Source organism: Sus scrofa, chromosome 2 (assembly GCF_000003025.6).
Source record: "Sus scrofa isolate TJ Tabasco breed Duroc chromosome 2, Sscrofa11.1, whole genome shotgun sequence".
NCBI lineage: Eukaryota > Metazoa > Chordata > Mammalia > Artiodactyla > Suidae > Sus > Sus scrofa.
The window spans coordinates 71,433,366-71,569,954 of record NC_010444.4 but is presented as its reverse complement, the minus strand read 5'-3'; the positions used below and the strand labels follow the sequence as shown (position 1 = coordinate 71,569,954).

Sequence of the window (136,589 nt, the reverse complement as noted above, 5' to 3'; positions counted from 1 at the left end):
ATGTGTGTGTGTATGTGTGTGTGTATAGTCACATTTTCTTTATTCATTCACCCATCAAGGAACACTTAGGTTGTTTCCATATCTTTGCTATTGGGAATAATGCTGCTATGAAATAGAACAAATATCTCTTCAGAATAAAGATTTCATTTTTTTCCCACTGTATATCCAGAGTGGGGTTGCTGGACCATGTGATAGTTCTTTTTTTTTTTTTTCTTTCCTTTTTTTAGGGCTGCACGTGTGGCATATGGACGTTCCCAGGCTAGGGTTCAAATTGGAGCTGCAGCTGCAGGCCTTCACCAAAGCCACGGCAATGCCGGGTCCTTAACCTGTTGAATGAGGCTAGGGATTGAACCTGCATCCTCATGGATACTAGTCAGGTTCATAACCCCCTGAGCCACAGTGAGAACTCTGAGATAGATCTATTTTTAATTACTTGTGAAATCTTCATACTGTTTTCAATAGTGGCTACACTGACTTACATTCCCACCAACAGTGCACAAGAGTTCCCTTTTCTCCATATCCTATGATAGAAATAGTTCCATCATTTTTAAAATTTTTTTCTTGTTTTAGGGCTGCATCTGCAGCATATTAAAGTTCCCAGGCTAGAGGTTGAATCAGGAGCTATGGCTGCCAGCCTACACCACAGCCACAGCAACATGGGATCAGAGCCATGTCTTCAAAGTACACCACAGTTCATGGCAACACCAGATTCTTAACCCACTGAGTGAGGCCAGGGATCAAACCCACGTCATGGATACTAGTCAGGTTTGTTACCACTGATCCACAACAGGAACTCCAGAAATATTTTTTAATGATTTGTGATGGTGGTTGCACAACTCTGGGACTGTGCTAAAACCCAGTGAGTTGTACATTTTCAGTAGGTGAATTGTGTGGTTTGTGATTAGATCCATAGACAGGGCAAGAGACCTTTGGTAGGTGAGAACTTGGTGATTAAAAATTGGGATCTTGGAGTTCCCATCGTGGCTCAGTAGTTAAGGAATCCGACTAGGAACCATGAGGTTATGGGCCTCGCTCAGTGGGTTAAGGATCCAGCGTTGCTGTGGCTGTGGTGTAGGCCAACGGCTACAGCTCCAATTAGACCCCTAGCTTGGGAACCTCTATATGCCACAGGTGTGGCCCTAGAAAAGACCAAAAATAAAATAAAATAAAATAAAAATGGGGATCTGGACTTTTCTTTTAGTGGGGGAAACTACCCCTTGCCAGCTAGGTGACTCAGATTTCTCACCTGTGTCTGTTACAAAATTTTAGTCTGACTCAAGCTGTTGCTTTGTGATTTAAGTAAAATGGAACAGAGCTCCTTACAGGAAGATTCAAATACAGGCATATGTGCATACACACACACACACACACACACACCCTAAATCACTTTATTTCACACACACACCCCCCCCCCCACACCCACACACACACCCTTCCTAAATCACTTTATTTCTCTGCCACCAGGGGGCGATCCTGCTGTGATGTTTGGGTATGTGGTCCCAGGACTGGCCTTTGCAGAGGTGGTTCCTCTCCTGGCCATGGGTGGAGCTCTAAGCTAACTCCTTGCTTTATTTTTTATTAATTTATTTTTTGTCCTTTAGGGTAAACAGCATTTATTGGGGAGGGGCGCTTTTTCTCATTAAAAAATGATCACCAGTGTGCTTAGAATAAGTTCTTCAAAACAGATAACACATTCAAATAAAGGTAATATGTGTTCATTTGCTATATGCTCATTAGAACATTTGGAAAGCATGTAAGGACTTCCCTGGTGGCACAGTGGCTTAAAGATCTAGTGTTGTCACTGCTGTGTCACAGGTTTGATCCCTGGCCTGGGAATTTCCACAAGCCATGGGTACAGTAAAAAAAATAAATACATAAATAATTTTTTGGAGTTCCCATCATGGCTCAGCAGAAATGAATCTGACTGGTATCCATGAGGACGCAGGTTCAATCCCTGACCTTACCCAGTTGGTTAAGGATCTGGTATTGCCATGAGCTGTGGTATATAGTGGTATATAGGTCACAGATGTGGTTTGGATCCAGCGTTGCTATGGCTGTGGTGTAGGCCAGTGGCTACAGCTCCAATTTGACCCCTAGCCACAGGTGCAGCTCAAAAAAAGAGAAAAAGAAAAATTATTTATTTATTTATTTTGCTTTTTAGGGTCAAACCTGTGACATATGGAGGTTCCCAGGCTAGGAATTGAATTGCAGTACAGCTGAGGCCTACATTACAGCCTCAGCAACGCCTGATCCGAGCTGCATCTGAGAACTACACCGCAGTTTTGGGTAACTCAGGATTCTTAACCCACTGAGCGAGGCCAGGGATCGAATCCACATCTTCATAGATACTATGTTGTGTCCTTAACCCTCTGAGCCACAACAGGAACTCCTCTACTTTCAATTTAAATGTCCTGGTTTTGCATTTATTGAAACTAGAAGCCATGAAAGAGGACAGGACAGATTTGATGACATGGAAACACACTGAACAAAGACAAAAGACCAACAAAGCAGCAGCCTGGAAGGAAATATTTGTAACATAATAATAGGCAAAAGGGACAATCATTGCTAACCGTTTATGGAATGCTTACTGCATACTGGGTACTGTTCTAGGTACTTTATAGACACAGTTATTTAATCCTCAGTCCTATGAGATGGATACTATTATTATCTCTTTTTTTTTTTTGATTGTCTTACTTTAGTTATTTTTTTGGCTTTTTTTTTTCTTTTTAGGGCAGCACCTTCGGTATATGGAAGTTCTCAGGCTAAGGATTGAATTGGAGCTATGGCTGCTGGCCTAAGGCATAGCCACAGCTACCCCAGATCTGAGCCATGTCTGTAACCTACACTGTAGCTCAGGAAAATGCCAGATTATTTAACCCACTGAGCAAGGCCAGGGATTGGACCAGCATCCTCATGGATGCTAGTTGGGTTTGTTTCCACTGAATCAGGACGGGAACTCTTATTATCTCTATTCTACAGATAAGAAATGGAGACACAGAAAGGTTAAGTGATTTGCTCAAGGTCACACAGCCAATAAACGGCAATTAGGAGTATTGACTCGCAACTTGGCCCTGCAAGTCAATACTCCTAATCCCTAGGTCATCATGCCTCTTTAATTAATTAATTAATTAATTTACTTATTATTTTTTTGGTTGCACCCACTCCATGTGGAAGTTCCTACCACAGCAGTGACAACATCAAAATCCTTAACCACTAGGCCACCACAGAACTCCGATTATGCCTCTTTATATAAACTAGGTTGACATCTGGACTGTGTAAGCAGGCCAGAAATGCAAAAAGCCCCCCCCCACCAAAAACAACCCCCACCAAACAATGACAGCAACATGCTCAATCTCAGTAGTGATCAGATTTTTAGTCATCCTTTAATTTGGGAAACTTTAAAACTATTGCAAGCCTCAAGTCTTAAGGAGAATTGGATGAATAATCAGCACGGCCATGCTTTTGGGCAGGGGGAGTGTACATTATTGAAACTTTTTTAGAAACAAATTTGGGGTGGAACAAAATATTACAATCCCCTTGGACCTGGGTACTCTAGAACCAACAGTTGATCCCATGAAAAGACTTGCCAGAAGATGTGTGTTCATCGAAGCCTCACTTGCAGTGATGCCATGGCTCGTAAAAGTGAAACATGGAAAATAGTCTGGATGACGGACAATAGGGGCATAGTTAGAGAAATTAGGGCACGGCAGACTGTGGGAACGAACGCAGCATAGCCATTAAAAAGAATGAGACAGACCTATATTTACTGGCATGGAAAAATCCCTCGCTATGTTGCTCCATGGGGAAAAAAAAAAAAGCCATGCAACATACAGTCTGATTGCTTTTATATTAAGGAACAGAAATGATACAAGTATGTACACGTATGCACAGTCATAAGACACCCTGGGAGTTTGTTTCTAACAGGTGACGTGATTCCTTTTTAGGAAGAAGTGGCAGGGTGACAGTTAAAAGGGGAACCTTTGCATTTTCACTTTTTGTATTGTTGGACACTGGCGATGAGACCATACTATTTCATTAATTTTTACAGCCCCCAGAAAATAATTTGTAAAATAGTCCTCTGAAACCTGACTCCTCCCCCTCTCCCCTACCAACAGGCTGCATAATCACTAAATCAGTTCTCCCCTGCTGGGCATTTAGGTTGGTTCTAACTTTTCACTGTTATAAATGAAATTGGGATGAATGTCTTTGTATGTTCAGCTTTCCTTTCCTCGTGATGATTTATTTATGCTGCTCCCAATTCATCAGTGAAGAAATCAATAGACGAGCACCTATTTATTGGTTCTCTGCTTATGTTCTTAGGGGGAAAATATCCCAGATGTGGAAATACTGAATTGAAAATAAGTGGTTTTGGAGTCCCTTGGTGGCTCAGCAGGTTAAGGATCCTGAGTTGTCACTGCTGTGGCATGGGTTCAATCCCTGAGGTCGTGGCCAAAAAAACATCGTTTTGTTAAAGTTATTCTTTTTTTTTTTTTTTTTTTTTTTTTTTTTTTTTTTTTGCTTTTTAGGGCTGCACTAGTGGCATATGGAGGTTCCCAGGCTAGGGTGTGAATCCGAGCTGCAGCTGCCAGCCACAGCCACAGCCACAGCAACGCGGAATCCGAGCCGATTCTGCAACCTACACCACAGCTCACGGCAACGCCAGATCCTTAACGCATGAGCAAGGCCAGGGATTGAACCCGTATCCTCATGGATCCTAGCCAGGTTTGTTAACTGCTGAACCATGAAGGGAACTCCCTGTTGAAGTTCTTGATGCATTTTGCCTAGTTTCCCTGGAAAAAGTGGTCCTCATATAGCAGTGAACGCAAAGTCTCACTCTGTGGAACCCTTGAAGACATCAAACAGGATCACAATTTGAAAATACCTACTGAGCAAATTGAAAACAGATTAGCTTGCATCCATGTAGTGATATTCCATGCCAGGTACTATTTTAACCATTCACACTGACTTTTTGATTTATTAAAATCTGACTTTGCTCTTTTTTTTTTTTTTTTTTTTTTTTGTCTTTTTAGGGCTGCAGCGGTGGCATGTGGAGGTTCCCAGGTTAGAGGTCGAATTGGAGCTGTAGCTGCTTGCCTACATCACAGCCACAGCAATGCCAGATCCCCAACCCACTGATCGAGGCCCAGGATCGAACCTGTGTCCTCATGAATACTAGTCAGATTCGTTTCCACTGAGCCACAGCGGAACATCTGGATTTTTCAATGTTGAAGCTCTAGGCAGAATGGCTTAAGGCTCTGCATTCATGCCCTTCTCTACCATCAACATAATATTAATTCTTACTTCAAAGGGCCAGTTAGTACCTATTTTCAGGTTTACAGGCCACACAGTTTGTGTCTTGACTACTCTACTCTGCCACTGTAACTCAAAAGCAATCAGACAAGATGTCAACTTGTCATGACATGGTCATGGCTCTGTTACAATAGAACTTATTTGTGAACACATGAAATTTGAACTTCCTATAATTTTCAGGTATTGTTAAATATTCTTCTTTTGATTTTTTGTGGTCATGTCCATGGCATGTGGAAGTTCCCAGGCCAGGGATCAAGCCTGCACCATAGAAGCCTCCTGAGCCACTGCCATGGTAACGTGGGATCCTTAACCAGCTAGGCCACCAGGGAACTCTGTGATTTTTTTTTTTTTTTTGGTCTTTTTGCCATTTCTTGGGCCACTCCCACAGCATATGGAGGTTCCCAGGCTAGGGGTCGAATCGGAGCTGTAGCCACCGGCCTACGCCAGAGCCACAGCAACACAGGATCCGAGCCGCGTCTGCGACGTACACCACAGCTCACGGCAACTCCGGATCCTTAACCCACTGAGCAAGGGCAGGGATCGAACCCACAACCTCATGGTTCCTAGTCGGATTCGTTAACCACTGCGCCAGACGGAAACTCCGGGAACTCTGTAATTTTTGTAAAAATCATTTTAAAATGTCAAAATCATTCTTAGCTCGCAGGCCATACAAACACAGGCAGTACTCCAGTTTTTGTGAGCCGTACTTTGCCCACACCCATCTTAGATGTTCACATAAATCAAAGCTATTAACCCATTGTAATTAATGTTGCACATATTTTTGTTTGTTTGTTTGTTTTTGTTTTTCTCTTCTTAGGGCTGTGCCTGCAGCTTAGGGAAGTTCCCAGGCTAGGGGTCGAATTGGAGCTGCAGCTGCCGCCTACACCACAGCTCACGACAACACCAGATCCTGAACCCACTTAGTGAGGCTGGGATTGAACCCACGTCCTCTGGATACTAGTCAGGTTTGTTACCCTGAGCCACAACTAGGATTCCATTGTAGCAAATATTTTATACCAACTTATTTTATGGCTTCACTTTTTTTTACTCATAATTCTTTTATTGATCTGGACTTTATTTTGTTACATGATGTATGGTAGTGTTTGAACTACATTTTTTCCCAAATGGTAAACCAGGTGACCAAGCTACATTTATCTAATATTCTATTCTTTTCCCACTAACTGGAATGCCATCTTTATTACGATTATTATTGAATATTATTAAAATATATTATGCTACCTTTTGTAGATGAGAGAGATATATAGATAGATGAAAACTAGAGTTTTTCTTTTCTGTTAATTCTTATAATAGGACCACACTATTTACAGTATTGTCATTTTTATGGTAGGTTTCATTCTTCTTTTCCAAAATTTTACTGTGACAAGCTTGCTTATTTATTTATTTATTATTTTTGAAGGGCCACACTCGAGGCATGTGAAAGTTCCCAGGCTACAGGTCAAATCAGAGCTGCAGCTGCTGGCCCACTCCACAGCCACAGCAAAGCCAGATCCGAGCCTCGTCTGTGACCTATACTGCAGCTTTTGGCAATGCTGAATACTTAACCCATTGAGTGAGGCCAGGGACTGAACCCAGTCCCTCATGGATACTAGTAGGGTTCTTAACTCCTGAGCCACATTGGTAACTCCGTGTAGCTAGTTCCTGCTGAACCAGCATTTTGCTTTCCTGAGATAAACTGTACTTGATCACGATACTTTTTCTTCTTAATATATTGCTGGACTCTACTTGCTAATTTTTTTTCTCGAACTGGCATCCTTATGGATACTAGTTGGGATCATTATCACTGAGCCAGGACCAGAACTCCCGCTAATATTTTGTTAAGGATTTTTTGTGTCCATATTCATGAAAGATATTGGTCTGCGTTTTTTCTCCCTATAATATCCCTATCTGAGTATGGTATCAGGATAATGGTACCCTCATAGAGTGAATTGGGAAGCAGGCTCTTCTGTTTTCTGGAAGAGCTTGTGTGGAATTGATACTATTAATTTCTTTCATATTTGTAGATTTCACCAGTGAAGCCACTTGGGCATGAAGTTTTCTTTCTGGGAAGGTTTAATCACAGATTCTTGGAGTTCCCATCATGGCTCAGTGGCTAATGAATCCGACTAGGAACCACAAGGTTGCAGGTTCGATCCCTGGTCTTGCTCAGTGGGTTAAGGATCCAGTGTTGCCGTGAGCTGTGGTGTAGGTTGCAGATGAAGCTCAGATCCACGTTGCTGTGGCTCTGGCGTAGGTTGGCAGCTACAGCTCAGATTCAACCCCTAGCCTGGGAACCTCCACATGCCACAGGAGCAGCTCTAGAAAAGGCAAAAAGACAAAAAAAAAAACAAAAACAAAAACAAAAACAAAACCCAAAACCCAAAACAAATTATTTTCTTCTTCTTCTTTTTTTTCTTTGTTGTTGTTGGCTACATCTGTGGCATTTGGAAATTCTCTGGGCCTGGGATCAAACCTGAGCCACAGCAGTGGTGACTCAAGCCACTGCAATGACAATTCCAGAATGCCGGATCTCTTGCGCCACAAGAGAACACCCACAAATTCTACTTTTAGTAGTACAGGACTATCTGGGTTACCTATTTCTTCTTAAGTAAGCTTTGGTAGGATTGCATTTCAAGGGATTTGTCTATGCCATGTAAATTGTCAAACTTGTCACCATAAATCTGTCGTAAAATTCCCTCATTAGCCTTTTGATATCTGAAGGGCCTATAGAGATACCCCCTCTTTTCTGCTAGGGCGTAAGTGCCTTACAAGCCTCCGTTTCTGTGACATTTGCTATTGTCTCATTGGCCAAAACAAGTCACAGGGCTGAACTGTTACTTCAACAGTCTGCCACCCGGCCCCACTTTGTGGTAAGTTTCTGCCTCTGAAGAGCAGATTTATTCGTATTACTTGCTTAGTGATTTCATGTAACCAGTTTTATTTATAGATGCACAACAAGAGTACCGACCATACATCAAGACTGCTTGTTAAATGGTCTGTCTGTCTGCACTTCATCCTACATCTAATCCTCCCAGAGCACTCCATGCAGCTGGAATGAACTCATTGTGTCTTCAGCTGTTCAATGTCTCTGTTCCCACCAGAACATAAGCTCCACAAAGGCAGAGACTGTCTCTGTCTTAGTCCAGGTCAAATCCTCAACTTCTAGTGCCTAGTAGAGGCTCAGTTAATTAGTGTATTCTCAATGAAAGTCTACAATGCTGCAAGTTAATTGCACCTTGACAATTAACTTCATGTCTAGGATACATCATTTAATAGGGAAATTGAGAAATGAGGCAAGGGGGCAAACAGTTTCCACGAACATGAATTAAGTACCTACTATATGCATGATTCTGGTAAAGGAAGAACTCAGTGGCCAGCAGAACTAGAAGGGGCCACTTCCCTCAGAAGTGATCTCCCTGTTCATGGAAAGAATCAAGGATAGGCTGGTCAAGAGAAGACAGAGATGCTGCAGAGGGGGGTTGTTTGAGCTCTGGGTGTAGATTTGGACTAACTGATGTTTACAGTTCCCTTCATCCCTAATATGCCTTTTTTCAGTTTTTAATTTTTTTTTTTTGGCTTTTTGCCTTTTCTTGGGCCGCTCCCTCGGCATATGGAGATTCCCAGGCTAGGGGTCGAATCAGAGCCGTAGCCACCAGCCTATGCCAGAGCCACAGCAACGCGGGATCCAAGCTTCGTCTGCAACCTACACCACAGCTCATGCAATACCAGATCCTTAACCCACTGAGCAAGGGCAGGGATCGAACCCACAACCTCATGGTTCCTAGTTGGATTCATTAACCACTGAGCCACGATGGGAACTTCCAGTTTTTAATATTCTAGTTTTATTGAGATATAATTGGCATAAGTGTAAGGTATATAGCATAATGATTTGGCTTACCTACAACACGAAATGATTATCACAGTGAACATCATATCATAGTGAACATCCATCATCTCATATTGAAACCAAAAGAATTTCTTTGGCTACGCCCATGGCATGTGGAAGCTCCCAGGCCAAGGATCAAACCCTCACTCACCACAGCAGTGGCAACACAGGGGAACTCCATTATATTGATACAAAATCAAGAAAATAGGAATTTCCCATCATGGCTCAGCAGTAACAAACCTGACTAGGATCCATGAAGATGCAGGTTCGATCCCTGGCCCTGCTCAGTGGGTTAAGGATCTGGTGTTGCCATGAGCTGTGGTGTAGGTCACAGATGCGGCTTGGGTCTGGCATTGTTGTAGCTGTGGTGTCGGCTGACCCCTAGCCTGGGAACTTCCATATGCCATGGTTGTGGTCCTAAAAAGACAAACATACATATGTACGTACGTACATTAAAATTAATTGATTAACTGGAGTTCCTGTCATGGCTCAGTGGTTAGCGAATCCGACTAGGAACCATGAGGCTGCGGGTTCGGTCCCTGGCCTTGCTCAGTGGGTTAACGATCCGGCGTTGCCGTGAGCTGTGGCGTAGGTTGCAGACGTGGCTCGGATCCCGCGTTGCTGTGGCTCTGGCGTAGGCCGGTGGCTACAGCTCCGATTCGACCCCTAGCCTGGGAACCTCCATATGCCACAGCAGCAGCCCAAGAAATAGCAAAAAAAAAAGACCAAAAAAAAATTAATTGATTAACAAAATTAAAGAGGAAAAAATTTGTTCCCTTGTGATGAGAACTCTTAGGATTTAACTCTCTTAACTTTCACAGATAACACACAGCAGGTAATTTGTCATGTTGAGCATCCCTAGTACTTATGTATCTTATAAATGGAAGAGTGTACCTCTTTTTGTCTCTAATAGTCTACAATTCCACTGCAGAGATTCAGTTTGGGGGAATGATAGGAAGTGGAAAAGGACTAGAGAGGGAGGATGCCAGGAGGAGGAAGGACAGAATTGTAGGGGGAAGGGCTTTGAAGGGGGCAGAAGAAAGGCATGGATGGTGGATGCAGACAGGTTTCAGAGGGTAAATTGCAGGTGAAGTTTCCACCCACTCTCAACTCTGTTCTTAGTTTGTGTCTCTCTCTGTGCCTCCCCGCACACTTACTCCTGAGGCTGCTTTTCCCAAGGTCACCTTTGAACTCTGTGTCCTTATTATTATTATTATTATTGGCCTTGCCTGCAGCATATGGAAGCTCCTGGGCCAGGGATCAAGCCTGCACCATGGCAGCAACTGGTGCCACAGCAGCAACAACACCAGGTCCTTACCCCACTGAGCCACCAGGGAACTCCTGTCTTTGTATCTACTGTGACTGCCCCCTTTCCCCACAGACCCTCAGGCCAGCCCTGACATGGGACTCCTTTTCACCTTCCAGAAGCCCTCTCCAGCTCTGTCCTCAGTCTGTGTCTTATATTCCTCAGAGCCTCAATTTCTCTGACTCCCGCCCAGGCATCCCTAGCCCTGACCATGACTCTTGAGGGGTTCCCACCCCTGGAGTCTTAGCAGATGGGGCCATCACAGGGTCCTTGAGTTTGTGCAAGATTTGCTTTTTCCAATGTGTCCCTTACCTGTGCCCTCAGGGTTGGAAAAGGTGGGTGGGCACAGGAATGAGCTTAGAGCTTGTTAAAGAATCTTCACTTGTGTTGAATCCCCCACCCATTTCTGAAAGAGCAGCTAGGGTCCCCTTCCTCCACCATCTTTCCCCTACAGTCGCCTGAGACTTTGGTTTTGTTCGTTTGTTTGTTTGTTTTGCCTTTTTGCTTTTTAGGGCCCCTTCTGCAGGGGTTCTGCAGGGGTTCCCAGGCCAGGGGTTCGAATGGGAGCTGTGGCCAACGGTCTATGCCACAGCAATGCCAGATCCGAGCCTTGTCTTCGACCTACACCACAGCTCACGGTAACACTGGGTCCTTAACCCACTGCGCAAGGTCAGGAATTGAATCTGCATCCTCATATATACTAGTTGGGTTCATTACTGCTAAGCCACAGTGGGAACTCCGAGAACCTTGTATTTCTAACCTGAGAAGTTACCGCCTCACTTCTGTCTGCCCACAGACCTCCTCCTACCAGAGGGTGGGCAGGAGAAAGGAATGACGTGAACAGAAAATTTCTTCCCATCAAGGACACGCAGAGGACAGAAGTCACACTGAAGATGATCTCTTTCCCTTGACCTACATCAAGTATGAGTAAGTGTGTGAGTGGGTGTGATTGTGGGAGGGTGTGTGTGAGGGTGGGCACGCACAGATACTTGTGTTCATGAATGTGATCATGTGTGTATGTTGGGGTATATTTTAAAAGGTCCAAGCATGTATTTATGGTATTTATTTAGTATTTATGGTATTTATTTAGTATTTACTTGTATATCCCATGGTATGTGTTTATCATCGTCTGATGTTTAGAGCAGTTTTAGGTTCACAGCAAAGACGGGCAGGAAAGGAGTTCCCTGGTTGACTAGTAGTTAGAGATCCAGCATTGTCACTGCTGTGCGTGGGTTCGATCCCTGGCCCAGGAACTTCCACACGCCACAGAGCACGACCGAAAAAGAAAAAAAAAAGTTGAGCAGAAAATAGAGTCCCCTCTGTCCCCACACATGCATAGCCTCCCTGACCATCAGTGTCACCTACCAGATGGTACATTTGTTACAGTTGATGAAACTACATGACACGTCATTATCACCCAGACTCCATAGCTGACATGAGGGTTCACTCTTGGGGTTGTGCATTCTGTAGGTTTGGACAAATGTAGAATCACATGGATCTACCATTATAGTATCATAGAGAGTATTTTCTTTCTTTCTTTCTTTTTAAAATTTATTTTAGGGCCGTACCTGCAGCACATGGAAGCCAGAGTATTTATTTACTTGTTTGTTTGTTTGTTTGTTAGGGCCGCACCTGTGACATACAGAAGTTCCCAGGCGAGGGATGGAATTGGAGCTGCAGCTGCCAGCCTATGCCACAGCCACAACAATGCCAGATCTGAGCCACGTCATTGACCTACACCGTAGCTTGTGGCAACACCAGATCTTAACCCATTGAGCAGGGCCAGGGATCTAACCTGCATCCTCATGGGTACTAGGTGGGTTCGTTCCCGCTGAGCCACGGTGGGAACTCCAAGCGTATCTTCACTGCCCTAAACATCCTCCGTGCTCTCCCTATTCATCTGTCCTTCCTGGATAATCCCTGGCAACCACTGCTCCTCTTCCTGTCTCTGTAGTTTTGCCTTTTCCAGAATATCCTAAAGTTGGAATCATCTGCATCCTTTTCAGATTGGCTTGTTTACTTAGTAATGTGCATCTTAAAGAGTTCGTCCATCAGAGTTCTCACTGGGTTAAGAATCCCACTGTAGGAATTCCCGTTGTGACTCAGCAGGTTAAAAACCCAACATGGGGGGGGGAGTGGGAGGCACTGGGAATTTGGGGTTAATAGATGCAAACCATTGCCTTTGGAAAGGAAGCAATGGGATCTGCTGTATAGCACTGGGAAATATGTCTGGTCACTTGTGATGGAGCATGATAATGTGAGAAAAAAGAATGTATACATGTATGTGTGACCGGGTCACTTTGCTGTACCGTAGAAAACTGACAGAACACTGTAAACCAGCTATAATAGAAAAAATAGGAGTTCCCGTCGTGGCGCAGTGGTTAACGAATCCGACTAGGAACCATGAGGTTGCGGGTTCGGTCCCTGCCCTTGCTCAGTGGGTTAACGATCCAGCATTGCCGTGAGCTGTGGTGTAGGTTGCAGACGCGGCTCGGATCCCGCGTTGCTGTGGCTCTGGCGTAGCCCGGTGGCTACAGCTCCGATTCAACCCCTGGCCTGGGAACCTCCATATGCCGCTGGTGCGGCCCAAGAAATAGCAACAACAACAACAACAAAAAGACAAAAGACAAAAGACAAAAAAAAAAAAAAAAGACACACACAAAAAAAGATAAAAATTGTTATTAAAAGCAAACAGGAGTTCCCATTGTGGCTCAGTGGTTAACGAATCCTACTAGGAACCATGAGGTTGCGGGGTTCGATCCCTGGCCTCACTCAGTGAGTTAAGGATCTGGCATTTCCGTGAGCTGTGGTGTAGGTCGCAGACATGGCTCGGATCTGGCGTTGCTGTGGCTCAGGTGTAGGCTGGCAGCTACAGCTCTGATTAGACCCCTAGCCTGGGAACCTCCATACACTGAGGGTGCAGCCTTAGAAAAGACAAAAAACAAAAACAAACAAAAAAGAACCCAACATGGTGTCCATGAGGGTGTGGGTTCAATCCCTGGCCTTGCTCATTGGGTTAAAGGATCCAGTGTAGGTCACAGATGTGGCTCGAATCCCATCTTGCTGTGGCTGTGGTGTAGGCTGGCAGCTGCAGCTCCAATTTGACCCCTAGCCTGGGAGCTTCCATATGCCGCAGGTGCAGCCATAAAAAGAGAGGAAAAGAAAGAAAGAAGGACAATATATAAAAGTATTATTTAAAAAAAAAAAAAAAGAAAGGAAGGAAGAAGAAGAAGGATCCCTCTGCAACAACTCAGATCACTGCAGAAGTGTGGGTTTGATACTTGGCCCAGAGCAGTGGGTTAAAGGATCCAGCATGGCTGACCCAGCAGCTGTGGCTTGAATTCCCTTGTGTTTTTGTGGAGGAAGGAAAGAGGCCAAATTGCCTCTTTGAGACTATTGTACATTTGTGAAAGCGCACAGGGTGTCACCCATCATGATATGTTAAAGATTACGAACTTCTGCCCTCCTTTGAGGCCCTGTGGGACCTGAAACTCAACCTGTCCAAGATGAAACTTGTCACTGTCCCCTCCCTCACCCAGCCTGGCCCCTCATCTCCTGTCCCCATCTCAGCACAGGACTCTACCCATTGCGAAAGGGAGAGAATTGAGCATCTTCCAAAACTCCTCCCTTCCTCCTGGCCTCCTACCCCCATCAGTCAGCACGTCCCATCAGTTCCCTCTCTCTCTCTCTCTCTCTCTCTCTCTCTCTCTCTCTCTCTCTCTTTTTTAAAAAATCTTTTCTAGGGCTGCAACCGTGGCATATGGAGGTTCCCGGGCTAGGGGGTCTAAGTGGAGCTGTAGCCATCGGCCTACACCATAGTCATAGCAACTTAGGATCTGAGCCGCGTCTGCAAGCTACCCCACAGCTCAAGGCAATACCGGATCCTTAACCCACTGAGCAAGGCCAGGGATCGAACCCACAACCTCATGGTTCCTAGTCAGATTTGTTAACCACTGAGCCATGACGGGAACTCCATCTCTTAAACATGTTCTGAATCCTTGCTTTCTCTCTAGTCCCAAAGCCACGCCCTAAGACTGGCCTCCTAAGCAAAGCTTCCATGGTCCCCCTGTCCCCGATAGGTTTGGTTTGGGGATCCCAAGCCCTTTAAGGCAGCCGTGAGGTTCAAAAACATGCCTAGGTCTTTCTGGACTAAGTTTCTAGATTTGACCTCGTGACCTGCATGCATGCATGGCTTTCAATGGGAGAGTGATTGGTGCAGCCTGCTGGGGACATTTGGCAATGTCTGGAGACATTTTTGGTTGTCACAATTGGAGGGGTGGCTGCTCTTGGCATCTAGTGGATAAAGGTCAGGGATGTTGGTAAATATCCTGCAAGGCCCAGGACAGCTCCCCACAACAAAGAATGATCTGTCCCCAAAAGTCAGTAGAGTAGGAGGTGGGAAAACACTGTTTGTTTTTTTAATGGGGGGGGCATCTTTTTAGAGTCGCACTTGTGGCTTATGGAGGTTCCCAGGCTAGGGGTTGAATCTGAGCTATAGCTGCTGGCCTACACCACAGCCACAGCAACACCAGATCCAAGCCGCATCTTTGACCAACACCACAGCTCGTGGCAATGCCGGATCCTTAACTCACTGAGTGAGGCCAGGGATTGAAGCTGCATCCTCATGGATACTAGTTGGGTCCTTAACCCACTGACCACAGTGGGAACACCCTAATTTATTTTTTTAAATTGAAGTATAGTTGATTTACAGTGTTGTAGAACAAATTTAAATATGTTGAAAAATGGAACAAAGAGTACAATGTCCATTACTCCCCTCCCCCCACCAACACACACACACACACACACACACACACACACACACACACACACTACTGTTTCTCCTATTAGTAACATTTTACATTAGTCTGGGACTCCTGAACCAATATTGATACATTATTATTAACTAAAGTTCATGCTTTATTCATATTTCTCCAGTTTTCCCCCCATGTCCTTTTTCTGGTCCAGGATCCTATATGACATTTAGTTGTCTTATCTCCTTAGGTTTCTCTTGGCTGGGACAATTTCCTTTTTTTTTTTTTTATTGTTATTTACCTAATACAATTTTTTTTTCTACTGCACAGCATGGTGACCCAGTTACACATACATGTATACATTCTTTTTTCTCCCATTATCATGCTCCATCATAAGTGACTAGACATAGTTCCCCGTGCTACACAGCAGGATCCCATTGCTTATCCGTTCCAAAGGCAATAGTTTGCATCTATTAACCCCAAGCTCCTCATCTGTCCCACTCCCTCCCTCTCCCCCTTGGCAACCACAAGTCTGTTCTCCAAGTCCATGATTTTCTTTTCTGTGGAAAGGTTACTTTGTGCCGTATATTAGATTCCAGCTATAAGTGATATCCTGTGATATTTGTCTTTCTCTTTCTGACTTACTTCACTCAGGATGAGAGTCTCTAGTTCCCTACATGTTGCTGCAAAGGCTGGGACGATTTCTTGAGCTTCCTTGGTCTTTGATGACCTTAACAGCTTTGAGGATTATGGTCACGTGTGTAGGAGGATGCCTCTCTTGGAATTTTTCACCTCGTTCCCTCCTGGTTAGATGAGGGTTATGGGTTTGGGGAGAGAACGATCACAGAGGTAAAGTGCTGTTTTCATCTCATCATCTCGAGAGTCCACATTATCAAGCGAATTATGACTGTTAGTGTTGACCTTGGTCACCGCCCCACGTGACAGAGTGTGTTTGTCAGGTTTCTCCACTGAAAAGTTACTCTTTTTTTCCCCCTCTCTTTACACACTGTTCCTTTTGAAACAAAGTCACCGTGTGCAGTTCCAGCTGTCCCTTGGGGTGGAGCACCTGCATAAATTATCTGGACTCCTTCCCTACCTGTCCTTCATTTGTTAATGTATTCGATCATTTCTTTGTGCAAACACATAGATATTTATTTTATTCTTGGGGTTATAATCCTACAGTGTAATTTTTTTTGGGGGGGAGGCCTCACCCCTGGCATGGGAAGTTCCCTGGCTAGGGATTAAACCTGAGCCACAGCTATAAACAGAGCCACTGCAGTGAGAACACCGGATCCTTAACCCACTGAGCAACCAGGGAACTCCCCCAATACTTTATTAATTGTGTTGCTCAAATTGCTCCTGCTTTGGCCATCAGGAACACTTTCAGTTGGCTTCTGCAAGCCCAGGACCTACCCCCATAGTTGTTAGTTGTTCCTGGCTTTCTGGCACAAACCTTGTCTTTTTTTTTTTTTTTTTTTGTCTTTTCTAGGGCCTTACCCATGGCTTATGGAGGTTCCCAGGCCAGGGGTCTAATCGGAACTGTAGCTGCCAGCCAACACCACAGCCACAGCAACGAAGGTTCTGAGCTGCGTCTGCAACCTACACCACAGCTCATGGCAATGCTGGATCCTTAACCACTGAGAGAGGCTATGGATCAAACCCACAACCTGATGGTTCCTAGTCGGATTCGTTAACCACTGAGCCATGACGGGAACTCCTTTTTTTCTTTTATTATTATTATTTTTGTATTACTCAATGAATTTTATTACATTTATAGTTGTACAACGATCATCACAACCAAATTTTATAGAATTTCCATCCCAAACCCTCAGTGCCTCCCCCCACCCCCCATGTCTTTTTCTATTTCATTTTCCCAGCCATTCTTTTTTATTGCATTTTATGGCTGAGGAGGGGAAAACTGGTCTGTGCTGGAGGGAATTTGAGAAACACTCCAAGACCTTCCAGCATCTTCCTCTCTCTGCCTCACTTACACCCCAGCTAGTGACCAGGGCCGAGCACCAAGGGTGGACCTACCCCAGGGCCTTTGCTCTGGCACCTCTCTCTGCCTGGAATTTCTTCCTCCAACTGTTGTGTTTCATTGTTCCTGTCTCTGCCCCATCTCCCCTTCCTCGAAGAAACCTCCCTGTGCCCAGCGAGCCGCCCTCACTCTGGCTATCACTAGCATACTCTCTTTTATGCCAGTCCCAAGATTTTTTGGGGTTTTTTTAACTTTTAAAATTATAGTTGAGGAGCTCCCGTCGTGGCGCAGTGGTTAACGAATCTGACTAGGAACCATGAGGTTGCGGGTTTGGTCCCTTCCCTTGCTCAGTGGGTTGAAGATCCGGCGTTGCCGTGAGCTGTGGTGTAGGTTGCAGACGCGGCTCAGATCCCGCGTTGCTGTGGCTCTGGCATAGGCCGGTGGCTACAGCTCCGATTCGACCCCTAGCCTGGGAACCTCCATATGCTGTGGGAGCGGCCCAAAGAAAAGGCGAAAAGACAAAAAAAAAAAAAAAAAAAAAAAATTATAGTTGATTTCAGCCTGTGAGAAGAAGTGGAGAAGATCAGTCAACATGCCTTCTGCTTGGGTTCTATGAACTTGGCAGACACACAGGATGTCCTCTCTGGTGTCGGACAGATCTTAGGGACTTCGTATCTTTCCTGCATTAACACATTGGAGCAGCTATCAATTTCTGAGGGGGGAGAACCGCCTAGAAATGTAGGGACCCTTAAATATCAATTAGGTGGTCTTCACTTCTTTACTTGGTTGTAGCAAAAGGATTCTAATAAAATAATTAAAAGTAAAATCATAGTTGATTTACAATGTTCTGTCAATTTCGGCTATACAGCAAATTGACCCAGTTATACACACACACACATATATATATATACATTCTTTTTCTCACATTATCCTACATCATGCTCCATCACAAGTGACTAAATATAGTTCCTGTGCTGTATAGCAGAATCTCATTGCTCCTCCATTCCAAATAGTTTGCATCTACTAACCCCAAACTCCCAGTCTATCCCCCTCCCTCCCCCTCCCCCTCGGCAACCACAAGTCTCTTCTCCATGTCTGTGAGTCTGTTTCTTTTCTATAGATAGGTTCATTTGTGCCATATATTAGATTCCAGATATAAGTGATATCATATGGTACTTGTCTTTTTCTGACTTATTTCCCTTAGCATAAGTCTCTAGTTCCATCCATGTTGCTGCAAATGTCCCAAGGTTTTGTCCCTCGCTGAATTGACGCTTTGATGTATTTGCAGATTGCCTCTCAATGCAATGTAATGAGAATAGGGATAGTCCTTGACAGGCACCATATTGCTTCCCTCCCCCCCCCCTTTTTTTTCTTTTTAGGGCCTTAGGTGCAGCCCATGGAAGTTCCCAGGCTAGGGGTCGAATGGGAACTGCAGCTGCTGGCCACAGCCACAGCCACAGCCACAGTGACTCAGGATCCAAGCCACATTGGTGACCTACACCACAGCTCATGGCAGTGCCAGATCCTTAACCCACTGAACGGGGCCAGGGATGGAACCCACATTCTCATGGATACTAGTCAGGTTTGAGCCACAAAACAGGAACTCCTTGCTTTGGTTTTTTAAAACGTTATTTTGAAATAGTTTAGAAATATCTCTCTGAGGTCCCTGGGACTCTGATAATAGTTTCTCTCTGGCCACCATCGGATACTGTGGGGTGTGAGGAGGACAAAAACAGTGGCTGTACCTGGATCCCATCACTGCAGCTTGCTCTGGGCTGGAGGTACAGAGAGGGGAACCCAACTGTCCTCCTCTCTCTGAGATCATCACTCAACCCCATCTGAAGCTCATAGATATATAGAGAAGGTAGTGCAGCCTCAGGATGGAAGGGCAGCAGAGTGGTTCAGTGGATGGACCCTGGATTCAGGTGACCTGGGCTCAAAGCCTCCTTCCATTCTTGCTCTGTGACTACAAGGCTCTCAGCCTCAGATTTCCTGTCTATAAAATGTGTATAGGGGTTCCCACTGTGGCTCAGTGGGTTAAGAACCCAACACAGTGTCTTGTGGATGCAGGTTGATCCCTAGCCTTGTTCAACGGGTTAAGGATCTGGCATTGCCGTGAGCTGTGGTATAGGTCACAGATGCAACTTGCATCCTGTGTTGCTGTGGCTGTGGCATAGGTCCGCAGCTACAACTCCGATTCAACCCCTAGCCTGGGAACTTCCATGTGCCGCCTGGTGCAGACTTTAAAAAGACAAAGAAGTGGGGGCGGGGGTGGCGTATAATATTCTTGGTGCTAGGGTTGTTGTGAGGATTAAATGAGATTGTGCTGGGCATATAATACTCTCAAAAATTGTCACTTGTTAATATGATCTCTGAAATGCACACACATGCAGAATTTTATAGATGACCTTTTGGGGGTTCACAGAGCACCTCCTCTCAAACTTAATCCCTGAACCCTTGACCTATAAAGCCTCTAAGTCATCTCCACCCCCAGCTTAATAACCAGGGCCGGTCTAATGAGTTAAGAGGCCTGAGAATGAGGCCCCAGGTGAGCGGAGGGGGTGGGAGACAAAGAGGCGGGCAGAAGGGCAGGAGGGGGAAGTGGGGACAGGGCCACCCCAAGCACACAGGGGAGCCAGTGTGTCTGTGGCTGCCTAGGCCCCAGGAACAGGCCCCCGGGGGCAGGTGGGACCTCGATTCCAGCAGGCGTGGGTGGGGCGGTCCAGCCCAGCCAGGCATTCCAGTCCGCCCGGTGTGGGGGCTGGGCTCCCGGAGGCCCCTGGCTCTTGCTCTAACACAGCCGGAAGCCCCCATCTCAGGACAGCTGAGGGCCTGCGGGGCGCCCCCAAGGCGGGAAACCTTTGCCCTGCACGGTTACCTTACGTCCACAGGGAATATGCCAACAAGCGGCAGGCGCTGCCTTCATCCCTGTTTGTCCTTGGGGTCCACAGAGGTCAGGAGAACCCTCCCAGGAAAAGCAAACACACGGGTGCGCCAGCAGGACAAGCCACACTTCCAGGAGGGGCAGGGCACCAAGGCACGCCCCCCCGGCCCCCGCCCCGCCAGGTCGCCTCCCAGGTCCCCAAATGGATGCCGCAGGATGGGGAAAACGGAAACTCGGGCCGGGGCGGGGGCAGAAAGGACTTGTCTGGGTCTTTCAGGGGGACTGGGACCCGGGCTGAGGCACGTGCACCACACACATCCCCACGTGCGCTCAGACACATCCACACTGGCCCCTTTGTGCGTGCGTGCGCCCACACCCACTCCTGCACGGGCACATCCAGACAGGAGGGCCCACGCCCCAGCTCCCCTCCCTCTGGCAACCCACCCCCTGCCCTGCACACCACCTGGACCATGAGACCCACACCTCAAACACGCAGTGTATGTTAAGGGAGGATGGCGAATGTCTACAAAGGACACAGTCTTGGGACCACCATGGGGGGTGGGGGTGGGCTCAGGAATCTGACTTGCTAGTGCTTTGTCATCTCATAATTTTATATAGTCAAGAGAACACTGTTCTCTGTGTGTGTGTAGATTGAAATCCCCTTTGCAGTTATAAATGCAAACTTACCTATGTTCCCTTACATGGAATTCACCCACCTGGTCTCACATACATATGACACACAAGTGCATCTAGATGCACACAGATACTAACCCTTCCACACCCACAAGCCATTCAAAACACAACCACTTACACAGACACATCCACATACATACTACAGCTGGATGTTCACAACCAGGCATCTACAAGTGCACTTACACATAAAGAGATACTCTCGGGTACTCAGTTTACATTCAGAAACCACATACACACATTCACACTTGTGCATCTTATCACACTCATGCTCACATACAGATCCATGCAAATATCCACAAATCCACACCAGCTTCACACACAAATACCTTCAATACACTCAGCGATACATGTCAACACTCACATAAACAGATAACATACAAACCCAAACACACACAGACACCTATTGTACACATGAAACCACACTCAGATACACACGTCTAGACATATGGGCCTATGAAGACCTAACACTCACAAGCACAAACATTTGTATTTCCCAGATTCACATAAAGAGGCACACAGCAGAGGTCTTGATGGAAAACCCCCATGGAACACTCAAGTGAATATTAAACAAATATCCACAAATAGGGGCTCAGACATCTACAAATATACCCAGTGACAGCTACACAATTGCATCACATACACAAATACCTGGGTTCACACACACCCAAATATATTCACACACAAACACCCCTTTACACCAACATATATAATCAGGCTCATACCACACTAACAGATTTACTCTCACAAATGTGCAGTTTCTAGAGAAATATGCACACTTGCCCACTCAAATGCATCCAGAAATGGACATTCTTACACAATTGTCCTCATTTCCATGGTTTGCACACCCCATCACCTGGGCTCACATCATGAACCCAAATGCAGTCACCCACAAATACACTCAAAATGCACACATATGCACAAAACACATTATGCAGTTGCTCCCCATGTACACACACTCATGTGCACACAACTACACTCATATCTCATAGACAAATGCCCATGGACACAAACACATCATCTCCACCTACACACAACTAGAACCCTGCTCCCAACAAATTCTGTTGATACCACAAATGCACACACATTTACAAAATATCCAGTAACAGCCATTCACATGCTCTGGCACGAACACACACACTCAGTTTTTTTCACATACTCCGTAGACATTAATCAGGCTGACACAAAACACAAGCACATTTAGATGCACACAAATAATGCACTGACAAAACACAGACACGCACACACACACCACTCATATGTTCTCAGCACATAATACAGGTCCTTGCACACACAACACGCATGAAAAACAAGGACACATGCAGACCTCCTCAAATATACTGGTTCACCACCCAAACACGACCAGATTCACACCCACTGATACGAATACGGACACACATTCTTGCACCTTCACAAGACAATGAGAAACAGGTGCACCCATGCATAGGCTGCCTCCAGGCCAGGAATGACAAGTTCACACTCACGTCTAAGGAAATACACTTGGGCAGGCACACACACCCGCAAACAGAGGATCGCTCATCCTCCCCAGTGAGCGCGCACACACAGTGCGCGCCGCGCACACACACTCCTCTGCAGCCTCCCCCGCCACCACCGCAGTCTGGGCCCGCCCCACCCTGCGGCGAGGGGCTGGTCGAGGCGAGGGGACAGGGTCCCGGGCCAGGGCCGGGGGCGGGGCGCACCTGGGCTCCGCCCCGGGGCGGGGCCGACGCAGCGTCGTGAGCGCGAGCGGCCGCACCTGGCTCGGCTGCGGCCCCGGCGGCAGCTGTGGTGGTGGCGGCGGCGGCGGCGGGCCCGGCCCCGGTGCGAGCGCGGCGCAGCCCAGTCCAAGCGAGCGCGGAACCGGCGCCCGCAGCCCCGACGCCGCCATGGTGGAGGCGGCGCCCCCCGGGCCCGGGCCGCTGCGGAGGACCTTCCTGGTGCCCGAGATCAAGTCGCTGGACCAGTACGATTTCTCGCGGGCCAAGGCGGCGGCCAGCCTGGCGTGGGTGCTGCGGGCCGCGTTCGGGGGCGCAGGTACCCGGCCGGGGGAGGGGGGACGGCAGGTGCGGGGGGCGGGGCGCCGCGCCGGAGAGGCCGGGGCCGTGGGAACAATAGCGCCGGCTGCCGGGGGTCTCGGGCCCGGGCCCCTCTGCGCCGGGCCTCTGGGCTTCCTGCTCCGCCGGGGCCATGGACTTTGCCCGCCCGGCTGCGGGAGCAGGGTGGGGGTGGGGCCGGCGGCCCAGCTCCTCGCCGGGACCCGGGCGTCCTGACCCCCAGGTGAGCTGGGCAGGGGGCTGCAGGCCGAGTGGTGTCTCCCGGCGCGGGCCTGGCTTGGCACGCCCTTCCCCCCTTTACACACTCACATCACGCGCCCGCGAGGACCCCCGCCCCCGTCCGGCCCGGACACACACCCGGAGTCGGCCCTGGCTGCGCTGCGGGCGGCTAGGAGAGCCCCGGGAACCCCCTCTTTCGCCTCCCTGTTCCCGGTCGGCGGCTGGCAACTGTGACTTATTGCCCCATTTTGCCTAAGAGGCGGGCGAGCCCAGCAGATGCGAAATGGCTAATCCAGGATCGCCGCGGGTGGGGGCCCAGGTGTAGGGCCTTCTCCCACTTCCTCCCCCAGGCCCACATGTGTGAAGAACTCCAGCCGCCCCACGGCGGCGGGATGCGGGTGGGTCCCTAGGATTTGAGGCCCTGGGCAGGCTCAGTCATGGCCCCGTGCCAGTGCTGGGCAACCAGGGCCTGGCCCTGGGGAAGATGAGTTAATTAAGGTCTGGGCCTTCTGGGGGGACGCCCTGCCTCCCACTGGTCCTGCCCACTGGTCTTGGCACCAGCTGGGCACAGCCCATCCCCCCTTCAGTGGCCTTCCCAGATCAACCTGTTCTGGGTGTGGGTCTTGGTGACAGGTGTCCGTCTCCTGGTTCTGCCCAAGCCTGTCCTTTTCTCCCAGTGTCTTTCCCTGCATCCTCCCACGCAGGGCCCACCTACCCCCCAAGAATCTGCTTGAGGAAGAGGGGGGCGGGCGGGGAGACACCCAGATCTACCTTAGCCCCTCATGTCCCACATTATGAGGCCACTAAGAACTCAACTTTGGGAATCAGAGTTGGATCTGAGTCCTATGTTCCACTAGAATATGGATGAACTATCCCACTTCTCTAAGTGTACCCTTTACTCCTGTTAAAGACGGCATTCATTGGTGGCAGTTCCCTGGTGATCTAGAGGTTAGGATTGGGCTCTTTCACTGCTGTGACCGGGGTTCAAAACCTGGTCTGGGAATTGAGATCCCATATCAAGCCACTGCACATCAAAGCCAAAAAAAAAAAGAGCATTCATTCACTTATTTATCCATTTCACAAATGTCTGTGGGGCACCCGCCAAGTGCCAGGGTGGTGCTGGGGTGATTGGGGTCCCAGTATCTTCCTCACAAGGTTTCTCACTGTAGAATTCTTGGCACTGTGTCTGGCACACAGTATGTGTTCAGTGGATATCACTTTTGCTGCCACTGTGACCGGTGGTATTTTTATTAATATTATTATTTGGAGTTCCCATCATGGCACAGTGATTAACGAATCCGACTAGGAACCATGAGGTTGCAGGTTCGATCCCTTGCCTTGCTCAGTGGGTTAAGGATCCGGTGTTGCCGTGAGCTGTGGTGTAGGTTGCAGAATCAGCTCAGATCCCGTGTTGCTGTGGCTTTGGCGTAGGTCGGCGGCTACAGCTCCTATTAGACCCCTAGCTTGGGAACCTCCATATGCTGCGGGAGCGCCCTAGAAAAAGGCAAAAAAAAAAAAAAAATTATTCATCATCTGGCCAGAGGACAGAACAGAAATTCCATTTTGCAGAAAGAAAAGTCAGGTCTCTGGGGAGATGCCCTGACTCACCCAGTTCTATTCTCACTGACCCAGCTCCCTATGTTGTGTGACATCCTCCCTGAGGGGCAAATTCAATCTCCACCCCCCCTCCACCTACCCACCTTCTCCAAACAGGGACTGGAAGAGCTGGGACACCAGGCTCTGAGAGGGAAGTGGGGGGCTCAGTTCTGCTTGATTCGCAAACTCTGGGACTCTTTACTGATGCCTCTTGGGTGCCAGGCCAGTGCTGGGCCCTGGAAAGAGACAACTGAGATGGACTCCGGAGAGAGGGGGATGGGACTTGAAACCAGATCACTGCTGCTCAGAGTGATAAAGTCTGTGATGGAGAGGCGTGCAGTGGGCCAGGGGAGGAAATCCCTGAAGTCTTCTAGGGAGGGGAGGAGATGGGAAAGCTCCTAAGAGAAGGGAGCATTTGAACCTTGCAGGGTGTGTAGGAGTTTGCCAGAGGGAGGACACCCCGTGTGCAGAGGCCTGGGTTATGGATCAACAGGGAATTCTACAAGAAAAGTGTGCAGGTCCCGATGGTGGCCGGGGAGGAGGCTGGTAAGATTTGAGGAGGGTCTCTCAGGCCTTGGGTGGGGATCTGAGGGCCCCGGGAGCCAGGGAAGGTGTCTGGGGACTGAGATATTCAGTCGCCCAGGGGGAATAGCGGCTGGGGGAAGGGATAGTTCTGGTGGCCCAGGGGCACAAGTGTGAGGAGGCTGGGCAGGAATGCAGGCGACTGGGCTCTGCTCCTCTGCTCCAGCAGAGCTCTAGCTTAGAGATAAGATTAGGAAGGATGCCATCTTGATACAAGTTGGGGAAACGACCAGATGTCGTCCCTCTGGCCTCCAGAACCCTCTGTGTGATGCATAGGAAACTAGGGTCCCATTGGCTCTGCCCTTGACTAGCTGTGTGATGTAGTCATCTTAGCTCTCTGGGCCTTGATTTTGCCATCTGTACAATGGATAAGAATAAATCTCAGGAGTTCCCGTCGTGGCTCAGTGGTTAACAAATCTGACTAGGAACCATGAGGTTGCAGGTTCAATCCCTGGCCTTGCTCAGTGGGTTAAAGGATCCAGCGTTGCCGTGAGCTGTGGTGTAGGTCGCAGATGCAGATGCAGCTTGGATGTGGCGTTGCTGTGGCTCTGGCGTAGGGCGGCAGCTGTAGCTCCGATTCAACCCCTAGCCTGGGGATCTCCATATGCTGCGGGTGTGGCCCTAAAAAGCAAAAAAAAAAAAAAAAATGATACTAAAAGAAGATTTGGTACACAACAAAGAATGTGAAATATTTCATTAGATATTTAATGATGACATGTTGGAATGATAATACTTTGGATGTTTATTGGGTTAAATGTATTTCTAAAGTAATGTCACTTGTTGCTACTTTAACGTGGCTTCTAGAAAATTTTAAACTACCTTTGTGGCTCGCATTATATTTCTGTCCAACACTGCTGCTCTACTGTAACTGCTCGATAAACATTTTATAGTATAGAGTAGTGGGTATCAACCAAGGACGTGTTTGTCGCTTAGGGGACATTTGGTAGTGTCTTGATACATTTTTGGTTGTGGCTACTTGAGAGGAGGAAGCTCCTGGCATCTAGTGAGGACAGACCAAGGATTCTGTTAAACATCTTACAGGAGTTCCCATCGTGGCGCAGTGGTTAACGAATCCGACTAGGAACCATGAGGTTGCGGGTTCGGTCTCTGCCCTTGCTCGGTGGGTCATGGTTCTTGCATTGCCGTGAGCTGTGGTGTAGGTCGCAGACGCGGCTCAGATCCTGCGTTGCTGTGGCTCTGGCGAAGGCTGGCAGCTACAGCTCCGTTTCGACCCTTAGCCCGGGAACCTCCATATGCCGCAGGAGCAGCCCAAGAAATGGCAAAAAGACAAAAAAAAAAAAAAAAAAGTCTTACAGCGCACAAGACAGCACTCCCCACACACCCGATTCCCTACACCCCCAGTTCCACTGAACACAAAATTATCCAGCCCCATATGCCAAGTGTGCCAGGGTGGAGACACACTGGTACAAAGCAGATACCTGGTAAACATTGGCTATCTGTAGCTCTAGCTCAAGTTGTCATCTTCAAGGCCCTGACAAGTCCTGCAGGAAAGAAACTTGTTTCATTTTGCTGAGGCTGGAGAGAGGAGGAGGGTCTGGGTCCAGGGAATGCAAGGAGTTCAAACCAAATGACTCATTGGATTTTGGAGCCAGAGAGAGGGAGGGATGGTGATCTCTCACTGAGATGGACACAGAGAGCAGGAGCAGGTTTGGTGTAAGATGCTGAGGTTTATGGGCAAGCCTGGGCTGCAGCAGGTGGCAGAGCTCAGAGGGCCATAGGAGCCATCCTAGTGTGAGGTGGGTGTGGGGGTGGGGAGGCAGGTCCATAAAGGCAGCTGGAGACACAGCTGCCTGGAGCCCAGCATCGGGTGGGGGGAGCTAGCATGGTTTGAGTGGTGGGAGAGGGAGAAAAAAACTGATGCTGGGAGATGCCAGTGGGGAGGAAGGCTTCAGGAAGAAGGAGGTGCTCGGCAGAGAGCCCAGGAGAGATAGTGGGCATTGGAAGGCCACTGCTGGCCTTGGGGAGGCCGGGAGCAAGGAGGGCAGGGGCAGATCTGGGAGGTTGGGGTGGGGGTATGGTGGCAGGAAAGGGAACCAGGAGGACTCTTCTTTTTTTAATTAATATTATTTTTTTTAACCTCTTCTTTTTTAAAATTTTATTGATGTATAGTTAATTTACAGTGTTGTGTTAGTTTCAAATGCATGTAGCAAATTGATTCAATTTTATATGTATTCTTTCATATATATATTTATATGTATTCTTTTTTCAGATTCTTTCCCTTATACGTTATTACAAGATATAGAGTTTACTGGCCGGTGCTATGCAATAGGTCCTTGTTGATTACCTATTTTATTTTATATATAGTGGCGTCTATGTGTTAATCTCAAACCTCCTAATTTATCCGCCCCTCCCCCACCCCCTTCGGTGACGGGAAGTTTGTCTTCTATGTCTGTGGGTCTATTTCTGTTTTGTTAATAAGTTCATTTGTATCATCTTTTTAGATTCCACATAGAAGTGATGTCATAGGATATTTGTCTTTCTCTGTCTGACTGATTTCACTTAATACAATCATCTCCAGGTCTGGAGAGCTCTTTCTTTCCAGGAGCTGAGCTGAGAGGGGCAGAGAGAGACAGCCCAGCTTGGCTCAGGGGTTGGTGTTACGTAGGAAGGTCAAACGTGACTTTCTCCGGGTTGGGGGAAGAGTGGGGGTGGGGAGGGCTGGAGGCAAGGATACCTGGGTCCCGGTAGGTGAGGGCAGGGGCCTCTGGGGAACATTGCTGTGAAGGCTGGCACCTGGGGAAAGCCTGGAACGTCACGTTCAAATGTTTGTAAGCAGTAGAATCCTGCCTCCACCCCATTCTTTCAAACACACACCGAACCCCAGTATACAAAGCAGCAGCTCTAATCGGGATAAGAGTTGGGGTCCCCCGGAAGACCCATGAGAAAGGACCCTCCCATACTGGCCTGGGTCACCTCCTCTACCTCCTAGATCTTCCTGGCGACTCCTTTTGATCTTTCTCCTCTCCACCCTTGGGTCCTCCTTGCTTGGGCCTCTGCCACCTCCATATGGGGTTTCCTCAAGCCTCTTCCTTCCCAGCTCCTTTCTTTAAGGGTTTTTGTGTTTGCCTCTGAGCCCCAGCCCTTCCTGTACCCCCATCTCAGCCACCACTCTCTTTCCCCCATCTCCCCCCTCATTCCCCATGGGGCCGTGGGTGCCTCTCCCCCCACTTCAGTCACCAAGTTCGGGCCACTCACCAGCCGCAAATCAAAGTGTCTGCACCTTGTCCCCCCTTCCCATTCCATGCCCTGCCTGCCAGCTCGCGAACCGCAGCTCATCCCACCCCAGCCTCCATCAGCTCTGAGAGGGTGTAGGGTCTAAGGACTGGGTTTGCCTCCCACTTTGAAGAGCTGTGTGGCCTTCTTGAGGTTTCCTCATCTGTAAAGCCAAGTGACCACTCGTGTCTCGGCTGCTTCTTCCTAGGGCTGCTGTAAGGCAAAGGGAGTCCACTGGGATGGGGTGGAGCACCCAGGGAGCAGGATTAAGTGATATCAGTTAAGTAATGACGTTACTGCTGTAGTCCTTAGGTGAGGGCGAGAGGGGCGTGTCTACAAGACCCCGCCCATCTGGCTTCCGGGCCACCTCCCCTCCACGTCGGAGAGCCCGCCATCTCCCGGAGGCACTGTGCTCTCTCCCACCTCCCTGCCTTTGTATGCAGACCCCTCTGCCTAGAAGCTGTCACCTTTTCCTCTGGCAAAATCCCCCACACCTGCGCCTCCCGTCTCAGCCCAGATCCCTTACTCTCGTCCTAGTGTCATCCTCCCTGGTCCAGATCCCCCACCTCCCTTAATTGGGGTCATGTAATTGCATGTATGGGGGCCAGTGCCCGGTGGCTCTGACCCGCCATTCTCCCCCGTTGCGCCCCTCGCCCCGCAGAGCATGTGCCCTCGGAGCTGTGGGAGCCCTTCTACACTGACCAGTATGCGCAGGAGCATGTGAAGCCCCCGGTGACGCGGCTGCTGCTTTCGGCTGAGCTCTACTGCCGGGCCTGGCGCCAGGCCCTGCCGCAGCTCGAGACGCCCCCGAGCCCCTCTGCGCTACTGGCCCTGCTTGCGCGGAGGGGCACGGTACCTGCACTGCCCGAGCGCCCAGTCCAGGAAGCCGACCTGAGGCACCAGCCCATCCTCATGGTAGGCCCCGCCCCCGCCCCTTTAGGCCCCGCCCACCGGTTGGCTCCTCCTACCAGGCCTGGCGCCTTTTGCTACTCTAGCGCCCCCCGCCACCGAGGGCATGTCCCACCGGATCCTGGATCCTGGATCCTGAGGCCTAGTTTGTGACCTCAAAGCCAGGCCCGCCTCCCAAGCCCCTCCCCCTTCGATCCCCTCCCACCTCCAGGGTCTTCCTCTTTCTTCTCCCTGGAAGGCTGAGGGGAGCCTTCAACCCCGGCTCTAGTCTCACCCTTCAGCCTCTGCCCCCACAGGGAGCCCATTTAGCTGTCATTGATGCCCTCATGGTTGCATTCGCCTTCGAGTGGACAAAGACACTGCCTGGTCCCTTGGCCCTGGCCAGCTTGGAGCACAAGCTCCTTTTCTGGGTGGACACGGTAGGTGGGGGTTGGGTCAAGATGGGCTGGAGGGCCAGGATCACCCAGTGACCAGAGGACTGACCCCTCCCTACTCCCCAGACCATCCGGCGGCTGCAGGAGAAGACGGAGCAAGAAGCTGCCCAGAGAGCATCTCCTGCGGCCCCTGCAGATGGGGTGGCCCCAGCGCAACCTTCGGTGAGGCTGGGGTGATGGATGGATTGAAAGAAGGGCGGACCCTCGAGGGTTGGGTGGACAGGGCAGGGCTGTGCCTCAAGGCCATTCCTGCACTGGTGGGGGGAGGGCTGGAGGTGACTCTCTCTCTTTCTCTGCCCTCTCCCCTCCCTCCTGTGCCTGCTCCTGCCACTTCCCTCTCTGCCTCTCTGGCATCAGTGCCCCACACGCTGGTACTGGAAGCTGGTTCCTGTAAGTGGGGCTGTCTCTCTGCCCCGTCTGCCTGCCCCGCTTGTCGCTCTGTCCGTGTGTCTGTGTCTGCCTGCCTGTCCTGCTCCCTCTCCGATCTCCCCCCAGATATGAGCAAAGGAAGTGGGACCCCAGCCCCGGGAGGGAGGGGGAGGAACAGAGGGAAACCCCTTGGAACCCAGGGAAGGGGAGAATCTCTGCGGCTAATTGAGAGGGCAGAATTTTTTCCTGCTGGGGATGAACCCCCCCCCCCCCATCAGCCAAGAGGGCGGAGCTCCCTGGGCTTGGCCGCCTGAGCTGAGATGGGAGACCGCAGCCCATCAGACACATGGATCCTGACCCCAACAGGCAGGGCACCTGGAGATGACTCCTCTAGCCAAGAGGAAGATCCTCCAACCCAAAAGAGGGTAGAAGAACTTTCCTGAGATTCCAGCTTCCCTAAGGACAGCTCCCTGCTCCCAGCTTTGGGGGCAGTGGGGTGTCCCTCCTTGAAGTGCCACAAGGGGAAAAGTGACCCCTGCGGGGGGTGGGGAGGGGGGCAGGGGAGGCTTTGGGCTAAAGTCCTTGCCTTTGCTCACTTCAGGGCCTCCTTCCCCCCCACCCTAGGGCCTGGGTTGGGGGTTCCTCTCCTGCCTACCTGCTTCCCTTGCATCCCCTCCCCCAGCTGAAGCCTGGGTCTTTTGGGGGTGAGGGAAGAGGGTTCCTTGCATGAGAGGCTGCTCCGTGGGGTCCCTCCGGGCTGGGAGGAGCTGGGGTCCCCAAAGCCGGCCAGAGCACCATCAGGGAGCTGGACAGCCAGGGCTCAGGACAGGGATCAGGGCTGTCTCCCCCAACCCCCCCCAGAGGTGTGCTTGGGGGCCCAGCAAGTCAGCACCCCTCCCGCCCCGCTGACGGCTGCTCCTCTCCCCCCCCAGCACGCAATTGCCTTCTGTTTGAAGGAGTCGGGGAGCAAACCCCCCATGGTAACGTATCCCCCGCCCCAGGGTCCCAGGAGTCCCTGCCCCCAGCCCCCCGCTGCTGGCCTGGCTGCTCGCAGACACCTCCTCTGCCTCTTGCTGCTGCCCTTCCCCTGCTCCAGGCTGGCCCCCCACTCTGGCTCTGGGACCCTTGGCTTCACGCCCCCGTCGTGGCGGAACCCCTAGGCCTCCCCGCCCAGCCTGCATGACTGCTGACTTGGGGGCCAGCCTGACCTCTGACCTGACCTGGCTCCCACCCACAGATCCGCTATCGCAAGGACCGCGCCGTGGCCCGACGCGCCCCCTGCTTTCCGACCGTGACCAGCCTCCAGGACCTGGCAAGTGGGGCCGCGCTGGCTGCCACCATCCACTGCTATTGTCCTCAGCTCTTGCGACTCGAAGGTGAGTGAATGGGCCTGAGCCAGACCCTGTTTTTGGGAGCCTGGCACCTGGTGTTGGCATCTGTCCCTGGAGTAGTGCAGAGATTATGAGTGCAGCTGCCAGAATTGGGAGACCTGGGTTTGAACCTCTCTTCCCCTAATCAGCTGTGTGATCTCGTACAAGTGACTGAACTGCTCTGCGGTTCATACAGTTCATTCCCACAGCATATATCAATAGAGTGCAAGCTGTGTGCCAGACCCTGTTTTTAGGCATCAGAGATCCAGGCAGAATATTGTACAGACACACGCCTGACCTTGGGCGGCTCACATCCTAGTTGGGAGAGAAAGACAGGAAGTTCATCTAGAAGAATGTTCTGGAGGTTCAGTGCTCTGCAGAGCACTGGGTGGTCAGGAAAAGCTTTTTGAGTTGAGTTTGGGGGGGACCAAGCTCTCCAGGTGGTAGGAACAGCCAAAGCAAAGGCCTGAGGAATAGCCTTCCACAGGTACCCCTTGTGAATGGGGCCAAGCCTGGGTCATAGGAGGCCCCCTGCTTTCCTGGGGCCTCGCCCTCCTTGCCTTAGAGACAGGGACCCAGACATCCTGTCCCTACAGAGGTGTGCCTCAAGGACCCCATGTCTGTGGCGGACAGCCTGTACAACCTCCAGCTGGTGCAGGATTTCTGCGCCTCTCGCCTTCCTCGTGGCTGCCCGCTGTCTCTTGAGGACCTGCTCTATGTCCCACCGCCCCTCAAGGTAGCGCCATCTTGGGGCCTTGTGGGCAGGTGTCCAGGGCTATGGGTCCAGGGCCGTGGGTCCCATTGGCCGACCCTGTCTTCCGCCTCCAGGTCAACCTGATGGTGCTGCTAGCTGAGTTGTTCATGTGCTTTGAGGTGCTGAAGCCTGACTTCGTACAGGTCAAGGATCTGCCTGATGGTCATGGTGAGGCCTGGCCTTGCGTCTGGGGTGGAGGGCGGGTGGGGAGGCCAGGCCCTGCCTTACCCTCTCCTCTGTGCTGCAGCCGCCTCCCCCCGGGCCACAGAGGCCTCTCCCCCTCAGAACAACAGCGGCAGCAGGTATGGTTCCCCTGCTGGGTTAAGACTCCATGGCCATGATAGGCCCTCCTCCTGCTGGGATGGGGCAGGGGGATGCTCCACTCCCGGGAGCGGGGAGGGGGCCCCTCGGCTGACACGCATCTCTTGGCAGTTCCCCTGTCTTCAGCTTCCGCCATCCACTCCTGTCACCCGGTGGCCCCCAGTCCCCACTCCGTGGATCCACAGGTGAGGGCAGGGGGCTGGCTTGTCACTGGAGATCCCCCACCCAAAGACTGCCCCATGTTGTCCCATGTGACTGCTCCATTGGGTTCCTCTGGCACCTGAATGACTCCCAGTGACCCTGATTGACCCCCCCAGTGACCTCCCCCATGGCTCAACAGGACCCCCTAGTGGCACCACATGGCCCCCAGCTATCCATCCACACAATGACCCATCAGTGACTCATCCTTTGACATCCTGTGGCTGACCCCACTCAGGGTCCCCAGTGACTCCATAATGAGCACTCCCTGCCCCTCCACAGGCTCTCTGAAGTCCTCCCCGTCCATGTCCCACATGGAGGCCCTTGGCAAAGCCTGGAACCGTCAGCTTAGGTGAGTGTATCCACGAGGGCCCAGGCAGTGGGACAGATGGGGCTAGGGTAGGGCTCGGGCTTGTCCCAGGGGCTGACCCCTCCCTCCGGCCGCCCAGCCGTCCCCTTTCCCAGGCCGTGTCGTTCAGCACCCCCTTTGGCCTGGACAGCGACGTGGATGTTGTCATGGGAGACCCAGTCCTCCTCCGCTCCGTCAGTTCAGACAGCCTGGGTCCTCCGCGCTCCGTGCCAGCCCGGACCCCCGCCCAGCCGCCCCCAGAGACCGGCGACCTGCCCACCATCGAGGAGGCCCTGCAGATCATCCACAGTGCCGAGCCCCGGCTGCTCCCGGATGGGGCTGCCGACGGCAGCTTCTACCTCCACTCCCCTGAGGGGTCCTCCAAACTGCCGCTGGCTTCCCCCTATCCACCCGAGGGGGCCTCAAAACCACTGCCCGACGGGCCCACCAAAGCACCTGCCTACCTGCCCCACCCCGAGGGTCCCTTGAAACCGTCTCCCTGCTTGGTGGGGGAGGTATCAAAACCGCCAGCTCTGACCGAGGGCTCCCCCAAGGCCGCAGCTTCGTCCCCGGCAGCCAGCAACTCTGAAGTGAAGATGACCAGCTTTGCTGAACGCAAGAAGCAGCTGGTGAAGGCCGAGGCTGAGGCAGGGTCCCCCATGGCCACCCCTGTGGCACCGGAGGCCCTGAGCTCAGAGATGAGCGAGCTCGGAGCCCGGCTAGAGGAGAAACGCCGGGCCATAGAGGCTCAGAAGCGACGGATAGAGGCCATCTTTGCCAAGCATCGCCAGCGGCTGGGCAAGAGCGCTTTCCTGCAGGTGCAGCCACGGGAGGCTGGTGGGGAAGCGGAGGCAGAGCCGGGCCTGGCCCCTGGTGGGGAGCGGCCGGCAGGTGAGGGCCAGGGTGAGCCGTCCCCACGGCCAAAGGCTGTGACCTTCTCTCCAGAACTGGGCCCAGTGCCCCCCGAGGGGCTGGGGGACTATAACCGGGCGGTCAGCAAGCTGAGCGCAGCGCTAAACTCGCTGCAACGGGACATGCAGAGGCTCACGGACCAGCAGCAGCGGCTCCTGGCCCCGCCCGAGGCCTCTGGGCCTGCCCCTCCTCCTGCTGCCTGGGTCATTCCTGGTCCCACGACGGGCCCCAAAGCTGCATCCCCCAGCCCTGCCCGGCGTGCCCCAGCTGCCCGGCGCAGCCCTGGGCCTGGCCCCAGCCCAACACCCCGCAGCCCGAAACATGCACGGCCAGCAGAGCTGCGGCTGGCACCCCTGACGAGGGTGCTCACGCCTCCCCACGATGTGGACAGCCTCCCCCACCTGCGCAAGTTCTCGCCAAGCCAGGTGCCTGTGCAGACGCGCTCCTCCATCCTCCTGGCGGAGGGGCCATCTCCCGAGGAGCCAGCAGCCCGGCCTGGCCTCATCGAGATCCCGCTGGGCAGCCTGGGAGAGCCCACGGCTGAGGATGAGGGGGACGGAAGCCCCCCTGGTGCTGAGGATTCCTTAGAAGAAGAGGCATCTTCAGAGGGAGAGCCCCGGGCCGGGCTGGGGTTCTTCTATAAGGTGAGAGTCACCTGAGTAGGTGGGGAGGCAGGTGGATGGATAGATGGTCAGGGAGGGGGGAAAAGGGTGGGTGGATGGATAGACCAGCAGGCGGACAGGTGGGCACATGGATAGGACTTTCCCAAAGGATGGACAGACAGACGGAGCTGGTAAGGGGACAAGGTAGATGGTTAGCCAGCTGCAAGTGGGCAGACGGACAAGGTGTATGTGGCCAGGTGGACACATAGGTGGGGTGGGTAGATAGATGGACAGGGATAGGCACATAGATGGATGGGGGAGGTGACGGACAGATGGACAGGACTGGGTATATGGTCAAATGGGGCTAGGGTCCTCCAAGGGGTCTCCTTTCTCCTGCTCTCCCTCCCCCCCAGCCCCCGACAGCATCTCCCTACCAGTTTCCCTTCCTGACACTTCCATGTCTTGGCATTATTCCTCTTGGCATCCCCATCCTGGGCCACCACCTCTAACCTGGACACCTGCAGTCACATCCTAATTGGTCTCCACATATCAGTCCCTGGCCATTTTCTTTTCTTTTCTTTTCTTTTTTTTTTTTTTTTGGTCTTTTTAGGGCTGCACCTGAGGTACATGGAGGTTCCCAGGCTAGGGGCTGAATCGGAGCTACAGCTGCCGGCCTACGCCCCAGCCACAGCAATGCCAGATCTGAGCCGCATCTGTGACCTACACCACAGCCTACAACAACGCCAGATCCTTAACCCACTGAGCGAGGCCAGGGATCGAACCCGCAACCTCATGGTTCCTAGTCGGATTCGTTTCCACTGCACCACCATAGGAACTCCGTCCCTGGCCAGCAAGATTTTTTTCAAAAATGTAAATGGGACCTCGTCGCTCCCCTCTTTAAAACCTTCTGCTCGCCCCTGACCTCATCCTGTGCCATCCTCCCCAGCTCTGCATCCCAGCCACACTGGCCTCCCTGCTGCTCCACACCTGCTAGGCTTGTTCTGGCCTCAGGGCCTTTGTACCTTCTGTTCTTTCCACCCAGAACACGCTTCTCACCACTCATCCTCAGTTCAGTTCTCCTCCTCCTCGTCCAAGGTTACTTCCTCTTGGTGTCCCCAGGCTAGATAGGTCCCCCTCCACAGTGTAGACTGATAACAGCCTCTGCTGCTATTCACCCATACTGAGGTAATGATTGCTTTGTGTGCCCAGAAGCCAGTATGGGCCTGTGCACAAACAGGTGCCCACTAAATGTCTTCAGACCAATTATAAAAATTCAAGGACAGGTGAGTGGCTGGCAGGTTGGGTCAACAGAAGATCAGACCCCCAATGAAGCAGGGGAGGGACACCCAGCTGGATTTGGTGCCTGCCCCCAGAATGAAGATAAGCCTGAGGACGAGATGGCCCAAAAGCGGGCCAGCCTGCTGGAGCGGCAGCAGCGACGGGCAGAGGAGGCACGGCGGCGGAAACAGTGGCAGGAGGCGGAGAAGGAGCAGCGGAGGGAGGAGGCTGCACGGTAAGGCTGTGCCCAGCCCAGGGACCCCTGCCACTGGCGACCCCATGACCTGACTGCTTCAATCCCCTCATCTGCAGGCTGGCCCAGGAGGAGGCAGCCTCCAGCCCCCAAGCCCCACCAGCTCCTGCGGCCCCAGCTGCGATCCCAGCCCCTGCTGCCCGAGCCCCAGCCGAGGAGGAGGTGGGCCCCCGGCGGGGGGAGTTCACGCGGCTTGAGTATGAACGCCGGGCCCAGCTGAAGCTGATGGATGACCTTGACAAGGTGCTGCGGCCCCGGGCCACGGGGAGTGGGGGGCCAGGCCGGGGAGGTCGGAGGGCCCCCCGGCCGCGCTCTGGTTGCTGTGATGACACTGCCCTGGCGCGAAGCCCAGCCCGTGGCCTGCTAGGTGAGGCCCCTGGGGGAATGTAGGGAGGTAGGGGGTACATTCACAGGGCTGCAGGGTGCAGCCAGCACGTGGGCTCATAGGGGTCAAGGCTTCCAGAAGGATGTGGGGGCTGCAGCAGGGTGAGGGGTGTGGGTGGAGCTGGCCCAGAGGTCTCTCTACGGCCTAAGAGGTGAGGTGCTGCTAGACAAAGCCCCCTCCCGCCCAGGGGTGGGGGGAGGTTAGCCGCCAGGGGGGCTGCACAGGGTGAGGGTCCGACCCCACGTTCCCTATCCAGCTGGCCAGGTAAGGCCCCCTTGGGTGTTTGTGGAGGTGAAGGGGCTTCGAGTGGGGCCTGACTGACACCCTCTGCTCCCAGGCTCTCGGCTCAGCAAAATCTACTCACAGTCCACTCTGTCACTGTCCACCGTGGCCAACGAGGCCCCCAATAACCTTGGCGTGAAGAGGCCCACGTCTCGGTGAGTTTGGCCTGGGTGGGCAGGCGCCTGTGTTCCAGGTGGCCTTTCAGAGTATGTGTGTGAGGGACAGCGAGCCTAGGAGTGTGACGGGCACCAGCGTGTGTATCTGCCGCCAGATGGATCAAAGGACGCACACTTGACAGAATACAAGGACGGGCCTCTCTGTGCTGGGGTTCACCGTGCCGGGGGCTAGGAGAGGGTACTGCGTGGGCTCAGGGGCACACACGATGTCCTTGGACGTGACCCGCTCTGCAGTGTTCTGGGCTTGCTCTTCCCTGGTCCCACTGCACTGGTCGGGAAGCTTGGGCCCCCAGTGACCGCATGCCCACTGCACCCCTTCCCCTGCCAGGGCTCCATCTCCATCCGGCCTCATGTCTCCAAGCCGCCTGCCTGGTAGTCGTGAACGTGAATGGGAGAATGGCAGCAATGCCTCCTCCCCAGCCTCAGTGCCCGAGTACACAGGTAGGTGGGACTTCGGGTGGCAAGCGCCAGGCCCTGCCCGTCTCCTGGTTCTCCCTGCTGACCGCCCTGCCCCCTAGGTCCACGGCTGTACAAGGAGCCCAGCGCCAAGTCCAACAAGTTCATCATCCACAACGCCCTGTCACACTGCTGCCTGGCGGGCAAGGTGAACGAGCCACAGAAGAACCGCATCCTTGAGGTGGGCCCGTGTGGGGGGCCTGGGGGCTGGTGGGTCAGGGGGCCCTGGCTGGGCTGCTCACTGCTTTTGCCACCCGGTAGGAGATCGAGAAGAGCAAGGCCAACCACTTCCTGATCCTCTTCCGAGACTCAAGCTGCCAGTTCCGAGCCCTGTACACACTGTCTGGGGAGACGGAGGAGCTGTCTCGGCTGGCAGGCTATGGCCCCCGAACGGTCACGCCCGCCATGGTCGAGGGCATTTACAAGTACAACTCAGACCGCAAGCGCTTTACCCAGATCCCCGCCAAGACCATGTCCATGAGCGTGGATGCCTTCACCATCCAGGGACACCTCTGGCAGAGCAAGAAGCCCACTACTCCCAAGAAGGGGGGCAGTACCCCTAAATAGCCCTGTCTCAGGTGGTCCGCAGGCCGGGCCCCGGGGGCTCCGGCCGCCACCCTCCTGGAGGACAGTCTATTGGTATTCCTGGGTCCTGTCCGTCCCCAACCTTGTCTGGGTGGGGCTGGAGTCCCCACCCCCTAACTTTTGTCCCGTCCTGCTGTGGGGGCTGAGCTGGGAGGTTCAGGGACTCAGGGCTCAGCTCAGTCCCCTGTCTGTCCTCCCCACCTTCTTGAATAAAGTAATTTAAAGAGAGTGTGACTGATGGCATGGCCTGGAGGCTGGCTGGGCACTCCCCACCCCTCCCCGCCACAACGTCTCTGCCTCAGAGGGTTTCCCACACTCGCTGTTTCCTCCAGTTCCCTCCTGACCCTGCTCCAGCCTCTCCTCTGCCCTCTTGAGGCCCGGGCGCAGCTCCTGCAAAGGTCCGGCATGACTTCCCTGCCAGGGCCCCGTGGCTGCTCTCCAGCTGCCTCTTAACTGACTTCCTGGGCACACGAGGCCTCTGGCCAGCCTTTCCTGCCCCCACTCGCTTCATTTTCCTCAATGTGGCTATTATTATTGGCCCTTCCCGGCCTTTGGTCCTGGGCCAGGGATTCCTCTGTCTGAGCACCACATCGAAGGCTCTGGTTGCCTCCTTGGCGAGGCCACTGGGGTCTCAGGTGCAGAAGCTCCACCACACGCTGGAACCTGACTGAGCTCCCATCCCCCTGCAGCTTGGGTGGGGAACCAGCCTCCCCAATGCCACCCAGTCGCGCATATTCGCCTCCTGAAGGCCTCTCTGTCTCACTCACCTCTCTCTGTCCCTTTGACCGCCCCCCCAGTCAGGCCACTAGGCTGGGCCTCCTCACGTCTCCAGTCACCTGCCATGGGCTGGTCCCCATGGCAGCCTGCCTGGCCTGTTCAGGGCACAAATCTGATTAAGTCCCTGAATGCTTAAAATCCTTTAATAGCTTAGAGCCCACTAATGGCTTCCCAGGGCTTAGGACTAAGGACCACACCCTGGCCGTGGCCCATGGCTGAGGGAGGTCTGGCTCCTGGCCCGTGTCCAGGGCAAGAGGTGCCTCCCAAGCTCTCAGATCAGCCTCTTCCCAAAGGGAGGCAGGTGCCCTCACCCAGGGAGAAGCGGTTTGTGATGGGGTCGGGGGTGGGGCAGGGGCCCCCTCCAGGCTCAAGGCCTCAGGCAGCAGAGACTGGCCTCGCAGAGTCCAGAACTGGCTCTGCCGGGTGAGGGTGGGGCATGGGCCCTGGCCTGGAGCCCAGCTGCCCCACCTCCCACACCAGCCAATCTGGGGATGGGGGGCAGGGCGCTACTGAGCTGGCAATCCCTGCGGGCACCTGGTCCCTGGTCGGTAGGCAGGAGAGGGCGGGCAGGAAGGAGGATCAGACCAGAACTTACAAACACGAGCTTCATTGGGGGAGCGGGGGAGGTGGGGGGTGGGAGTGGGAGTCAGTCTTCCTTCAGGCTCCCAAACACGGCAGCCGGCACGCTCTGCTGCTCCAGCCGCACCTCTGGGGGAGGCAAGGAGAACAAGGTCACTCTCCAGGCGGGGGTCCTGCCCTGCCTCTGCCCGTCACCCTGCCTGGCTGGCTGGCTGGCTGGCTGGCCTCTTACCATTGGGCTCCAGGTCCATCTCGTCCTCGTCCTCGTCCTCGCCCAGCTCAATCTCCTCTGGGTTGGCCCGCTGCGCCAGCTCGGCCAGCTCCTCTCGAGAGGCGTCGCTCCTGGGGCGGGGGAGGGGGTTGCGCTGCTCAGCTGGGCCCAGCAGCCCCCCAGCACCTCCCCTCCGGAAGGAGAGCTGGCTGGCTCCCAGCTCCAGGGCCTGCCCTCACCTCACAAACAGGATCTTGCTCTGGGCCCGTGAAGGCTGGTCCCGCTCGGCCTCAGCTGCCAGCTGCTCCGCCCGCTGCTCTAACAGCTTCATGTCATCCATGCCACTCTGCCCAGGGGCAAGGTCGGACACTGCGGGGCGGGCAGGGATGAAGCGTGGGGGTCAGACACTGGGCTGTCCTCAGCCTTCTGTGCCTACCTTGCTGTGGGTGTCCGGGCACCCCCAATCTGGGCCCAGGGAATGGGAAGCAGAGTGGACCCTTGCGCTCCCAGACCAGGAGGCCAGTGCTAGGTCACAGCTGCTCACCGGTGCCCGTGGCGCTGCCTGACACCTTGAGCATCTGGGAGGCCATGAAGTTGACCTGCGTGTTGTAGGTGGCCTGTACGCTACGGCGGATGCGAAGCATCTCCCGGATGGTGTCCTCGTTGCCGTGCCGGACCTCGAAGTCCTTCCATGTCTGCCAGAACGCCCCGGTAGTCTGTGGAGGGGCCGGGGACATGAGCTGGCTGGCTTGGCCGCAGCCTCCCACACCTGCCGGCTCCAGACCCATCCCGGTCCAGGACCCGTCCCTACCCGGGGGTCGCAGATCTGTGAGCAGAAGCTGTAGATGGCCCGGGCGCGGTCGATCTCCCCAAGCTTACACTCCATATCGGCGAACCGCAGGCACATCTCCCGGGCGTGCTCATCCGACAGCACCTGAGTGGGGTCAGGAGAGGTCAGGGAGCGCACCATGTGAGATGGGGGGGGCACCCCCCCTCTGGGGGAGCCCAGGCGGTTCCCAGGCTGGCCCCCGGGCTGGCAGGCCTGCCCTGAGGCCACCAACGCGCAGGCCTGCTTGGATCCCGGGCCTGCAGAACCCCTTCTTGCCCTTCTCTTCCCGACCCCAGCCCCCTGCCCCACCCCCTGCGGTGGGCACCTCAATGGCCTTCTGGTAGATGCCCCGGGTGTGGGTGACCCCGTAGATCTCAGCTGCCCGCTTGATATAGATGTTGAACATGTCGTATTGCTGGGAGGGCTCCACAGCCCGGGTGGCCCGCTCGTACACGGCCATGGCGTGCCTGGCCAGGCCCCACTCCTCCTCCAGCTGCGCGTACAGCAAGTACAGCGCTGTGACAGGAACAAAAAGGGGCGGGGGAGAGGCTGTCAGAGGTCCGTGGCTGCTGCCCGGATGCCCCCCTCCCCGCGCCCTCCAATGAGCTCGCCTGGCCCTCCTCACTCTTTGCATATTTGGGAGGGCAGCCATCCAGCGCCTGCTCAAAGAGGTCCCGTGCCCGCTCTAGCTTTCGGCCCCCATAGCGGGCAATGAACTTGGTCAGGTAGGTGCTCCAGATGTCAGACACGTTGGGCCACTTGAACAGCGAGATGCCGCGCTCATATGCCTGTCCCAAGGGGGAATCGTGTGAGTCCACAGGGGGAGACTCCCCACAACCAAAACCCCCAAGTCTCCTTCAGGATCGGCAAGTGGGCGCCTGGCCTGTCCACCCCTTCTGGTCCTGCTTCTCCCTGCCATTGTGCAAGCACGGCCCAGCCAGGAGGGCCTGTCCGCTGCCTGTCTCCCTCAACAGACAGCAAGGCCCCCAAAGACAGAGCTGGACAAGGACCCACTAAGACCAGCCAGCGACTTTACAGTTGAAGAGGCGGGTGGCTCCTCTGCTCTTCAGACACTGGCGCCCAGTGCTCTGGGAGAAGGTTCACCCACTCAGGCAAAGGGGTGGGGCCCGCCACTCAGGCAGCAGTGGCACCTTGTATAGGTACCACCTCCCCATCCGTGTACATGCACGGTCCCCACGTGTACACAACCAAACTCTCGGCAGTGGGGCAGGGCCTCTTCACGTGTATATATACACGTGTAAAACACCCCATGTGCCTACGACCCCTGGCCCGAGCAGCAGGGCAGGAACTGCACACACCTGTACTGACACCCTCCTCCCACCCCCTCACTCCCCCCTCCCCCGCCCCCCCCACAGGACCCTGTGCCTGTGACAGGCTGACCTGTGTCCCCCAAATTCCAACTGAAGCCCCAGCTCCCAGCACCTCATGAGGTGCTGTACTTGGAGACGAGGTCTTTAAGACATAAGTAAGTTAAAATGAGACCATTAGGGGAGTTCTCATGGTGACGCAGTAGAAACGAATCCTACTAGGAACCATGAGCTTGCGGGTTTGATCCCTGGCCTCGCTCAGTGGGTTAAGGATCTGGTGTTGCCATGAGCTGTGGTGTAGGTCACAGATGCGGCTCGGATCCTGCATTGCTGTGACTCTGGTGAAGGCCAACAGCTGTAGCTCCGATTCGACCCCTAGCCTGGGAACCTCCATACGCCATGGGCTCGGCCCTAAAATGCAAAAAAAGCAAAAAAAAAAAAAAAAAAGAGAGAGAGAGACCATTAGGATAAACCTGGTTCCAGTACAGCTAGCATTCTCCTAAGAGGAGACTGGGACACTAAAAGGATGCAGAGGGATGACCACATGAGAGTGCAGTGAGAAGGTGGCCTCTACAAGCCAAGGAAAGAGACCTCAGAAGAAACCAACCCTGCCAACACCTTGACCTCACACTTCCCGCCAGTGGAACTGGCAAAATACATTTGTTGTTCAAGCCGCCAGGTGGGCAGCACCCCGTTAGCCCCAGCAGACGAACACAGTGCCCCAGGCACCCAGGCAGGGACCTCCTCACCTTGAAGCTCTCCTCAAAGTACTTGTGCTCCTCCAGAAACATGGCGTAGTTGATGACGATCTGAGGCGTGGCGATGCGCAGGTCCAGGATGCGGTCGTACACAGCTTTGGTGGACTGTGGGCGAAGGGGGATGCGGGTTGGAGCATGTCAGGGGCGGAGTCAGCAGCCCCCCTGATGCGGGTGCATGTCCCACCTAGTCTTGGCAGCTCACCTGGAAGGTGCCGAGGCTTTCCTCCAGGTCGGCCAACATCGACCACACCTTCAGAGACTTGTACACTCGGTTCTGCACGGGCTCTGAGCCATCAAAGTACTCGGCCCGGCGGGCAGGCAGCGCGGTCGCCTTCTGCAGGTGCAGGGATGGCATGGGGAGGCGCTGAGGGGAAGCCCTGGGGCCCCTCCCGCCCTTCCCTTCCCCCAAGCTGGGCTGGTGCTCACCCGCAGCAGCCGCAGAGCCTGGTCATAGTTCTCATGCCGGAGCTCCAGTTCACCACACTCACACCACACGCTGGCCAGGTCGTCCACCTGCTTGAAGCTCACCTTGGTGGCTTTCTCCAGGATGACGCGGGCCTGCCAGAGTGGGCAGAAGCCAAGCTTGAGACCCTGCTCGCCTGTGGGCGTGCAGGCCGAGGATGTGCACACGCAACATAACACTCACGTCGTCCAGCTGCCCGTTGTCCTCATAAAACTTGGCGAATGCGACCCACAGCGTGTGGGGCTTGCCGGTGGCCTTGAAGGGGTCCACCGTCTGCACAGCCTCAGTGTATGTGTTGATGATCTAGACAGGAGGAGCTGGGTCAGGCTGGGTGGGCCGGGGAGTGGGGGGTGGGCAGGGGAATGCAGCTCTGGGGGTGGGGCCCTCACCCACCTCCCGGGGGCGGCCCTGGTGCAGGGCCACACGCTTGTGCCACTCATGTACGTGGTGCGGGTTTTGGCGGAGCAGGACGCTGTTGAGGAGCAGGGGCCGCCGGCTGATGAGCTGCTCGAAGCGGGCCAGGCGCAGCTCTAGGTCCACGTCGTCTGGGACCCAAGGGGAGAGCCGGGAACAGTGCGGAGAGCCTCAGCAAATGGCCCCCTGGCTCTCTCCGTCTCTCAGCCCTCTCTCCCTTCTGGCTCCCTCACTGGCCATCTGGGCACTCCCTCCCTGCTGACCCCAGTCTGAGCTGTCCCAGGGCCACCCAGACCCCACAACGTGCCCAGGGTCCAGGCTACTCTGGAAACCCCTCCAGACCTCATCATGCCCCCCGGTCCTCCCTCTCCACTAGTGTCCAGCTGTGTCCCCAGCCTTAGCTGCTTACCAAGACCCTAAGCACACCGCCTACTCAATCTCCCTCTCTGATGGCCTCTGACTGACCCCAAGACCCACATCTCCCCCCTGCCCAAGCCACTCAGCACCCAGGACTCCCCAACCCCTGCGAACCCCTCCTCCTGCTCACCCTCCTCCTCCCGCCCCAGCTCCGAAGCCGTCTCCATCTTTGCTGCAATCATGCTCTCCTCGAACTGGGCATAGCTGTCAAACACCTGCGTGAAGTCCCGCACGGTCATCACAGTCCGGATGGCCTCCTCATACACATCCCGAGCCTGAGGGGTCAGGAACAGGGGTAAGGAGGGGGCTGTCAGGGGATCGACCCATGTGCCCACCGCCTGGACACAGGGCACCTGGCAGCACCACCCTTGGCATGAGTCTCACATCAGACCCCTGCGGGTTCTTCCCTGGGGCCACCCAGCTGTCAGCACAGAGCTCCATGGTTGGAACCCTGGCCCCACCAGAGTGATCGGGGTGGCGGGGGGGGGCGCCTCAGCTCATCAGTAAACCAAGAGTGACAGCCCCTGTCACTATGCAGAGTCAGTATGAGGCTTGAATGAGACCCAATAGGTGACAAATCACCCTGCAGAGACCCTAACCTCAGCTTGCCTCGGAGTCTGCAATCATTGCTACAAAGCACTTCTCGCTCCTGCCCGACCCCCCTTCTTCAGCTCACATTCTTCTAGTCACACCCCCCCCAACAGCCTAGGGGACGGGCAGTATGAACGGAAAACGCTAGTAGCAGGGGTGAGGGGCATCCCCACCATGACAGGCCCCATCACTCTGCGCCTGTCCCTGGCTGGTCCTGCCCCTCTGCCTCTGCCTGGCTGCTTGGCTCCAGCAGCCTCCTGGCTGGTCTTCTGCTGCCGGTCTTAGCCTGCACACTCTGCTCAGAAGAGGCCTGAAGGGCCTTTGGAAAATGCATGACTGGTCATTCCTGTGTCCTGCTCATGGCTGACTGGGCTTCCTCCCCGAGTCCCACTCCAGCCCTTCCCTCTCACTCTGCTCCAGCCCCACTCCCCTCTGCTCTCCTCTGCCTCTCACCGCCCTACCCTCTGCAACAGCCCCAGCCAGGCCCTCTGGGAACCTCTCAGAGCTCCCTCACACTACCCCTGTCCCCAGGCTTGCCACACTGACAGTAATGCCACCAAGGCCTTGGTGGGGGAACGGGACCTTGACATCAGACACCCAGTGCCTGGATTCCAATAGGAGAGGGAGCGACTGTCATGCTCATTTTGCAAATGAGGACACCCAAGCTGCGATGGGTCCAAAGCCACAGCCAGAGATCCCAGGTCTGGCTGAGCCAAGATCGGTGCGCTTGCCGCCAGGGCCATACTGCCTGCCTCTCCCCACTTTCAGGAGGGCAAGTGGGTGCGGCACACGCACACATACATAAGTGGCGCATCTGCACATGTTTTCTGCTCACATACGCATCCATGGGTGTCCCATGGTGCTGTGCACCAGAGGGGGACCGCGTCTGCCCCCTGCCCCCCCAGCCCCCTGCCCCCCTCCCAGCCCCGCACCTTCTCAAAGTGACCGCTGCGGATGTAGTAGTCGGCCAGCGAGCACCACAGCTTGCCCAGCTGGTCGGTAAAGCGGGTGAGGCCCCCGCGGATGATGGCGTCCACGTTGAGAGACTGCACCTTGTCTGGGTTCTGGGAGATGAGGTCGCAGAGCTCGTGCCACAGCTGCGGGGCGCAGGAAGGGGCATCAGCTGTGGCCTCAAGGGGGCGAGCCCTCCTGCCTGGCTGCCGCCACCACCCAGGGCCCACCTGGTAGTTGGACTTGCCGGCCTTGGACACGAAGCGCTCGTCATTCACCACGGTGGCCAGGCGCTGTGCAGCCTCATCCAGCCGGTCACTTGACTTGAGGTACTCGATGTACTCCTCGGCACTCTCGGGGCTTAGCTGGGCACCCACCCATCCGCAGGCTATCAGTGGGGCCATGCCCCCTGGTCACACCCCCTCCCAGGCCAGGCCTCCCGAAAGCCACCCACCACAGTCCCGGTCAAGGGCTAGCCTTAGCCACATCTGTCCAGCCAGAGCCACACCTTACCCAGCTTCAGCCCTGAATGGTCTGGCTTAGGCATCGGTGGTCCAGCTTGAACAGGTCAGGCCTTGTTTTCCTTTCTTTCTTTCTTTTTTAGGGCCACACTCGTGGCATATGAAAGTTCCCCAGGCTAGGGGGTCGAATCAGAGCTACAGCTGCCAGCCTACACCACAGCCACAGCAACGCTAGATCTGAGCCACATCTGTGACCTACACTGCAGCTCACGGCAATGCCAGATCCTTACCCCACTGAGGGAGGCCAAGGATCGAACCCGCATCCTCATGGATACTATGAGCTGCCGGCACCTCATAACCTTCTGAGCCACAGTGGGAACACCCAGATCTTACTTTCTTCATAAGCCCTCTACCTAAACAGCACCATGCTAAGGATATCATGATGCATAACAGACTAATAAGTTCAGAAAAACTGCGCACCAGCCCCACACTGCTTGCACCTTGACTCTCAGCCCTGCCTATATCATGCATTCCCATTTATCTCCCATTCCCTGCCCTCCCACGCATGCAGTTTTCCTCTGCTTTACACAGTCGGGTTATGTCTGCTACCAACTTAGACTGAAAGCTGGGGGCAGGCAGAGACTGTCTTGGCCATGCTGTCCCCAGAACATGTCTCAACTCCTGACAAAGAGGAGATGCTAGGAAACTATTTGGAGAGTAAACACAGGACCCACAGACAGAAGCCTGTCTGTCTCAAGGAGCCTGTCTGTTAGCATAGTGTCCCAGTTTTTGGAAAGTCTTGACTTGGGGAACTGGCCCGCCCCCCATCTGCAAGGGGCTTACCTTGAGGAAGCGTCGGTAGCCCCGCACAGCTGTCTCAGGCAGGGGGTGTGAGCGCAGGAAGCGCAGGTACAGGGGCCAAATACGAGAGTGCTGTGTGATGGGCAATGCCCGGAGCGCGCGGTCAAAAGTGCGGCGTGTGTGTGTGACACGTCCCTGGTCCATTAGGAATTGGCAATAATCTAGCCACAGCCGTGGCATCTGGAAGCAGAGGGGAGAAGCCAGCACCTCAGCTGAGCCACAAAGACACCAGACGTTCAGTGCAGCAGGACCCAGAAGCCCCGTCCCCCTGGAACTAAGTCTAGCTCAACCCTGAGTGCACAGAGGCACAGGACTCCAACCCCCGGCCCTGTCCACCTCCCTGGACTCTGAGCCCTGCCTCCCTACTCATCCCCTGGCCCAGCCATGCCCTCTCCCCACCTTGTGCATGAATACAAAGGCCCTCTCATGGCAGTTGTTGACATCTTCATAGGCTGGGTCGGTCACGCAACGGTGCTTCACCTGTGCCCGGCGTGCCTTCAGGTAGCGGTACCAGAGTTTGTAGCTGGGGAGGGGGGAAGGCAGTGATTGGTCAGCTTTACAGATCCTAAAACCCTCCCCCTGCCCCAGGAGACAAGTGTTGGGAGAAGGGGTCTGAGGAGGGGTGACAAGTCTCCCATGGGGGGATGGGCAGGGAAAGTGTGCTCACCAATCAAAGGTGCCACACATAGCAATCACCTGGGACCTACTAGCCAGCTCTGGTGTGATGGGACAAGTGGGGTGGGGCTGAGACAGGCAGAGCAGCTGCAGCCAACCTCACCTGCAGGGCAGCAGCTTCAGCGCCCGCTCGTACAGCTGATTGAGTCTGGGCTTCGGGGCACCCTGTTTGAACTCAATGTAGCGGAGCCAGCATTTGACGGAGAACTGGTTCCGCATGATCTCCTCCTCATAAGGGAGGTCCTCTTCCTCCTGCCAGGGCCGATGAACGGGGAGAAGACAACCCTACCCTCAGAGCCTGAGGGCAGCACCACTCCACGCCAAGCTCCGGACCCCTACCCAGGTCCCAGTTCCCACCATCAGAGCCTGGTCACCAGATGCCCATATCCCAGGACTCTGATCTATCCTTTCACCCCTCAGAATTCTGCTGCTTACAATCTGAGCCAGACCATCAGACTCCTTGGTCACGGGGTTCTAGGCTAGACATGAGACTACCACCCAGACATCACTCTTCTGGTACCCAGTCTCTGGCCCAGATCAGCAGCCTCCTTAGACACCAAGCCTCTGCCCTAGACAACAAGTTTTTTGGTGTTTTTTTTTTTTTTGTTGTTGTTGTTGTTGTTTTTGACACCATGTCTTACCTCTTCACAATATACCTCTTCTCAGACACCAGACCTTTGGCACCTCAGGCTCCCGCTAGTCAGAGTCTAGCTCAATTCTGCCTCCAGAAGCTGGAAGCTAGACCCTTATCTCAGAGAGAAAGGTTTGGACAGGATGCCTAGCCTTTAACTCAGACACCAGGAATCTCATGGAGATGCCAGGCTTCCACTCCAAACACCAAGTCTTTGAGTCTTCAGGATTCCACTGGCCATCGCCTGAGCAGCTTCACCTCACTAGGTCTTTACTTCCAATTCCAGGGTTCTCTCTCAGATGCCAAGCCTTTATCCCAGAAACTATAACGCTCATGACCTAGACCACTACCCAGGACACCAAGACTTTACCACTGAAACCAGAACCCTAGACTGGTCACTATGCCTTTACTTCAAATATCAGGCCTCCCAAGATTTAGCTCGTCTCCCTTCCTTCCCATTCTCTGCGCGTTCCCATTTCCGCCGCAGGACCAGGACGCCAAGCCCTTAATCTAGACCACCTGCTCTTTACTCAGACCACTTGGTCTCCAGCACCAGCCCTTTGCTCTTGACTAGCCTGGTCCCCGTCTCCGGCCCGTAATGCTCTTCCTACCCTCGGGCCGACAAAGCTCTAGCCTAGTTCCCTCGGGCGGCTAGGCCCCAATGCCCTGAGGCATCTAAGCCTCAGAGTGCCCACGCGAGCCATCCTCGGCCCCGCCGCGAACTCACAAAGACGAGGTCCGGCCGCTCGGTTCTCGAGAGCCGCGCCATCACCACCATTTTCCGGGCGCTCCAGGTACTGGCAGGAGTCGCGCTATAATGACGTCTCAGACTGAAGGCCGCCCTCTCTGGCCAGATCCGTTTTCCTATTGGTTGAACCCTTCCCAATAGCGCGGCCTGAGTTGTTGACTTTCTCTTAGACAGCGCCAGCTACCGGAAACAGGAAGAAGCGTCCGAAGATGACGTCATCCAGAGAGTTCCTCAGGCCAATCGGTTTCAGCACTAGAGACCGCCGACCCCTAATGAGCGGCAGTCTTGCTGGAAGGTTGGTTTTGGGCGGAAGCGGCTTTGAAGCCCAAGAGGAGCGAGATGGGCGTGAAGCTGGAGGTGTTTCGGGTCAGTGAGCAGTGGAGCGGTTGGACCGCTGGGCGCCGGGTCTTTCTGGATGAGGAGACTCTGAAAAGGGGGGCCTCCGAGAGATGGCGCTCTGGGGGCGAAAGCCTTTCAACCTTTACAGTTGAAACCCTGAAGAGGGGGCCCTGGGCTGGGGGCTCTGGGAGGGCTCATGTGAGGAAGGCCCTCTGAGAGGGGGGATATAGGGAGGGGGCTCTAGGAAGAAACGCTCCAGGCTCTGGAGCAGATCTCGGGCTCATGGTGCGTGTGCGGCAGGCACTCTTAGATTTAGGGGTGTAGACTGAAGCGTGAGACCTTTTGGGGTTGGGGGTTCTCCGGGGTCTGACGGGGGGTGGGATAATGAGGTCTCAAAGAGATACCTTTATGCTCTATGAGCTCTTCTGCTCCCGGGGCCTGTGTGTGTGTGCATGTCTTTCTTTGAAAGGGAATCTCCTGGCCTCAAAGGGGGCTTTCAGCAGTAAGGACTCTTGGATTATGGGGCTAGACTTTTTAAGGTGTGTGGCTTCTGTACCCTTGGTGGGAATTTTTGGGGGGTTCTGGGGCTGCAGGGGTATCCCTGGTCTCTGCCAGAGAATGGTCCTCCAGGCCCTGAGCAGCCCCCACACAGTGGGGGCAGAGGTAGTAGTTCCTTGCCCTGCTCATCCGACTCCTGCCCTTCCAGATGACCATCTACCTCACCTTCCCTGTGGCTATGTTCTGGATTGCGAATCAGGCCGAGTGGTTTGAGGACTATGTCATACAGCGCAAGGTGGGCACAGGTTCATTCCAGGGGGTGGGGGAGGGTAGGGGGCACCAATCTGCTGGGCACCAGTGTCTGCCTCCCCTGAGCCGACCCGGCCCTGGTGTGGGGCTCTGGAGGCTCCTGGCTTGTGGCTCCAACTGTGTTGTTGTCCCTACAGAGGGAGCTGTGGCCCCCCGAGAAGGAGGACCAGGTAAGAGACATATTCTTCTTTCCGCCAGAGGACAGAGGGGCCTGGCTCCCCATTGCCATGATGGGACTGAGAGTGGAGGGACATGTGGTTTCCTTACCGCCCTCTCCCTGAAGGTTGAACCTAATCCCACTTAGACCCTGGTTGTAATTGGCACAGGCTTCCAGTATAGAGGCTGGACTCTGAAGCTACAGTCTGGGGGGCCAGGGGAAGGGTGGTGGGAAAGAGGTCCTGGCCTTGAGGTGTTTATACCACTCCTTCCTTCCCATCCCATCCCCTCCCCCAGCGCCAAGAGCTAGAAGAATTCAAGGAGAGGATACGGAAGCAGCGGGAGGAAAGGCTTCTCCGTGCAGCCCAGCAGAGCTCCTGAGGCCTTGCAAGTGCCTGAGTCCCAGCCCCTCCACCCATGAAATAACACACACGTAATTCTTTGTTGCCTGTGGAAGTGTTTTATTGTCTGCTTTCAGGGGCCAAGTGGGGCCCAGGATGCCTCAGGCCCTCAGGGGGCTTGTGTCTGGGGCTGGGGGCTGCTGTTCCGACGGAAGCTGAGAGCAGACGGGTCCTGAGGGGTGAGGAGGGGTTGGGGGCTGAGGGTCCCGGCTCGTTTCTGCCCTCCGTCCTGTGGATGAGGAAGGGTCAGCCAGAGGAAGGGACCCGGGGCAGTGCTGGCCAGAAGTAACACAGACATTGGAGGGAGGGCGGATGTGGCAGCCGACATCCTGCCTCCCCCGACCCCCCACCCGTCCCACCATCCCTGAGCTCCTGCTTTCCTCAGTTACTCAACATTTAGAGTGCTATTTAGGAGCTAATGGATCTTGGTGATCTCACCAAGGTCTTGATCAGAAGGCCAGCTGTGGGTGGGTACGTGTGAAATGGATGTGGGTATATGGATGTGTCCTGTGCACAAGCTCATGAGCCCTCCACCCTCAGGGTGCTTTCCCAGGAAGGGGGTCTCTTCTCTTTCACCTCCTTCAAGCTCTCAATCTCAGGAGCAGGAGCCATGAGTTCCAGCCATGGTTCTGACTTTAACATGCCTCCTGCATGACCTTGATCCCTCCCCAGCCCTGTCTGGGCGTTTGTCCTCCTTCTGAACTGGGGTGTTGGAGTGGCCAGGGTCTTGTGACTGGAAGGGACACAAGGTGGGCTCTCCGACCGACCAGGCACTCATTCCCCTGTCCAGATGATGGACAGAGGTGGGGGTGGGAAGGCAGGGCTCGTGGGCTCAGTCCCGCTCCTCTCTCCTCAGCCCTGGGAGAACGTCACCTACCTTGGGGCCCACAGGCTGGAAGCCAGGCAGGGCGCTGACCATCACACGCTGGTCATCCATGCGGCGGCCCTGGGTACTGGCCAGCATGTCCATGAGACTGTCCATCTCGGGTGCAGGGCTGCTCTCTGTGTGGAGCAGAGGCCGCGAGGAGGACCTCAGGCTCTAGGAAACCCAGCTCACCCCTCTACCCCTCCTCACCCCAAGACCCTTCCTTACGTTCTCACCCCAAGACCCACAGGCATCTCTCTCCCCACCTTGCCTACTCAGTTTCTCACTCTTTCCACAGGTCCCCCAAATGGCCCCTTGTCCCGTACCCCTATGAAATGCCCTGTTTGTGCTCCCCCCATCAGGACCCCCCTTTGCCCACTCTCACGGTTCTCGGAGGCTGGACCTGGCCCTGCCTGCAGTGAGCAGCGCTGCTCCTCCATCCGGCCGCTCTGCACGTGGCTCAGCAGGTTGAAGAAGCCCTCCTGGTCTGGGGAGCCCGCCTGAGGGCACAGACACAGTTCAGTCGGCCCCTTAGCTGGGGGACCCCTCGACTCCCCTCCTGGCCGGCCAGCTTCCACCCCAACCCAGGGCCTATTCCGCCCTCCTCCGTGGCTCTCACCATGGTCCCCGCCGACGTGCTGCCCTGCAGAGCTGCTCCAAATGAGACATGAGTCTCCTTCCCAATCCTTCCCCCGCCTCAGGGGGCCCACTTCACGTGGTACTGCCTCAAGGGAGAGGCTGCTGGTGCCAGCGTCCCTCCGTCCTAGATTGGGACCTGACGGCAGGGCAGCCTGGGGGCTGGGAGACCAGCCTGGGGAATGTCCTAGGGGCCCCTCCTCAGTCCCGGCATCCCCCATCTCACCAGGGTCAGCACCGAGAGCCCTAACCTCTGCCCCCGGGCTGGGTTAGACACTCAGACCCTCCTGCCCACCAGCACCTTCTTGGGCAGTAACTGGGTCAGGGGTCCCAGGAGACAGGCTTACTAATTAGGTGCCCTACAAACTAATTAGTTCTGTCAATCAGGAGCCCTGGAGTTGGGGGCTGAGGAGGGGGGACTTACTTCGATGCATGAGGCCGAGCCCCCATCTTCCTTCTCCTCTTGGTCCATCATTGTCCCTGCTTCCCTCTCCTGGGTCCCGTCCATTTCTCTGCTGGCCTCTGCCCCAGCCCTGTGCCAGAGAAGGCTTTTTAAGAGATTGAGACGTGGGTGGAGTGGGTACCCAGCCCCAAATCCCCAGCTCACACCCCATCTGCTCCTACCCAAGCTTAAACCCCATAAAGATGATCCAGATAATTGCTTTTGCAGTGTGATGTGGGGACTGCCGTGATGGTAGGAGGCAGGGTGACCTGGGTTTGGACCTTGCTGGCCCAGCAAGACTCGCGGGGTCCCAAGCACACTAGTGGGTTGCAGCAGCAGCCTGCCAAATCAGCATCCCCACAGTGGGGAGCTTGGGCTGGCTGGGCCCTATCTGGAGAGGACAGGCTGAAGAGTTCCCTTTGTGGCTCATGAGGATTTGTGTTCAATCCCTTACCTTGCTCAGGGTTAAGGATTCAGCATTGCTGCAAGCTGCAAGGTAGGTTGCCGATGTGGCTTGGATCTAGAATGGCTGTGGCTGTGGCTGTGGCCGGAGCTGCAGCTCCGATTCAACCCCTAGCCTGGGAACTTCCATGTGCTGCAGGTGCTGCCCTAAAAAGACAAAAAAAAAAAAAAGCGAACCCAACAGGGCAGCTCAGGTGAGGTCTGCGGCCCACCTTATCTGCTGCAAAGGCAGTTGCCACCTGCAGGTGGTGGGAGAAGAGGAAGCTGGGACCAGGGACCCAAAAGGGGTCTAGTTGTCTCATCCCCACCCCCAGGCCCCAAGACAGGAAGGTCCGGGAGCCCCTAACTTCCCCCCACCAATTCCAGGTTGCTCTGTCTTCCTGACCTGTCACCCCAGCCCAACCTGGGGACAGTAGGCAAGGGGAAAAGCCCCTGGTGCCCCCAGAGAGGTTGCTGCTGGGAAGACTCCATCTGCCCCCCATGCCCTCCTCAAGATGCCTTTCTGGAAGCCTGCTGAAGTTCCTTCTCAGGAAACATGGGTCACACAGTCACCACCTCTGCCCAAGTGAAGAAGCTTGTCCTCCTCCCCAGCCAGCCCTCTGCCATGCAGAGCCCACATTCACACCCTCTCCACAGCCCCAAGATGCCAATGGCAACGTGATGTCCTGCTCCTCCATGGACACATTAGTTTCCTGGGCTGCCTCAACAAGCAGGGTAGCTTAGAGCAACAGACATTTATCGCCAGACAGTTCTGGAGGCCAGAGGTCTGAAGTCGAGGTGTTGGCAGGGCTCTGCTCCTGCAGCACATAGAGGGAGGATCCTTCCCTGTCTCTCTGGGTTCCAGTGGCTGCCAGCAGCCCTTGGTGTGGCTTGGCTTGTAGCTGCGGCCCTTCAGTCTCTGCTTCTGTTATCGCACATGGCCCTTTTTTGTCCATGTCCTCACATGGCTGTCCGAAGATATAGGTACCAGTCACATTGTATCAGGGACTTGCCCTGCTACAGCGCGACCTCATCTTTACTAATTGCACTGCAACAACCCTATTTCCAGAGAAGGGCACGTTCTAAGGTACTGAGGGTTAGAACTTCAACATAGTTGTTCCCCCCAACCCCAGGGTGGGCAACACACCCTCGAGCCCATTACAGCAGAAGACCCTGGTCCCCTTCACTGAGTAGAGTTTGGGGTGGCGGAACCTAGATTCTCACCACCAGGGGGCAGGCTGAGGAGTTAGAGAGGATCCTGGCTTCCTTGGGGGTCTCCTAGCTCCTTGCTTTGCCCCTGCAACCCATCCTTCCTCCCAGGAGCTGCAGGGCTCCCCTCCTTCCCCTGCTCAGAATTCTCCCTTGACCCCATTGTCCTCAGGAGAAAACCCAAACACCCGGGGGTGATGGGAATGTTCTAAAAATTGATGTAATGGATGCACGACTGTAAATATACTAAAAGCCATCCAATGGTACACTCTCAGTGGGCGAATTGTATGGTATGTGAATTATATCTCAATAAAGCTATGAAAGAAAGAGGAAGAGGGGGTTCTCATTGTGGCACAATGGGTTAAGAATCTGAATGCAGTGGTTCTGGTCGCTGCGGAGGTGAGGGTTCAATCCCCAGCCTGGCACAGTGCATTAAAGGATCCAGTGTTGCTGCTGGTGCAGCCATTTAAAAAAGAAAGGAAGGAAGGGAGAGAGGGAGTGAGGGAGAGAAAGAGAAGGTGAAAAAGAAACAAATCTGGCCTCTGCAGCCCCTCCAACCTCACTTCCTTTAAGGGAACTCTCAACCCCACTCTCACCTCATTCCAGCCACTGCTCTCTGCATGGTTACTTCTTGATGTCCTTCAGGGTTATGCTTAAAAGCCACCCCCTCAGGGTAGCCCTCTGGCACCACCTAAATTAAGCATTCCCCAACCCTTGGCACTTGTTATCTTGTCACTGTTTATTTCCTGAAGGCATAATTGATTGTTTTCTGTCTCCTGCTCTTCCTCTGTTCAACTTTTTAACTCAATGGATTTTGTTGCATTTATAGTTGTACAACAATCATCGCAACCCAATTTTATAGCATTTCCATCCCAAACCCCCAGCCCATCCTGTCACCCCCAACGTGTCTCCTTTGGAAACTAAGTTTTTCAAAGTCTGTGAGCCAGTATCTGTTATGAAAAGAAGTTCACTGTGTCCTTTTTTAGATTCCACATGTAAGTGATAGCATATGACACTAGTGTCTCACTAACTTCACTTGGCATGATAATTTTTGGGTCCATCCATGTTGCTGCAAATGCCATTATTTCTTTCCTTTTAATGTCTGAGTAATATTCTAACGTGTATATGTACCACATCTTTTTTTATCCACTTCTCTGTCAATGGGCTCTGTTCAACTTTAAGTGCCACCTGGCAGGCTTTCTGATTTTTTTTTTCCTTTTTTGCTTTTTATGGCTGCACTCACAGTATATGGAGGTTCCCAGGCTAGGGGTCCAATCAGAACTACAGCTGCCGGCCTACACCAGAGTCACAGCAACACAGGATTTGAGCCCTGTGTGTGACCTAACCACAGCTCATGGCAATGCCAGATCCTTAACCCAGTGAGCGAGGCCAGGGATTGAACCCGAAACCTTGTGGTTCCTAGTCGGATTCATTTCCACTGTGCCATGATGGAAACTCCAGCCTTTCTGATCTTATTCACTGCTGGGACTCTACACCTGTCCCATGTAAGTGGCAGAGGGCCCAGCACCTGGTTGACTCTTAAACATGATCAGATAAAAGCACTGATCTGGAACTGAACCAGTTCAGGAGTCTTTATTTACACGATGTGTCACACTTTAAATCCAGGACCCCATTTGTCTGGGTGCTGTTGGACTGTGCCCTCTGCCTAACAAGGTGTCAGCCCTTAGCTGGTGCACAGCAGGCGCAGGCCCTGAAATTTGGAGTTGAGTGTGAATTGAGGTGTGTGTGAGTGTGCAAGCAGTTGAACATGCCACTGAATCCCTGTGTGTATCAGCAAGATTGTGACAAGCATACTTCCTGGGACAGACTGGTGTTTCCCATTGCAATAGGCCTACTCCTCACGTGGCCTTCAACAAGGGTCTGAGCCGTGGTTTCATTGTCTATCCTCCTCCTGTCAGGATCCATGGAGAATCTGGCACCAGTCCCTAGCACACAGTAGGCGCTGGCTTAGCTCCAGCTATTGCTACAAGCCTCCTCTCCAGTTTCATCAGTTGTTGCCCAAGCCCGCTATTGCTGCTAAACTCGGGTACAGAAGTGACTCACAGTGGCCCCGCGGCTCTGGGTGGGCACACAGTATCCTTGAGACACAGAGAAACTTCTGGCAGAGTGGAGCTCTGCCTGGGGAAGATTAAGGGATTTTTGCCTTGCAATCCCACTTTCCCGCTGGACACAAGCGAGGGAAGTGTGTCTGAGCTCACGTCTGTGAGCGTGTCCTCGGGATATGCCCCTTCAGGGACTAGGTGCACGTCTAAGTGGACACATCCGTGGACTAGTTCCGCGAAGAACCCTTCTTTCTCTCCGAGAACAGACGGCGGGGCGGGGCCAGGTGCGCAGGGGCGGGGCCAGGTCCCGCTGGGCGGGGTCCACGTGGATGACGCGAAGGGCCACGCCCCCACCTTGGGACAGACCCGGAAGCGGCGGCGCCCCTAGGGGAAGATGGCGCCCTCGGGGCTGAAGGCGGTGGTGGGGGAAAGTGAGTGCCGCTCCGGGGACGGGCTCTTGCGTCCCCTGGGGGCGGGGGCTGGGGGCGCACGGACCTTGGGACCCAGGCGGTGGGGAGTCGGGGGCCAGTCTGGGCGTCGAGCACAGGACCTTCGAAGGGGCGGGCGGGGACTTGGCCTTAGCTGGACGTCCCAACTCTACCGTGAGAGAGCGGAACAAAGTTGGGCGACTGGACTCCGCGAACCCAAGGGGATCAGACTAAGCGGGGCGCAGCCAGGTGCCAAGCCTGGACTCCGGGACCCGCTGGGATGACAGCGAGGGGTTATGGCACAGCTAGACATCCAGAGACCAGGGTCTCTGAGTCAGGCAAAGTCCGACAGGCTGGACCCCTGAGGCCCCGTGATGCGGACTGGGGCCGGGCTGGGTGTGCTGATGCGTGACCCCAGGTGGTGAGAGTGCCCAGGGGGCGTGTCCAGGCCCCTATCCAGGTCCAAGAGTAGGGGACGCCTTCCTCCTTCTCCAGTCCCCAGGAGCTCCATGCAGCGGCGGGGCGGGGGGAGGGGGGAGAGGTACCCAGGCGTCCAGGCCTCGCGGGCCGGGTTCTTGGAGGAGGGGTGGAGGTCGCTCCCTCCCCCACCTCCGGTAGTTCCGGCCTCAGCAGCTCCTTCCGCCCTGGCCCAGGCTGCCTTGATAACACTGTACATGACAGTCTTGCTGGGCGGAGCTGCCCTGTCCCTTCTACCCACTCCCTTCACTAGGCAGCGCGGAGTGTGGCTCAAACGCCCAGCAACCCAACTGAAAAAGGAGCTTCTTATACAGGGGTTAAAGGGGAGGCAGGAAAGCCACTGCTTCCATTTTACAGATGAGACAACTGAGGCTGGAAGTTGAGTAATGGGATGACCACAGCCAGGCACGCCTCAGAGCAAGGATCTAGGGATCCTGAGTTCTGGTTCAGGGGAAACTGATGGAGGTGGAATGAGGGCGTGGCTGAAATCTCACCAAGAGAACTCAAATAGCAAGAGTTCTCTCAAATAGCTGAGGCCAGCTCTGGAGGCAGGTAGACCTGTTATGTGAGTCCTGGCTTTCCAGTTATTTGTTTATCTAAAAGCATTTATCCAGTGGCTACTTATGCTGTAGGCATTTGGCCACTTAGATGCCCAGGGTGCTTAGGCAACTTAACTTCTCTCTGAAAGTCAATGTCCTTGTCTATAAATCGAGGGTGACCAGGAACTACCTCACAGGACTAGGGGGAGAAGTTACTGGGAGTTCAGATGGAGGTGCTGCCCCGGACCCAAAAGGTTTTGTGGTGTGGTGGGCCCAGAGGACCCAGCATTCTGAGCCTGGCCCTCACTTCCCTGCAGAAATTTTGAGTGGAGTCATTCGGAGCGTCAAGAAGGATGGGGAGTGGAAGGTAGGAGCAAGACAGAATGCCTTGTCCAAACCCATGGTGGGGACGGGGGGCAGGCCCTGAATGTGGGGTTCCCTCCAGCTCCCTGAGGAGGCTGCTAGTCCACAGAGATGGGATCAGATGGGCAGATCTGGGATAGAGTCATGTGGGGAATGGGGTCCTGGGTCCTCCTGTTCAACCGGCTCTTGAAGCTGTCAGGCCTGTCCACCACTCCAGCTCCTCCTCAAGAAGAGCTTAAGCCTCTCCCGCCCTCTGTTGGTCCACTGGTCCATCTGTCCATCCCTCTGGGCAGGTGCTCATCATGGACCACCCGAGCATGCGCATTTTGTCATCCTGCTGTAAGATGTCAGACATCCTGGCTGAGGGCATCACCAGTGAGTGGACACCCCCACCCCAAGCTGCCCAGATGGGTCCAGAGTGTGGGATCCCCTCAAATTGTCCAGAACTCCCAAAGTATGCAACTTCCTGCATAGACAGCCCTGATTCGCTAGCCCATAATAGACAGGCTTCCCACACAGGGCTCCCTGACTGCGACCCTTAAGAGGGCAGCCTCCCCAGCTGTGCAACCCCTGTGTGTGGAACCCCATGTAGGACTCCCAGGGTGAACTCAGTGTGTGACCCCCAGAGTGTGCAACTTTCTATGAGACATCCCCAGGGGGTATGACTCTGTGACCCCCAAATGTGGAGAACCCTGCCTCTGTAGCTCTTAGCTGTGTGACCCATCACCTGCCTTGGACCCTGAGGGAGGTCACCCTTTCACGTGCCCAAGCATCTAAGCCTCCTTCCCAAGTGTCCAGCTCCCTGAGTCTGAGACTCCTTATGGGCCTTGGCCCCATTCTCTCTTCCTACTAGTTGTTGAGGACATCAACAAACGGCGCGAACCCATCCCCAGCCTGGAGGCCATTTATCTGCTGAGCCCCACGGAGAAGGTGCTTATGTGAATGGGTGTGTGTGCATGCGTGCACATGCGTGCACGTCTGCGTGTGTACGGGGGACAGGCAGCAGCTGGGAGACACGGGCAGGGGATGGTCAGGCTAGGGGTAGTGGGCCAACCCCGGAAAGTGATCTGCCTTCCCCAGTCGGTGCAGGCCCTGATTGCAGACTTCCGGGGGACACCGACCTTCACCTACAAAGCAGCACATGTCTTCTTCACCGATAGTGAGTGAGGAAAGCCAAGGGTCTGGGGGTCTGGGCCAGGGGGTGTTGGGGCTTCTCTGGCCTGATGCCCCCTATTACCCATGTGGCACAGCCTGCCCGGAGCCCCTGTTCAGTGAGCTGGGCCGCTCCCGTCTGGCAAAGATGGTGAAGACGCTGAAAGAGATCCACCTTGCTTTCCTCCCATATGAGGCCCAGGTACAGTCCAGCCTAGTCCTGGGAGGGGTGGGGGTGGAGTCTGTCACCGAACATCCCAGGTTCCTTCAGAAACAGGCACTGAAACAAGTTAAAGGGGACACTGAACCGGAAAGGAAAGGGGCCAACGCCGGGCAGAATGAGCTTTCTTTTTTTTCTTTCTTTTCTTTTCTTTTTTTTTTTGGCTTTTTATGGCTGTGCCCACAGCATATGGAGGTTCCTAGGCTAGGGGTCGAATCGAGCTACAGCTGCCAGCCTATGCCAGAGCCACAGCAACTCCAGCAACTCCAGATCCGAGCCGCATCTGGGACCGCGACACCACCGCTCACAGCAATGCCAGATCTTTAACCCACTGAGCGAGGCAAGGGATTGAACCTATGTCCTCATGCATACTAGTCAGACTAGTTTCCGGAACTCCCAGAATGAGCTCTTACTACTGTGGGCACCTGGAGTTTTGTCCTCCTGGGAAAGGGCAGGGGGCATGTAGAGCACATCTCAGTTCCCGCCCACACCGCAGGGGACAGGGGGAAAGTCACCTTCTCCTCTAGGCAATTGTTGGGGGCTGTCCTAGATGTGGCCCCTGGATGGCAAAGAGGCTCTAGAGACCACAGGAAGCCCCCAGGAGGGGCAGCTGGTGGCGGCTGGGGTCCGGAGGGGGCGCACCTCCAGCAGGGGCTCTGGCACTGTGTCCTCCCAGGTGTTCTCCCTGGATGCGCCCCACAGCACCTACAACCTCTACTGCCCCTTCCGGGCAGGTGAACGGGCACGGCAGCTTGAGGTGCTGGCTCAACAAATCGCCACCCTTTGCGCCACACTGCAAGAGTACCCAGCCATCCGCTACCGCAAGTGGGCACCCCCTCCCGAGGATGACTCCTGACCTTGACCCCCCTCCTGCTTCCAGCCTTTAACCTGTCTTCTGACCCCAGCCCCCAGCCTCATCCTGGTCCCTGACTCCCACCCCTAACCCTATCCTTGAGTCCCAGTCTCTGCCCATCCCTCCCTCACCTCATGCCCTGAGCTCCCCCCCCCCCCCCCCCGCTTCTGCCCACCCCACACTCAGGGGCCCAGAGGATACGGCCCAGCTGGCCCACGCTGTCCTAGCCAAGCTGAACGCCTTCAAGGCCGACACTCCCAGTCTGGGCGAGGTGAGGGGGCTCTCTGTGTAGGAGGGGAGAGGCCCCAGCCAGGATCGGGGTCAATGTTCTCATCCTTGCCCACCCCATGCACCCCAGGGCCCTGAGAAAACTCGCTCACAGCTACTCATCATGGACCGAGCAGCTGATCCCGTGTCTCCACTGCTGCATGAACTCACTTTCCAGGCCATGGCCTATGACCTGCTGGCCATCGAGCAGGACACGTACAGGTGGGCGGACCCCGGAACTCGCCCTCTGCAATCACTGCAGACCCGGGGCCCGGGTCCTCAGCCAGTGCTTCTGACCCTCAGGTCTCCCAATCCCCCAGGTACGAGACCACTGGGCTCAGCGAGGCCCGGGAGAAGGCTGTGCTGCTGGATGAGGACGACGACCTGTGGGTGGAGCTTCGGCACATGCACATCGCGGACGTGTCTAAGTGCGTGCACTCGGTGGGCGCCCCGGTGTGGGCCCTTCCGCATGCGGTCCCCACCCCCGGGCCCCCATTGTGGACTGGGTGGGTACATGGCCTCCTGCTCTGGTTGAGCTTCGCTCCACAAGACACACTCCTCCGCTGGCCTCCCCAGTTAGCGTCCCCGGTCTTGCACTTGGCCTGTGTCCCCTAGCTCCCTTTCCCCTGGCCGTGCAACTCCCAACTCTGCCCCCAAATAACAGTCGTCAACCTCACTCCTGCTTATTCTCACCGTCAGGAAGGTCACAGAGCTCCTGAAGACATTCTGTGAGAGCAAGAGGCTAACCACAGACAAGGTAGGGCGCAGGTCTGCCTGCGTCAGCGTGGGCAGTTTGGGAGGAACGCCCCCCTCCCCACGGAGGGGGCGGGGCCTCAGTCTGGATCCGGAGCCTGGAGTAGGGGCGTCTGGTAGGCAGGGTCTGCTCACGTTCGGCCCCCTCCCCAGGCCAATATCAAAGACCTGTCCCATATCCTGAAAAAGATGCCGCAGTATCAGAAGGAGCTGAACAAGGTGAGCGGGGGCGGGGAAGCTGCCTCCCTCCAAATGCCACTGCATTTGGACTCATCTCTGTTACCCCGACTCCCACTCCTACCCCGCAGTATTCTACGCATCTGCATTTAGCCGACGACTGCATGAAGCGCTTCAAAGGTTGCGTGGAGAAGCTGTGCAGTGTGGAGCAGGTGGGGTGGGCTGGGGCAGGGGTGTGGCCTTGTGAGGGGCGGGGCCTGTGGAAAGGCGTTTTGGGGGCGGAGTGTGGTCCGGGGGTGGGCAGACCCGTGGGAAGCTAGGACTTGGGTAAGGGGCGGGGCCTATGGAGAGGTATGTAGGGGGAGGAGGCTGGGGCAGCGAGAGGGTGGAGCCTGTGGAGAGGTGGGGCCTGTGTGAGGGGTGGAGCCTCTCTGTGGACAGGTATAGAACCTTCAGAGACTTGGTACTAGGGTGAAATGAAATACAAAGGTCTTGGCAAGGTCCGTGGGGATGTCCCTGCCCTACCTGGTCCCCCCAACGTAGTGGCTGACCTTGCCCCCCCCACCTTGCCCCGCAGGACTTAGCCATGGGCTCCGACGCAGAGGGTGAAAAGATCAAGGACGCCATGAAGCTGATTGTGCCAGTGCTGCTGGACGCAGCAGTGCCAGCCTATGACAAGATCCGGGTTCTCTTGCTCTACATCCTCCTGAGGAATGGTGGGTGGGGATGGGGTGGGGGTGGGGGTGGGGCGGGGGCGGGGGGCTGGTATACCGCCACTCCGCGCAGCCTCCAGTGGTCCTGGGAATCCCTCAGCCTCACAGTTCTCCTGTCCTTGGGATGTCCCTGCATGCCAGATACTCCAAACCCCACAGCTACTCTTCTGGACCCTGGACCCTCTCCACTGTCTTCTGTTGGCATGGAGACCCCCAAATCTATGACGCCTCCAAATGGCCCCCCTCAAATGATTCCACAGGATCCTCCAATCTACCGCCCCCTCTGGGATCCCCATTCAGAATTCTAGCATCAAGAATATCCCCTTACAGAGTTCCCATCATGGCACAGTGGTTAACGAATCCGACTGGGAACCGTGAGGTTGTGGGTTCGATCCCTGGCCTTGCTCAGTGGGTTAAGGATCCGGCGTTGCCATGAGCTGTGGTGTAGGTTGCAGACGCGGCTCGGATCCCGCCTTGCTGTGGCCCTGGTGTAGGCTGGCGGCTACAGCTCCGATTCGACTCCTAGCCTGGGAACCTCCATGTGCCATGGGAGCAGCCCTAGAAATGGCAAAAAGACAAAAAAAAAAAAAAAGACTATCCCCTTGCGCCACACTGGTGGCTCCCCTGGTCCTGAGGGCCCCCCAACTGCAGGATGCCCCCATCCTGGCCCCAGCACCTCCTCACACCACCCCAACCGCCTCAACCCAGCACAGGGTGACCACCTCTGTACCCCCCCCATGAGCATCCCATCCCCCACCTCCTCTAGGTGTGAGTGAGGAAAACCTGGCCAAGCTGATCCAGCATGCCAATGTCCAGGCGCACAGCAGCCTCATCCGGAACCTGGAGCAGCTGGGGGCCACTGTCACCAACCCGGGGGTATGCCATAGGGTCATCAGAGATAGGGCAGAAGTGGGTGTGGGGTGCCTCAGGGTTGGAAGGCACCACCAGGGTGGGCATACATGGGGTGCGATGTGGTTCTTGGGGGACAGAGAGCCCTGAGTGGAGTCTGAGGACCTGGGGACACCAGAGCTGTCCCCAGCTGCAGGGGGGGTGGGTGTAATCAGAACCCCAGTCTTGGTGGTGGTGCCCACAGGGTGCATGTGGTCTGAGTCCCTGGGGCAGGCAGCCAGGTCACCAGCATGGGGCACATGATTGACCCTGGGCTCCTGGAGGGCCACCCACTCTGCCAGAACACACACAACAGCTTCCTGTGCTTGGCTCTCATGTCCCACCTCCCCCAACCCTGCCTCCACCGTTGGGCTGTGGGCCCCTCTCTCGTTCTCCCCTTGTCTGTTCTCTCTTTCCTAGGCTCCCGTTGTCACCCTGTCCCCCACCTTTCAGTTCCCCTGAGTCCTCCCACGTCTGTCCCCATCTCTCTCTTAATCCTGGCCTTTCTCTTTGTCACACCTCTGTCTCACTGGCTCTGTATTTCCTCTTTCTTATTTTCTCTTCCTCACGCTTGCTCTCTGTCTCCCTCACTCCTTTCTGTCTCTTTCTGGTTCTCTGTTCCCTTTCTTCATCTTTGTCTGCAATCTCCCCAAGCCAGACAAGTCCCCAGCACCATCTGTAACCCGCCTCCTTCTCCCCAATTCCCCCACCGGCCCTGCCACGCTCCGCCTGTAGGGCTCTGGGACCTCAAGCCGGCTGGAGCGGAGGGAGCGCTTGGAACCCACCTATCAGCTGTCTCGATGGACCCCGGTCGTCAAGGATGTGATGGAGGTACATGGGGGGTGGGGCCTGACTTCACCCTCTCCCCCCACTGCTCCGCCATCCAGGCAGTGCTCAGCCTCCTCCATGATCATGGGCCTAAGCCCCGGGGCTTAAGGGAAAATCCCTCATTATGGGCATCCCCATGGCATCCGATTTGCGCTGCCAGGGGGATGTCCCAAGTCCACACGGGAGGAACTGGGGCGCCAGAGGGGTCCTTTGTAGGGGATCCTCATTTCCTCTCCATCCGCTGGTCTCCTCTGTTCCCCTCTAGTCTCTCCTGCCCCTAGAAAGCCCCCTGGGTCCCCTTTGTCCTCCCCATGCCAGCCCCTGCCCATTCTGGGAGCCAAGAGCAACAGCAGCAAAAAGGACCAGGCCAGGGACCAGGCTTTCTGGCTTCCCGGCATCTGTGTGGAGTCCTGGCACCTCTGCCTGCTTGGAGGCCTGTGACCTTGGCCCCCTTATCCCAGTGGATCCTGGATGCCTAGACTTCTGGGTCCCTGAGGGGCAGGGAGCTCAGACTGCTGGGTTCCCAAGGGAATGGGTGTCCACACTCCCTGGTACCTGAGGAGCTGGGCAGGAGCAAGGTCCTTAAGGGGCTAGGGGCCCCAGGTTCTGGGTCACCAAGGGGTTGGAAATGCAGAGGGTAGGGCTTCTGCCAGGACCTTGGCTCATGAACACACAGAGGGGGTTCCAGACCCTGGGCTGCTCTCCTCAGTCCCCAACTCTGGCCCCAGGATGCCGTGGAGGACCGGCTGGATCGAAAGCTGTGGCCCTTTGTGTCTGACCCCGCCCCCATGCCCAGTTCCCAGGCTGCTGTCAGGTGAGGCCCAGGGCCATCCCCCACCCATGCCCAGGCCTGTGGGGGGTGACGCTTGGTGGTGGGGTGGGGGGGCGGGGGTCCTGCTTCTCAGACTGACCTCTGCCTGCTTTCCCCGCACAGCGCCCGCTTTGGCCACTGGCACAAGAACAAGGCCGGCGTGGAGGCACGAGCTGGGCCCCGGCTTATCATCTACATTGTGGGAGGTGTGTCGATGTCAGAGATGAGGGCTGCCTACGAGGTGACCAGGGCCACTGATGGCAAGTGGGAGGTGCTCATTGGTGAGTGGCGGAGACTGGGGTCCCTGGGCTGGAGGGGGTTCCCTGGGGGACTGATCGGGGGCCTCTGGAGGGGTAGCTTCTGGGAGCCCTGGGTGAGAAGTAGTAGCTGGACTCCTGAGGGGCTAGGGCTTGGCTTCCCAGGGAAGGGGTCAGAGTGGACCCCTTTGTTTCCAGGGGGTGAGACTTCTGAGTCCTCAGAGTCAGGACCTGGTTTCCTGAGACCTCAGGCTGGGGGCATGGAGGGGGGCTGTGGAGTGCAGCATCAGTGTCCAAGGCAGCACCTCCAGCTCTGCCCTCGTGCCCACCAGGCTCCTCCCACATCCTCACACCGACCCGCTTCCTGGATGACCTCAAGATGCTGGACCAGAAGCTGGAGGACATTTCCCTGCCTTGACCCTCCCACCCCCATCTGACCTGCCCCCCTCCCTTTTTGGAGAAATAAACTCCTCCTTTTGAATACTGGCTCCAGGAGTTCCCACTGTGGCACAACAGGATCAGGGGCATTTGTGTGAGGACAGGCACCCAGAAAATGATGCCTGATTCCCACCCCAGAGAGTTAGACCCCCTTCCTGCTTCTCCTCCCCCACCTCCTTCCCCCAGGGTGTTCACAGGGGCTCCTAACTGCAGGACTTATCAGAGTCTTTACTGGGTATATTAGTTTGCTAGTGCTGCCATAACAAAGTACCACATACAGGGTGACCAAAACAACAGAGATTAGACTCTCACAGTTCTGGAGACTGGGAGTCCAAGACCAAGGTGTTGGCAGAGTTGATTTCTTCTGAGGCCACTCTCCTTGGCTTGTAGATGGCTATTTTCTCCCTGTGTCCTCACATGTTTTTTTCCCTTTTGGGTGTGTCTGTGCCCTAATCTCTTTTTATAAGGACACCAGTCGTACTGGCTTACAGTCTACTCTAATGACCTCATTTTAACTTAATTATCTTTTGAAAGTCTCATCTCCACATACAGTCACATTCTGAGGCATGGGGGTTAGGACTTCAGCATATGAATTTTCTGGGGACACAGTTCAGCCCATAACACTCAGCTAAAATGAGATGTGAATCTCACCGGGTGAATAACAGAGAATAAAAAACTCGCCTCCCTGCGAAGCCCCTTCTCTCTGGGGCACAGACACACATCGACTGGCAATCTACAGCACAGGGGGCCATGGGAGCCCTGAGGACGCTCTAATCCACTTAGCCGGGGGGCAGTCAGGGAAGGCTTCCTGGAGGAGGTGAAGTTGCAGAGAATGAAAATTGGGAAGGGAGGTCAAAGTAAGAGAGTGGAATGGAGCGGGAGGGAAAGGGTCTTGAGGGAAGACAAGATCTGAGAGCCACCTGGGGCCTCAGTGAGCATTTGACCCCCTGCTGAGGAGGGATATGAGCAGGGTCAGATGGGGGCTCAAATCTAATATTGGCCATGTGGCTAAGCTGGGATGGGTGTCTGGGGAGCAGGTCCTGGTGGGTGGGTAAACTGAGCATAGCCCCCCACCCCCACCCCGCAGTGGAGCGCTACTCATTTCCATCCTGTCACCTCTGGAGTTGTGGCGGGTCCGTCTGGGACCCTCTTTCCCAGGGCCCTCCTTCCCCATCCACTGAAGATTTGGCCCTGATTTTGAGGTCACCTATCCTTTTGAGAATTCAGAGAAATCAAAAGACACTCTTACCAGAAATGTCGCATGCACAGTTTTGCAGTTTGGGCCTTGGAAAAGCAAAAATCCCTCCTATTCAGCAATTCTAAACTCTTTAACAGGGCAGAGAGATGGACGTGCAGTCCTCGAGGAGATGGGGTGCAGGAGAGAAAGTGGGTCATCTCAGACCCTTGAGATAGCCTGCCCTGGAAGCACAGCGCCCCTCATGGCCTCCGCAGGGAAGCCTTTCAACCGGCGGAAGACTGAGTGGGAGGGAGACGGTTTTACAGTTCAGCGTTTAAACCAATATTCTGTAATAACCTACATAGGAAAAGAATTTGAAAAAGAAAGGATATATGTATGTGTGTAACTGAGTCACTTTGCTGTACACCGGAAACTAACATTCTCAAAAGGATAGGTGACCTCAAAATCAGAGCTAAGTCTTCAGTGGATGGGGAAGGAAGGCCCTGGGAAAGAGGGTCCTGGACTTGGACCCGCCACAACTAACATTACATTGTAAGTCAACTATACTCCAATACATGTTTTTTAAATCATCAAAATAAAAAACTCGCCTCCCTGCGAAGCCACGGTTTTCCTCGAGGGCTTGCTTAGGTAGGTAAGCGCTGTGAGCGCCGGGGGGCACTGTGGTTCAATTCGCCGGTCCCTTTGATCTTCCACGTCTGACTTGGGCCACTCTAATTAGAGCCAGCGGAGGGGGAAGTAGGTCAAGAGTTACTCGGTAGTTCGCACAGCCAACGGAACTGCGGAACTGCGTTGCTTAAATCGCCTCAGCCCCTGCCCTGTACCTAGATGATGTCGTAAAGTCTCCCATCTAAGGACGTTTTGATCCCACAAATACTCATGAACCACCCCCTTCCCCCTCTCCATGGGCCGCAACAGCCGGTGGTGTCAGACCCTGATCACATCCCAGGCATCACGTCAAGGCCTCCACACGCGTTACACAGAATTCTCAAAACCCTCCTATGAGAATAAAATCTCTGCGTTCTACGATGCATCACCTGGGGGCTCCAAGATGTCATGTTTCCAGGATTGATGGGTGGGTTTTGGGGAGGAGGTGGAGTGGGGGCGGGGTGGTGTCCCCGGTTTCCCAGCAACTCTCTACTCAAAGGTATTAGCAGCCATCTCTTCCTGCCAGTATCTCTCTCTCTCTCTCTTTTTTTTTTTTTTTTTTTTGTCTTTTTGCTATTTCTTGGGCCGCTCCCGCGGCATATGGAGGTTCCCAGGCTAGGGGTTGAATCGGAGCTGTAGCCACCGGCCTACGCCAGAGCCACAGCAACGCGTGATCCGAGCCACGTCTGCAACCTACACCACAGCTCATGGCAACGCCAGATCGTTAACCCACTGAGCAAGGGCAGGGACCGAACCCGCAACCTCATGGTTCCTAGTCGGATTCGTTAACCACTGCGCCACGACGGGAACTCCTCTTTTTTTTTTAATGTTTTTTTTTTCCTTTGGGGGGTAATTTAAAAATTTTGTGTTATCTTTTTTTTTTTTTTCTTTTTTTTAGGGCTGCATCCGTGGCATATGGAAGTTCCCAGGCTAGGGATCCAATTGGAGCTGTAGCTGCCAGGCTCGGTCGCAGCAACTCGGATCCAAGCCTCAGCTGCTACCTATACACCACAGCTCAGGGCAACACCAATCCTTAACGTACTGAGCGAGGCCAGGGATGGAACCTAAAACCTCATGGTTCCTAATCGGATTCGTTTCTGCTGCACCAGGATGGGAACTTCCGTCTGTTATATCTCTTGAGGATTATTTTAATCTTGTCGTTCCTCCCATTGGAATTAGCTGAGATCCTTTTTGAAAGGACTGTCCCTCTGCAACTACTGCTGTTGCTTTGTACGGAGAGTAACAACCTGATGCCTTTTCTTACATATTATTTGTGGGTGTGGGTTAGTATAACTGAGTCACTTTGTTGTACCCTTGAAACTAACACATTGTAAATTAACTATACTCCATATAAACTAAAAATAAAATTGAAAAAAATGTGAGGAGGGGAGATAAATGAGGAGTTTTGGATTAACATATGCACAGTATATAATATAGGTAAACAATAAGGACCTACTCTATAGCACTATACTCAATATTTCATAATAACCTATAAGGAGAAAGAATCAAAAAAGAATATACATGTATAACTGAATCACTTTGCTGTACCCTTGAAATTAACACAACATCTTAAATTAACTATACTTCTGTTGTGGCTCAGTAGTAATAAACCCAACTAATATCCGTCAGGATATGGGTTCAATCCTTGGCCTCGCTCAGTGGGTTAAGGATCCCTTGTTGCCATGAGCTGCGGTGTAGGTCACAGACACGGCTTGGATTCCAAGTTGCTGTGACTGTGGCATAGACCAGCAGCTGCAACTCCGATTCAACCCCTAGCATGGGAACTCCCATATGCCGCAGGTGTGCCCCTAAAAACAAACAAACAAAAATACCTCAATTTTTAAAAAAGGTAGGGAGTGGGACCTTAAAAAGAAAAAAGAAAAAACACGTTAAAAAAAGTCAAAATTTAAATATTTATGGTACATCAGACAATAGGAACTAACCCTCCATCCAAGGGGAAGGAAAATATACATTCACACAAAGACTTGCCCAGGGATGTTCATAGTATTATTCATAATAGCCAAAAGGTTCAAACAATCCAAAAGCCCATTGAACAGTGAATGGAGGAGTTCCCTGGTGGCTCAGTAGGTTAAGGATCTGGCTTTGTCACAGCAGTGGTTCCTGTCGCTACTGTGGTGAGAGTTGGTTCCCTGGTCTGGGAACTTCAGCATGTTGGAGGGCATAGCCGAAAATAAAAACTGGTGAATGGAAATCAATAGGGTATATCCATGCAATGGAACACTGCTCAGTCAAGGACCAAAATATATGTTAGGGCATGAATGAATGAACCTTTAAAAAACACTCTGCTGGAGTTACCACTGTGTCGCAGTGGGGTCGGCTGCATCTTGGAAGCTCTCGGATGCAGGTTCGAACTCCAGCCCGGCACAGTGGGTTGAGGATCTGGTGTTGCCACACTTGCAGCTTGGATCTGATTCCTGGCCTCAGAACTCCATATCCACCAAGGCAGCCAAAGAAAAAAAAAAAAAACAAACCCAAAACAAACAAAAAAACAAGTAAAAAACATGCTACGCTAAGTGAAAGCAGCTTGATGCAAAAAGATTACAATATTGTATCACTCCATTTATTTATTTTTGCTTTATAGGGCCACACCTGCAGCATATGGAGGTTCCCAGGCTAGGGGTCGAATTGGAGTTGCAGCTGCCAGCCTATGCCACAGAATTGGATCATGTGATGGCTGTGCAACCTGATAAAATTTACTACAGATCCTTGGGTAGTAAATGGATGCATTTTGTTGTATGTATTTTTTTGGGGGGGAGGATCTTTTGTTTTTTAGGGCTGCACCTGCAGCATATGCAGTTTTCCAGGCTAAGGGTCGAATTGGAGTTGTAGCCGCTCTCCTCCGCCAGAGCCACAGCAACGCCAGATCTGAGCCATGTCTGCTACCTACACCACAGCTCACAGCAACACCAGATTCTTAATCCACTGAGCAAGGCCAGGGATCGAACCCGTGTCCTCATGGATGCTAGTCAGATTTGTTTCCACTGAGCCACAACGGGAACTTTTTTTTGTCTTTTTAGGGCCGAACATGGAAGTCCCCAGGCTAGGGGTCAAATTCGAGCTGTAGCTGCCAGCCTATGCCACAGCCACAGCAACACCAGATCCCAGCCATATCTGCAGTCTACACCACAGCTCATAGCAACCCCAGGTCCTTAACCCACTGATCGAGGCCAAGGATTGAAGCTGCATCCTCATGGATACTAGTTGGGTTCGGTACCACTGAGCCACAATGGGAACTACTGTTTTATTGTTTTGTTTTTATTTTATTTTTTATGGTCACACCCATGGCATATGAGTTCCCCGGCCAGGGACTGAATCTGAGCCACAGCTGCAACCTACCTCACTGCTTTAACCCACTGTTCCTGGCCAGGGTTCAAATTGTACCTCCATAGCGACTGGAGCCGCTGCAGTCAGGTTCTTAACCTACTGTACCACAGTGGGAACTCTGGTATGTAAATTATACTTCAATAAAGCTGCTTTGAAAAGGAAAAAAGAGGGAGGAGTTCCTGTGGTGGCTCAGTGGGTTAGGAACCCAACACTGCCTCTGTGAGGATGCCAGTGGGATCCCTGGCCTTGATCAGTGGGTTAAGGATCTGGTGAAACCCTTGGGACTCTGGCAGAGCAAGAAGTGCCCCAGGTCTCAGGGGGAGGGGATGAGTAGCAGGAAAAGGAAATGACTGTGACTCAAGGAAAGCTGTGACAGTGAGGACCCCGGAGAAGGGAAGCCAGGGTCCCCGGGGAGCCCCATTGTGGAGCAAGCAAGGCAAGCTTCCCTATTTTTTTTTTTGAAAAGTTGCTCAAAATCTGAAAACACAAGTTAACCAACAGCTACTGCCAAGAATATTGTGAAAAGGGATCTGGGGGTGAGGAAATAGCCCCGTGAGTGGGAAGCTTCCAGGGCTGAGGTGCAGCGGGGACTGGACAGGAAGTCCTGGCTGGGGGCCCTTTGGACCTTGGGTGACGACAGTTCCCTTTGGAGACCACTCAGTGATAGTAGCTGGGGAAATCCTGAGAAAAACCATAACCAAAAAAAAAGGGGGGGGGACACATTTATGAGGCATTCACTATGTGCTGTGTTCCGTTCTGCATCTACGCAGATTCCCATAAATTACTCGTTGGATGAAATAAGTCAGATGGAGAAAGAAAAACTGTATGATCTCATTTATTTATTTATTTATTTTGTATGATCTCATTTACATGTGGAATCTATATTTCCTCTGCAGCTTTAAGTTTTTTTTCTTTTCTTTTTTTTTTTTTTTTGGCCACCTTGAAGTGTATGGAGTTCCCCGGGCCAGGATTCAGATCCTAGCCACAGTCGAGACTTAAGCCACAGCTGCAGCAACATCAGATCCTTAACCCACTGTGCTGGGTCAGGGATAGAACCTTCGTCCAAGCGCTCCAGAGACGTTGCCGAGCCCGTTGCCCCACTGCATAAACTCTGGCATTGTTAAATGTAAGGTGTACAAGTTAATGATTTAATACATACATACTGATAAAAGAAATATGCCCTTTTTTTGGTTTGTTTTTACTTTTTTGGCCATGCCCAAGGCCTGTGGAAGTTCCTGGGTCAGAGACTGAACCCATGCCATAGCAGTGACAACCCGATCCCAAACCCACTAGGCCACCAAGGAACGCTGAAATGTCCACATACTGAGATCTGGGGAAGTTACTGTGGCTTACACATGAGTTAATTTGAATTTTAGGCTAGCTACAACAGCCTGTCTGTGGCCTATCAAACATACAATGTACATCGGCTTTGATTTTTAAAGAAAAGTTTTGCTGTATAGTAGAAATTAGTACATCATAAAAAACTATACTATAATTTAAAAAAAGACAAAAACATTTTTTTTTTCTTTTGGGCCCATGGCACGTGAAAGTTCTTGGGGCCAGGGATTGAACCTGTGCCCAACTGCTGCAGTGACAATGATCCTTAACTTGCTGCACCACAAAGGAATTCCCAGAAAAAGGTCTTAATGAAAAGTGTGCACTGACCAGAAGTAAAGACTGTCCATGTTCAAAAAAGAACAAGATTAGGAGTTCCTGTCCTGGCTTATGGAGAACGAATCTAACTAGCACCCATGAGGACACAGGTTCAATCCCTGGCCTTGCTCAGTGGGTTAAGGATCTGGCGTTGCCGTGAGCTGTGGTGTAGGTCACAGATTTGGCTCAGATCCCACGTTGCTGTGGCTGCGGCGTAGTTACAGGTCCGATTCGACCCCTAGCCTGGGAACCTCCATGTGATGCAGGTGCAGCCCTAAAAAGACCAAAAAAAAAAAAAAATTATACGCTTCCCTTCCTAAGATGTCCATGCTGCTCCTCCTTTGATGATAAGACTCCCTCCCTGGCACCAAGGCCATACTGCCTTGCTGTGTACATGCTGATCTGGTTTTTTGGGAAAGCTTGAGGGAATGTCTCCCTGCCTTGTTTTAGGTTCTTTGTTCTGACATGACATAACACTGTGCTGAAAACCACACTTGTCTGGAGCAGTTCCTCAGAGTTATCTGAAAGGCTGTCTTAGTTGTTTATTGCTTTTATTTTTCAAAAAATTTTAAATTAATTAATTTGAGCCACACCTGAGGCACAGAGAAGTTCCCAGGCCGGGGACAGAACCCAAACCATGGCAGTGACCTAAGCCACAGAAGTGAACACGCCAGATGCTTAACCTGCTGAGCCACTAAGGAACTCCAGTTTATTGCTTACTTTTGTTGACAATACATTGCAAAATGATAACCACAATCAGTTTAGATAGTATATCCATCCCCTCACAGAGTTACTGTGCATACATGGTGAGAACTTTAAAATTCTCCTCTCTTAGCAACATTTTTTTTTTTCCCCTAGGGCCGCACCCACGGCATATGGAGGTTCCCAGGCTAGGGGTCCAATCGGAATCACAGCTGCCGGCCTACACCACAGCCACAGCAATGCCAGATCCGAGCTGCGTCCGAGACCTACACCACAGTTGACAGCAATGCTGGATCCTTAACCCACTGAGTGAGGCCAGGGATCGAACCCTCAACCTCATGGTTCCTAGTCGAATTCGTTAACTACTGAGCCACAACAGGAGCTCCAGCAACTTTTTTTTTCTTTTTAGGGCTACACCTGCAGCATATAGAAGTTTCCAGGCTGGGGGTCGAGTTGGAGCTGCAGCCACCAGCCTACACTACAGCCACAGCTAAGCTGAATCTTCAACCTACGCTGCAGCTTATGGCGACGCTGGATTCTTAATCCACTGAGTGAGGCCAGGAATGGAACCTGCATCCTCATGGATACGCCGGGTTCTTAACCCTCTGAGCCACAGTGGGAACTCCTCTTTTAGCAAATTTTAATGTACAACATGCGATATTGTTAACCACCATCATGTTGTACATTACACCCCCAGAATTTATTTATTTATTTTTTAGGGCCACTCCTGCAGCATATGGAGGTTCCCAGGCTAGGGGTTGAATCAGAGCTGTAGCCGCTGGCCTATGCCACAGCCACATCCACACCAGATGGGAGCTGCGTCTACAACCTACACCATAGCTCTCGGCAGCGCCAGATCCCTGAGCAAGGCCAGGGATCGAACCCATGTCCTCATGGATACTTGTCAGGTTAATTAACCACTGAGCCAATACGGGAACTCTATTTCCCTTATAAGAGGAAGCTCGTACCTTTTGACCACCTTCGCCCATTTCCCCCACCTCCCAGGCCCTGGCAACTGCCAATCTGTTCTCTGTTTCTGTGAGTTTGGTTGTTTAAGATTTATATGTGGAATCTAATAAAACTGAGCCATAGAAACAGATAGTAGAATGGTGGTGACCAGGAGCTGAGGGACGGGGAAGTGGTGGTGGGGGGGGTCTCAGCATGATAATCTCTAGGTCCATCTGTGTTGCTGCAAATGGCATTATTTTGTCCTTTTTTATGGCTGAGTAATATTCTATTGTGTACATATACGTTTTATCCTTTCACCTGTTGATGGACATTTAAGTTGAAATAGTAGATCTTAAATGTTCTCACCACACAAATGCAAAATGGTAATTGTGTGAGATGACAGAGATGGTCACTAACTTTATGTGGTAATCACTTTGCAATAGACACGGGTATCACATCATCACATTGTACACCTTAAACTCACTCAACATTTTATGTCAGTTGTATCTCAATAAATCTGAGGGGAAAAAAATACTTGATTTTCACCCAGACCCTGTGAAGTTGTCAATATGAATAATCCCATTTTACTGATGGGGAAATTGAGGCCCAGAGGTGCTCAGCCACTTGCTCAAAACCACACAGCTAGTAAGTGGCTGAGCTGGTTCTCCCAGAAATGGGGCTGCAGCCTCCTCAGGCATAACCCGTACAGCATCCTTGAACCTCCTTGGCATCTGCTTTTGTTGTTTGCAGGGGAGGGAGGCGGGTATGGCAGGAAGGGGCTGGGGAGACAGCTCATCCTGGGTGGCCAGGGCCCCAAGCACCAGGCTGAGCAGAGGGAATTTCAGAAGACTGTTCTTGCCTTGAGAGTTCCCACTGTAGCTCAGTGGGTTAAGGATCTTCTGTTGTCTCTGCAGTGGCTCGGGTCACTGCTGTGGCCACGGTTCAATCCCTGGCCCAGAAAATTCCATAGGCTGTGGGTGCAGCCAAAAAAAAAAAAAAAAAAAAAAAAAGTAAGGACTTTGGTATCTGACAAATCTGAAATCTCCACTTTGAAAATGACCCAACAACAACAAAAAAGAAAGTGATTCAACTTCACCCACTATCAGTTTTCCCACCTGTGAAATGGAGACTGATGTGGAGGCTGTCAGAAAGCTGCAGCCAGACTCCTCTTTCCATCCCTACACCATTCCCCTCCCACACCTTTTTTTGGTCTTTTTAGGGCCACACCTGCGGTACATGGAAGTTCCCAGGCTAGGGGTCTAATCAGAGCTGCATCTGCCAGCCACAGCAACACAGGATCTGAGCCTTGTCTGTGACCTATACCACAGCTCAAGACAACGCTGGATCCTTAACCTGCTGAGCAAGGCCAGGGATGGAACCCACATCCTCATGGATACTAGTGGGTTTGTTACCACTGTGCCACAATGGGGGAACTCCCACCATTCCCTTGTATTCACAGTTCCTCAATGGTGTGTGTGTGTGTGCACGGTACTTCCTAAACCACCCCCCCCCAATTTTTTTTAATGCCACAGCTTGCAGCAATGTCAGATCGTTACAGGGAGGCCAGGGATCGAACCTGCATCCTCATGGATATTAGTTGGGTTTGTTTCTGCTGAGCCACAATGGGAACTGCTCCCCCCCATTTCTTTATCACTCTGGGTGAGTAGGAATATGAGGGAACTTTAAACTTCTATATTCTTTGAATTCCTTTGTATTTATTTATTTTTTGGCCACGCCCTGGGCATGCAGATGTTCACAGGGCAGGAGTCGAACCTAAGCCAAAGCAGTGACCAGAACCACAGCAGTCACAACGTCATATCTTTAACTGCTAGGCCACTAGGGAACTCTCCGAGTTTCCTTTTAAATAGCTACATTTTATTTCTTTTTCTTTCAAAGAAAAAAAAAAGCTGTAGGAATAGTCTCAAAAGAGCATTTTTTTTTCTTTTTCCTTTTTTTTTTTTTTTTAAAGAAAAGCTGGGACAGTGGCTATGGCCATCCAGGGAACCCAGCCATTCCACTTCTTAGGGCTAAAATGTGCAGACCTTAGAGCCACACTGCCCGGGTTCAAATTCCAGCTTCTCAGCCAACTGGCTGTGTGACCCCAGGTAAGTCACTTGGCCTCTCTGGACCTTATCATCCCCTTTTGTGGAATAGAGATAATAATCATAACTGTCCAAGAGCTCATTGGTGGCTCAGCAGGTTAAGAATCCAGCATTGTCACTGCTGCTGCTCTGATTGCTGCAGTTGCATGGGTTTGATCCCTGGCCCTGGGACTTCCTTGTGCTGTGGGTGCAGCCAAAAATAATAATATCAATAACAATCATAACTATCTGAGTGGATGTGGTGATTAAACAAGGTGATATGCGTAAATTGCTCAACACACAGGATTAAGTATTCAACAAATGGTAGATGTGACCATCTCAGAACTCATCAGAGAGCCCCAAAGTAAAAGATGGATCCTATTTTTTAAGAAGGCAAGAGGGGAGTTCCCGTCATGGCGCAGTGGTTAACGAATCCGACTAGGAACCATGAGGTTGCGGGTTCGGTCCCTGCCCTTGCTCAGTGGGTTAACGATCCGGCGTTGCCATGAGCTGTGGTGTAGGTGTTGCAGATGCGGCTCAGATCCCGCGTTGCTGTGGCTCTGGCATAGGCCGGTGGCTACAGCTCCGATTGGACCCCTAGCCTGGGAACCTCCATATGCCGTGGGAGCGGCCCAAGAAATAGTAAAAAGACCAAAAAAAAAAAAAAAAAAAAAAAAAAAAAGAAAAAGAAAAAAGAAGGCAAGAGGCTCAAAGAGCCATGGAAAAATTGGGAGGTCGGAGTGGGTCCTTGCAGAGGAAAATCTCTGAGTAGTTAACATTGGGCATCACCAGGATTCTCACTACCCAGTCTCAAGGCTCAGTCTGGCCCCAGCAGTTTCTGCCAGAGCCTCTTCCAGACTGTGCTGCCCGCAGCCGCTCCATCTCCCATTCTGCAAGGTGCACCCCGCCTCCCAGGTCGGAAGTGTTTATGGAAAAGAAGCCCGGCTCTCCAGCTCTTGCTAGAGAAATCTGGCAATGCTCTGAGACTTTGACTTTTATGTTCTCACATTCATGGGGAACAGGAAGCAAATGTCAATGCTTCTCTTCTGATTTGGAGAGCCACCTGTCAATGGGACATCATCACCAGGCAAGAGATGGGGCAAGGCAACCAATCAGAAGCGCAGGTTACCTCTGCCAGTCAGTTTCACAGGAAGTTAGGTCTTAGGAAGGGATAGGTGCCCCTTTGTTCAAAACAGCTTCAAGGACAGATGTATGTTAACAGAGGCGAGAACGGGCTGGTAACACTTATGAATATTCACAAGGTCTGCGGCACATAGGACAACCGGTTGTATCTCAGCAGGAAAATCTTTTCTCTTTGGGGCTTCAGGACACAGATTGCCTTCAGATCTTTGGGAAACTCTCTCCCCCGCCCCAGTTATAATTTAAATCTATGAGTATTTGGTGGTGATGGTTACACAACTGTATGCATTTGTCAGGACTCATAGAAATCAGTAAAAAGAGTGAATTTTACTGTATGTAAATTACACCTGATTTTTTTTTTTTTTTTAAATGGCCAAACATGCAGCATATGGAGGTTCCCCAGCCAGGGGTCTAATCAGAGATATAGCCATTGGCCTAGGCCACAGACACACCAGATCCAAGCCACGTCTGTGACCTACACCATAGCTCATGGCAACACCAGATGCTCAACCCACTGAGTGAGGCCAGGGATCGAACCGGCAACCTCATGGTTCCTGGTCAGATTCGTTTCTGCTGCACCATGACAGGAACTCCTGATTTTTTTTTTTTTTTTTTTTTTTTTTCAGAATATGGAAGTTCGCAGGCCTACTCCACAGCCACAGCAACTCAGAATCTGTGCTCTACACCATAGCTCATGGCAACTAGGGATCCCTGACCCACTGAGCCAGCCAGGAATTGAACCTCCATCCTCATGGATATTAGTTGGATTTGTTTCCAACTAATGGAACAATGGGAACTCTCTCCTTTTTTCCCTTTGCTACAGTGTGCTGTGGTCTGACGTGGGATCTCAGTTCCCAGACCAGGGATTGAACCCCAACCACAGAGGTGAAAGGGCTGAATCTTAACCACTAGGCCATCAGGGGACTCCCCAACTGATTTTTTTTTTTTTAAACAAATACTTGAGGAGTTCCACCCTGGTGACTCAGTGGGTTAAGGATCTGGCATTATCACTGCAGTAGCTCTGGTTACTGCAGTAGTACGAATTCAATCCCTGGCCCAGAAATTTCCACATGCCACAGGTACAGCCAAACAACAGCAAACCAATACTTGGGAAAAACAAAACATTCATGCAGCATGCAGGTTATATATAGACTGGCAAAAATGCATCCCACCAAACACTTTAGATGCATTTTATTGTATGGAAATTATACCTCAATGGAATTAATTTTTAAAAATTGTAATTGTTTGATTGCCCTATTGTACTTTTTAAAGACCTGGCTCTAGAATTTTATTAGGTAGTATTAGATGCAAAAATTAATAAAATTAAATTAAGGCCACTAGAGCTCAACTTTGCTGGTAGAAATCAGAGAGAATGAAAGGAATTTTTTTTTTGGCCACACCCGTGGCATGTGGAATTTCCCAGGCCAGGGATCAAATCCATCCACAGACGTGACCCAAGCTGCTGCAGTGACAATGTGGGATCCTTACCCACCCTGTGCCATGTGGGAATTTCTCAAAAGGATTTTTTTTTGGTTTTTAGGGCCACAAATACGGCATATGGAAGTTCCCAGGCTAGGGGTCGAATTAGAGCTACAGTTGCCAGCCTACACCACAGCCACAGCAATGCCAGATCCCAGCCGAGTCTGCGACCTATACCACAGCTCATGGCAACGCAGGATCCTTAACACACTGAGGCCAGAGGTCACACCCGAAACCTCATGGTTCCTAGTCGGATTCAGGAACTCCAGGATTTTTTTTTTTTTTTTTTTTACAGCCAAACCCATGAAACATGGAAGTTCTCAGGCCAGGGATTGAAGCTGAGCTGCAGGTGCGATCTGCACCATAGCTGTGGCAACATCGCATATTTTAACCCACTACACCAGGCCGGGGATCAAACCCATACCTCTGCAGTGACCTGAGCCACTGCAGTTGGATTCTTAACCCACTGTGCCACAGCAGGATCTCCTGCGAGGATTTTTTTAAAAAAGAGATTTCAGGGGCTGTTGAAGAAAATCATCAATGAACCACCTATAATAGGATTAGAGTCTGGAAGACAGCCTCTCATATTACCCTGAGGAACTACTCTGGAGAAACGTGGTTCTCAGCATAGTTTTATGTCTTGCTGGAATATTAAACAAGGCAAGGAGGCATTCCTTCAAGGTTTTAAAAAAAAATAAAACACCCGGATCAGCACATGCACAGCAAGGCAGTAGGTATAGGCGTGGCATCTGGGGAGGGAATCTTACCATCAAAGGAGGACCAGCATGAACATCCCAGGAAGAGAGGCATTTAATCTTTATTTTGAACATAGAGATTCTTTACTTCTGGTCAATTCATCCTTCTTTTTAACAATCAAAGCAGATGTACAATGTATGTTTGATAGGCCACAAACAGGCTGTTTCAGCTAGCATAAAATTCACGTTGACTCAAGTATAAGCCAGAATGGCTTCCCCAGACGTCAAAATGTGAACATTTCTTTTATCAGGGCACGTATGGCTCTTTCCTAATACTGAATGAAGGGTTTTCAAACTTGAATCCCCAAGGAACCCCAGAGGGTTCCACACACTCCTGCTTGCTTTTCACCCTGCCTGTAGTTCGGGCTGCCCACTTCTTTTGCACCCTTCAACAGTTTTATCTGAAAAGTTCTAGAACTGAAGTGTTTGATGGGAGTTCCTGTGTGGCTCATTGGTAACAAACTCAATTAGTATCCACGAGGATGCAGGTTTGATCTCTGGCTTTGCTCAGTGGATTAAGGATCTGGTGTTGTGTGGCTGTGGCATAGGCCTCACCTGCAGCTCTGAGTTGACTCCCAACATGGCAAATTCATATGCTGCAGGTGTGGCCCTAAAAAGCAAAAAAAAAAAAAAAGGATCTGGTGTTGCTGCAGCTATGGCATAGGTTGCAGCTATGGTCTGGATACAATGCCTGTCCCAGAAACTCACACAAGCCGAGAGTGCGGCCATAAAAAGAATAAAAAATAAAAAAGGAGTTCCCTGGTGGCCTAGAGATTAAGGGTTCAGCATTGTCACTGCTGTGGGTTGGGTTAGATCCCTGGTCCAGGAACTTCCACATGCTGCTGTCACCGACAGAAAAAAAAATGTAGGCAAGGATATGTAATGGGGAAAAGACAGTCTTTTCAGCAAGTGGTGTTAAAAGTTGGAACACTACATGTAAATAAATAAAGTTAGAATGCACTCTCACACCATACACAAAACTCAAAATGGTTTAAAGACTTAAATGTAAAACATGACACCATAAAACTCCTAGAAGAAAACACAGGCAAAACATTCTCCGACATAAATCATACCAACATTTTCTTAGGTCAGTCTCCCAAGGCAATAGAAATAAAAGCAAAAAGAAACATATGGGACCTAATCAAACTTATAAGCGTTTGAACAGCAAAGGAAACAAGAAACAAAATGAAAAGACCATCTATAGACTGGGAGAAAATATTTGCAAGTGATGTGAACAACGAGGGCTTCATTTCCAAAATATACAGACATCTCATACAATGCAATAACAAAACCTCCCAAACAACCCAATCAAAAAAATGGGCAGAAGACCTGAGTAGACATTTCTCCAAAGATATACAAATAGCCAAGAGGCATGTGAAAACATGCTCATCATCACTAATTATCAGAGAAATGCAAATTAAAACTATAACTCACGCCAGTCAGAATGGCCACCATTAAAAAGTCTACAAATAATTAGTGTTGGAGAGGGTGTGGAGTAAAGGGAACCCTCTTACATTGTTGGTAGGAATGTAAATTCATGCAGCCCCAATGAAAACAGTATGGAGAGTCTGCAAAAAACTAAAAATAGAGTTACCATATGATCCAGCAATCCCACTCCTGGGCGTCTATCCAGACAAAGCTATAATTCAAAAAGATACATGCACCCGAGTGTTTACTGCAGCACTATTTACAATGGCCAAGACTCGAAAACAACTTAAATGTCTGTTGACAGATGAATAAATAAAGAAAATGTGGTTTATATATACAATGGAATATTATTCAGCCATAAAAAGAATGAAATAATACCATTTGCAGCAACATGGATGGACCTAGAGATTATCATAGGAAATGAAGTAAGTCAGACAGAGAAGGACAAATACTATATGGTATCGCTTATAAGCAAAATCTAAAAAAATGATACAGATGAACTTATTTACAAAAAGACTTAGAAAACAAATTTATGGTTATGAAAGGGAAATGTGGGGGCGAGGGATAAATTAGGAGGTTGAGATTAACATATACATACTACTATATATAAAATAATCAAGAAGGACCTACTTATAGCATAGGGAACTATATTCAATATTCTGTAATCACCTATATGGGAAAAGAACCTGAAAAAGAATGGATATATGTATATATATATATAACTGAAGCACTTTGCTGTACACCTGAAACTAACACAATGCTGTAAATCAACTATACATTGATATAAAATAAAAAATAAATTGAAAAAATAAAATTCTAAAAATATGTGGATATACAATGGAGTATTACTCAGCCATGAAAAAGAATAAGATAATGCCATTCGTGGCAACATGGATGGAACTAGAGATTCTCATACTAAGTCAGTCAGAAAGAGAAAGACAAATACTATATGATATTGCTTTTATGTGGAATCTAAACAACACCAAAGAACTTAACCACAAAAGAGAAACAGATTCACAGACTTAGAGAATAGATTTGTGGTTGCCAAAGGGGAGGCAGGTGGGAGAGGGAAGGATTGGGAGTCTGGGGTTAGGAGATGCAAACTAGTATATATAGGATGGATAAACAAGGTCCTACTGGATAGCACAGGGAAATATATTCAATATACAGAAATAAACCACAATGGAAAAGAGTAGGAAAAAGAATGTCTAACTGAATTACTTTGCTGTACATAACAGCAGAAATTAATACAACACTGTAAATCAACTATATTTCAATGATTTTTTTTTTTTTTTAGGGCTGCACATGCAACATATGGAAGTTCTCAGGCTAGGGGATAAACCAGAGCTGCAGCTGTGGGCCACAGCCACAGCTGCAGCATGCCAGATCCAAGCCATGTCTGCGACCTACACCACAGCTCACAGCAACACCAGATCCTTTAACCCACTGAGTGAGGCTAGGGGTCAAACCTGAGTCCTCATGGATACTACTCGGGTTTGTCACCACTGAGCCACAACAGGAATTCCCTATACTTCAATACATTTTTTTTTTGGTCTTTTTTTGCCATTTCTTGGGCCACTCCTGTGGCATATGGAGGTTACCAGGCTAGGGGTTGAATAGGAGCTGTAGTCACCGGCCTACACCAGAGCCACAGCAACGCAGGATCCGAGCTGAGTCTTTGACCTACACCACAGCTCACGGCAATGCCAGAGCCTTAACCCACTGAGCAAGGCCAGGGATCGAACCCAAAACCTCATGGTTCCTAGTCAGATTCGTTAACCACTGTGCCACGAAAGGAACTCCACTTCAATAAATTTTTAAAAATTAAAAAATGTAAACACTATTTGGCAGTCCTTCAAAAAGTTAAGTGTTGCCATATGATCGAGCAATTCCATGCCCGAGTTTACTCCTAAAATGACCAAAGCAGGTATTTGAAAGAAAACTTGTGCACCCGTGTTCACAGCAGCGTTATTCACAACAGCCAAAATGTAGAAACAACCCAACAGTCCATCAACAGATGAATGGATAAACAAAATGTGGTATGTACACAAAATTGAATTTTGCCTTAAAAAGGAATGAAGTTCTGATCCATGCTACAACATGGATGAATTTTTGTGTGTGTGTGTGGGGGGCTGTACCTGCCCTGCAGCATATGAAGCTTCCCAGGCTAGGGGTCAAATCAGAGCTGTAGCTGCTGGCCTGCCCCACAGCTACAGCAACTCAGGATCTGAGCCATGTCTGTGACCTGCACCACAGCTCATGCCAATGCCGGATCCCTACGCACTGAGCGAGACCAGGGATCGAACCTGCTTCCTCATGGATGTTAGTCAGATTAATTTCTGCTGAGCCACAATGGGTACTCCCATGGATGAATCTTAAAACATTGTGTTCCGTGAAATAAGACAGGTACAAAAGGATAAATATTGTATGATTCCTCATGTGCTGTAGGAACAGGAAAAATCTTAGGAATAAGATTATGGGAGTTCCCCTCCTGGCTCAGTGGAAACCAATCTGACTAGCATCCATGAGGACTCAGGTTCGATCCCTGGCCACACTCAGTGGATTAAGGATCCAGAGTTGTGATGAGCTTTGGTGTAGGTCATAGATGCAGCTTGGATCTGGTGTTGTGTTTAGGCCAGTAGCTTCAGCTCTGATCCAATCCCTAGCCTGGGAACCTCCATATACCTGCAGGTACAGCCCTAAAAAGACAAAAAAAAAAAAAAAAAAAAAAAAAGAAAGAAAGAAAGAAAGAAAGAAAAAAAGAAATAAGATTAGGGGTTTCCAGGGACTGTGGGAGGGGGAAGTGAAAGTTAGTGTTTAATGGGTAGATTTTCAGTTTAGGATGACAAAAAAAAAAAATTCTGGAAATGGACAAGGTTGATCATTATGCAACACCGTCTATGTACTTAATGTCACTGAATTGTACACTTGAAAACGGTTAAAATGGTACGTTTTATGTTATTTGTACTTTATCACAATTGAAAAGAATCTATCCACATTGGAAACAAACCAAAACAATGTAAAAACCATTCTTTTTTTTCAGTGTACAGTGGCTTGATATGGGATCTCAGTTCCAGCCCAGGGATTGAACCGGGTAGCCTTTGTGAAAGCACCAAATCTTAACCGCTAGACCACCAGGGAACTCCCTGTAAAAACCATCCTTAGCATATGGATCATACAAAAATAACAGTGGGCTAGATCTGGCCCATGGGCTGTAGTTTGCCATTGAAGGAACAAACCATGAGTTTATCTGTCTATTCTATTGGGACAGGCATTGGGGAAGGAACATGGTATGCAGTTCTCAACAAGTACATTATTTTGGTCACGTTTGTGTTTCCTGTCCCTCCACGCAAACTCCTGTTTCTCTACCTGTCCCTTCGACTACGGTTCCTGGAACAATCTCTTAGGTTCTACCTCCTGCACCAGCCCCAGCCCCAGCCCCAGCCCCAGCCCAGATGGAAAACGAAGGCACTTGAAGGCAGAGGCTGTGGCAGAGAAGGGGCAGAGCTTCCCACCCACACCTAGGGCCCCAGAGTCTACCCCAGGGGGTTCCTCTTAGCCCCGGATGTGGGAAGGGAGGGTCAGGATGCCTAGGGGACTTAGCCAAGACAGGAAGCCCCACAACCAGAGGGGCCTTAAAGAGAGCTGAGGTAGGAGCGTGGAATTCACATCCAAGATTTGGCCTGCTGAGCCCACAGAGAGGGTAAGTGACGGCTGCTCCTGCCTTTGGGGGCAAAGCTGGGCCTCCAGCCCCATCCCCCATCAGGACCCAAGGTTCCAGATCCCACCTGCTCTGCAGGCCTGATCCTCCCCAGGTTGGGAAGGGGCTGACCCCGCTGTGGGTCTCTTGGCTCCCTCTTGCAGCACCTGCAGGATGAAGGCTCTCTCCCTCCTCTTCCTCCCAACCCTGGGGCTGCTGGTGTGGGGCAAGTCGCTGTGTCCCGTGGATGAAGCCATCAATGAGAAGATCCGGGATGTCGCCAGTTTCCTAAGTGAGGACCCTCATGTCCAACCTCAGCAGGGGCTTCAGGGGCCTCTCTGATTCCTGACATGGAGTGAACATCAAGCCAGCCCCAGTCTCAACCTGAACCAAATCCCAACCCCAACCCCAGTCCCAACCAAACCTCAACCCAAAGCCAACTCAACCCCAGTTCCTCCTGGAACCACAGCTCCAAACCCTCCTCCCTCCAAGACAGAATCCTGGGAGGTGGTGAGTTCCCCACGACCTGGGGAACTCTCCTCAGGGCCTGGACTACCTGGGCCTTCCCCAGGGGAGTTTTCCAGACCCCTTGCCTGTCTCCAAACCACCAGGGCCTGGGCAGCATGAGAATGGGGGAGGGGTAGCTTGGTCTCAGAGTTCCCACCATTACCACCATCTGTTCCACAGTTCCTCAGGTAATTAGGAACATTGGCCTGGAATGCCGGAGTGTCACCTCCAGGGGGGACCTGGTCACCTGCCCCTCAGGTGAGTACAGAACTTGTTGTCTAGACTCTCGGTTCTGCTCTCAGTATCCGATAACCCCCTCCCCTATGTCCAGCCTCTATTTCTCTAGGACCACAAGTCCCTGCCTCTACTTCCCTAATGTCCTGGTCCTCAGCATCTCTGGGGGCACACATCCAGCCACTCCCAGCCCTGTCTTTTTCTCCAACTTCTGGACTCCATTTCCTCAGGACACTTGTGTCCATGCCCCCAGCCGCCAACTGCCCCACCACCCACGCATCTGGCTCCAGTTCCCTGGACCCCCCAGGCCAGCAGCCTCTGGCTCGGGGTCTAAGGTGCTCCTTCCTCATTCCCACTTGCAGGCTTTGCTGTCACTGGGTGCACGTGTGGCTCCGCCTGTGGCTCTTGGGACGTGCGCGCTGAGACCACCTGCCACTGCCAGTGCGCTGGCATAGACTGGACCGGCGCTCGCTGCTGTCGCCTGAGGACGCCATAGCTAGAAGAATCTAAGTTTGCATCTGCGCATCACTGGGCTTGGAGGCGTGGCCAGGCCCCACAGGGGTGGGGTCATGACTCAGAAGGGGCGGGGCCAGGCCTCTGTGGGGCAGGGCTGGAAATAAACCTTGAGAAGAGGATGCAGAGCGCCTCGACCCTGTGCTGTGTCTTCTGTGGGGTGTAGGGTGACTGAGCTGGTGCCTCCAATAAGAGCCAGGTGCATAGGCTCGGGAAAGAAGGCAGGTGGATGACAAGCATGGCTTTCTTTTGCCCCATTTCCCCCTCCTCCCTTGTTGACCCCCACTTCTACTTCTGAAAACGAGGCTTTAACTTCCTCTAACGACATTCTCACCCAAGGCTCACGGCCTCCTTCGAGAGGGGAAGGGGATGTTACCTTTGAGGCCACCTTGATGTCACCCTAGGGTCTTGGGCCTCCTGGGAAGTTGCTGAGTCATTCTCTCCCACTGCCCACAATAGGCCTCATCTGGGATCTGCGGTTGGGACTGGACAGGAACCCACTATTCCCCACTGCACGGAACATTTCAGGGCCTCAAGCCACCAGCAGCCCCAGGGTCAGGGGACTTGTTTGTGGTCTGGTGTATCCTGTTGCTTAGAAAAGAGCCTGGCACACAGTAGGTGCTCAGGAAATGTTTGTAAATAACCACACACGTGGACACACTCCCTAGGTGCACGCACTACATGTACACACACACTCAGACACGGCACACAAGACACAACCCATTTACCAGAGTCATACAGAGACACCCTGCCCACAGACACATGTGTCCACCATGGGGAGGGACCTAGGGATACAGAGACACATGCATGCCTTGGACTGACTCCTGTGCTTCCAAGATTAAGTCTCCACCCCCGCCTGGATGATGTTGGACTCAGTCTGGAGTCAATGCCCTGGAAGGCAAATCCTCAGCATCTCTGGGGACACAAATCTGGGTGACTCAAGGTCCAGTTTCCTGAGAATCCTAACCCAGGAGTCTTAAAAACCCAGCTTCTGAGAGATGTGGACAGAGACTTTAGAACACTTGGTACTGAGTCTTGAAAGGGACCCCAGACACAAATGTCATATTCTCCATCAGCACACTCCACAGGAAGGAGAATTGGTAACAGAGTGGGGTTCTGGTTTTCAGGATGTTTTGGACTCTCCTTCTGAGGTAGGAGGCAGATGGGACCCTAGGCTGAGAACAGCTGGGACATGTCAATCTGAGTAAACTGGGCCTTGCTTCTCTTTGATACATCAAGGAGAAAGTTAATGGCAGGAGCTGAGCTCTGCTGGAGTAAAAGATAAGATGACTACCTCAATCACTCCTGGGGTCAAGGAGACCTCCCCAATTACACATGTGCAGAAAGACTCCTAGGGGTCAAAAAGGGAGGAGGGGCCAGGCCATAATAAGTCCTGACACCATCCCAGAACCCTTTGCTTTAGAGTCCATCTTTTTCTTCTTCTTCTTTGTTTTTAGGGTTGCACCCACAGCATAAGGAAGTGCCCAGGCTAGGGGTCAAATCAGAGCTATAGCCACTGGCCTATGCCACAGCCACAGCAGCGCAGGATCCAAGCCTCATCTGCAACCTGCACCACAGCTCACAGCAACGCTGGATTCTTGACCCACTGAGCAAGGCCAGGGATCGAACCTGTATCCTCATGGATACTAGTCATGTCAGGAACTCCGCTTTAGAATCCATCTTGACCAAAAGATGTGCACACATACTGGGGAGGGCCCTGTGTCCAGTCAGGTGTGAGAAATAAAACAAGATAATTGGCCAAATAAAAAAAAAGACTGGGAAGAACTGTCCTATATGTGATTTAAATCACCTCTCTGGGACATCCCTCATTTGGGGGTCACCCACACACACTCCCCTTTGGCCTTTGCCTCCTTGAAATAGTCTTGCTTGCAACGGGGGGCAAGAATCAGGGCAATTCTGCTTTTAGCCTCTAGCTGGTCTAGTGGCTAGGATTCCCGGATTTCACCCAGGCTGTCCAGGTTCAGTTCCTGAGCAGAGAATTAAGATCTCACGTCAAACCATCACTCATGGCTGTCTCTCCGAGACAGGTGCTCAGGAAATGTTTGTAAATAACCACACACGTGGACACACTCCCTAGGTGCACGCACTACATGTACACACACACTCAGACACGGCACACAAGACACAACCCATTTACCAGAGTCATACAGAGACACCCTGCCCACAGACACATGTGTCCACCATGGGGAGGGACCTAGGGATACAGAGACACATGCATGCCTTGGACTGACTCCTGTGCTTCCAAGATTAAGTCTCCACCCCCGCCTGGATGATGTTGGACTCAGTCTGGAGTCAATGCCCTGGAAGGCAAATCCTCAGCATCTCTGGGGACACAAATCTGGGTGACTCAAGGTCCAGTTTCCTGAGAATCCTAACCCAGGAGTCTTAAAAACCCAGATCACTCCGAGATCACTCCCACTGTCAAACCACCCCCTGTGATGGCACAGCCCCAGTCCTGATCCTGGTGGCGGTGAGTTGGGACTGCACACACTCCTGGTGCCCATGGATCCCGCCAGACCCCAATCCAAGGATTCCCCCTCCCAGGTCCTCCATCCTAACACCACTTCAGCCTTAGGGTTGGAGTGGGACCACTAAGTCAGAAGGACCAGAGAGGGTGAGTCTTGTACCTTGCCCATCCTGCCCCCTCATTGTTCTGAAGAGAGGGGATACTCCCTTGTGCTCCGACCCTGATGTGAATGCCTCTTTGCCTCCAAGACCCACAATTACCCGTCTGTATCTGGTCCTCAAGAAGGGTCTCTTTACCTCAGTTCCAACACAAGTCATCCTCCTGTCCCAGACTGCAGACTTTGACAGGCAACCCCTTCTTTAGCCTTTTTCCTCATTTGCCAACTGCTCAGCTCCCTTAGTAGCCAAGATGTTTCGAGTTGCAAATGCTGTAGATCCCCACTTCAAACTAGCTTGAGCAAAAGTGAAAGGATATTTCTGAATTATGTAACCAAGGGGCCCAGGATTAGAACAGATTCAGGTATGGCTGGATCCAGGGTCTCAAATAATGTCTCCAGGACCTCACTCCCTGTCAGGTCTGCTTTCCTCAGTGTTGGCTCCACTCTCAAGTAAGTTCTTCCCATCACAAATCCACGCTTATATTCTGGCAGTCTGACAGACAGGAAAAAAGAGTGAGGATGAACTTTTCTCCTGGTTAACCCAACAAAAGCCTGGGGCCTGAATTTCATTGACTGTGTCTGGCTCATTTGTCTGCCCCCATCCCCGTGACAAATTTTGGACTCTGATTGGCCAGGCCTGGATCATGCACCCCCCCCCCCAAACCAATCCCTGGTTAGGACACATTTCCGTGTGTGTGTGTGTGTGTGTGTGTGTGTGTGTGTGTGTGTGTGTGTGTGTCTTTTTGCCATTTCTTGGGCCGCTCCCTCGGCATATGGAGGTTCCCAGGCTAGGGGTCGAATCGGAGCCGTAGCCACCAGCCTATGCCAGAGCCACAGCAATGCGGCATCCAGGATCTGAGCCGCGTCTGCAGCCTACACCACAGCTCAGGGCGACGCCGGATCCTTAACCCGCTGAGCAAGGTCAGGGATCGAACCCGAAACCTCATGGTTCCTAGTCGGATTTGTTAACCACTGCGCCACAACGGGAACTCCACATTTCCTTTCTTAAAAGAAAATCAGAACAATTACCTCGTGAAAAGGTCTGCTCAGGCAACCTCACAGGGACCTCTTAGGCTATCATGACATGGTTGCTTGTGGGTCTCCAGTTTTGGGGCTACCTTTTCCTCAAAAACAGAGGTCTGGAGTCCGTTCTTAGCCTCATCTGAGCCAGGGAAATTATGTAATGCTGTGGCCCCGCCCTCTGTGTTTGTCCATCAGAGCAGAACCAGTTCCCCATTGGCTCATCTCTTCTATGGCTGTTACATCAGCTTCCCATCACCTCTCTCAATGTCTGATTTCTTTTTAAGGCCAGCTAGAGGAGCTGACATCTAATCGCTATTAAATCAATCTTCCTTGAGAGACAAGGTCGGCAATACCTTAGGAAAGAGAACATTATCCTCACCGGACCCTGGGAACCATTCCAAAGTTATCTAGAATTTAATCATATTTTAAAAAGAAAACATACTCATGTCCCACACATAGAAAGTTTTAAACTTATTTTTTCTATGGGTCTTCTCAGGACGGACACCCCGCCTCCCCCCACCCACCTTGTCCTCTGCCTCTCTCTTGTCTGTAGAATAACTTGAGTCAAAGAATGAATTTAATCAGAGACATGCAAAAACATGGAAGAAACAGGACAAAATAATAATAATTTAGCCGTTAAGCAAAGTCAAAGGACTTTTAGTTCCTCCTCAAGGGCTATAGATAATATTCTGAGCCCTGTCCTTTGAATTGTTTTGCAGATGCTGAAACCCCCATCAGGTGGAAGAAGTTAATTACATGATGACTAGAACATGGCTACAACATAAGCTGCTCCATCTTACACAATTCCAAGAACTAGCCTCAAGAAGTGGGAACAGGAGTTTCTGTTGTGGCTCAGTGGTTAACGAATCTGACTAGGAATCATGAGGTTGTGGGTTCGATCCCTGGCTTCATTCAGTGGGTTAAGAATTCAGCGTTGCCGTGAGCTGTGGTGTAGGTCACAGACGTGGCTCAGATCTGGTGTGGCTGTGGTGTAGGCCGGAGGCTACAGCTCCGATTAGACTCCTAGCCTGGGAACCTCCATATGCTATGGGTGAGGCCCTAGAAAAAGATAAAAAAAAAAGGGGGGGAGGGGACAAACTGACTTTGGAAGTGAAGATTAACTGTACTTAAAATAATCAAGATGGGGGTTCCTGTTATGGCTCAGCAGGAATGAAACTGACTAGTATCCATGAGGATGCAGGTTTGATCCCTGGCTTCGGCTCAGTGGGTTAAGGATCCGGCATTGCTGTGAGCTGTGGTGTAGGTCACAGATGCAGCTTGGATCCCGAGTTGCTGTGGCTGTGGTGTAGGCCAGCAGCTACAGCTTCAATTCGACCCGTAGCCTGGGGACTTCTATATGCTGCTAGTGTGGCACTAAAAAGACAAAAATAAATAAATAAATAATCAAGATGACACTGATCTGATCACTGCATGATCAATTTTTTCAAGATGACTGTCGGATCCGACTGTGCTATTCTGCACATAGCCCCCTCCCTCCACCAAACACCCTTGAAACTCCTTTTTTATTTTTATTTTTTTGCCTTTTAGGGCTGCACCCATGGCATATGGAGGTTCCCAGGCTAGGGGTTTAATCGGACCTTCAGCTGCAGCAAGGCAGGATCAGAGCCTTGTCTGCAACCTACACCATAGCTCATAGAAATGCCAGATCCTTAACCCACTGAGTGAGGCCAGGGATGGAACCTGCAACCTCATGGTTACTAGTTGGATTCGTTTCCTCTGCACCACAATGGGAATTCCTGAAACTCCTTTTTTAAAGCTTTTGCCCCCTGGTCAGCAGCTGGGAGTTGACTTTTGGATGTGAATCTGTCTTCTCCCCAGGTTTCTGGCTTCCTGAATAAAGCAAATTTTCCTTTCCAACCAATGCTTGTCTCTTGAGTATCAGCTTTTGAGTAGCAAGCAAGAGGCTGAACATGAATTTGGTAACAGGAGAAAACTTTGATATTCTAGAGGAGTCCAATGTTGCAGTGAAATGTAGCCAGTCCAAAATGAAATGTGACTTAAGTGTAAATATGCATTTGATTTTGAAGACCTAGTACCAAAAAATGTAAAATATCTCAATAAACACATCGTTCACAAACAACCCAATTAAAAAATGAGCAGAAGACCTAAATAGACATCTAACCAAAGAAGACATACAGATGGCAAGCAGGCACATAAAAAGATTCTCAACATCACTAATTACTGGATAAATGTGAATTAAAGCCACAATGAAGTATCACCTCAACTTAGGATGGCTATGGTCAAAAAACCTACAAATAGCAAATGTTGGCAAGAATGTGGAAAAAAAGGAACCCTTGTACAATGTTGAGGAATGTAAATTGGTCCAGCCACAATGCAAAACAGTATGGAGGTTCTTCAACAAAACCTAAAAATAGAACCAAAACATGATTCAGAAATTCCACTCCTGGGTATATATTCAAAAAAATGAAAACATTAATTTGAAAAGATAAATGTACCCCAAGTTCACAGCAGCCTTGTTTACAATAGCTAAGATATTATGGAAGCAACCCAAGTGTCCATCAACAGATAAATGGATAAGGAAGACGTGGTATATATATACAACGGAATATTACACAGCCATAAAAAAGAACAAAACTTTGCCACCTGCAACAACATGAATGCAGTTGGAGGGCTTAGTGAGATAAGTCAGAGAAAGGCAAATACTGTGTGTTATCAATTGCATGTAGAATCTAAAAAACAGAATGAATATAATCAACCAAACAGAAACAGATTCACAGATGTAGAGAACAAACTTGTGGTTACCAGTGGGGAGAAGAAGGTGGAAGAGGTAATATAAGGGGAAGAGATCAAGAGGTACAAAATACTATGTATAAAATAGATAAGCAACAAGGATACATTGTGCAGCACAGAGAAACATAGCAATTACTTTGTAATAACTTTAATTTTTTAATTTCATGTCCACACCAGTAGCATATGGAAGTTCTTGGGCGGGGGCTGCAACCCACAACTCCGCAGCGACCTGAGCCACTGCAGTTGGATCTTTAATCCACTGCATGAACTCCTGTAATAACTTTGAGTATAACCTAAAAATATTGAATCACCCCATGCTGTACAGTGGAAAAAAACTGTGTTGGGGGAAATAACAATAAAAAAAATTGAATCACTATGTTGTGCACCTGAAACTAATATAAATATTGTAAATCAATGATACTTCAATTTTAAAAAACCTTGCCCGCAAACCTACATGTTTTACATTATATTTCTATAGGAAGCCACTCCTCTAGACCTAAAGAGAAAATTCCCTATATACTTTGTCTTTTTTTTTTCTTTCTAGGGTTGCACCCTTGGCATATGGAAGTTCCCAGGCTAGGGGTTGAACTGGAGCTGCAGCTGCTGGCCTATGCCACAGCCACAGCAAAGCAGGATCTAAGCTTCATTGGCAATCTACACCACAGCTAACGCAACGCTGGATTCTTAACCCACTGAGTGAGGCCAGGGATCAAACCTGTGTCCTCATGGATACTAGTCAGATTCATTTCCACTAAGCCGTGATGGGAACTGCTACTTTGTCTCATTTTAATCCTCAGCTTTTAAGGTCAGATGGGCTCAAAGAGAGCTTTAAGACACCTAGCCAGAGGACAGTGTGAGTTCATGAATATGTATAAGCATGCAAATGAGCGTGCCATGCATACGCGTGAGTAGATGTGTGACTAGGTGTATTTAGGGGTGTGTGCATGTGCATGTGTTTGTGTGTGTGTGTTGGGGGGGGTCAGGGCAGGTGAGCAGATGTGTGGATGAGTGTGTGTTCTTGAGTGTTTCTCCAGGGGTCTGCAGGTGGAGGGGGAAACTACTTCTGGGGTTAGGTCAAGATGAAGTCTGGCCATAGTCCCAGATGTGGGTGTGGCGTTCCAGTGGTGAGCACCATTGCCTCATATCCGTTCCCTTCCTCCAAAGGGCCTTGAAGAAGCAGAACTTCTTAGGGTGGAGCCGAATGGTGGGACTGGGACAGAGCAAAGAAAGGTGTTGGGACCTAGGAATCCTAACTCCAAGGCTGGATACTCCTGCCCCTAAAAGTGGGACTCTGGGGGTGCCACATATCTCCCCTGAGAGCAATGGGAGACAGGAGGATGAGGTTCATCTAGGTAGACAGACAGACACAAAGAGCTTCCTGTAAAGTTCCCATCCTTTAAAAAAAATTATTTTCATTGAGTATAATTGACCGGTGACATTGTGTGAGTTTACAATGCACAATGTGTTGATTTAACACATTTATGCATTACGATAGGTGACCACCATAGCGTTAGTGAGCACCTCCCCCCCCCCAGGTTCCCGACCACTCTATTCCATTTCCAGGTCTATGGGCATCTCTTCTTCATCCTCTGTGACACTCTAGTCTCCTAAGACCCTTCTTGAGCCAGGGTTGGGGTAAGGATGCCCCAGAGTGGGAGGGTCCTGGATCCCTGAAAAGAGGATGACCCCTCCTTCCTTTCCTCCTCCGTAATGCAGAGATTTCCTCATCTGCCCAGACACTTTCCGGTGGGTGGGGATGTGCACAGACAAACCAGCAGGCTGGGGACCATGGAGACTGAGGAAATCTACATGAACCAGGAGCTCAAGATGCAGGCGGCAGCCTTCAAAGACAAGAAAAAGGGGCCCCCAGCCTGTAAAGAAGGTTAGGCACCTCGGGGGCCGGGGGCGGTGGGGAGAGGTCAAGAGGGAGAGGTCAAGGGCCGAAAGTGGGGGCCAGAGGGTTCCCTCCCCCACGCAAAACATGCGTGTTTCTATGTATCACCCAAATGTTCACACGCATCCTCTCCACTTACTCAAGATGAAGATTTTTCCTTCTCCACTCCTTCTCTTTACCCCCAGAAATTTGCTGCTCACAGGGTTTGGTGAACCAAACCTATCTCTGCCCCAGAGCTCCCACCAGGTTTCCACAACCCCTCCCACCGACATGCCCACAGGTGCAAATGACCCTGCCTATGAGAATATCACCTTGACCTTCAGAAACCGGGATCAGTCAAAAAGCAGTCATTCACCGCCCAAGAATAAGGGTAAGTAGCTGCCTGCCAGGGCACATCACACAGCCTTGGGAGGGGCTTCAGGGACATAGGGCAGCATGTGGAGGTCAAGGTCAATGGCTGTGGTGATGTCAAGGCTTGTGTGTGACAGTGGTAGGGGGTAGCTTTGTAGCTGGTGATGATGACCGTGGTGTGATTGTCCTCATGGAAGTGTTGGTGAAGGTCTGGGTGACGGTGATGGTGTCTAGGTGACCATGGAGTGGATCAGGAAGGAATCACCTAGACGGAGCTGATGAGGTCTGGTGATGGGACAATGCTGGCAACATCAGGCACTGATGTCGGTGGCTGTTGGTGACAAGGATGATAAAGGGAGCATAATGGTGACTACTGGGGACGTTTGCAGGGGGCACTGGCTAGGTTGCATGTTGGTGGCAGTGTTATGGATGGCCCCAGCAATTTTTAGTACTGGGACCAGTGGGTGTGGACGACAGAGCTCTCGGTGGTGGTCTGAGTGGCCGTGTTGGGCCCTGGAGGTAACCTGTCCTGCCTCTGCCCCAGTCCCAGTCCGGTCCAGGCCATCCTCAGACCCTGCCCAGTTCTCCCACTGGTTGCACAGAGCCATGATGAGCCTACACATTCTCCTTGCCCTGTCCTGCGTTGTCCTCTTGGCCTTGGTCCTGATGAAGAGTGAGTGGGGGTTTGGTTTTGCTTTTTGGTGGCGAGGAAAGGGTCTGGGGCAGCATAGAGGGGGTCCCCAGGGGCCAGGGAGGCCCAGTGCTGCTCCCAATGGCAGAACTGAGGCGATTCAAAGTTCTTCTTGCTCCACCTCCCCATCCCGAACAGATTCCGAGCTGTCCCAGGAGCTGCTGGTCTTGAAAAGGGAGATCTGGAATGGTGAGAGGAGGCCCGGGGTGAGGGGTGGGGTGGGGGGCAATGGTGACACAGACCTCCCTGATCCGCACCTTCAGTCTCCATTTCGGTGCAAGAGTGCCAGAAAGAGCAGAAGGCAGGCTGGAGCACCATCAAGGAGAGGATCAACTCGAACAAGGAGCTCATTGAAACGGTCAAGAACAAGGTCCAGGAGGGGAACCTGAAACTGAGGACACTGCCAACAGGTGCCCTTACAGACCTTCACTGGGCAAATCTGTCTCCATGCCCAGGGTTGGGCTGGGTGCTGGGCGGGGGGGGGTCAAAGGAGGGGACAGCAGGGGGACCGTCCTCCCAGAGCACAGAGTTTAGGGGTGATGGATGTCACCCTCCAAGTCACTCAGGGAGTATAGAAATGCTGCTGGGAACCCCAAGTACACACATTCTGTGGCAACCCAGATTGGGGGTCAGGAAGGGAGGGGGTTTCTAATAAAGGTGCTAAAGCCCCACCAAGGGCGTTCAGAGAATGTACCCACATGTGTCCATTTGTTTCTGCACTCGCATTCCATGATTCCTGAAGATAAAGCTTTTTCCTTTATCTTTCCCCCAAACCCAGACCTAACCAACATCAAGAATGAGTTACGGAAAGTCACTGAGATGCTGAAGACCCCAAGTCCAAGTAAGTCAGGGCTGGGGAGGTGGATGAGCCCCCATGTGGCCCCAGGTTCTCTTCCAAGAGTGGGATCTGCCTGACCTATGGGCTCTGCCCTCTACCCCACCCCCCACAGAGCCCACAACTAAATAAATGAGAAGACATCAAAACCCTGGCTGCAGAATGGAGGACAAGGTTGCACCTCTCAGTGAAGATGGAAAATGGGGGCCCCAGCCTGGTCTGAACCTGGGTACACACTGTGTTTCATTCCACCTGTAGAAAACCATGTGTCCCGGTGCATGAGTGTTGTGGCTTTGTGTGTGTGCCTGTGCATGTGGCGGGGATAAGCACTTCACAAAGGAAGGTGTTATAGGTGCATGTTGGGAGTCGCAGCGACTGGGGTGTGCACCCCTGTGTCACTGTACACGTGTGGGTGACACGTGTTGCACCTGAGTGTTTCACTGTCAGAGTAAACACGCGTGTGTCCTGTGCAATGGAGTTGTGCCAGGGTGGGGGTGGGGTACACCGTGCAAATGTGTCTCTGTAATTGTGGGTGTGCCCCGTCACTGCCTGTGCTGGTGTGAATAGGAATTTGTGGACATGAGTGTGTCTGATTATGCCACCAAGGGTGTTCACAGTGTGTACCCGGGCACGCGTCCATTCCTTTCTGCACTCTCATTGCGTGGTCCGTGAAGATAAAGGCCAAGGGGAAACAGTGTGGCTTTCCCATCTGTTATTGGTGTGGCTGGGGTGGGGGTGGGGGTGGGGGTGGCTTTGGGAGCTGATGGGGGAGTGTTCTGACTTGGGGAATGGGGAAGGTCACACACTGAGCACGTGGATATGACGCCAGGAACCCTGGGGGCACGAAGGCATGTGAGAAGGAACACCCCCAGTGGATCCCTATGTGTCCACGAACGAGTACCCAGGGGGTAATTGAGTCCCAAACCCGAATGTGTGCATGAGAATTTGTGGCCTGAGACATCCAATGCTTCCCTAAGAGTGAATGGGTCCGCGGATATATGAGCCCCTGTGCACTATGCTCGTGAGTGTATCTGTTCACAGAGCACGTATCCAGGTGTGCACACGCCCCTAAGTGTATTATTCCCATGACTCATGGATGTACATCTCTTAAGAGAATACTTGTCCACGGACATGCGCATGGACCTAAGAGAGTGGACGTGTGTGCACTGCCATGTGTATATCTCTAGGACAGGTGAGCGCGTGCGCATGGGCATACATGTGCTCCTACAAAGAGAATGTGTACCCGAGGGCATGCGTGTGCCCCTGAGACGAGAAGACATATGCCCAAGGACGCACATGTGCCAGAGACAGACATGGGACCACCGTCAAACGTGTGCTCTTGAGCACCGGTGGTGGCGGGCCCACCAAGGCTAGCAAGGCAACCCTCAGTCCGACCCCACGGACACGGGTGCCCCCGTGTGGCCGCTCTCTGGAATCGCCCCGCCCACATGCCCCTCCCGTCGCGGCGCCTGCGCACGCCCGGGCCTTTTACGGCGCCGTAAAGCAGCTCGGCCGAATCGGCGGCCGCTGTTCCCGGTGAGACCCCGCCCGCCACGACCCCTCCCAGCGCGTAGCCCGCTCCACTCCCCGATCCCTCCCCGCGGGTCTTTGGGCCCTGGGCCAGGGCCTTGGCATCCGCGATCCCCGGTCAGCTCGCCTCGGCCCATCCCGGGGGACCGCGAAGAGGGTGGGCTTCTCGTTGGTCCCTCTGCGTGGTCCACTCCTGGGCCGGGATCCAGATCTTTCCGCGGCTTAGCGCACCAGCCCCATGGCAGCCGGGTGGAGGGTCTCAACACCCCCCCGCTCCCCTATCGCGCGCTGGGCCCTCCCCACGTAGGCAGCTGCGCACCGGGGCAGGTGCATCCTGGAGCTCCTGAGATTCCCCTCCCCCACTGGACTTTCCATCCGCCACGCAGACCTGGTTGGGTCCCTCTCAGCAACCCTAGGCTTTTTTGCCTCTGGCCCTGTCCCTACATAGTCTGGGCGGGGTTCTCGACCACCCCTCCCGACCCCACCCTTGGGGGAGGGGGTCTCAGCGCCCTTGGGATCCCCCACATCTGCTGCCATCCCCCATCGCAGTGTTTTTCTCAGCACCCCCTCGTGGTTTTCTCCCAACAACCCCTTTCCGGGTCTCCAGCCACCGACAGCAGTGGCCTCACGCCCTGGGATGGGAGGATCACAGCGCCCCCTCCTGGCTCCCCTAACTTCCGGGTCCCACAGTCGGCTCCCTCCTTCTGGAGTCCCACTGTGCACCTACCTTTCTGGAGAGCACGAGGGTAGGGGGCTCCCAACACCTTCTCTGGCCGCCCGTCCAGTCTTTTTCCCAACGCAGGCCCACTCAAGAAGGCATGCTTCATGCAGGACAAATCGGAGTTGCCCCAGGGCACGGGTTTGGAAGGGTTCCCGGCATCCTTTTTCCTTGCCTCGAGTATCTTGCCGGTTCCCCCAGCCCCCAACGCTCATGGCCTTCGGTCTCGACGCTGTTTCTACTCCTCTCTCTCCCTATTTCCCCGACTTTCACCTTGGGAAGTTGGCGCTGTTGCTGCTGGAGCGCACGGTGGGAGAGGGGCAGTTGCCAGTGTCCTCCCATGGCCGCCTGTTCTCCTCCCCTTCCTGCCCTGGGTCTGACGCCCCGGCCCGTGTGCATTAATTAGCTTTATAATTACTCGCACAGGTGGCGGAGGGTTCATGATGGCGCTATTAACGCCTGAGGATCACCTGGAACGCGAGCGTTGGGTCGTTTGGGGCGACCCCTTCTGGTCCCCCTCTTGTATCTCCTCCCACCTTCCTCCTCGAGCCACCCTCCCAAACCTCCTCGGCAAGAATCTAAACCTACCCCAGCTCCCCTCCTTTGTCGCTGGCTAGGCGTAACGCACGTAGGCTTTACGCGCAGGTGGAGGCCTGCATGTCTTCCACTCATCTCTTCCCACGTGGGAAGTCAACGATGGAGCACACGAGGGCGGGGAGGGGCAGGGGGTTCTTCCCGCCTCTGACACCCACGTTTCCTTGTTTCCCCGCAGGGCGGCGGCGGCGCCATGGAGGCGCGCTTCACGCGCGGGAAGTCGGCGCTGCTGGAGCGCGCACTGGCCCGGCCGCGCACGGAGGTGAGCCTGAGCGCCTTCGCGCTGCTCTTCTCCGAGCTGGTGCAGCACTGCCAGAGCCGTGTCTTCTCCGTGGCGGAGCTGCAGGCGCGCCTGGCCGCGCTGGGCCGCCAGGTGGGCGCCCGCGTTCTGGATGCGCTGGTGGCTCGAGAAAAGGGTGCCCGGCGCGAAACCAAGGTGTTGGGCGCCCTGCTCTTCGTTAAGGGCGCCGTGTGGAAGGCGCTCTTTGGCAAGGAGGCCGACAAGCTGGAGCAGGCCAACGACGACGCGCGCACCTTCTATATCATCGAGCGGGAGCCGCTCATCAACACCTACATCTCCGTGCCCAAGGAGAACAGCACGCTCAACTGCGCCAGCTTCACGGCGGGCATCGTGGAGGCGGTGCTCACGCACAGTGGTTTCCCCGCCAAGGTCACGGCCCACTGGCACAAGGGCACCACGCTCATGATCAAGTTCGAGGAGGCGGTCATTGCCCGAGACCGGGCCCTGGAGGGCCGCTGATCCCACGCAGATAAAGGATGCAGATTGCTCCCTTCCCAAGTGTGTCTTGTGTCTTGTGTGAGGGCCTCGGAGATGCGCTCAACACCTTGGCCCAGGCCCCTGCCTCAGACTGATGAGGGAGGCCAAGGCCCAAGCATGTTTATAATATAGAGGGGAGGGAGGGAGGGACACCTTGGGGGTGGGGGAGGCTGGGGGCCGAGAGAAGATAAACCAGGCGGAAGGAGCTGCTGGTGTGGCTGGAATGGGGAGAATGCTGACACTTTCTGGGATCATAATTGGAGACCATCTGTAGGCTGAGGCTGAAGAGGTCGGGATAGGGAGGCATTGGGATGGAGGGACCAAGGCCAGGGAGATTTCTTTCCTTTTTTTGTTTTTGTTTCTGTCTTTTTGAGGGCCGCACCTGTGGCATATGGTGGTTCCCTGGCTAGGGGCTGAATCGGAGCTGTAGCCACCCGCCTATACTACAGCCACAGCAATGCCAGATCCCAGCCCCGCCTGCGACCTACACCACAGCTCACAGCAATGCTGGATCCTTAACACACTGAGCGAGGCCAGTGATTGAACCCACAACTTCTTGATTCCTAGTCGGATTCGTTTCTGCTGCGCCACAGCAGGAACTCCAAGGGAGATTTCTTTAGACCAGGGGTTGGCACCCTTTTTCTGTAGAGGATCAGAGAGTAAATAGTTTCTACCCAGCAGCCTCTGTTTGACAGCAGAAGTGGGGGGAATGGGGGCAAATGTATGTCTAGAAAACAGGCAGAGGGTGGTGGTCAACCATTTTTTTTTAGACCCTTGCTGTTCAGAGTGTGGTTCCCAGACCTGTGCGGCAGCATCTGCCGGAAGCTTGTCAGAAATGCAGGCTCTCAGGTGCACCTCAGGGGTTCCTGTGTACCTTAGTCTGAGAAGTAGGGCTCTAGGACATAGGCTTTGTATGGGGGGGACGTCCCCCTTGCCGCCCCAGTTTCCAATTCTGCAGATCCGGGGTAGGCCGAGGATTTGCATTTCTAACGAGTTCCTAGGAACTGCTGTTGCTCCCAGCCACACTTTGAGAACTCTGGCCCGCGTGACCTGGGTCTCAAGAGGAAATGGGTGGGCTTACCTCAGAATCATCTGGATGCTTAAAATAGTTTGAAGTCATTTCTGTACACACAATCGATGCACAAACACAGGTTCCTTGTTAAGATAAAAAAAAAAGTAAAAGAATTACATTTCAGGCAAACTTGTTTGCCCTTTTGCCCGCCACGCTCGGTCCCTGATCACTCCTCCCCCCTCAAGGAAAGCCCTTTAGGACTTTTGTGGGGGCAAGGGGAACTTCTTCAAGTCTTTCTCTCCTCCCCCTTGAACCTGCACAAGTCTTATTTTCAAAGGGAATCTTGGGTGCTTTTGGCTTAGTCCCCCCTCACAGCTTATGAGAGGGGCTTAAGGATGGGGAGGGTGCAGCTTTTTCAACTTGGCTGTTTGGAGGGTGGCAGGAGGTGGGGAGGGGAGGGGGACCCACCAGGCCTGGTAAGGGGCAGTGACAGTCATCCCAGCCAGTGGTGGGCTTCTGCATGTTGCAGAGAAGGTAGTGCATCGTTTTTCAACAGGATAAATAAAAGTACTGAGCTCCCACCAGGATCAGGATCAGGAGGGGAGGCATCCCAAGGCAGCTGGAAGAGGGGGTGGCCATGGGGTGGCAGAATGAATCTGGGGTAAGGGGGCAGCATCAGTGCAGAGATGGAAGCCACAGGCGTGGGGAATGGAGAGCCAGAGGCTGTGGTACCTGGAAAGCTGGATTTCAGAGAGAACTGCTGGCGTCACCTTTGGGCTTAGCAGACCGAGGTCCTCAGGGACTCTTGTGAGGTGGCTTTCAGGGCCCACTGGGGCAGGGGTCAGATTCCAGGTGTGAGGGGCGGGAGGTAGGGATGCAGGGCCGGCTCCGTCCAGAGGTCTGGCAGCAAAGGATGCCCCAGAGAAAGCGGGCAGGAGGGGAGGAGATACAGCTGGTTGCCAAGGGGTGCTGCCGAGCTTGCGAGCTGGCAGAGGAGGGCCCAGGGTCTGCTGCTGCCTGCAGAGGATGAGTAGGGACTCGTGGAGAAGGGATAAGGTTCGGAACAAGCTGTAGGTTTGGGGTGGGGCAAGGGGAGTACAGGGAGAATGTACATGCAGCCATGATTCTGTGGGTGCCCATCACAGCAGCTCTGACTTAGGATGCTTGGGACCAAAGCCCCCAGGTGGGTAGGGGAGGCATGAGGAGGATGAACCCAGCACCAGCCCTTGGTGAACCAGGCACGTAGCACCCCTCGTTTCACAGGCCCTGAAGCAGGTTCCAAGAGAAGATCACACAGTTAATTTGACAGATATTTATTGAGCGCCTATTATGTGCCAGGCTCTGGGGACACAGCTGAGAACAAAACAAAGGCCCTTGCCCTCCTGAAATAGACATTCTACTGAAAGGACAAGATGCTGCAGTGAAGAAGTACAGCCAGGATATAAGGGATTGGGAGTCAGGAGGTGTCATTTTAAATGGGGGCGAGGAGCTAACAGGGGAGGCAGCATGTGCAAAGGCCCTGTGGCAGGAGTGAGCCTACATGTTGAAAGGACAGTGAGGAGGCTAGTGTGGTTGAAATTGGGGAGGTATGGCACGTGTGAGGGGTTCACATGATCAAAAAGGACCTGTAGGACTTTTGGCTTTTTCTTTGAGCTGGAAGGAAAATTTTGGGGGGTTGGGGGCAGTGAAGATGGAGACTTGAGCCAGCGAGGATGGGGGCTGCACCAAGGCTGTAGCAGGAGAGGGTGGAAAGTACATGGGTTTTGAATGTGGCTTGACTGCCTGAGCCCATGGCCTTTTCTGATGGGTTTGGAGGAGGCAGGTGGTGAGAGGAAGAGTGGCAAGGGTGGCCCAGTGTGGCCTGGGCCACTGGGAGGCTGGAGTGTGAGTTCCCACAAGGAGAGCTCAGGTAGGCAGCTGTGGCTGGCCTGGAGTTCCGAGGGTCTGGAGGAGACAGAAATTTGGGGGTGGGGTGGGGAGGAGAGAGCAAGTTTTGCTCCAAGGACCATCTCTGTCTCTGCCCATTCTGAGCCCCAAGGTGACCTCCTCCCTCCCTCCCCCACCTGGCTGGTGTTTGGCCCGATCCTTGACTCCCAGGTCCTAGGTGGTCCAGCTTGGGTGCCTCCTCATGGACTCCTCTTTCTCAAAGGGGACCAAGTATTACGGGATGTCTGGCTCTTCCTTTTCTAGGCCAGGGACTGGGGGTGAGGTGGCAGCAAGGCATTTAACCAGGGTATCCTGAGATCCCGGTCTGCCTCCATCCACAGCCTCCCAGGGGTGGGGGGCTGACCCCGGCCAAGCCTGGGGCTGGGGCTAGTGCTGCCTGAGAGGGGGTGGGGCTGGCAGCTCAGAACCTGAACCGACTGCCAGGTGACCTGGCCACCTCCCCAGCAGCCTCTCCAGCATTCTATGCACTGGGCCTTGCTCTGGGTGGGGACCTAGATTCAGGGTGGTCCCACTGCCTGGCCCTACAATATTCCTGGGGGTCTAGGGGTGTTCTTGGCCTCCCCGGATCCCAGAGTCCTCATCTCCAGGCCCTAGCAAATGCTTCTGGTAATGAAGTAGGGAAAAAAAAAAATCAGGGAGGTAGAAATGCCACTTCAGTTCCAGGACTCAGAGGTGGCCTCAGGGACCAGGTTCTGAAATTCCTGGCTCCCACATTCTATGCCTGGGGACCAGAGCCAGCCAGCTTGAGGGGCTGTTGCTACCCCGTGATATTCATGAAGGTCAGGATGGTGGTGCCCAGCTGCCTGAGCCGGGGATCTCTGTCCTTTGATGCCAGGACACAGGGGCTGCATCAGGAGATGGAGAGTGGAGGCAGAGGAAGGATGCTGGGGTCTGAGGGGGTTATCAGCTGCTCCTTGGAGGGTGGGGCTGCCAGGGGCTGCACCCCTGAGGGAAGGGGGCTTGTAGCCTCCAGCTCACAGGCAGGGGGTTCTCAAAGTGGGAACTCCAAGCAACGGAGGACAGGGAAGTGATGACCATTCGGGCTGAGGAGCAAGGGCCAGGCCCTCTGGGATGTTGGTGGGACCTGGGGGACCAGCCAGCTTCTACCGTTTGGGCTGGAAGAGACATCATGGGGACACTTTGGCCACAAAAGAGGCATCCAGGCCATGACTGGGGGTTCTTAGGGTCCGGATATTCCCATATTTGAGCTTGGGGAGTGGCAGAGGGGTGTAGCTTTTAGGTGGGCAGAGTCCTGTCAGGATCTGTGGAAAACATCCCAGGGGAATCAGGGCCGAGGCGCTGAACAGATGCTCAGCAAGTGGCCAGCCGTTCGCACACCCAGTCTAGATAACTGCCGCAGAAGGCGTCGTTCCACTGCCCCGAGGCCTGCATCATCACGCAGTGCTCTCCCTGGCCCGCGTCGTTGGGTTCCCCGGGCTGCCAGTTGCTGGAGCGGGAGGGCTTCAGGTCAGCAGATGGGGAAGAGGAAGGGCCCCCACCATCTTTGGCCTTGACATACCTCTCCAAGTCTGGGCCCTCCTCCCCACCCCATCCCTGGATTCCCACCCCGACTCCCTGCGGCCCAGAGACACCCTTCCCGCCTCCCCCACTCCTAGTCTGAGCCCGAATCCAAGCCCTGACCATCTCCCTGGGTTGCAATCCAGAAGCTCCCCAAGACCAGGCTTGGGAGTACATGCCCCCAAATACCCTCCCCTCTCATCACAGAGAGGTCCCCCCAAGAGGCCCCCTCCTCTACATGCCCCCCCTTCACCTATAGTCCAGGGGCTTCTCATCCATCCAGATGAACTCCCCCTCGATGTCCAGGTCCCGAAGACCAATCCAGGAGCCCCTTATGTGAGCGTGTTTGGTCAGGAAGTCCTGGGGAGCAGGACAGGGATGGAGGGCTGGGGAAGTGTGCCTGGGTCCCTCACTCATCACCACCACACAGGAGGTCAGGGTGGGGATCTACCTCCTCCCCCAGGGAATCCGGGCCCACCTGTTCCTCCTGGCTGTGGATGCTGACCAGCCGCCCTTGCAGACTGCTGCAGGCGTACTTGGCTTGGATCCATTTCTTGGCCGTCTCACCAAAGTAGTAGCATTTCCTTTGGAAATGGACCCACTCCTCAGGGCATGTGTTGCACACGGAGCCTGGGGTGGAGGAGAGGCTGAGGGGGTCAGCTGTGGTGGGCACCGTGGTGGACATCGTGGTGGGCACCGTGGTGGACATCGTGGTGGGGATCGTGGTGGGCACCATGGTGGACGTCGTGGTAGGGACCGTGGTGGGCACCGTGGTGGGTGCCGTGGTGGGTGCCATGGGTACAATGGGCAAGGTGGGTTTCAGCCTCTCTTCCAGGGTCTGGGCTGAAAGCAGATCCATCCCAGAGCCTAACAGAGAGTCACAGGTTGCCTTTTTCCCTGGAGCTCAGACGCTGTCATAGAACCAGCTCCCCTGCAGGGGCATCTCAAGCTTGGACACCATTAGCACAAACACCCCACGGTAGCAGCACCTTGACCATCAGCATCATCACCGCAGGTACCCACGGTGGCCAGCCGCCTCTCTCCACCACCAACACCACGGCCAACGCCACCTTTACCGACACCAGCCCTGCCACGTCTTCGTCACTAGTGCCGATGGCAATGCTGAGGTCAAGACCGCCGGCATCACTTTCTCCATTACTATCTTCACTAACAGCCCCCCTGCCCCAATAATAGCCCTGGCCACCGTCGCTGCCAGCACCCCCAAAACTACCACTCTGGGCCACTTTCCAGGAAATTGAGATGCTTTTCTTCTAGTTGGTCAGGGGAGCCTGGGTGAGGGTGTGGGAGAAGATTGGAGGACTGGGTCCTGATGGCCTCGATCTGGGACCACCTTGGTCTTTTCTCCCCCTGCCCCTACCCATGAGGTAACAAGCCTCAGGCACCGTCACCACCACCAGCACTCCCAGGTGGGAGGTTAAAACCACTGTTTCTGGACTGTGATTTAAAATAAATTTTCTTGGAGTTCCCATCGTGGCTCAGGGGTTAATGAATCCATCTGGGAACCATGGGGCTGCGGGTTTGATTCCTAGCCTCGCTCAGTGGGTTAAGGATCCGGCATTGCTGTGGGCTGTGGTGTGGGTCGCAGGTGTAGTTCAGATCTGGTGTTGCTGTGGCTCTGGTGTAGACCGGCGGCTACAGCTTTGATTGGACCCCTAGCCTGGGAACCTCCACATGCCATGGGTGTGGCCCAAGAAAAGACAGAAAGACAAAAATAAATAAATAAATAATTTTTCCCCTCTCTCTCTCTCTCTCTCTCTCTCTCTCTTTTTTTGGCCATGGCATGCAGTGGCTTAATGTGGGACCTCAGTTCCCAGACCAGAGTTCATCTAGACAGCAGCAGTGAAAGCACCTGAATCCTAACCACTAGACCACCAGGGAACTCAGGAATAGATTTTTTTTTTTTGTCTTTTGTCTTTTGTCTTTTGTTGTTGTTGCTATTTCTTGGGCCGCTCCCGTGGCATATGGAGGTTCCCAGGCTAGGGGTTGAATCGGAGCTGTAGCCACCGGCCTACGCCAGAGCCACGGCAACGCGGGATCCGAGCCACGTCTGCAACCTACACCACAGCTCACGGCAACGCCAGATCGTTAACCCACTGAGCAAGGGCAGGGACCGAACCCCCAACCTCGTGGTTCCTAGTCGGATTCGTTAACCACTGCGCCATGACGGGAACTCCAGGAATAGATTTTCTTAGAGTGATGTTCATGGAGGGCTCCATAGCTTTGGTGGAATTTTTCTTTTCTTTTCTTTTCTTTTTTTTTTGTCTTTTTGCTATTTCTTTGGGCCGCTCCCACAGCATATGGAGGTTCCCAGGCTAGGGGTCAAATCAGAGCTATAGTTGCCGGCCTACGCCACAGCCACAGCAACGCGGGATCCGAGCTGCATCTGCAACCTACACCACAGCTCATGGCAACGCCAGATCCTTAACCCACTGAGCAAGGCCAGGGATCGAACCTGCACCCTCATGGTTCCTAGCTGGATTCGTTAACCACTGCACCACGATGGGAACTCTGAATTTTTCTTTTCTTTCTTCTTTTTGTGTGTGATTTTTGTTTCTTTGTTTGTTTTTGCTTTGCTTTTTCAAGGCCACACCTCCATGGCACATCGAAGTTCCCAGGCCAGGGGTGGAACTGGAGCTGCAGCTGCTGGCCTGTACCACAGCCACAGCAATGCAGGATCTGAGCTGCATCTATGACCTACACTACAGCTCACAGCAACACCAGATCTTTAACCCACTGAGCGAAGCCAGGACCCGAACCTACATCCTCATGGATACTAGTTGAGTTTGTAACTGCTGAGCCATAACAGGAACTCCTGGTGGAAATTTTCTAAGGGGTCTGGGGTCCACATCAGTTTGAGAAACCCTGGGGAACAACAGTAACCAGTAGGCAGCCCTCTGCAGGGAGCAATGATAAAACCTGAAGACAGCATCTCTGGTCCTTTCAGGAAAACTTTGGGGGAGTTCCTGTTGTGGCTCAGTGGGTTAAGAATACGACATGGTGTCCGTGAGGATGCAGGCTCCCATTCAACCCCTGGCCCAGGAACTTGGGCAGCTATGGCCCTAAAAAGAAAAGAAAAGAAAAAAGAAAAAGAAAACTTCGGGGCTGGTGTCCTGGCTCTGTGTCACTCGGTCACCCCGAAGAGCAGCTGAGCTGGGCTCAGATCCCAGACCGCAGGACCAGACTTTGCGGGAGGGACTCAAGGAATTAGGAGGGAATCCATTAGCGTGAGATCCAGAGGCCCTTCTCCCCTGCTCCCCGGGGAGGAGCGCAGCGGGGGTTTCTTGCTGGGATTCCCACAGCCGCACCATGTCCCAGGGGACAGCACTCCTCCAGACCAAGCAGAGATCCTTCCCCTTCTGTGACCCAGCTGGGGCTTCCCAGAGGTGGAAGGCCAAAAATCAAGGGTGCCATAGGGGTCAGGGGGTGGGGACTTCAGGCAGTAACACCCAGGTTCCCCTCCAGGTTGAAGGCACGGTGATTGAATTTCTGTTCTTTCTGCAGCCTGCTGGCCTGCTGGCCCATCCCCGCGCCCCTCAGAAGTGCCAGCACTGCCTCCATCACTACCAGCCCTGGGGAAGACACCGAGGTTCTCCTTGTCTCCACTGCTACAGAAGTGACACCCCCCACCCCCCCCCCACCCCCACCGCCACTGGTGGGATCAAACAACCCTTTGGGTCCCATGTGGCCGAGGGCATCCTACCCACGGCCCTCCTCTAGCAGTGACAAATCAGGCAGAAGAGAGATCAGTAAAGGGGACCCAGAGATGATAAATGTGGGTCAGCTTTTCCCAAAGGTGGGGAAAAAAATTGTGGGCGCCCCCTCCAGGTCGGAAGAGGGGAGCTGTTGGAATCAGAAAGGGCTTTCTAGGGTGATCTCCATCAGCCCTGCCACACACATAAACATGCACCATCCACTGTCACATACGCACCTGGACTGCACATTGGAACACACACTGCCACCCCCCGCCCAGGGTTGTCACATGCATCATCAAGCTCATGGGCACAGACGTGCACGCTCACCGTTGGACTCGTGTAGCTCCAGCCACAGCTTCTCCACCTCCTCCTGGAGTCTTCCCAGTGAATGCAAGGCCCTGTGCCTCTCATTCAAGCCTTGGGTGGTTGGGGGGAAAGGGCAGGGGTCAGAGACAAAGGGTTAGACATACCTCCCTGCCCCCCTACCCCCATGCCCCTCCCAAGGCTCACTGTAGGACTTCAAGTTGCTCAGGTCTGCTCGAAGACCATCCAGGTTCCGGAAAAGCTCGGACTCTGATGGAGGTAGGGGTGGGGCTGGTGTCAGGGATGATGCTAAGATACGCCCTCAGCCCACGGCTCTAGGACCCAGGCCCCCTTCCCTGGCCTCCATCTCTCACCTTGAGATACCATTCTCTTCTGTTCAGCTTGGATTCTTGCCATGTCCTGCAACATCTGGGCAGCTGATTGTAGGGGAGGGGACTTGGTGGTAAGCAAATTCTCAGACCCACTCCCACAGAGCCCCCCACCCCCACCCCGCCTCAGTCTTTAGGGTCACCTGCCCATTTTGCAATTCCAGAGCCCTGTGTCCACTCATCCATCCATCCCCCCTCCCACCTCCTCTCCCTAGACCCCGAGCTCAGCTCACTCACCCTGGGATTTCTGGGCCATCTGATCACCCTTGTGTCTTTCCAAGTCCTTGGACACCTGAGAAACTGGGGCAGTGGGAGAGAAGACGCATACCCAAGAGCCAGGAAGGTCCTCAAAGGCCCCCATCCCAGGCCCAAGTACAGGGACCCCCCCATCACATACCACCCCCCACCCCTAGTCACATAGTCACAGTGGCTGAGGTCACAAGTAAAGGCAGACCTTGTTTTTTGTGGGGGGCAGGGGCGGGGGGCGGTGGTTAGCTGTGTCTGCGGCATATGGAATTTCCCGGGCCAGGGATCAAACACAAGCCACAGCCGTGACAACACCAGATCCTTAAACCACTAGGCTACCAGGGAACTCCCAGACCTCGTTTTATTTGGGTTTGCAGATAATCACTTCTTTTTGCAAGTCAAAGGTCTGCGGCTTGCTGTTCTACCAGCACGATTTTTCCAACAGCATCTGGTCACTTTGTGTCTCCGGGTCACATTTTGGTAATTTTCGCAATATTTCAAACTTCATTAAGATTATAGTTGTTAATCTGTGGTCAGTGATCTTTTTTTTTTTTTTTTTGTCTTTTGCTATTTCTTTGGGCCGCTCTCACGGCATATGGAGGTTCCCAGGCTAGGGGTCCAATCAGAGCTGTAGCCCCCGGCCTACGCCAGAGCCACAGCAACTTGGGATCCGAGCTGCATCTGCAACCTACACCACAGCTCATGGCAACGCCAGATCGTTAACCCACTGAGCAAGGGCAGGGACTGAACCCGCAACCTCATGGCTCCTAGTCAGATTCGTTAACCACTGCGCCACGACGGGAACTCCCTGTGGTCAGTGATCTTTGATGTTAGTCTGGTATCGCTTCAGGGCACCATGAACCACACTCACATACGATGGTGAACTTAATCCATAAATGTGTCCTGACTGCTCCACCAACCACCCTTTCCCCCATCTCTCTCCCTCTCCTTGGGCCTCCCTATTCCCTGAGACACAACAATATTGAAATTCAATCAATAAATAGCCCTACAGGATTTCCCATTGTGGCACAGTGGTTAACGAATCCGACTAGGAACCATGAGGTTTTGGGTTCGATCCCTGGCCTTGCTCAGTGGGTTAAGGATCCGGTGTTGCTGTGATCTATGGTGTAGGTTGCAGACGCAGCTTGGATCTGGCGTTGCTGCGGCTCTAGCGGAGGCCGGCAGCTACAGCTCCGATTGGACCCCTAGCCTGGGAACTTCCACATGCTACGGGATCAGCCCAAGAAATGGCAAAAAGACAAAAAAAAAAAAAAAAAAAAAAAAAAAAGCCCTACAGTGACTTCGAAATCAAAAGCTAAGAAACGATGAAGCTTAGTGAGGGGCACAGATCCAAAGCCAAGAGAGATCAAAAGCTAAGCCTCCTGTGCCAGGGAACTGTATCCAATCTCTTATGATAGATCATGATGGAAAATAATATGAGAAAAAGAATGTATCTATATGTATGACTGGGTCGCTTTGCTGTAGAGCAGAAATTGACACAACATTCTAAATCAACTCTACTTTAAAACTTTTTTAAAAAGAATGCTGCTCTGGTAAAGACTTGAATGAAAAAGAAGTGAAAAGCCTCGCTGCTAATATAGAGAAAGCTTTCATGGCCTGGATAGAAGATCAAACCAGCCACAACATTCCATGAAGCCAAAGCCTCATCCAGAGCCAGGCTAGCTCCCTCCAGTTCTCAGAAGGCTGAGAGAGGTCAGGAAGCTGCAGAAGCAAAGTGAGAAGCTGACAGAGGCTGGATCATGAAGTTGAAGGAAGGAAGCCGTCTCCCTAGGAGAAGAGAGCAGGGGAAAGCAGTGAAGGCTGGTGTGGGAGCTGTAGCAGGTTACCCAGAAGATCCAGCTCAGAGCATCCATGAAGGTGGCTCCACTAAACAGAGTTTCAGTAAAGATGAAAGAGCCTTCTGTTGTTGGAAGAGGGTGCCATGCAGGACTTTCACAGCCTGAGAGGAGAAGTCAACACCTGGCTTCCAAGCCTCAAAGGACAGGCTGACTCTCTTGTTAGGGCTGATGCAGCTGGTGACTTTCAGTTGAAGCCGGTGCTCATTTACTGTTCTGAAAATCCTGGGGCCATTAATAACTATGCTGAATCTACTCTGCCCATGCTCTATAAATGGAACAACAGAGCCTGGATGACAGCACATCTGTTGACAGCACGGTTAACTGAAAGTTTTGAGCCCCCTGTTGAGACCTACTGCTCAGAAAAAAAAAAAAAAAAGATTCCTTTCAAAATACTACTGCTCATTGACAAAGCACCTGGTCACCCAAGAGCTCTGGTCGAGATGGACAACGAGATTCATGTTATTTTCCTGCCTGCTGCATAGCATCCATTCTGCAGCCCATGGATCAAGGAATCATTTCAACTTTCAGGTCTTATGTATGATTTAAGCAATACATTTGTAAGGTGATAGCTGCCATAGACAGTGATTCCACTGATGGATCTGGGCAAAGTCAACTGAAAACCTTCCAGAAAAGATTCACCATCCTGGATGCCATTAGGAATATTTGTGATTCATGGGAAGAAGTCAAGATAGCAACAGTAACAGGAATTTGGAAGAAGTCTGTTCCAACCCTCCTGGATGACTTTCAGGGGCTCAAGACTTTGGTGAAGGAGGAACTGCAGATGCAGTGGAAAGAGCAAGAGAGCTAGAATTAGAAGAGAAGCCCAAAGATGGGATTGAACTGCTGCCCTGTCAGGATAAAACTTAGCAGATGAGGGGTTGCTTGTTATGGATGAGTAGAGAGAGTGGTTTCTGGATATGGGAACGACTCCCAGAGAAGAAGCTTTGGAGACTGTTGAAATGACAACAAAGTATTCAGGATAGTACACAAACTTAGTTAATAAAGCAGCAGAGGGTTTGAGAGGATTGACTCCAATTGTGAAAGAAGTTCTGCTGTGGAGAAAATGCTATGGAACAGCAGCACCTGCTACAGAGAAATTGTACATAAAACGAAGAGTCTGTTGGAGTTCCCTAGTGGGGCAGCTGGTTAAGGACCCCACATTGTCCCTGCAGCAGCTTAGGTCACTGCCGTGGGTTCGGTCCCTGGCTCGGGAATTTCTACATGCCATGACCCTCCACCAGCCAAGATTATGACTCACTGAAGGCTCAGGTGATGATTAGCATTTTTTAGAAAGAATATATTTTTACATTAAGGTGTGTGCACTTTTTTTAGACATAATGGTATTGCACACTTAAGAGATCACATTATAGGGTAAATACAACTTTTATATGTTCTTGGGAAACCAAAATATGCATGTGACTTGCTTTATCATTATATTTGCTCTTTCCTGGAACCAAACCTACAGTATCTCCGAGGTCTGCCAGTACTCAGGAAAGTGCCGGCAAGAATCGAATGAACAGGTGTACCCTTCCCCCACCCAGAATGAACTGAAAAAGTGGTAGGCATTTCTCGAAAGCTCACTGGACTCCATTCTGAGCATTTCGAAAGTCTTAGCTGGTTTCTGCCTCTGAGCCCTAAAAGGATGCCCATTTTACAGGTGAGGAAGGTGAGGCACGGACAGTGACATAATATTCCATCTGGCACTTCTCGGAGCCTGTCCTCCAAGCATCTGTGGGTTTTCACCAGAGGGGCACAGACTGACCCTCAGTTCCTGGGGCGGGGGTGGGACTCTGGAGCCCAGACCTTCTCCCACATTGCACAGCAGTCAAGAAGCAGGAAAAGAACCCCCCCCCCCATACCGTTCAGGGCAGCGGCCTCTTCCAGCTGTTTCAGATTGCGTACAGTGTCCCAATCTGGGGAGGAGAGGAGAGGAGGGGAGAGGAAGGACATTTCAGGGGCCCCCCATCCATCCACACCCCACCTGCCTGCTGGAGATGGAGGCTTTGGGTGCACCATGTGGGTGGTATTGAAAGCAGGGGGTCCTGGGGTGCTGGGCAAGGGCAGGGGCCTCTTGGGGGTGGGTGGGAGGGGCAGGGAAAGGGGCTGGTGGGGATACATGGGAGACACGATGGGGAAACTAGGCTCTGAGAGGTATGTTGGGCTCCCCAGGATCAGAGAGTGGGGGTCTGAGAGGGAACACAAGAGAGAGGCCATATGGGGCTGGGGGTGTCCTCACGCCATAGGAGAAGCAGAGTCAGCAGCCCAGCCCACAGAGCTGCGATCATCAGCCCCACCAGTGCCAGCTGCATTCCCCTCCTGCAGCACCGCCGCCGCCTTCTGGGAAATTTTGAGAATTCTGCCGGGGGAATAGGGTCGGGGGCACAGGGTAAGGCTAGGCTTCCCATCACCGCATGCCCCAGAGTCCTAGGAGCATATCCAGAGCCCGCACTGAAGCAGAGGGTCTCAGTGGACCCCCAGCCTCCTCTGAACCCTTTCCCCACATGCTGCTTTCATGTCCATCAGCAATGCCTCCCCTCCCACCAACCTCTGTCTGTCCATCTGTGCATCTGTGCATCTCTGGATCTGTCCCTCTGCCAGTCCAGCCCAATGTCAGCCGCTCCTTCTGACCACACTCCAGTGGCCAGAGAGCCTGACTTGGAGCCAGGTCACTGTCCAGAGACAGGTCCGGGGCCAGGAGCTGATATCTCCTCCTCCATGGGCTCTTTCTTCAGGTGGCCGCCCCCACCCAGCTCTCACCTTTGCCCCTCCTCTCTTGTATGGATTCCCTTAACTCCATCCCACCCAAGGTGGTTTCTGCAGCCTCAGCTCAGGAACACTGGGGCCTCTTTCCCTCCTGACCCCCAGCCCTCACCCGGGCTAAGCTCAATCCTAAACACCAGACACCGAGTCTCCCTTCTTCCCCATTTCCAAGCTCTTCCCCTCACCTGGCTCCTGGACCCCCCTCGAAGCTCTGCCTTGATGTCTCACTGCGGGCCCGGGTCCCCTCCCCTCAGCCTGGCTGTGAGGAGTCATCGTGTTGAATTCCACTCGCTCTGAGTCCCCTTCACGTGGTCTTCTCTCTACCAGGCTCTGAACGCCCGGGTTTTTTGTCATAAGTGTGTTGAGTCAGGGAAGGGAGGGGCCCACAGCTTCCTTTGCCTGCCTGGCTCTGTGCCTGGGAAGCCCAGTCAGGGCTCACCCCTCCTCCCAGGCTGGGCTGTGCTAGAAATTGACTTCTCTTCCCACACAGGGACCCAGGAACCCTTCTCCTTTCTTCAATGGAAGCTAGGAACTTAGCTTCCTAGCTTTTGCCAGGGACCGCTTCAGAGAGTTCTCTCACCTGAGTATAAACTTTCCTCCATGGGAGCGCTGCTTGGATTCGCCGAGTGATGGGGTGCTCACCCCCTGTCAAGGCAGCCCACTGGATGGGCACGGCCTCTAGCTGGAATCTGGGTTCAAGAGGGGGTTGTAGAGTTCGAGGTCAGGCTCTCGTTACTGGCACAGACAGCACCTGGGACTCCAGGAGCTCAGTGACTATTCACTGGTTTTTGTCTAGTTCACGACTAGGAGTCCGTGTCACCCTTAACTGAGGGACAACACTGGTGTGGGCGGTCAGAGGCCGGAGACCAGAGGTGGGCACCCCAGAGCCCATCACATGCAAGGTATATGGCAGGTACTCCATCATTCTCAGCAAATGGCTTAACCTTAAAAACCACTGTCCTTGTCCATAAAATGGCAAGATGAATGATACCTCCACCCTAGGGTTCACTTTTACATGAACATGTAAAGTGCTTTGAACAAATTTTGGGACATGGGAACCACCCAAAATATTGTCGGCTCTTGTTGCTATTGCTGCCTGTGCAGCTCAGCCCAGGACTCAACTTTTCTGAACCTCAGTGTTCCCCTCTGTAAAATGGGAGCAAGGCTAGTACGCAACTCAGGGAGACAGGGAATGAGCAAATGAGAGAAAAACATACATAGTTCTGCACACAGTGGGTCTTCAGATCCCAAATGTTTATCCATCATCTACGCTATGCCAGGTCCTGCTGGGAGCTGCAGACTCTGTCACCCGGCCCTCAGCTTCTTCCTCTGTCAACATGCCCAAGTCTCTTGTCTCTAAAGCACCTACTATGTGCTGAAGAGCATGGGCTTTGGGGTCAGGCAAGCCTAGGAGCCACCAGCTGGCCCCCTGGCTAGGTGACTAAGGGCAAGTCACTTTAGGGGGGTAGCCAGACTTTGATTTTTTTTTTTTTAATGACCATTTGCACGGCACATGGAAGTTCCTGGGCCAGGAATTGAACCTGAGCCACAGCTGTGACCTACCCTGAAGCTGTGGCAACACTGGATCCATTAACCCACCCACACCTCTGCAGTGACCCAAGCCACTGCTGTTTGATTCTTAACCCACTGTGCCACAGCAGGAACTCCTGAGACTCTGTTTAATGGCCACTTGTTATCCTTTTTACTATCCACTTGGAGGAGGTCAGAGCTGTCACCTTGGGTCCAAGGTCAAGCTGGCCAGACCTGGGGCTGAGTCCTGACTTGTCCCTGGATGAGAGACTCAGTTTGCGCATCTGTAAACTAAGGGTAAGCAACAGCACTGACTCTACTACATGCAGTAGGATAAGGCATTCACAGTTCTGGCTCAGCCTAGGTGCTCAGTAGGTGACCTGAGGTACTGAAAGCCTAAGGGATTTGTCCACATCACATCATGGTGGGACTGGAACTTGAACCCAGGATGTGTGACCTTGGAACCTAGAGCTCCATCATCAGTGGACATGGCCTCCAGGTGGGTGTCTGCTGGTAACGACAAGGGTGGCAGAGTCCTGAGGCCAGCCTGTGTCTCTAACACAAGGACCCCTGTCCCTGCTTTTAGCCATCCCTGGCTTCCCAGGCCCCTGCATGATCAGCCCCCAGGGCCTCCGCCAAGCCCATCATTTTTGGCAGAGTTTCACTTCCCCAAACCACATCCCTGCGCACCTGTTAATTCTGTCCACACCTACCCGCTGCCCACCACCACCTCTTAAGCAGACCTCCTCCTGGACATCCCTTGCGACTCTGCCCAAAGGTCGCTTCCTCCAGGAAGCCTTCCATGTCCACTTCCTACTGCCAGCCCCAAGACACACACACACACACACACACACACACACACGTGAGTCACACACTCAGAAGACAGACACACAATAGCACCCGTCGCTCACTCACATGAGTTTTGAGCGTGTCGCTGTCCTACTGGTCCGTTGGGGCCAATTGGAGAGGTCAGCAGGGGCCACAGGCTGCGATGAGGTGTTGAACCCAGAGAGATGCTTTCTTCTGAGAGCAGACTCACCTGCTGCTTCTACTTTCACAGACCTAATTATGGGCTCGCCACCCAGGGGAAGCGTAATGCATGGCCTCCCCTGATGTCCCCCACGACCTGGGCAAGTCTGTGCTACACTAATCTCCATCCCTTGGGGGAACAAACGGAGCGTCAGAGACACTGAACCACTTTCCTAAAGTGCTGGAGGAGTTGGAAACAAGCGAGTCAGCCTTCCAACCAAAGTGACTAAATCATTATGTTGGAAAGAGAGGCAGGGAAGGGAGGAGAAGAAGATGGAGAGGAAAGAAAGAGAGAGGAAAATAAGGCAGGAGGAAGGGAGGGAGGGAAGAAAAAAAGAAAGAAACATAAGATAACATTCTGGTCAATACTGACCATTTTCTCATGTGGTTTAATTTAACAGCAACCTGCATTGGGCACAGATCCTAGTGTCTTAGATGCATTAACATGTGTAACGTTCTCAACCAACCACCCAATGAAGTAGAGGCTCTTGTCATCAATGCTGCTTTAGGGATGAAGGATGTGAAGCACAGAGAGGTTAAGAAACTTGCCAAGGTCACACAGCTCCCAAACAGCAGAGCCAGGATTTGAACCCAGTCTGGGGCCCTCCACACCACACTCCTAGCCTTTCGTTGACAGGGACTGCTGGACACGGCATGCACCCTGCTCTTCCTTCCAAAAACGTGTCTCCTGCTCCTTAACTCCAGGGATTCTTGGCAGGGGTGGGAAGGATGCCCTATGTCAAATCCCTCGATGGGCTGCCTCCCTAACTCCGGGCTTGACATTCTGCCCCTCAGGAAGATGCCCACCTGTGCCTTTCTGTCCACCTCCCAACCAGGACTAGACCAGGCTGTCCACCAAACAGAGAGGGGCCTGGCTAGAATGTCCCCAGACCATGCACTCCAGGAGAGCAAGCACCATGTTGTCTCATTTGTCACACTGTGTCCCCAGCATGGGGACATGTAGCCTGCGGTACCCACTGTCCACTGAAAGAATGACTCTGGTGGGCCGAGGCTGTTCATTCTGGGCCCCCACATGTCCCTCTCAACCTTGATCAGGGCCAGTTGTGGGGGTCTGAACCCCCTGCTTGGTTTGCTGAGTGACAGAGGAGGAACATTTTAAGCAGAGGAGAGAGTTGTCAGGTGGGCACCAGACAGAAGTCACCGTGGACAAAACAGCAGGAGGCCTGGGGGTGGGGATGCTAGGGGAATTTCATGGGGGCCAGGTGGGGATGGGGACACTGCAGGGGACTGTCCCCTGGCCCAGGGACCAGAGGAGGTGGCCCGGGCAGTGGCAATGGGATGGGAGAGAAACAGGTAAATTTGAGCTGAGATGGCCTTGGTGATGGGAGAGACGGGAGTGGGTGATCAGAAGATGCTATGGAAAATGACCAGTCTCAGCCAGAGTGTCTGGGTGGAGAGCAGGGTGAGGACACAGGAAGGAGGAAGAGAATGTTTGGGAGCAAGTCCTACTGGGCTGCAAGGAAGACACAGGACAGGGTTCCAGGTAGAGGATGGGGCTAAGGAGTCTGGTGTTTATGAACTTCTGACAGCTCTCTAGGTCCAGGCGCCCCAGACGCAGTCCACACTGGTGCCCACTGGTCTGACGTGTCCTACCTGGGCTCAGCCGCTGGTGCGTGGGGCTGGGTCCCTGCCAAGACTCAATTTAGACAAGAGGATGTTGGGGGTGTGTAAGTGTGGCAAAATCTCACCCTTTCCACTCTGGGGACCAGGGGAAGGTGCTGTCACAGATCGCCCCCTCTCTCTTTCCTTCCGTGGCGTCAACCCATTTTAAGGGGTAAACAGGAAACCATGCGGATGTGGGCTGCGATCTGAGGGTGTCAGTTCTTCTTTCAGGGCTGGGATCCCTGTGCCTTGCTCATCACCAGTCCTGGATTCGGACTCAATAGGAATGAGTAGGAGTTTGAACAATGACAATATATAGTTCCCAGCCAGGATCCCAGTCCAGCCCTAGCCCTGATCCTCCTGGACCAGGATTCACCCCCAGTGATGCTCCTATCCCCAACCCAACAGGTCCTTGGTGCGACAAGGAGCTGTATCCCCCGTGCTACATGCAGAACCTCAGCACCAGGGACAGGGCCTGGTTCTCATGGCAAACGCGATGCGATGAAGGAAACTCGTGACCTTGACCTTGACCCCATTCCCATTCTGGCACAGCTCTGAGCTTACCCGACCTGTCCTATCTTTCCTGGTGTTTCCGGGGGCGGCACGGGGTGGCAGGGAATGGGGAAGGGAAAGGTGTGTGAGTTGTGATAGGGGAGGGCTGTATGTCAAATCCAGAAGGGCTTCCAAGGAAGAGGTGTCTCTAAAGCTGGGCTTTTTCATTCTTGCTCAGCACCACTGACATTGGGACAGGGTGAGCCCTCGTGGGGCACTGTCCTGTGCATTGTCAGATAGTTAGCAAGGTCCCTGGCTTCGGATCACTAGTTGCCCAGCACCTCCTCCACTCCCTTCCCAAAACGTCTCCAAACATCCCCAAATGCTTTGGGGACATGAGTTGTAGTTGGAGAAAGTGCTGGTTTCAGGCTTCAACATTCTTCCCCTGTTTCCCTCTCTGTGTCCAACTCTCTCCATCTGCTGACAACACATCACTTCTTCCCTCTTTTTTTTTTTTTTGGTTGTGCCCAAGGTGTGCAGAATTTCCCAGGCCAGGGATTGAACCCGCGCCACATCAGTGACCTGAGACACAGCCGTGACAATGGCAGATCTTTAACCTGCTGAGCCACCAGGGGACTCCCTGCTTCTTCCCTCTTTCATTCACTCAACAACCATTCACGGAGCACCTACTGTGTGCTAGCCTCTGCAAACCAAAGTCCCAGCTCTCACGAAAAAGGAAGACAAAGATATTTGGTCTTAGAGTTCCCGTTGTGGCACAGTGGTTAACAAATCCAACTAGGAACCATGAGGTTCCGTGTTCAATCCCTGGCCTTGCTCAGTGGGTTAACGATCCGGCATTGCCGTGAGCTGTGGTGTAGGTCACAGGCGGGGCTGGGATCTGGCATTGCTGTGGCTCTGGCATGGGCCGGCGGCTATGGCTCCGATTAGACCCCTAGCCTGGGAACCTCCATATGTTGAGGGAGTGGCCCAAGAAATGGCAAAAAGACAAAAAAAAAAAAAAAAAAGATATTTGGTCTTAACTACATAGCAAATATACTTAACACACAATTTACCATTTTAGTCATTTTCAGTGGCATTAAGTCCATGGTTATGCAACCATCCCCACCATTCGGCCCAGAATGTTTTCATCGTCCCCAGCCGAAACTCCGCCCCCGTTCAACACTAACTCCCCTCCTCCTCCTCCTCCCCCTCCCCCAGCCCCTGGCCACCACCATCCTACTTTCTGTCTTTATGGAGTTGACTCATCTTTCGTATAAGTGGAATCAGACAGCATTTGTCTTTCTGTGTCTGGCTTATTTCATTGCATGTTATGCCCTCGAGTTTCATCCATGTGGCAGCATAAAAACAAAGCTTAAAATTCATCAATGCGGGAGTTCCCATTATGCGCAGTGGGTTAGGAACCTGACTAATATCTACAAGGATGAGGGTTTGATCCCTGGCCTCGCTCAGTGGATTAAGGATCTGGAGTTGCCGTGAGCTGTGGTGTAGGTTGCAGACACAGCTTGGATCTGGCGTTGCTATGGCTGTGGCGTAGGACGACAGCTACAACTCTGATTTGACCCCTAGCCTGGGAACCTCCATATGCCGTGGGTACAGCCCTAAAAAGAAAAAAAGAAATCTGGGGAGGGGAGGGGACATTGGAGTAGGCCACCCCAGAGGAGCAGACTCTGCTGCCGCTGTATTTTCTTTGCCGAAATGTTTTATGCTGCTAGTTTGTCCCCTGGGGCTTTGCAACCTCAGTCTTGAGCTGATACCCATCCCCCCACAGCCAGGGGAAATCCACACCATCCTCTCCCAGAGGCCCCAGGTCCCAGGGAGGGGCCAGTGGCCCTGCAGCCTCCCCTAACCTTGGCCTTGTGACTTATGCAGACTCCACAGGCCTCAGTTTCCCCTACAGAGAGGGCGCTAGACTCCTGGCCCTGGAAGCCCAGGGGCCCTGTCAGCCCCTCCCCAGGAAGGTCCAGAGGTCTCATGGCCTTTTGCAGGCCCCCAGCACTGTGGGGAAGTAGGAATTCTGTAGAACTGGGGACTGCCCCTGAGTGACAGCTGTTGTGACCCTAGGGTGAGGGATGTGGGCCCCCCCCATCAGGCAGATACATGGAGACATGAAGTGATAAAATGCCATCCCCCACAGAGTCACACAAATAGCCAGAGACACACACACACACCGACTGTCCCTACACAACTGAACCACAGACACAATACAAACAGTCCATGCTCACAAACCCAACACAAAATCCCAAACAGGAGTTCCCGTGGTGGTTCAGCACTAATGAACCTGACTAGTATCCATGAGGACTTGGGTTCGATCCCTGCCCCTGCTCAGTCAATTAAGGATCCAGTGTTGCCATGAGCTGTGGTTTAGGTTGTAGACTCAGCTTGGATCTGGCATTGCTGTGGCTGTGGTGTATGCTGGCAGCTACAGCTCTGATTCGATCCCTAGCCTGGGAACTTCCATAGGCTGCAGGTGCAGTCCTAAAATGCAAAAAAAAAAAAAAAAAAAAAAAAAAAAGCCAAACAGACTCACAGAGACATCCACACAAAACACACAAAGATTCAAACACACGATGAACATGACACAATCCAACCACAGATCCCTACGTAAGGAAAAACTTTGCAAACATCCCATGCATACAGTGCATACAGATATAACACAGACACAACACAAATACAAAAATACAGACCACAGGCCACCACCAAAACCACACACATACACATAAATATACACAGATACAGGAGTTCTCGTCGTGGCTCAGTGGTTAACGAACCCTACTAGGAACCATGAGGTTGTGGGTTCGATCCCTTGCCTCGCTCAGTGGATTAAGGATCTGGCGTTGTCATGAGCTGTGGTGTAGGTCGCAGACAAGGCTCGGATCCCAGCGTTGCTGTGGCCCTGACGGAGGCCAGGGCTACAGCTCGGATAAGACCCCTAGCCATATGCCCTGGGAGCGGCCCTAGAAACGGCAAAAAGACAAAATAAATAAATAAATAAATAAATAAATAATAAACAAACAGATACAGACAAATACATAGAAACACAGAGGCACACACAGCACACATAATGTAAACAACATATGTCTATGTGCCACACAGTGGAACTACAGAACACCTGACACACCCAATGTGCATGCAGATACACACACCACGTAATCACATGCACAAATACAAATGCACATATAATGCACAGAAACATGCACACAAAGTGCACAGACATACAGAGACACAACACAGATATGCAACACATGCATAGTCATCTTGACACACACGTGCGCCCTCTGCTGGTCTTCTGCAGAACTGTCAGAATGAGAGCTTGCTGGATAGCGGCAGGACCCCTCCACCGGTTGCCCTTCCTCTGGACTCTGCCCTCCTCCCCACTGCATGGCTCAGCTTCCCCTCAGGACCTCTCTCCCCATAGCTCCACCACCTCGAGGCTTCAGTCACCCCCAATCCTAGCTCCTTCCCATGCCTCTGTTGTGAATGAAAAACATTATCAGTAAACAAAGGATGTGGCTGCCATCAAGCCATGGCATTAAGAACCCCCCTTCTCCCCACCCCTGCGCCCTGCGAGCCCCGAGGGAACTCAGAATGGAAACAGATTGCCTGCCATCCAGCCAGCAGCCACTCCAATGGGGCACCCGGAGGAAACTCGGGAAGAGAAAGCACAGGGGATCTGGCCCTGGATAGCTGAAGTGCCTATGAAAAGATTGATTTCAATGAGCCTAGACTTCTGAATCTTCCCCTCCATAAGAAAAGTGCTCATTTTTTTTTTCTTTTTTGGCCACCTCGTAGAATATGGAGTTCTCCAGCCAGGGATCAGACCCAAACCATAGTTGCGACCTAAGCTGGAGCTGCGGCAACACGGGATCCTTAACCTGCTGTTGAAAGGTGCTAAATTCATGACATGGAGATGTCTGGGGGGCTTGGAATTGGTATATGTAATGACTGGTCCCTGGAGATCTGCTGTATAGAGCAGAGAACTCAACACTGCACAAAGACCTAGGCATTACAGATCAATATTCTGTGACGGTCTGTGGGGAAAAGAATCTGAATAAGAATGGATGGGTGTACATGTATCACTGAATCAGTTTGTCGTACAGCAGAAATTAGCACAACCTTGTAACTCAACTTCAATAAAGCTTTAAAAAATGAAAAAAAATTTAAAAATCTAAAAAAAAAAGAAAAAATAAAGAGATGGCTGGTTTTCTTTAATTAACAGTAATCTTGGGAGTTCCCATTCTGGCTCAGCAGAAATGAACCAGACTAGTATCCATGAGGATGCGGTTTAATCCCTGGCATCTCTCAGTGGGTCAAGAATCCAGCATTTCCTTAAGCTGTAGTGCAGGTTGCAAATGCAGCTTGGATACCGAGTTGCTATGGCTGTGGTTTAGGCCAGCAGTTGTAGCTCTAATTGGAACCCAAGCCTGGGAACCTCCGTATGCTGCAGGTGCAGCTCTAAAAAACAAAACCAAAAACAAACCAGTTATCTTGGAAAGTTCCCATGTGGTGCAGTGGGTTAAGGATCTGGAGCTGCAGCAGCTGTGGCGCAGGTTGCAACTGCAGCTTGGGTTGGATCCCTGACCTGGGAACTTCCACGTGCTTCGCGTGTGAACCAAAAAAGCAAACAAACAAAAATAGTAATCTTTTGATGTTCCAATGAGCTGGTCTTTGTTAAAACACTCCTATACTGACTTCCTTGGTGGCTCAGCAAGTTAAGGACCCAGTGTTGTCACTGCTGAGGCTTGGGTTGCTGCTGTGGTTCAGGTTCCATCCCTGGCCTGGGAACTTCTGCATGCCATGATCGTGGCCAAAAAAATATGTTTAAGGAAAACAAAAAACCTCCCATATATCCTGGCTCCTCCCTTATCTCTTTAGAGTAGTCCGTTAGAACTTTTTTTTTTTTTTTTTTTTTTTTTTTGTCTTTTTGCCTTTTCTAGGGCCGCTCCCGTGGCATATGGAGGTTCCCAGGCTAGGGATCCAATCAGAGTTGCGGCCGCCAGCCAGCCTACACCACAGCCACAGCAACACAGAATCCCAACTGCATCTACGACCTATACCACAGCTCACAGCAACACCGGATCCTTAACCCACTGAGTGACGCCAGGGATAAAACCTGTGTCCTCACAGATGCCAGTCAGGTTGGTTAACTGCTGAGCCATGATGGAAACTGCCCCCCCCCGCTTTTTTTTTTTTTTTTTTTTGCTTTTTAGGGCCTCACCCACGGCATATGGAGGTTCCCAGGCTAGGGGTCTGATCGGAGCTACAGTTGCCAGCCTAAGCAACTCAGGATCCCAGCTGAGTTTTGGCCTATACCACAGCTCATGGCAATGCCGGATCCCTAACCCCTGAGTGAAGTCAGAGATCTAACCCTCACCCTCATGGATCTAGTCAGGTTCATTAACCCCTGAGCCATGATGGGAACTCCACAATTCCCTCCATTTTGGTCTTAATTTTCTACCCAAGTTTGGGAGGCATTTCATGACCAATTTGTCCCACGGCACTGGGCATGCTCATTCAAGCAAGGATTTCATGGATCTGAAATCTCATCGTAACCACTCAGTGTGCCACTAGTGAGCTGAAAGCCTTTGGGCCACCAGTCTTACTAATCTGTCTGGTCCAGGAAACGGTTCCCCCTTGTTGCTTCTTCCCATAGCTGGAGTTACACTATGACAATCACTGATCTTTTTCCCTTTTAAAGTCCACACCCACAGCATATGGAAGTTCCCAGGCTAGGCGTCGAATTGGAGTTGCAACTGTCTACCACAGCCACAGCAACATGAGATCTAAGCAGCATCTGCGATCTATGCCGCAGCTTGTGGCAATGCCCGATCCTTAACCCACTGAGTGAGGCTAGGGATCGAATCAGCTTCTTCATGGATGGATACTAGTCAAATGCTTTTTAAGGTCGCACCCACGGCATATGGAGGTTCCCAGGCTAGGGGTCGAATCAGAGCTATAGCTGCTGGCCTACACTATAGCCACAGCGATCCGGGATCCAAGCCGCATCTTCGGCTTACACCACAGCTCACAGAAATGATGGATCCTTAACCCACTGAGCAAGGCCAGGGATCGAACCTGAATCCTCATGGATACTAGTCGGATTAATTTCCACTGTGCCATGACGGGAACTCCCTACTAGTTGAATTCTTAACCCACTAAGCCATGACGGGGACTCGACGATCACTGATCCTATTGGACCATATAACTGATCAATCATTTCAAGTTACCAAATCATCATTAATTTTACCTGTGGATTAATTACACATTCAATAATGCAAGAAACAACAATCATAAAACTGGCAGAATATAATACAGCTGGTGACATTAATAAGGTCTGAGTTTCTTTTTTTCTTTTCTTTTTTTTTTTTTTTTTTTTTTTTTTTTTGTCATTTCTAGGGCTGCTCCTGCAGCATATGGAGATTCCCAGGCTAGGGGTCGAATCAGAGCTGTAGCCGCCAGCCTACACCACAACTCACGGCAACGCCAGATCCTTAACTCACTGAGCAAGGCCAGGAATTGAACCTACAACCTCATGGTTCCTAGTCGGATTTGTTAACCACTGAGCCACGACAGGAACTCCAGGTCTAAGTAAGTATTTAAGCTAAGAACTTCCATTAGCAGGCCAGGATCCCCCCCACACCCCCCAGGCCATCCAACCAGTGTGTTCTGCATCATTCTCTATCTTTAAGGAAATGATAGCCTGATATTTTATGTGAAGTTCAGCAAAGATGTCTGCAGTACAAGGCAAGTGGTGGGCCATGGTGACCCCTTCCAGGACTGTGGAAGCAAAGTCTCCATCTAGGGAGTTACGTGGCGGGTGCCAGAATGAGAAAATGGACCTTTATGGTTGAGTAGATATTTCTGCCTTCAAGGAATCTGGTTCATGCATAATGAGAAGTACAATGCACACGGGAGGTGGCGGGTAGTCCAAAGGGCAGGGAAAAAAAATCTTATGCTCAATTTTTTCTTGCCTTGCCCCAAAAAGGGAATATATATCGATATATAGATATAATTTTAGGGCCGCACCCATGGCATATGGAGGTTCCCAGACCAGGGGTCAAATTGGAGCTGTAGCTGCTGACCTATACCACAATCACAGCAACACTGGATCCTTTAACCCACTGAGCGAGGCCAGGGATCGAACCTGCGTCCTCATGGATACTAGTCAGATTTGTTTCCGGTGAGCCACGATGGGAACTCCTAAAATGGGAATTCTTTTCTTTTCCTTTTTCTTTTGTCTTTTTGGGCCACACCAGCAGCATATGGAGGTTCCCAGGCTAGGGGTTGAATTGGAGCTATAGCCTCCAGTCTACACCTGAACCACAGCAACGCAGGATCTGAGCCACGTCTGAGACCTACACCATAGCTCACGGCAACACCAGATCCCTAACCCACTGAGCAAGGTCAGGGATCGAACCCATGTCCTCATGGATGCTAGTTGTGTTTGTTAACCACTGAGCCACGACAGGAACTTCCATAAAATGGGAATTTTCATGTCATCACTGTCATTCACTCATTAATTCATTCAATGAGACATTGGACACGGTGATGGGCCCTTGGGGCTGCTGTCATGAACAAGCTGGATGAAAATCTCCATCCCCGGAGTTCCCGTCGTGGCGCAGTGGTTAACGAATCCGACTAGGAACCATGAGGTTGCGGGTTCGATCCCTGCCCTTGCTCAGTGGGTTAACGATCCGGCGTTGCTGTGAGCTGTGGTGTAGGTTGCAGATGCAGCTCGGATCCCGCGTTGCTGTGGCTCTGGCGTAGGCCAGTGGCTACAGCTCCGATTCAACCCCTAGCCTGGGAACCTCCATATGCCGCGGGAGCGGCCCAAGAAATAGCAACAACAACAACAGAAAAAAAGACAAAAGACAAAAAGACAAAAAAAAAAAAAAAGAAAAAAAGAAAATCTCCATCCTTGCCCATGATGTTCTATCAAGGGGGACAGTAAAGGTCAGATGGTGACGAATGTCAGGAAGAGGAGGAGGGGTGGCAGAGGTCCTGTTTTAATGGCAGTCTGGGAGGGCTCTCAGTGGGTGACGTTTGAAATGGACCCCTGGAGGCAATGAGAGTGCCAGCCTCACAGATGAGGGGAGGGTCCCCAGCAGAAGGAACAGCTCATGCCAAGGGCACAGAACAGCCGGTAAGTCCCTGTGTGCGGCCACCTTCCCCTTCTGGGCTCAGGTGGGGATCCCCTAGGGGGCAGGGTGAGGCAAGGGAAATGGAAGGGGCTGGTGCGACCAGTGGGGTGAGCCCGGAGGCCGCCTCTGCCCTGGGCTGAGCACAGCATTGCTCACCCACTGCCACTACTTGCCTCCTCCCATCCCCTACCACATCTTCCACATTCTTAGCTTTTCTTTTTTTTTTTTTTTTTTTAAGGCCACACCTACGGCAAATGGAAGTTCCTGGGATTGCATCTGAGCCTTAGCTGTGACCTGAGGCGGCCTCCGCTGGGGCAGCGCCAGATGCTTTAACCCATTGGGCAGGGCTGGGGATCAGACCTGCACTTCTGCATTGACCCCAGCCACTGGAGTGGGATGTTTGTTTGTTTGTTTTGCTTTTTAGGGCCTAACTCTTGGCATATGGAGGTTCCCAGGCTAGGGGTCGAATTGGAGCTGCAGCTGCCAGTCTACACCACAGCCACAGCCACTGGGGATGCAAGCTGCATCTGAGACCTACACCACAGCTCACGGCAACACCAGATCCTTAACCCACTGAGCGAGGCCAGGGATCAAACCTGCATCCTCATGGATACTAGTTGGGTTTGTTACCACTGAGCCATCACAGGAACTCCTTGTTTTTAAATAATTAAGCCTGTTTTATTACTTCAAGTGTTAATGATTAAAAAAATTTCAGCACAGCTGTTACATTTTAAAATGTGAAACTACAGTTCTTTTTTTTTTTTATTTTTTTATTTTCCCACTGTACAGCAAGGGGGTCAGGTCATCCTTAGATGTATACATTGCAGTTACAGTTTTTTCCCCCACCCTTTCTTCTGTTTCGACATGAGTATCTAGACATAGTTCTCAATGCTATTCAGCAGGATCTCCTTATAAATCTATTCTAGGTTGTGTCTGATAAGCCCAAGCTCCCGATCCCTCCCACTCCCTCCCCCTCCCATCAGGCAACCACAAGTCTCTTCTCCAAGTCCATGATTTTCTTTTCTGAGGAGATGTTCATTTGTGCTGGATATTAGATTCCAGTTATAAGTGATATCATATGGTATTTGTCTTTGTCTTTCTGGCTCATTTCACTCAGGATGAGATTCTCTAGTTCCATCCATGTTGCTGCAAATGGCATTATGTCATCCTTTTTTATGGCTGAGTAGTATTCCATTGTGTATATATACCACATCTTCCGAATCCAATCATCTGTCGATGGACATTTGGATTGTGAAACTACAGTTCTTGTTGTGGCTCAGTGGGTTAAGAACTCGACCAGTATCCATGAGGATGCAGATTCAATCCCTGACTTCGCTCAGTGGGTTAAGGATCCAGCGTTGCTGTGAGCTGTGGTGTAAGTGGCAGACATGGCTCGGATCCCAAGTTGCTGTGGCTGTGGTGTAGGCTGGCGGCTACAGCTCCAATTCAACCCCTAGCCTGGGAACCTCCATATGCTGCAGATGCGGCCCTAAAAAGACAAATAATAAATTTGAAAAGTGAAGTTAGAGATTATGAAACAACTGTGTATTCATCGTTTCAGCTTTTTTCTTCCTCCGTCATCAGGTGAACCCGCTGCACCACAGCAGGAACTCCCACACTCCTTATCTTTTGGCTGGTCCCTTCACTCCTCTTCCACAACCCCAACCCCAGTCACTGCCTCCCTCCTGGACAATGTTGGCAGCTTCCCCCTCCCCCTACCCCTTGCAACCCTCCATAGCTCCCCTGCCTGAAGTTCAAGGGCTTTACCTGCTCAGCCTCTCCAGCTACACCTCCCACATCTCCCCACGTCCCAAAGACTCCCCAGGCATGCTCTCACACCCCAGAGCCTTTGCACTGGCAGCCCCCACGCCTGAGGTACCAGGCTGACCTGCAGTGACAGTTTGTACAGAGGCCTCCCTGACTGGAGAGGCTGGGCCGGGGGCCTCCTCTGAGCCCCCACAGTCATCTGTATCCCCCTTACCCTGAGCTCTTGCATTTGATGGGTCTCTCCTGGGAGGAGCTTCCTGAGGACACAACCTGGGCACCCCTCCTGGCATCCTGGGGGGTGGCCCCTGAGCTCACAGCCACCAATGCCCTTCCTGACGCCCCTTCCCAACCCTCACCCTCATGGAGGGCAGGTCAGCAGGAGGAGGCAAGGGGCTGGCTCTGCATTATTGCCTCCTGGAACCTCCAGGTCTGGAGCTGGATTTGTTCTTTGTGTTGGTGGGGGTGGGGAGGGGTCGGAGGGAGGCACAAAGTGAGGGGGACACAGAAGATGGTTTGTCCACATCCTTTTTTCTGGCCCCAGCACACCCCCAGGGACCAGGGAATGCTGAGAACATTCCAGGCCTGCATTGGGAGATTTGGGGATTTCTCTCTGACGTTGTCCATGGTTCTCTGAGAGGTTGGATTATTGTATGGGGGCAAGCTAGAGAATGGCTCCCAGCCTCCTAGAGATACAGAAACCCTGGACAGACCTCAGGCTCAACCATCAGGGACCCAGGCTCCTAGCCTTTTGGAGATCCAGGATTACAGGACTTCAGCCCTGACCCTCAGAAACCCAGAAATCCAGGATCTCAGGCCCTCAACCCCTAAGGACTTCAGCCTAGGCTGGTGAGTTTTTTCTTTTCTGTCCTGCTGTTGGGCAGGCTGGGTCCTTAGGTCAGTCAAGACAGTAGGAGTGCTGCCCTCTGCTGGACACACCTGGTCACTGCCCCCCAATGGATGACACCACCCCGCCCCACCACCTCCAACCCCAGCGGGTAGGAGGAAAGCCATGGAGTCTCAGCTCCACCCCATTCCCCTATGGTCCTCAGTTTCCTCATCTATAAAGTGAGGCTAGGCCCAGTCCTCCTGTGTAGGTTCTTGGGCATAAGTCCTCCTGCACAATTAAAAAAAAAAAGTCTCTTGGGCACTGTTAGCACGATTTTCCTGAACGAATCACCCTCAAGTCTCTCTCATTCATCCCACATTCCCTACCCCTGCCACAGAGTGCAAAGTCTCTTAGAAGAAAACCCAAATGCCCCTGTGTGGCCGGCACCTTCTGCGCCTGCATTGCTCCCCCTTCCCTCAGCTCCAACCCCACTCACATGCTTTTCTGGTTTTTGAGCCCTCTGGCTGGTCCTTCCTCATCATTCAGGCCTCTGCTCTGGGAGGGAAGTGGTTCCAGTGAAAGCAGCCTCTGGCCCCTCGGTCACCCCTTCAGTGGTCTCTATGGCCCCCACCTGTGAAGTGCCTGGTTTGCTTGGTTCTTGCACGATGCCCCATTAGAACATGAGTTCCAGGAGGGCAGAGGCAGTGCCTGTTGTCACCACCGCATCTCCAGGGCTAGGCACACAGTGGGTGCTTTACAGACATCACATCTGTGTATCATATGATTGTTGTAAGGAATTATCGCCAAGGTGCTGGCTTTAAACAACATAAGCGTATTATTTTGAAGTTCTGGAGGTCCGAAGCCCAGCACAAGTCTCACTGGCATCAACAGCACTGCCCTCCTCCTGGATATTCTAGAAGCTGTTTTCTCACCTTTTCCAGCTTCTAGGCTGCCCCTGCCACGTTCCTTGGCTTGCAGCCCCTTCCTCCAGCTGTGCGTCCTTCAGCCTTTCTCTGGCTCCCTTCCATGGTCACATCTCCTTCTCTGACTCTCCGCCTCTTGCCTCCCTCTTATAAGGACTCTTGTGATGACCTGGGGCACACCTGGGTCATTCGAGCTCCTCTCCCCAGCTCCAGATCCTTAACTTAATTTCACTTGCAAAGTTCCTTTCATCCAGGAAGGTTGCCTGGTCACAGGTTCCAGAAATTAAGATGGAACAGCTTTGGGGACTGTTGTTCAGGGGACCACACACGGCACCCGAGGAGTTAAATGTTATTATTGTTCCCACTTGATAGATGCAAAAACTGAGGCACAGGGAGGCCAAGTCACGTGGCCAGACTCACCCAGCGAGTAAGTGGCAAGCACAGATTCCGGACGAGGGGCTTTCTGTCTGCATCTGCCGGATCCCCCCATTTGAGCCATCTGGGGGTGGATGTGGGGACACAGGAGAGGAAAGAGGTGGTGGCGGGGTGATGAGGTGGGTGGGCAAAGGCCTGCCAAGGGCTGGAGGAGGGCATATTCTGTCCTACCCCAGGGGCTTCCTCACACCCCGGGTAAGAGGCCGCGGGATCCCAGGGGGTTTCCTGGGATTGGAGGGAGGGAAGGGGGAGGTTGGAAAGGACAGGCTATTCTGTTCCAAGGTCACTTCCTTGGAAAGTGGGGTGATGCGTAGGGCCATTCCATCCAGGAAACCCTGGCTGGACTCCAAGGTCACCTTTGACTTGCTGACTCAGCCTCCAAGAGTGGGGGGTGGGTGAGTGTCAGGTGGTCACTCAGGAGGTGGTTGGTGGGGCCACCTAGTGGCAAAGGGTAAGATGGCAGCCAGAAGGGTCCTCTTCTGCTGCCAACTCCCCACTTCCCAGCACAAGCCCCCTTGGCTTCTTCAAGACAGACTTTGCCTCCCCCACCTCACTCCCTAGGCTAGAAGTGCAGGGAAGGGGGTGTACTGCCTTTCCAGAATGTTCCGCCTCCAGTCTCACCCTTTGGGTACCCCACCTTCTATCCCTTCTCATCCCCTGCCAGATGCGAGCCCCTGGGAGGCAGCAACCACAACCTGAACCCAAACATTTCCTTACGACCATTTTCGAGCCTACAGAAAAGTTGAGTTTTAGAATGAAAACCCACCTAGATTCTACAATCAACATTTTCTGTATCTGCTGGAGTACAAATCTCTTCAGCCAGCAAGCCCGCCAGCCAGCCCTCAATCCATCTTATTTTTCATGCATTTCAAAGTAAGTTGCAGACATTAGCCCACTCCAGCCCCCCTAAACCCTAAACAGTCCCCTAAGTGCTCCAGCCTGCAGACCTTGAACTAAAGGCCAGCGTTCATTGGCCAATCTCCTGACTTTTTTCCCTTTTGAGTAAAATAGCATGGAATGAAATGTACAAATCCCAGGAGTGTTTTCTTTTCTTTCTTTCTTTTTTTTTTTTTTTTTTTTGGCTTTTCGCCTTTTCTAGGGCCGCTCTCTTGGCATATGGAGGTTCCCAGGCTAGGGGTCGAATCAGAGCTGTAGCCGCCAGCCTACACCACAGCCACAGCAACGCCGGATCCTTAACCCACTGAACAAGGCCAGGGATCGAACCCACAACCTCATGGTTCCTAGTCGGATTCGTTAACCACTGAGCCACGATGGCAACTCCAGGAGTGTTTTCTTTGAGCTTTGATGAAAGCATTCACCTGTGTAATGCAACTCCCTCTCAAGATACAGGATGTTTCCAGAAAGTTCTTTCATGGCCCTTCCCAAGCAGTCCTTGCCTCTGCTCTTGGAAAACCATTGGGCTCACAGTCTTTCCACCCTTGAGTAGTTCTGCCCATTCTAGAACTTCATATAAATGGGCTCATAGGGTCTATACTATTTTGTGGATAGCTGCTTCCATCAGCCTAAGGTTTTTTCCAGATGCTTCCCTGTGCAATGACCCTAACCTCTTGTTCTCCACTGGAATTCTGGTGCCTGCTGTGTAATAAGTGCACAAGAAATGTTCCTGAGTGAGAAAATGATTGCATTGAAGGAAAGAATGAATGAATGAACTTGGTCCTTGTTCACGGAGACTTGGTCTCCCAGCCCCAGCTCCCTTCTCTTCTCTCCCTCTCCCCTGCTTCTCTCTAGCCAACCTCCTCCTTGGCCTGCTGAAGTACCATCTATTGTCACCCCAGAAGACCTCTCTTTGGGGTGCAGTCAACAAGCCCCCCTTTTCTTTGGCCATACCCGTGGCATATGGAAGTTCCCGGGTCAGGGAACTGGGGTTGCTTCTACCTGTTGGCTATTGTGAATAATGCTGCTATGAACATGGGTATGCAAACATATTTCAAGACCTTGCTTTCAATTCTTTTGGGTATCTACCAGAAGTGAAATTCCTGGCTCATATGGAGTTTATGGAGGGATCCTGGTCCTGGTGACTTTGATTTGAGCCCATTAAAACTAACTTTGGACTTTTGACCTCCACAACTGAAGAATAGACATGCATTGTTTCAATCCACCAAGCTGCTGGGCATTTGTTACAGCAGCGGTAGGAAACTCATACCCTCTTCCATGTTGACTTTCTGGAAATCCATCAGTCTGGCCAACAGTCCATGAGATGTTATCTGTCCTGAAGTGAGATGGCTTCTGGGCAAGGTCAGTGCCAGAGAAGGTTTGGGGGTTTTCTGGTTACAGTCCTGAAAGGTTCCGCCTGGCTAGGGAGTTTGGGTGCTGTTCCCTCCTCTTCCTGCTCAGTGGATGCTCTCATGGCCAGGCAGCTTGGGGGCTCAGAGCAGCCTTGGTTCTAAACCCAGCTCTGCACAGACCTAAAAGCTGCTAGCCTGTCACTCCCCTCAGTTGGATCCATCTCCACTGGAAATTCTGAGAGAGCCCCAATATCCCCAGGACTGGAGCAGGAAGCTTCGGGAGTGCAGGGTAAATTCAGATCAAAAGTCCCCAGTTGAAACTATGTCCAATCACTTGTGATGGAACATGATGAAAGATAATATGAGAAAGAGAGTGTGTATAGATGTATGACTGGGTCACTTTGTGGTACAGCAGAAATTGACAGAACAATGTAAATCAACTATAATAAAATTTTTAAAAAAACCTAAAGAAGTCCCCAGTTGATAAACCAGGCTGTGTGCTCCCCAACCCTCCCCCAAATGGGTTCAGCCATGCCCTATATTTTCTACCAATCACTGCTTGCAAAACCTTTCTTTCCCAGCTCCATGTACTAAAATCCCAGTGTTCTTCAAAAGTCCATTTTCTCTGGATGTATTTCCTGCATCCCCCACAGAACCTGGGTGCAGAAGGGACCTGCTCATCAGATCCAGGCAGCCCCTCCCCCACCTGTCTCAGGACCTGGGGTCAGGCTGCCTGTAATCTCCACAATAGGGTGACAGTCTTCCCAAGGAAGAGCCAGTGCTGCAGTATCTCAGCAGAGTCCCTCTCCCTGAGGACACAGGGGACTCCTCCAAATGCATCACGTCCATCCTTCCTGCATCCCTCAATTGTGTCCCTGGTGACATTGTCCCTCTGCCAGCTAGACCATAAAGGAGGTCCCCAGGGGTAGGGAGGGGGTCTGACTCATTCCTGTGTTCCCAGTCCCTGCAGCCCTCCTGGCCCAATGCAGTTTACTCACTGGGTTTGGGGGCATCACAGGCCCCTGAGGTCACTTAGAGAGCTCAGGGTCACTCAGAGGGGTTACATCAGGTTTTCTGAGGTAAAGCTGAGACCAGCTAACCAGAGCAGGGAGCCAAGATTCATTTCTCATTTATTGATGCTCCCTAGGGCTGTGAAGAAAGCTCACAAAATCTCTATCTTTGAGGCCCCCCTTCTGGGGTAAAAAGCAAGCAAACCAAACAGCTCCATCCCTGAGGTGACTGACCTTGGTTAGGGAGGGTGATGGGGCCAGATCACAGGGCAGAGGAGCTCAGATTTTGGAGCGAATGTAGATACATTAGGCTCATGGGGTGAGGGGATGCAGCGGGGTTGGAGCTGAGGTCCAGTTATTGGCCTAGGCTCTGGGTGAAGGGGTGTTTTTGCTGGAAGCAGTGGGAGGGATTATAGTGGTGGGCGGAGCCAGGGCAGTAAGCAGCTCAGGCGATTGGACAAGTGCCAGTGGGCTTGGCTCTGGGGCACTGGGCTAGGTCAGCAGTTGTGCCTCTTCTCGCAGATCCAGCTGTCGTCTTTGCTGTTGCACGGTGCGTCATTCCACATCCCCGTCCGTAGCATCATGATGCAGTCCTCGCGCCCCAGAGAGTCATTGGGTTCCCCCAGATTCCAGTGGCTGCAGTGGTTTGGTGGGGGTGTTGCTGAGAGTCTAGGCTGAGGATGGCCCTGGAATCCAGCCTTCCCCTCTGGGATCTAACCCATATATTGCTTGTATCTAACCTAGACATCTCGAGGGTCTAACCTAAGCACGCACCTGGGATATAACTTTTTAACCGCAGAATTTAGAAAGTTCCTGGGGTCCAGCCCCTTCCTCCCTAAGGAGGCCCTGAGATCTAGCCGAAGTCCTTCTCCTCGGATCCGAACTGTCAGCCTTCCCAAGTCCCTTCCCTCACCTGAAGCTGAGTGGGACTCCATCCACCCACTGGTAGCTCTGGATTTTGCGCGCCCTGCGCACAGCCCTCAGGCCCAGCCAGTAGCCGCGGCCGGCAGTATTCCGACTCAGGAAGCCCTGGGCGGGAAGATAGATAAATCTGTCCCGCCCCGTCCCCATCACCTCCCCCGCCACCCACCTCAAGTAAACACCTGCTACCCCCCCACCTCCCATCTCCATCAGACTGCCTGCACTGCGCACCTGCTCCTCCAGGCCCCCAACAATCACCAGGTGCGCGCCCGCACCCTCGCAGTGGCTCTGAGCCTCCACCCACGTGGCCCCTTGCGCCGAGAAAAAGTAACAAGAGCCCTGGAATGGCAGCCACGACTTGGGGCACTGCTCGCAGGAGCCTGCAGGGTGGGGAAGGTTAAAGAGGTGATTTGCTCTCAAGTGGAGCAGACGGAGAGGATTGGGGAGGGGGGTTTTGGACCCCGGGCCCAGGGATGGAGGCACTGAGATCAGGCCAAAGTCAAAAACCGAGCCAGGGGGCTCAAGGAAGGCGAGACGCAAGAGCAGGGTCCGCTTTGCTCTCCCTTCTCCCTCTTTGGGATCTTGCTCACTGTTCTGGAACCGGACTCTCTCCAGCTCCCGGAAGAGCTCACTGCGGATGTTCTCACGGTCCCTACCGGCTTCAGCCAAGCCCTGGGTCACTGTAAGGTAAAAGGAGTCCAGATTATAGCTCGGGTCAGGGTCAGGGTCAGGAGTAGAGTCATGATTGAGTAACGTCAGCATCAAGTCTGTGGTCAGTGCCAAGGCCAAGAACTGTTATGGTTGGGTGGAGTCCCGCTGTGGTTGAGGTTAGCATTTGTAGTCAAGGTCAGAGTCCAGCGGTCAGGTTCAAGATGGGGGACACGATTGGGGTCAATGGTGAGGATCACAGGATAGGTGAGGGTCACAGAAGGGTCCAGAGAGGAATCAAGGGTCGGATCGTGGAAATGTCCCGTCCTCACCGCGCTCGCTCAGTTCCTTCAGGGCGCTCTCCTGCTCCAACAGCTTCGCCTTTGCCTCTCCAAGCTGGGTGTGCACCGTCTGCAGCTGCGCCTGCACCCCCAGGCCTGGGAAAGGGGGGAAGGACGGGGACGGGACGTGAGACCAGCCTCCTCGCTCCCTCTCGCTGCCTCCAATCCCGGCCGCAAGCCCCGCCCCCTCGGCCCACCAATCTCACAGCAGCTGTTGCAGGCTCGGACCTCCTCCTTCAAGACCTTCAGAGTCGCCGTCTGCTTCGAGGCTGGAACGATCCCCCATCCGTCCCCCACACACTGCCAGGTCACCCTCAGGGACCCTCGGGATACCCTGCCCCACTCCGGGGCCAACCCCGCGGACTGAGGGATCGCCACCCACCCACCCACTACTCGGACGCCAGGGTCCAAGACCTTACCGTCCCGGAACTCCGGGGAACCCAAGAGTCCCTGTTCTATGCATACCGTTTGTCCTCAGTAGATCCTGGTGGCCAAGCAGCGCCCCGCGCTCTGTGGAGGCTGCGAAGAGGAAACTCGGGAACTCTCCCCTAGCCCGAGGTGTGTGTGACCCGGGTCAAGAGACGCACAGAGGGGCGCCCATGGCGAGTGAGGTGCCCTCACACCGACAGGAGACACATCCATGCACACACGTGAGTGTGCACGCTCAGTTCACACGCGTTCACACTCAGACCCAGGCAGGGCCCTGGGACCCTGGCTGGTGTGCCATGGGGCAGAGGAAAGTTCTGTGTCCCCAGGGGGGCTAGACCCAGCCTCCCCGGTCATTTGGTCACTCACCCTTGGAAAATAGGATGCTCAGAACGAGGGCCCACAGGACTGTGACGACCACCAGACCAAAGGCCAGGAGGAGGGATCTCTGTCCCCAGTGTCCCCAGTGCCCTGGGAGAACACGGATGGACTCCTGAGGCCTTCCTGTACCAGGACCACCTTGCCTCTCTGAGCTCTGAGGATGGAGCCCTCGATGCTTAGGTTCCTCCCAAGAAACTGATATTAAGAGGTACAGTAACTTGCCCATTGTCCCTAAGTGGCAGACTTGGAATTTGAATCTAGGTCCAACTGGCTCTAGTGCCTGTGGTGTCTCTCCTGAGTCCACTACTTAAGCCCTCTCTTGGCTGTTCCCCTCCATTCCCCCATCAAACCCCAAACCACTGGCCAGAGAGGGGCCCAAAAGGCCTTGGGAGGTGGCCTACTGCTCCTACCTCCAGGGACCTCCTCCAGCTTGTTGTCCCACTTGCTGTACCCGGCAGTGTCCATGGTAAGCAGGTGCCCTGCTCTGGGCATAGATATAAATGAAGCCGCATTCCTCCCCCCCAGCTTACACTCCCTCTTCCTTCCTTCCTATCCTGTGTCTCAGTTCCTGGTGCTGGGAACCCACTGA

General features: G+C 52.7%; 10 protein-coding genes across 31 annotated transcripts; 6 read left to right on the top strand and 4 right to left on the bottom strand.

Moving 5' to 3' along the window:
- On the top strand, nt 22,542-38,348 carry CAMSAP3 (calmodulin regulated spectrin associated protein family member 3). Of its 6 annotated transcripts, none has more exons than XM_021083911.1 (19): nt 22,584-22,836; nt 29,149-29,402; nt 29,693-29,815; nt 29,897-29,992; nt 30,188-30,220; nt 31,132-31,179; nt 31,437-31,575; nt 32,166-32,305; nt 32,398-32,491; nt 32,571-32,625; nt 32,756-32,829; nt 33,125-33,194; nt 33,343-34,747; nt 36,079-36,218; nt 36,296-36,603; nt 36,959-37,058; nt 37,408-37,520; nt 37,598-37,716; nt 37,797-38,348. In XM_021083911.1, the coding sequence occupies exons 1-19, from the start codon at nt 22,689-22,691 to the stop codon at nt 38,100-38,102; spliced, it is 3,765 nt and encodes a 1,254-aa protein (XP_020939570.1). In that variant the 5' UTR covers nt 22,584-22,688; the 3' UTR covers nt 38,103-38,348. The 6 variants fall into 6 exon arrangements, 5 of the variants coding, with proteins under 5 accessions (XP_020939571.1, XP_020939570.1, XP_020939567.1 ...); XM_021083908.1 differs by having other exon boundaries at nt 33,292-34,747; XR_002341676.1 differs by lacking the exon at nt 37,797-38,348 and having other exon boundaries at nt 22,582-22,836; nt 33,292-34,747; nt 36,296-36,479; nt 37,598-37,625.
- XAB2 (XPA binding protein 2) lies at nt 39,487-48,921 on the bottom strand. The gene is made up of 19 exons (XM_003123151.5): nt 48,794-48,921; nt 47,539-47,687; nt 47,160-47,283; nt 46,743-46,940; nt 45,669-45,803; nt 45,420-45,584; nt 44,027-44,171; nt 43,459-43,610; nt 43,249-43,368; nt 43,029-43,160; nt 42,805-42,936; nt 42,594-42,707; nt 41,142-41,304; nt 40,842-41,032; nt 40,499-40,621; nt 40,232-40,403; nt 39,927-40,056; nt 39,709-39,818; nt 39,487-39,605 (listed from the first exon to the last, which is right to left on the bottom strand). Exons 1-19 carry the CDS (start codon nt 48,842-48,844, stop codon nt 39,544-39,546), a joined length of 2,568 nt encoding a protein of 855 aa, XP_003123199.2. The 5' UTR covers nt 48,845-48,921; the 3' UTR covers nt 39,487-39,543.
- On the top strand, nt 49,135-50,560 carry PET100 (PET100 homolog). The gene is given in 4 exon segments (NM_001097466.2): nt 49,135-49,180; nt 49,860-49,946; nt 50,098-50,130; nt 50,414-50,560. Coding segments are annotated over 4 exon segments (231 nt in total). The 5' UTR covers nt 49,135-49,153; the 3' UTR covers nt 50,498-50,560.
- On the bottom strand, nt 50,561-98,884 carry PCP2 (Purkinje cell protein 2). Of its 4 annotated transcripts, none has more exons than XM_013987340.2 (5): nt 98,134-98,884; nt 52,443-52,551; nt 51,786-51,882; nt 51,395-51,519; nt 50,561-50,746 (listed from the first exon to the last, which is right to left on the bottom strand). In XM_013987340.2, the coding sequence occupies exons 1-5, from the start codon at nt 98,337-98,339 to the stop codon at nt 50,627-50,629; spliced, it is 657 nt and encodes a 218-aa protein (XP_013842794.2). In that variant the 5' UTR covers nt 98,340-98,884; the 3' UTR covers nt 50,561-50,626. The 4 variants fall into 4 exon arrangements, with proteins under 4 accessions (XP_013842794.2, XP_003123200.3, XP_020939574.1 ...); XM_003123152.4 differs by having other exon boundaries at nt 51,768-51,882; nt 98,134-98,879; XM_021083915.1 differs by lacking the exon at nt 98,134-98,884 and adding an exon at nt 66,587-66,772 and having other exon boundaries at nt 51,768-51,882.
- STXBP2 (syntaxin binding protein 2) lies at nt 56,509-65,380 on the top strand. Of its 3 annotated transcripts, none has more exons than XM_003123150.6 (19): nt 56,509-56,604; nt 57,935-57,984; nt 58,274-58,355; nt 58,834-58,910; nt 59,061-59,139; nt 59,231-59,334; nt 60,029-60,177; nt 60,392-60,476; nt 60,564-60,694; nt 60,793-60,900; nt 61,172-61,229; nt 61,379-61,444; nt 61,534-61,614; nt 61,980-62,118; nt 62,882-62,991; nt 63,739-63,834; nt 64,560-64,645; nt 64,766-64,923; nt 65,232-65,380. In XM_003123150.6, exons 1-19 carry the CDS (start codon nt 56,568-56,570, stop codon nt 65,315-65,317), a joined length of 1,782 nt encoding a protein of 593 aa, XP_003123198.2. In that variant the 5' UTR covers nt 56,509-56,567; the 3' UTR covers nt 65,318-65,380. The 3 variants fall into 3 exon arrangements, with proteins under 3 accessions (XP_003123198.2, XP_005654793.2, XP_020939573.1); XM_005654736.3 differs by having other exon boundaries at nt 56,541-56,604; nt 57,815-57,984; XM_021083914.1 differs by lacking the exons at nt 63,739-63,834; nt 64,560-64,645; nt 64,766-64,923; nt 65,232-65,380 and adding an exon at nt 63,424-63,728 and having other exon boundaries at nt 56,541-56,604; nt 57,815-57,984.
- RETN (resistin) lies at nt 84,378-85,791 on the top strand. The gene is made up of 4 exons (NM_213783.2): nt 84,378-84,414; nt 84,576-84,703; nt 85,099-85,176; nt 85,515-85,791. Exons 2-4 carry the CDS (start codon nt 84,586-84,588, stop codon nt 85,646-85,648), a joined length of 330 nt encoding a protein of 109 aa, NP_998948.1. The 5' UTR covers nt 84,378-84,414; nt 84,576-84,585; the 3' UTR covers nt 85,649-85,791.
- MCEMP1 (mast cell expressed membrane protein 1) lies at nt 93,829-96,571 on the top strand. 2 transcript variants are annotated; one of them, XM_021083917.1, is made up of 7 exons: nt 93,829-93,987; nt 94,185-94,369; nt 94,895-95,023; nt 95,180-95,230; nt 95,305-95,451; nt 95,820-95,882; nt 95,992-96,571. In XM_021083917.1, exons 2-7 carry the CDS (start codon nt 94,270-94,272, stop codon nt 96,006-96,008), a joined length of 507 nt encoding a protein of 168 aa, XP_020939576.1. In that variant the 5' UTR covers nt 93,829-93,987; nt 94,185-94,269; the 3' UTR covers nt 96,009-96,571. The 2 variants fall into 2 exon arrangements, with proteins under 2 accessions (XP_020939576.1, XP_003123207.1); XM_003123159.5 differs by having other exon boundaries at nt 93,831-93,987; nt 94,280-94,369.
- TRAPPC5 (trafficking protein particle complex 5) lies at nt 97,341-99,514 on the top strand. Of its 2 annotated transcripts, none has more exons than XM_003123147.5 (2): nt 97,341-97,412; nt 98,897-99,514. In XM_003123147.5, exon 2 carries the CDS (start codon nt 98,912-98,914, stop codon nt 99,476-99,478), a length of 567 nt encoding a protein of 188 aa, XP_003123195.1. In that variant the 5' UTR covers nt 97,341-97,412; nt 98,897-98,911; the 3' UTR covers nt 99,479-99,514. The 2 variants fall into 2 exon arrangements, with proteins under 2 accessions (XP_003123195.1, XP_003123197.1); XM_003123149.5 differs by having other exon boundaries at nt 97,406-97,563.
- On the bottom strand, nt 101,806-115,909 carry FCER2 (Fc fragment of IgE receptor II). 9 transcript variants are annotated; one of them, XM_021076286.1, is made up of 11 exons: nt 115,689-115,904; nt 113,824-113,932; nt 112,720-112,839; nt 112,343-112,396; nt 108,616-108,678; nt 108,364-108,426; nt 108,197-108,259; nt 108,014-108,103; nt 104,452-104,840; nt 104,227-104,333; nt 101,808-103,902 (listed from the first exon to the last, which is right to left on the bottom strand). In XM_021076286.1, the coding sequence occupies exons 2-11, from the start codon at nt 113,843-113,845 to the stop codon at nt 103,767-103,769; spliced, it is 1,107 nt and encodes a 368-aa protein (XP_020931945.1). In that variant the 5' UTR covers nt 113,846-113,932; nt 115,689-115,904; the 3' UTR covers nt 101,808-103,766. The 9 variants fall into 9 exon arrangements, with proteins under 9 accessions (XP_020931940.1, XP_020931935.1, XP_020931954.1 ...); XM_021076301.1 differs by having other exon boundaries at nt 101,814-103,902; nt 104,452-104,816; nt 115,689-115,909; XM_013987334.2 differs by having other exon boundaries at nt 103,756-103,902; nt 104,452-104,603; nt 115,689-115,909.
- On the bottom strand, nt 133,385-136,549 carry CLEC4G (C-type lectin domain family 4 member G). 2 transcript variants are annotated; one of them, NM_001144117.1, is made up of 9 exons: nt 136,411-136,493; nt 135,989-136,090; nt 135,659-135,712; nt 135,400-135,462; nt 135,185-135,289; nt 134,795-134,884; nt 134,436-134,584; nt 134,197-134,312; nt 133,773-133,919 (listed from the first exon to the last, which is right to left on the bottom strand). In NM_001144117.1, the coding sequence occupies exons 1-9, from the start codon at nt 136,463-136,465 to the stop codon at nt 133,781-133,783; spliced, it is 873 nt and encodes a 290-aa protein (NP_001137589.1). In that variant the 5' UTR covers nt 136,466-136,493; the 3' UTR covers nt 133,773-133,780. The 2 variants fall into 2 exon arrangements, with proteins under 2 accessions (XP_020932835.1, NP_001137589.1); XM_021077176.1 differs by having other exon boundaries at nt 133,385-133,919; nt 134,436-134,884; nt 136,411-136,549.

Excerpts from the sequence above, each read along its gene's own strand:
- FCER2 (XM_021076276.1), bottom strand. The coding sequence starts at position 113,597 with ATGACAAAAAACCCGGGCGTTCAGAGCCTGGTAGAGAGAAGACCACGT. Across the intron at positions 104,841-108,013 it reads GGAGCTACACGAGTCCAACG|GCTCTGGGATGGATCTGCTT; the intron begins GTGAGCGTGCAC and ends ACTCTCTGTTAG. Across the intron at positions 103,903-104,226 it reads GAGAAGCCCCTGGACTATAG|CAACTGGCAGCCCGGGGAAC; the intron begins GTGAAGGGGGGG and ends CTCCCGCTCCAG.
- PCP2 (XM_003123152.4), bottom strand. The coding sequence starts at position 98,339 with ATGAGCGTTGGGGGCTGGGGGAACCGGCAAGATACTCGAGGCAAGGAA. Across the intron at positions 52,552-98,133 it reads CCCTCGTGCTCTCCAGAAAG|GGCTGGGGCAGAGGCCAGCA; the intron begins GTAGGTGCACAG and ends TCTCTGGCACAG. Across the intron at positions 51,520-51,767 it reads AGGTCCAGCCTCCGAGAACC|AGAGCAGCCCTGCACCCGAG; the intron begins GTGAGAGTGGGC and ends TGCTCCACACAG.
- STXBP2 (XM_005654736.3), top strand. The coding sequence starts at position 56,568 with ATGGCGCCCTCGGGGCTGAAGGCGGTGGTGGGGGAAA. Across the intron at positions 62,992-63,738 it reads CCACTGTCACCAACCCGGGG|GGCTCTGGGACCTCAAGCCG; the intron begins GTATGCCATAGG and ends CTCCGCCTGTAG. Across the intron at positions 64,646-64,765 it reads AGTTCCCAGGCTGCTGTCAG|CGCCCGCTTTGGCCACTGGC; the intron begins GTGAGGCCCAGG and ends TTCCCCGCACAG.
- MCEMP1 (XM_003123159.5), top strand. The coding sequence starts at position 93,894 with ATGGAGACTGAGGAAATCTACATGAACCAGGAGCTCAAGATGCAGGCG. Across the intron at positions 94,370-94,894 it reads TTCACCGCCCAAGAATAAGG|TCCCAGTCCGGTCCAGGCCA; the intron begins GTAAGTAGCTGC and ends CCTCTGCCCCAG. Across the intron at positions 95,231-95,304 it reads GAAAAGGGAGATCTGGAATG|TCTCCATTTCGGTGCAAGAG; the intron begins GTGAGAGGAGGC and ends CCGCACCTTCAG.
- XAB2 (XM_003123151.5), bottom strand. The coding sequence starts at position 48,844 with ATGGTGGTGATGGCGCGGCTCTCGAGAACCGAGCGGCCGGACCTCGTC. Across the intron at positions 43,161-43,248 it reads ACAACGGGCAGCTGGACGAC|GCCCGCGTCATCCTGGAGAA; the intron begins GTGAGTGTTATG and ends CCACTCTGGCAG. Across the intron at positions 42,937-43,028 it reads AGGCTCTGCGGCTGCTGCGG|AAGGCGACCGCGCTGCCTGC; the intron begins GTGAGCACCAGC and ends CTGCACCTGCAG.
- CAMSAP3 (XM_021083908.1), top strand. The coding sequence starts at position 22,689 with ATGGTGGAGGCGGCGCCCCCCGGGCCCGGGCCGCTGCGGAGGACCTTC. Across the intron at positions 22,837-29,148 it reads GGCCGCGTTCGGGGGCGCAG|AGCATGTGCCCTCGGAGCTG; the intron begins GTACCCGGCCGG and ends CTCGCCCCGCAG. Across the intron at positions 32,830-33,124 it reads CCCACTCCGTGGATCCACAG|GCTCTCTGAAGTCCTCCCCG; the intron begins GTGAGGGCAGGG and ends GCCCCTCCACAG.
- RETN (NM_213783.2), top strand. The coding sequence starts at position 84,586 with ATGAAGGCTCTCTCCCTCCTCTTCCTCCCAACCCTGGGGCTGCTGGTG. Across the intron at positions 84,704-85,098 it reads GGATGTCGCCAGTTTCCTAA|TTCCTCAGGTAATTAGGAAC; the intron begins GTGAGGACCCTC and ends TCTGTTCCACAG. Across the intron at positions 85,177-85,514 it reads CCTGGTCACCTGCCCCTCAG|GCTTTGCTGTCACTGGGTGC; the intron begins GTGAGTACAGAA and ends TCCCACTTGCAG.
- CLEC4G (XM_021077176.1), bottom strand. The coding sequence starts at position 136,492 with ATGCCCAGAGCAGGGCACCTGCTTACCATGGACACTGCCGGGTACAGC. Across the intron at positions 135,713-135,988 it reads GAGCATCCTATTTTCCAAGG|CCTCCACAGAGCGCGGGGCG; the intron begins GTGAGTGACCAA and ends TCCTCTTCGCAG. Across the intron at positions 133,920-134,196 it reads GGAGTCCCACTCAGCTTCAG|CCACTGGAATCTGGGGGAAC; the intron begins GTGAGGGAAGGG and ends AAACCACTGCAG.
- TRAPPC5 (XM_003123147.5), top strand. The coding sequence starts at position 98,912 with ATGGAGGCGCGCTTCACGCGCGGGAAGTCGGCGCTGCTGGAGCGCGCA.